Source organism: Mus musculus, chromosome 2 (genome assembly GCF_000001635.26).
Source record: "Mus musculus strain C57BL/6J chromosome 2, GRCm38.p6 C57BL/6J".
Taxonomy (NCBI): Eukaryota; Metazoa; Chordata; class Mammalia; order Rodentia; family Muridae; genus Mus; species Mus musculus.
This window is the reverse complement of record NC_000068.7, coordinates 146,854,744-146,998,922: the sequence shown is the minus strand read 5'-3', so window position 1 is coordinate 146,998,922 and position 144,179 is coordinate 146,854,744. Positions and strand designations below refer to the sequence as shown.

General features: G+C 41.4%; 1 protein-coding gene and 2 pseudogenes across 8 annotated transcripts; all 3 read right to left on the bottom strand.

The window, feature by feature from the left end:
- Positions 1-28,824: 28,824 nt before the first annotated feature.
- Kiz (kizuna centrosomal protein) lies at positions 28,825-143,098 on the bottom strand. Of its 8 annotated transcripts, XM_030250542.1 has the most exons (15): positions 142,880-143,040; positions 137,741-137,803; positions 135,054-135,216; positions 128,077-128,157; positions 113,543-114,944; positions 109,257-109,902; positions 107,639-107,942; positions 63,039-63,120; positions 56,748-56,913; positions 55,944-56,006; positions 48,335-48,400; positions 45,859-45,945; positions 42,627-42,723; positions 29,336-29,379; positions 28,825-28,966 (listed from the first exon to the last, which is right to left on the bottom strand). In XM_030250542.1, exons 6-15 carry the CDS (start codon positions 109,864-109,866, stop codon positions 28,863-28,865), a joined length of 1,623 nt encoding a protein of 540 aa, XP_030106402.1. In that variant the 5' UTR covers positions 109,867-109,902; positions 113,543-114,944; positions 128,077-128,157; positions 135,054-135,216; positions 137,741-137,803; positions 142,880-143,040; the 3' UTR covers positions 28,825-28,862. The 8 variants fall into 8 exon arrangements, 6 of the variants coding, with proteins under 6 accessions (XP_030106402.1, XP_006499361.1, NP_001028470.1 ...); NM_001033298.4 differs by lacking the exon at positions 113,543-114,944 and having other exon boundaries at positions 28,826-28,966; positions 142,880-143,043; XM_006499298.3 differs by lacking the exons at positions 113,543-114,944; positions 128,077-128,157 and having other exon boundaries at positions 142,880-143,043.
- On the bottom strand, positions 113,778-114,361 carry Gm19105 (predicted gene, 19105; annotated as a pseudogene).
- Gm19167 (predicted gene, 19167) lies at positions 116,284-116,885 on the bottom strand (annotated as a pseudogene).
- Positions 143,099-144,179: the final 1,081 nt, after the last annotated feature.

Sequence of the window (144,179 nt, the reverse complement as noted above, 5' to 3'; positions counted from 1 at the left end):
AAAGCCTTACAGAATGCACAATTACAACGTATTGAGGATTCGCAGCCTTTCAGTTTGTGTGTCTTTAAGACAGCACAATTGCCAACCGCAGTTTTGTGGCAGAATGGGCCATTGTTGTGGATCCATCCAAACGTATCCCCAGCTAAAATAATAGATTGGTATCCTGATGCAATTGCACAGCTTGCCCTTAGAGGCCTAAAAGCAGCAATCACCCACTTTGGGCGAAGTCCATATCTTTTAATTGTACCTTATACCGCTGCACAGGTTCAAACCTTGGCAGCCACATCTAATGATTGGGCAGTTTTAGTTACCTCCTTTTCAGGACGAATAGATAACCATTATCCAAAACATCCAATCTTACAGTTTGCCCAAAATCAATCTGTTGTGTTTCCACAAATAACAGTAAGAAACCCACTTAAAAATGGGATTGTGGTATATACTGATGGATCAAAAACTGGCATAGGTGCCTATGTGGCTAATGGTAAAGTGGTATCCAAACAATATAATGAAAATTCACCTCAAGTGGTAGAATGTTTAGTGGTTTTAGAAGTTTTAAAAACCTTTTTAGAACCCCTTAATATTGTGTCAGATTCCTGTTATGTGGTTAATGCAGTAAATCTTTTAGAAGTGGCTGGAGTGATTAAGCCTTCCAGTAGAGTTGCCAATATTTTTCAGCAGATACAATTAGTTTTGTTATCTAGAAGATTTCCTGTTTATATTACTCATGTTAGAGCCCATTCAGGCCTACCTGGCCCCATGGCTCTGGGAAATGATTTGGCAGATAAGGCCACTAAAGTGGTGGCTGCTGCCCTATCATCCCCGGTAGAGGCTGCAAGAAATTTTCATAACAATTTTCATGTGACGGCTGAAACATTACGCAGTCGTTTCTCCTTGACAAGAAAAGAAGCCCGTGACATTGTTACTCAATGTCAAAGCTGCTGTGAGTTCTTGCCAGTTCCTCATGTGGGAATTAACCCACGCGGTATTCGACCTCTACAGGTCTGGCAAATGGATGTTACACATGTTTCTTCCTTTGGAAAACTTCAATATCTCCATGTGTCCATTGACACATGTTCTGGCATCATGTTTGCTTCTCCGTTAACCGGAGAAAAAGCCTCACATGTGATTCAACATTGTCTTGAGGCATGGAGTGCTTGGGGGAAACCCAGACTCCTTAAGACTGATAATGGACCAGCTTATACGTCTCAAAAATTTCAGCAGTTCTGCCGTCAGATGGACGTAACCCACCTGACTGGACTTCCATACAACCCTCAAGGACAGGGTATTGTTGAGCGTGCGCATCGCACCCTCAAAGCCTATCTTATAAAACAGAAGAGGGGAACTTTTGAGGAGACTGTACCCCGAGCACCAAGAGTGTCTGTGTCTATGGCACTCTTTACACTCAATTTTTTAAATATTGATGCTCATGGCCATACTGCGGCTGAACGTCATTGTACAGAGCCAGATAGGCCCAATGAGATGGTTAAATGGAAAAATGTCCTTGATAATAAATGGTATGGCCCGGATCCTATTTTGATAAGATCCAGGGGAGCTATCTGTGTTTTCCCACAGAATGAAGACAACCTATTTTGGATACCAGAAAGACTCACCCGAAAAATCCAGACTGACCAAGGGAATACTGATGTCCCTCGTCTTGGTGATGTCCAGGGCGTCAATAATAAAGAGAGAGCAGCGTTGGGAGATAATGTCGACATTTCCACTCCCAATGACGGTGATGTATAATGCTCAAGTATTCTCCTGCTTTTTTACCACTAACTAGGAACTGGGTTTAGCCTTGATTCAGACAGCCTTGGCTCTGTCTGGACAGGTCCAGATGACTGACACCATTAACACTTTGTCAGCCTCAGTGACTACAGTCATAGATAAACAGGCCTCAGCTAATGTCAAGATACAGGGAGGTCTCATGCTGGTTAATCAACTCATAGATCTTGTCCAGATACAACTAGATGTATTATGACAAATAACTCAGCTGGGATGTGAACAAAAGTTTCCGAGATTGTGTGTTACTTCCATTCAGTATGAGAAATTTACTAGGACAGCTAATTTGTCAAAAAGTCTTTTTCAGTATATGTTACAGAATTGGATGGCTGGATTTGAACAGATCCTTCGGGAATTGAGACTTCAGGTCAACTCCACGCGCTTGGACCTGTCCCTGACCAAAGGATTACCCAATTGGATCTCCTCAGCATTTTCCTTCTTTAAAGAATGGGTGGGATTGATATTATTTGGAGATACACTTTGCTGTGGATTAGTGTTGCTTCTTTGATTGGTCTGTAAGCTTAAGGCCTAAACTAGGAGAGACAAGGTGGTTATTGCCCAGGCGCTTGCAGGACTAGAACATGGTGCTCCCCCTGATATATGGTTATCTATGCTTAGGCAATAGGTCGCTGGCCACTCAGCTCTTACATCTCACGAGGCTAGTCTCATTGCACGGGATAGAGTGAGTGTGCTTCAGCAGCCCGAGAGAGTTGCACGGCTAAGCACTGCAGTAGAAAGGCTCTGCGGCATATATGAGCCTATTCTAGGGAGACATGTCATCTTTCAAGAAGGTTGAGTGTCCAAGTGTCCTTCTCTCCAGGCAAAACGACACGGGAGCAGGTCAGGGTTGCTCTAGGTAAAAGCCTGTGAGCCTAAGAGCTAATCCTGTACACGGCTCCTTTACCTACACACTGGGGATTTGACCTCTATCTCCACTCTCATTAATATGGGTGGCCTATTTGCTCTTATTAAAAGGAAAGGGGGAAATGTTGGGAGCCGCCCCCACATTCGCCGTCACAAGATGGCGCTGACAACCTGTGTTCTAAGTGGTAAACAAATAATCTGCGCATGTGCCAAGGGTATTTTACGACTACTTGTACTCTGCTTTTCCCGTGAACGTCAGCTCGGCCATGGGCTGCAGCCAATCAGGGAGTGATGCGTCCTAGGCAAAATATAACTCTCCTAAAAAGGGGCTGGGGGTTTCCGCCATTCTCTCTCGCTGGCATCTCTCTGGCTCTGCGCGCCCTGCGCTCTCTCGCTGCCTAAAGATGTAAACAATAGAGCGCGCTCTGCGCTTTGGCGGCGCCGGAGCTCTGGCTCCTAAAGATGTAAGATAGAAGGGGCTTTCGCTTTTGGGGCTGGGAGTTTGCGCTCCTAGCTCCTGAAGATGTAAGCAATAAAGTTTTGCCGCAGAAGATTCTGGTCTGTTGTGTTCTTCCTGGCCGGGCGTGAGAACGCGTGTAAGACAGGACCAAGGGCCTCTCCTCCCATTGATGACTGACAAGGCCACCCTCTGCTACATATTCGGCTGGAGCCATGGGTCCTTCCATGTGTACTCTTTGGTTGGTGGTTTAGTCCCTGGGAGCTCTGGAGATACTGGTTAGTTCATATTGTTGTTCCTTCTATGGGGCTGTAAACCCCTTCAGCTCCCTGGGTCCTTTCTCTAGCTCCTCCTTGGGGACCCTGTGCTCAGTCCAAAGGTTAGCTGAGAGCAGAGATAGATGTTTTTAAGAGCCAGGCTTAATGGTAGTTTATGATACATACACTTAGCATCCACTAGGCCCAAACCTGTTGGCCCCAGCCCAGGTGCAGATGAAGCCTGGACAAGGTTCTAAAGTAGTATCTTTAGTACTTAGGAATGGGAAATGGGATTGGCTGAACCCAGCATTATCTCTCTTATGTTTAATTGCAAGTAAAGTTACTAAGCATCTAAGATCCATAATCTTAAGGCTGCAGAGATGGCTCAGCATTAAGGGAGCTGTGATGGTTTATATATGCTTGGCTCAGGGTGTGGCACTATTTAGAGGTGTAGCCTTGTAGGAGTAAGGGTATCACTCTGGGCATGGGCTTAAGACCCTCACCCTAGCTTCCTGGAAGTTAGTCTTCCACTAGCAGCCTTTGGATGAAAACGTAGAACTCTCAGCTCTGCCTTCGCAATACCTGCCTAGATACTGCCATGCTCCCACCTTGATGATAATGGACTGGACCTCTGAACCTGTAAGCCAGCTCCAATTAAATGTTTTTTATAAGACTTGCCTTGGTCATGGTGTCTGTTCACAGCAGTAAAACCTTAAGACAGGAGCTCACTGCTCTTTTGGAAGAGCTGGGCTGGGTTCCCAGTACTCACATGGTAGCTAACGAGCATTTGTAACTCCAATTCCAAGGGATCTTGATGCCCTATTTTGGCCTTCATGAGCCCTAGATGTGACATACAGACATACATGCAGATGAAACACTCATACATGAAAAAGATCCACAGTCGTTCCTATATATCCTTGGATCTATAAAAAGGGAAAAATTAAAGTACCACAATTAAACTATCTTTAATAACTTAAAAGTTAATTTAAAAAGAATGAAATATTGACATCAGTACCAAACACAAGATATAGCCACAAAATATGAAGTATTGTGTAGCAGGACCCAATGAACACTACTCATATCGATCCCAATGGCAGCAGCGTGCCTTCCTCACTACCTGGCCCAATGTTCTGGGTTCCCAAGTGAAATAAACACACACAGCCTTTATACTTTGATATGCCTTAAACAGATCAATGGCTAGGCCACTTTCTAACCTCCATGTGGCTGATCCATCTCCACTCCCCTCATTTCCCAAATTGGTTACTTTCTGATTCTATATTCCATCTTTGCTGCTCTAAACCCAAATGTGCAGCCCTCTTAGGCTGTAATTCCCAATTCTTTCATGACCGCTAGGCTCTCTGTCTTCTGTACCTCTCAGGCCTGGTCTCTCTTCCTACCCCTGCATGGCAGTTCTCCCTCTTCCTGCTCCTTCCTTGGTCCCTTGCCCAGGAAATCTAAAGTCCCAGCCCAGCCATTGACTGTCAGCATCTTTATTTACCAATCAGAACTAACTGGGGTTGGGACACAGCAAACAGGTTTTGAGGGAACCTAATTAGCATGAGAACACAGGCATCTATATAACATTGTAATTACATAACAGTTTACAGCACAGCATTTAATTGGATTTCAAATGAATTTTCCAGGTCATAAAACCTGCACATATTTAGAAAAAGTAGAGCTCTTGACATCTAATAAAAGCATCAAAGCACAAGGAGATAGAAAGAGTCTTGGACTGTTATTAAGCTTTGGGTGAAAACAGGGAATGTGAACAAGAGAACACCGATTCCGGGCCTGGAGAGACGGTTGGTTAAGAACCCTGGCTGCTCTTCCAAAGGACTCAGCACCCACATGATGGCTCACAATTGTCTGTAACTCCAATTTCAGGGGAATCTAACACTTTCTTCTGGTCTCCTAGAACATCAAGCATATGTGTGGTATATAGACAAACATGCAGGCAAACCACACATACATATAAAATACATTTTTATTTATATTTATATAAATAAGTTATTTGTTTTTATTTATTTTTTGAACGACATTCTCACTATATAATCCTAGCTAACCCAGAACTTGGTACATAGACTAGCATGTGCTTAGATTCACAGAGATCTGCCTGCTTCTGCCTCCTGAGTGCTAGGATTAAAGGCATGAAGCACTATGCCTGGCCAAAAACAAAACAAAAAAACAAAAACAACAAAAAAAAACCTTTTTAAAATAAGATAGTTTTTTTGGAGAGGAGAATAGTTTTCAGGTTTGATTTATCATGATTCTAAAATAGATCTTATCATGATGCTAAAATAGATCTAAACAAAAGTGTTTCTAAAATGTAATACTTTTACTTAAGAGTATAAAGGGGCCCTACAGCCAAAGACATTGAGAAGTTATATTTTAGACTATGAAGCTAGAAAAGAGAACTCTGAGTTGCTGTTCCTGGAACCCATCTAAAGCTCATCTTTCAGATTTCTAGGGTTTTGACATATTAAGTCTCCATTTTAGATGCTCTTCACTAGCTAAAATAATCTGTAATCATTGCTGTGTGAGTGACTTTGCCTAGAGCTGAGGTTCCTCCTTAGTTGTGCTAATCTCTTTAGGAATCACAGACCTTCGCACCCCCTCCGTGTCTGTCCCTTTAATCTTGCACTCTCCTTTCCTCAGCACACTGCACATTTTCTCACTGTTCTCAGTGTAAACTTAGCTAGCACAGAGAGTGGTAACCATGCCACAGCCTGAATGCTACACTGTCTTGGGATCTCCTCCGCCCAATAACTTAATTTATCACTTGAATCCAGGTTTGCTCAAGTTTTTAGGGCATGGACAAAATGAAGTCAAGTTCTTCCCTAAAACTTAACAGAAATGGCCTCTAATTCAGCTCCAGTATTTAATCCTTACTCTACTCTGAAACGTCATAAGCAATTTTCACTGTTGGCCTTTTTGTCCACAGTCTAGTCCTCCACAGATCCACCAGAATGGTCCATTAAGCTCTGCTTACAGTATTCTGAGGTTTATCTACCCCACAGATCCAAACTCTTTCTTATCCTTCAAATGAACTGGTTCCTTGAGCCTAGGAACCACATGACCATTTCTCAGTACAATTGACTATACTCAGTCTCTTTTTCATTGCTGTGACAAAATCCTGGTAACAACGTAAAGGGGAAGGGTTTGTTTTATTTATAGTTGGAGATATTATATTCCAGAACAGCATGGGAAGCCTTGTGTCTGGGCAGGGCTAGAAGCAGACAGAGATGAATGCTTGTATTCATTGGGTTTTCAACTTTCCTCAGCTTGATTCAGGTTAGGCCCTCTGCCCTTGAGATGGTGCTCCCCACATGTATGGTGATCCTCCTCAGCTAATCCTCTCAGGAATCAGCCTCACAGACAACCCAGGAGGTATATTGTCTAGATCAGTAGTTTTCAACCTGTGGGTGGCATCCCCCACAGCGATCAGATATCAGATACCTACATTATGATTTGTAACAGTAGCAAAATTACAGTTATGAAGTAGCAATGAAATAACTTGGTGGTTGGGGGTTACCACACATGAGGAACCAACTGTATTTAAATGTCACGGCATGAGAAAGGTTGACATCTACTGGTCTAGAGGATTTCAAATCTAGTCAAGGTGACAATGAAGATTAGCCATCATAATTGCCAAGTGTACTTCAAAGACAAAAGTAAAAATGACCTTGATGAGTAAGTATTCAGAACATGTTTGTTCCTATACAATTCTATTCTCATTGACCTTTACAATGTAGCTCAGAAAAACAAGGGCAGAAGTGTAACACAGAAATGTATATTATTGAAAGATGCATCTTTTTTTTTTTTTTAAGATTCATTTATTTATTATATGTAAGTACACTGTAGCTATCTTCAGACAATCCAGAAGAGGGAGTCAGATCTTGTTAAGGATGGTTGTGAGCCACCATGTGGTTGCTGGGATTTGAACTCCGAACCTTCAGAAGAGCAGTCGGGTGCTCTTACCCACTGAGCCATCTCACCAGCCCCCTGAAAGATGCATCTTAAAGCTCCAATAAGTACACATTGATACATACGGTCAGAAAGATTATTTAATTCTAAGGTTCCACTGTTTATGCTTGCATCTTAAGTCAACTAAAACCATATAACATCCTCAGCCACAAAAACCTAACAATGAGTAATGTAGTAGTGGTTTGAATATGCTTGGCCAAGGGAGTGTCAGTATTAGGAGGTGTGGCCTTGTTGGAGTAGGTGTAGCCTTGTTGTAGGAAGTATGTCACTGTGGGTGTGGGCTTTGAGGTCCTCCTCCTAGCTGCCTGGAAGTCAGTCTCCTGATGTCTGCCATTGGAACAAGATGTAGAACTCTCAGCTCCTCCAGCACCATGTCTGCTTGGATGCTGCTGTGCTCCTACCATGATGATAATGGACTGAACCTCAGAACCTATAAACTCCAGTTAAATGTTTTCCTTTATACGAGTTGCTATGGTCATGGTGTCTATTCACAGAAATGGAAACCCTAAGACAGTAGTATGAAGTTTGTGAGAAATATTCTTTTGTGAAGTAGTCTGGCACTTACAACTAAGCAGACTACATTTCTAGGGTCACCCTAATGCCTTTTTACTAACTGTTCTCTAAATTTCTCTGACAATGAGAGTACTCTTTTTACAAAACATTTGCATTCTTTAGCTGCTTTGAGAAATGATGCTGTATATATAGATATAGGTACCTGCTACTACTGATGCATTTAGCAAGTTGGGCTACATGTACTGGGTTTTAGAGAGAAAGATATGATAAAACCCAGAAGTCTAAATCGATACTTGGTATTACCTAGATTTAGATGACAAATCCTATGCTTGAGTCTAAACTATAACCTAAGTGATCAGAGCCTGCTACAACATGATTTGCTTGTTTGTAAAGCAGGTACAAGATGTCCTACATCCAGTACAATGAAAGGAGCCTACTCTATTTCTTTCTGTAATATGACATTTGAAGAAATTCTGGCAGATTTCCATTTGAGGCCACAGGTTGTATTGTCTCTTAAAGGGAGATGGGAAGTTGACAGAAGTCACATATTCCTAAGAGTGAGCAGTGTAATTCCCTCTGTGGTACAAATGGAAGAGTCTCGATGGAAAAGACCTCGGTTAAAGGATAATCAGGTGTAAAGCACTCCGAGAAATGTCGAAGGTAAGACCTCAACCCTACAAGCTGATAAGCCAGCCCTGACTTTTCTTTAGTGACATGAGTGACATTTATCTGCCTTTCACTGGAACATCTAATCCACTTGTCAAGGTGTGTCTTTAAATGGAGACCTGATTTCTGGTCAGAGTTGGCAGGCTTCGAATACAAATGTGACTGCCCTGGCTGAAATTCCTTATTGGAAAAAAAAAAAGAGAGAGAGAGAACACGGAGACACGAAATCCTCACACAAATCCTTACAACAGCAACACCACTTTGCCTCTAAAAGACATCCCCTGAAGAGATTCTTGCTGCTACTGTGCCTGCTTTATGTTCTGCCAATTAAACAGAATGAGTGATAAAGTGTTTACAAATCACAGTACTCCCTCCTTGGTCCCCTGTATAATCATAGAATTATAGATTCTTCTCCTTACTTCTAAATTATCTACCCAGACCAGTTTTGGAAACTGAAAATCTGGATGACTGAAGAACATCTAGATCTGCCTAGCTCTACATGAGAATCTACGGGAGATCCAGGGTCCAATGTCAGTCTAAGGAGCTTATGTTCCAAGTGCATAGGTAAACATAAATACATTTGAAGTTAAGTAACACTAAGCAATTAGTGAAGGAGGAGACTGTAAATATTTACAGATAAACAGAATTTAGTATGTGAGTTCAAAAGAGAGGAAAAAAGGCCAGGCGTGAGTGCTGAAGAATTGAAACAAGAATCAGTATAGGAAGTAGGACATGAAACAGGTCTTCATGGAGAAATGGAATAAATAAGACCCCCATTAAAATGATGTCTCGATGGGTGCGGTGGCTTACGCCTTTAATCCCAGCACTCAGGTGGTAGACAGTCTGATCTCTGTAAGGTAGAGGCCAGCCTGGTCTAGGCCAGTGAGGGCTTATTACACAGAGAAACCTTGTCTCAAAATAAATAAATAAACAAACAAATAAATATAAATAAATAAAATGATGTCTCATTAACTATAAGAAATAATGTTCTTTCTCCCCCATCTTCCTCTGCCCACACTCCCCTTTTCTCTTTCTCTCCTCTGTTTCTTCTCCCATATGTTTTGTTGACCACTTAATTCATTCTGTCCATGCCATGAGTTTGTCTCGCCTCATCCTAAATCATGACACCTCACAAAAGTTTCCTCTGTTTGTTTCGTTTTGAAACAGGATCTCACTCAATATTCCAGGCTGTCTTAAATCACAGTCATCTTTCTACTTCAGCCTTCCAAGTGCTAGGATTACAGACCTGAGCAATCAGGTCTGGCTGGGAAGTCTCCTCTGTTTCTTTTGTTGTTTGTTTAAATGTGTCATTTTAATTGTGTGTGTCTGAGTGGAGGTATGTACACAAATGCTGGTGCCCATGGAGGCCAGAGACACTGGATCCTAACTGAAGCTGGAGTCACAACTGCCTGACATGAGTTCTGGGATCTAAACGTGGGTCCTCTGGAAGTCCAGGACATGTGTTAAGTTCTGAACTATCTCTCCATCTTGTTTTCTTTTGTTCTTACGATAGAGACTCACTGCATATCTCTAGCAGGCCTGGAACTTACTATGTACATCAGGCTGGCCTTAAATTCACAGAGCTCTGCCTGCCTCTGCCTCTGCCTCTGCCTCTGCCTCTGCCTCTGCCTCTGCCTCTCTGCCTCTGCCTCTGCCTCTGCCTCTGCCTCTGCCTCTGCCTCTGCCTCTGCCTCTGCCTCTCTGCCTCTGCCTCTGCCTCCTCTGCCTCTGCCTCTGCCTCTGCCTCTGCCTCTGCCTCTGCCTCTGCCTCTGCCTCTGCCTCCTCTGCCTCTGCCTCCTCTGCCTCTGCCTCCTCTGCCTCTGCCTCCTCTGCCTCTGCCTCCTCTGCCTCTGCCTCTGCCTCTGCCTCTGCCTCTGCCTCCTCTGCCTCTGCCTCCTCTGCCTCTGCCTCCTCTGCCTCTGCCTCCTCTGCCTCTGCCTCTGCCTCTGCCTCTGCCTCTGCCTCTGCCTCCTCTGCCTCTGCCTCCTCTGCCTCTGCCTCCTCTGCCTCTGCCTCTGCCTCTGCCTCTGCCTCTGCCTCTGCCTCTGCCTCTGCCTCTGCCTCTGCCTGCTACAATTAAAGCTGTGTGCCACCATACCTGAGCCCTGTTTCTTCTTCAGGGAATACGATACCCTCTTTTGGCCTGTACATGTATGTACATAGTGCATAGACAAACACTCAGGCAAAACACACATACACAAAAATTAAAAAGAAATACATCTTTTTTAAAAAGGAGGTACAGGCATTACTTAGGTATAGTTACATACATTAAAATGTGCTTTAATGTAGGGCTCAGTAAGTTTGAGACAGGACATGAATATACTTGGAAGTCATCACTAGTCAAGATGTAAAATAATCCCATCTCCCCACAAATGCGCCTTGAGCTCTCTGATCACTCCTGGAATGGAGCAATCACTGAGCTGAGTTTTGGGGTATAGATTAGATTTTTTCCTAGATTTTAATCTAAAAGAAATCACCCACTTATGGTCTTTATCTGGCTTATTATAACTGTGTGATGTTTTTGAAATCCATCTATAATTACATAAATCAGTTTTATATTTTAATTGTTGTGTAGCATGCTAGAAGTTGTTTTCACATAGCCTGATAGGGAGTTTCATTTCTGTTTCTGTGATTTAAACAAACAAACAAACAAACAAACAAGCAAACAAATAATCCATAACAACAACAATAAATAATAGGAACAACAATAAACTAAACCATAACAAAAATAACTTAGTAGAGAAGGGGCATGACTTCATCTTACAATTCCTGATTACAGTCCATCATTGTGAGGAACTCAAGGCAGGAACTTCAAAAAGCAGGTCACATCACATCCATAGTCAAGAGCACGGAGAATTGAATGTACACTTGCTCACTTGCCTGCTTGTGCACAGTTTTCTCCCCTCACAGTTCAAGAATCCCTTCCTAGGGAGTGGTGCTCCCCACAGTAGGGTGGATCTTCACTGGTCAGCTAATTAAAACAATCCCTTAAAGACATATCCACAGACTAACCCAATATAGATAATTGTTTTAGTTGGGGTTTTATTACCTTGAACAGACACCATGACCAAGGCAACACTTATAAGGGCAACATTTAATTGGGATTGGCTTACAGGTTTAGAGGTATAGTACACTGTCATCAAGACAGGAACATGGCAGTGTCCAGGCAGATGTGGAACTGGAGGAGTCAAGAGTTCTACATCTTCATCTGAAGGCTGCTAGGAGAAGACTGGCTTCCAGGCAGCTAGGATGAGGGTCTTAAAGCCCATACCCACAGGAACACTCCAACAGGGCCACACCTTGTAATAGTGCCACTCTCTGAGCATATGCAAACCATCACAATAATCCTTTAGTGAAACTCTCTTCCCAGATTTTAGGTTGAGTCAGGTTGACAAATCTAACCATAAAATGGAGGCTTAGGGTATTTCTAGTTTTGTGGATTAAAACTGTTACTGGGGAAAGTGAGGTTTCCTATTGGGCTTTTAGTCTCATTAATAATAATAATAATAATAATAATAATAATAATAATAATAAGTTCATAACTAGCTTAGAAGAAATCTCAGTGACAAATTTATTAGCCTTCCAGAGGAAAACAACAGATTATGCACACTCTAAATCTTGGTAGCTGTCTAGAGGATGAGGATGGAGGGAAGAAAATGAGAAAGCCAAACCTTTCCAGTGGAGCAACTGCACAGCATAAAAGGAGGGGAGAGGGCTTCAGATAAAGTGTGAGAAAGATAAGAGTGCCTGAGAAAGCATGCTTGAGCTTTTGGCTGGTATCCCAAAGAAAAAGAGATAAAAGAAAAAGAAAACTTTAAACAGGCAAACTCTGCAGTGCCACATGGATGGAAGCTCTGCCAACAACTGCCTGGAGGGAGAGGCTTCTGGAAAGGACCAGCTCATTATCCAGGAGAGGGATAATTAGTCCTGCCTCCTTTAGCCTGTTTTTAGGTGCTGAGGAGTAGATGTGGTCTGGCGATTTTCAAAGTCACCACTATTAACTCTTAAAACCAGGAGACAATGGGATATAATGTTTTGAGTAGCTTAGAATGTCAGGTCTCTACCCAGGGCTGGAGGTAGAATAAGATTCTACTGACCAGGAGGAAGTAGCTTTGCCTTAGTAAACCTCTATGAAGCCTAGACAGGTCCATACTTCTATGGTGATTTAAATTCTAAGAAGGAGCAAAGTCGGTATTTACCTTTCTGGAGTTACCAGGTGGGGAAATGGAAGGTAGAGTCCAAAGCTGATGATGAGGAAGAGGGGTACAGCCAGAACTATTTTCCTGTTAAAGCCCTAAAGTCATACAAGAACCAGATCATGGGCCAAAGCCCCCACATACTTTCGGCATTCCTGGTCTCCAGTCAGAACAGGACTGAGGACATGTCTGTCTTCAGACCAAAGGCATGAATCAAGCAAGGCCCACATTCCTAAACTGCCTGCCTCATTTTTATCTTCTCTTCTCATTGTTCCCCCTTTGAACAGATAACCCTGACTGCCATGTGGGAATTAGATGGTGACAGGTCTGGATTTCTCTTGCTAGGCAGAGTTGTTGGGTGTGCTGGTTGGAATGCCTGTCCACTGAGCCCATCTAAGCATCCTTGGAAGGGCATAGGCAGTTTAATTTGAATAAAACTCAGCTGAGTTGAGAAAAGGAAGTCCTTAACTGGTGCTTAGACAGAGATATGGGGAAGAAGAGTCAAAGCAAGGAGAGTGGGGACTACATTTACATTGAGTATGTTGTGGTGCAGAAAATTTAGGGTTCCCTAGACTTTCAAGCCTTGGGGGGAAATCAAGAGGACCCAGATGGTTGGAGTTAGGTTGTTACAGGACCATCTGAGTGGGAAACTGGCTGTAATATGAGGAAATAAAGCTAAACAGTGTTAAGTGCACATGGTCAAAAGATTAATAGAATCATTATTTAAACTATAACAGGCATAACCCATTTCCACACAAGAGTCCAGGGTGCTGGTTCCAAGGCGTTTGGTGTGGCTTTGGCCTAGTTTTGTTGGAAATATTAGCAGAATTACCAGAAAAGTTACAAGCATCATTTTGTTTACAGTTAGGAAGGGCACGAGAGTCATTAGTCTGAGTCCGTCTGGGGAGGCTGGTAACTACCTGGCATGTCAGCAGCCCATGCTTGGGGTCTACTGGAGAACCCTTTAAGACCTAGATTGTCTTTTTAAAAGTCTAGTTTAGAGCTTGTTTGTTTTATATTCTTACCAATAATTTTAATCTTTGCTTATTTCTGTTTTTAAAACCACGTACGTAGCCAAAACTAAACTTGTTTTGTTTTGTTTTATTAAGGGCATTTAGGGCCTGATCCTCAGGGTCACTTGGATGTGGTAAGCACCTCTGGCTCCTTTAATCTTTCATTTGTCAGTTGTGCCATCTGCTGGGATGAGTCAAGCCCTTCTTGTAGGGAACATTCCTCTCAGGGTTGTCTCTCTTCTTTGCAGAACAAACACTGGGTATAAAAGTGGTTTTCAACCTCCCTAATGCTGCAACCCTTTAATTCAGCTCTTCATGTTGTGACTCCAGCCACAAAATTATTTTTATTACTACTTCATAACTGTAATTTTGCTACTGTTATGAATGACAACGTAAATATAGGTGTTTTTCGATGGTCTTAAGGGTCATCATTTGACCCCCAAATGGGTCATAACCCACAGACTGAGAACAGCTGGGTTACAGTCTCCTATCTGCATCTCAACACCAGTCTCCCTGATCAAGAGGACAGAACCTAGTTAGAGCTGCATTACAGGATCTTGCAAGACATGCACTGTGGTTCCCTGGGACCTCCTTGACCTTGGAGAGCAAGGACCAAAAACATTGGCTGTCCTTTCTGTCCTTCTGTTCATATTAGTTTAGGCCTTTAAGTATGGCTACAAAAACAGCCAGATTGTTAGTCTCACAGCAGCATTGAAGAATAAATTACACCTTAAAAATTAGTTGTTATATAATGCTTAAAGCTTGCTGAAAACACTGTTAAGTAAACCTGACTTAGGATTCAGTGCTTACTAAGAAACCTGACACACTTGGTACGAACTATAAACAACTATGCTGATAAAGCATAAAATCTTAAAAAGGGTATTATTTAAAGAAAGCTGAAAGCACAGAACTAAGTCTTTGGTTTCAATCTTTAGATTCCAAGAATGACAGAGTGTAAAAGTTTACCCCACAGGTGAGGACAATTGTCCATGAAAGCTAAAGTTATACTCTGAAGAAGAAGACATTTTTGTCCTGAGAGCCAGTCTGTTTTTCCAAGCAACAGAAATATCTGTTGGCTACTTGTGAATGGAAGTGTCTGAGTCTCTGTGAACTGTGTTAGCATGTCTTTGTCTCAGACACCTAGGAATAATGGTTGCATGGAAGAAATACATTGAACCTTATAAGAACTACTAGACTGGTTTCAGAAGGACTTGAGGCATTTTTTTCTTTTTTTTTCTTTTTCCATTTTTTATTAGGTATTTAGCTCATTTACATTTCCAATGCTATACCAAAAGTCCCCCATACTCACCCACCCCCACCCCCCTACCCACCCACTCCCCCTTTTTGGCCCTGGCGTTCCCCTGTACTGGGGCATATACAGTTTGCGTGTCCAATGGGCCTCTCTTTCCAGTGATGGCCGATTAGGCCATCTTTTGATACATATGCAGCTAGAGTCAAGAGCTCTGGGGTACTGGTTAGTTCATAATGTTGTTCCACCTATAGGGTTGCAGATCCCTTTAGCTCCTTGGGTACTTTCTCTAGCTCCCCCATTGGGAGCCCTGTGATCCATCCATTAGCTGACTGTGAACATCCACTTCTGTGTTTGCTAGGCCCTGGCATAGTCTCACAAGAGACAGCTACATCTGGGTCCTTTTGATAAAATCTTGCTGGTGTATGCAATGGTGTCAGCGTTTGGAAGCTGATTATGGGGTGGATCCCTGGATATGGCAGACTCCACATGGTCCATCCTTTCGTCTCAGCTCCAAACTTTGTCTCTGTAACTCCTGAGGCATTTTTTTCTACATGTGATGCTTCATATTTCTAAGGACATCATTACCACTATTTTCAGGAAACATGAAAGTTGGTTTCTCTAGGGTTGAATTTGTAGTGCTTTGCTCAGCTTTGGCTGTCCCCCATCTACTTCCCTTTTCAGATTCTATCCTCCATTTGAGCTTACTCCCTTAACTCATACATTGTTGACTACTTGCTGGCCCGTGGCTGAGCCATACCTCAATGACAGTGCTTCCATTAGCTATATTGCTGCCCATGTGGTCATGACACACAATTACCAGCCACAGGGATCAGTAGAGTTCAATAGGGCCAGTGCTGGACACATTGATGGAGGTGTAACTCACCATGTTCTCTGTTTTGGGAAACATTAAAAAAAAAATGAACCAGCCAACTCTCCTCTGGGTCAGCTTCCATGCTCCTGCTGGCCTGCCAACTCTCTGGCTATGCCCCGATCACAGGGCTCCCACTGGGCCATCCTTCCCTTGCAGGGGGGCAAGTTCCTATCACTACCACGCAATGCCCTATGCACCCCATGGTCAGCCATCTCATAACAATACCCAGTACCCTGGTAGAATCATGATTCTTAATGCTTAATTAACCAATCAGATTCATGTATTTAGTCTTTAGAGATTCAGTTGGTAAATATTCAATTAGTATCTACTATATATAAAGCTTTGAGGAGTGGGAGCAGGGTTTTCAAATATGCAGCATCTCTGCCTGATGAGACTCACTGCAATACTTAAATGGGAGATCCTAGCAGATTACTGGATTACTGTCAGAGAGCCTTAGGTGACTGTGGTGGTTTGAATTTGCTTGGCCCATGGGAGGTGGCACTATTAGGAAGTGTGACTTTGCTGGAGTAGATGTGGCCCTGTTGGAGGAAGTGCATTTCTGTGGGGGTGAGCTTTGAAGCTCTGCCCAGTCGGGAAAAAGTCTGTTTCTCCTGGCTGCAGTCAGGTCAAGCTGTAGAACTCTCAACTCCTTCTCAAGCATCATGTCTTCCCAGATGCTGCCACGCTTCCTGTCATGATGATAATGGACTGAACCTCTGAAACTGTAAGCCAGCTCCAGTTAAGTATTTGCCTTTACAAGAGTTGCTTGGGTGTCTCTTCACAACAATGAAAACCCAACCTAAGACAGTGACTAAGTACACTGATGCAATTTTAGCTGAAATACAAACTAGAAAATTGGATTGTATGACCGACCCATGATTATTATGGAGAGGAGACAGCCAACTGTAGCCTATCCTGTCATGTTATTCATCTAGCAAGTAATTATAAATCATCTTTTTGGTAATGCCAAATAGGCATGAAGTCTAGACCTATTACCAAGTCATCACAGGTGAGATTTGGATTCATAAAATCTGGGCTCAATTTGTTATGTCTTTAAGGTAATACTGAAAACAAGGTAAGTGGAAAACAAGGATGGGTGAGAAAAAGATGTCTATTTTAAAAACTACCAATAGCCATTTTTGCTTAGTAATATGATGATATCAATTTGAAGCCTAAAACTCTAATAATTTAATGCCATTTGTCATTTTTGCTGTCTCTCTAAACTGATATACACTGTCCCATGAATCTCTATACTTTCCTGAAATGAATCTTCCACATGAAACAGTGTGCTTCCTTGTCCCAATGTGGGTCTCTTAAATAGAGTCATTCAAGAAACTTGAATAAGAACTAAAACACTGGCCTGAACACTTGTATTATGCAAAAGCAAGTCATTATCTGGCTTGTGCTGCACAATGCAGGAGCGCCTCACACTCCAGAGTTTAGAGGAGCACAAAAGGAGAATGCCTGAAATTAATTAGTACTCTCAGCTTGCGACAAAGATAAGGATCCAGAAGCTTTGCCTGCAGTGAGTGGCAGGAACATGTTTCTGTGTTCCTATCATGGGATCAGTTGTTGAGTGAGAGCTGGCTTAGAAATCTTTACCTTTACAGAGAGCACATTGGTAGAAGGGGTTGAGGGTGGGGCGTGATGACACTGAACAGCCAAGAACACATTTTACATGGCTGATCCTACCACCAAATCAAATCCAATCATCCAAAACTAATAATAATAATAATAATGTATACATAAATTAACCAAGTCCTTTCCATTTGGTACAAGGAGTGAGCTTTACACTGACCATGCCATTCAGTCTCATTAAATTTCTAACCAGCAGCAGGGGCATACTATAATACAACTTCCTGACGCTGCATGGGATGTGAGGCAGAGCCCTGTCTCAGGACCCAGATAGCATGGTCTGATTTTAAAACCTACTTCTGTGAGCCCTGTAACAAGCTCCTTTGCATCTGTTAGATTCCCACAGCCCTCAAAAATGGAAGAGGTAAACCAATTTGTCTCCAAAGACCCTTCTAGATCTGGAGGCCCAAGGGAGACCCTCTTTCATTTGTGTCATTTGAATGTGACACCTGTAACCTGCATTTAGTTCTGTTAGGAAGGAGGATAGTTACAGGAAGTATAGAACAACAGGTTCCCCCAAATAGGACATAAGGAACACTGGGTAGACCAGCTCAATAGCCTGAAAGAGGATGTATATCTAATGGTGGTGATCAATTCCAGCCGGGCCAGCTTAGGGCTTCAAAAACAAGATGTAAGGGACAGTGGGTGATAGTAGCCCATGCTACCTAGGTTAGCTTAAAGCATCTTCAAGACAAAGTCTACAGGGAAGCACATGGCAAAGTGTTGTTACCCCTTTCCCGAGTAGTTTTCAACTTTAGGGATACTTAACCTCTCTCTCTATTATTGTATCATATTATTGTGTGTTTTAAAACAAACTGAATTCTGGGGAAAGTGGGCTTCTGGGAAAAGCATGTTCTTCTCCCCAAAGCGCTGATGCTGAATGAAATGGGGGTGGGGGTGGGGGAAATAACAGGAAAAGGTATAATCCCAAAGACTGCCAGGCCTCAGCAGATGCTACTCTGTCCAGCCCGCTCCTTTTCAGAAGTGTTTCCTTAGTGTGTGTGGTTTGGGGGGGGGGAGTTCCTGTGCCCCACCCCTACTGAGGAGCTAACAGCAATTGGCTGTCATTAAAAAAGAAGAGGACCTGAACTTGGAAGAGAGTTTTCTTGAGGAGAGTAGAAGGGGAGAAGTAGAGGTGGTGTGGGTGTGACCAAGATGCAGTGTAAAACTGTACAAAAAATTTCAAAGAAAATAGAGTATATGCCTGCGTCCTTAGTTAAACCCTCGACTATTTGATATACTGCTATGTTCTGTCTGAATACATTTAGGAGCCCAAGAACCAAGACCATTGGGGTTGAGAGTAAGGAAACTAGAGATTTTCTATTGGGCAATTTTCCTGCAGATCAATATAAAGATGAACTTTCATAAAATAATATTGTTTAGATGAACTAATGATTTTATAGAATTCCTCATTTGATTTAAATAGTTTTAGGAAGTTAGGGTAGTTGATAGAAAGTTATGATAAGTTGTTTTTTTGGAAAGATATAACAAAGTTAGAATTAAGAGCAGAATATGTCCCCTCCCATGTAGAACACTGAGGGCTGCATAGGTTACACAAAGCACAGAGTGAGCTCTCATGGGTTACAAGCACTTAATTATAGTTGCAAGAGAAAAATAGGCTTGGGACAAGTTAACAGACAAAGAAAACATTCATTCTAGGTTGGGTCTGAGTTCCTGGATCTTGTGACTAAAGGGTTACAGCATTAACAAGGTTGAGAACCACTGGGCTATACAGATGTGGGGACAAAGAAACAGGTTGTAGATAAAGATGGCAAATATCTGGCTTCTTCCTCATCCTCTTTACATGAGACAAAGACCTTGTTTGTGTGCTTTTTCTCCTGTCGTTTAATTTACCAACCCCAAATTAGGAGAGGGGAACCCATTCCAGGCCACGAAAAACACTTAAAACACCCAGCCTTCCAGGGGGAGAAATGGGTTTTGATCTCCAAGATCCTCTGCTCTCTGCAGGGAGTCAGAGAATTGGTCTGACACTCAGGTAATAATCAGTATGTGTTGATCATACATTCTTCAAGGGTGATCTGTGCACAGTCTGGATTTTAGATTTTGGCAAATCAAATATTTTCTGTCAAACATTATTGCTATGTTAGGAGCCCTACCATCTGTTGTTTCTCTTGATCTAGGGATGTGGCCATAGGTTTCAGGGTGCACCATGAAAAGACAGGGTTATGAGTAAAGAGTAAATAATTCTATTATGAATATAAGAATAAGGAGTGACAGAGACAAAGTTTGGAGCTGAGTCGAAAGAATGGACCATCCAGAGACTGCCCCACCCGGGGATCCATCCCATGATTGACTCTACCTCAAAGTGTTTCTCATTCATGTTACCTCCCTCTCCATCTCTCTCCCTCGGTCCCTTCCTTGCCCTCTGTCCTCTCTATTATTCCCTCCTTCCCATCTCTCCTTCCCTCTTTCCATCCTTCCCTTTGTTCCTTAGAATCCATTGACTGTGCTGTAAAGGAAGTCAGGAAGCCACAAGGAGAAGCCAGGTGCAGATAGATGCTCTTGCTGACAGCTTGCTATACTTTGGTTCTGAAATCCCGCAGAGATCCATGTGTTAAATGTTTAACAGCCAGTCCATAGCACTATCGGAAGGTGCTATAACTCTTATGAGGTGGGGCCTACATGGAAGAAATTAGGTCTCTGGAGAATGTGCCTTTGAAAAGGATGTTGAAATGCTGTCCCTTCCTGTCTCTCTCTCTGTCCACCACAACCTTCTCCATTACATGTTCCTACCATGACATACAGCCATAGGCCCAAAGCAATAGGACCAAGTACCATGCTGTTGGTAACTCTGAAACCATGAGGCAAAATAAAACCCTCTTCTTTGTAAGCTGATTGTTTCAGGTATTTTGCTACAGTGGTGAGAAGCTGACTAATGCACAGTAGCCAATAGCCAAAATCCTGAGAGAGAGTCATCACAAAGTCCCAGGGCCCTTAAGATTTTCAGCTGAGGCCCCAGGCATCGTAGACTTCAGTCTCCACTGTATCCTGTCAGAGTTCATCTTCCACAAGACTCCTAAGATATAGTTGTTTTTTAATAAATCAGTTTGAGGGCAATTTACTTTTCAGAAATAGGAAACAGAAACAGAACATTTTCAGCATTCTAGAAAGTTCTTCTGGGCCCCTTTCAGTTAGGTCCTCTGGCAGCTCTTCCTTTTTCTTCTACTAGCACAGTTTAATTCTAAAGATTTCAGAGAAGAGAGATTAGCTGAACCAAATACATTTTATTAGTCAGCTTTGAAGAGTATGGAGGCAGTTGGTCCATGCAAAGTACCCTGAGACAAAAGCAGAGACAACATCTAAATATCCATGAGATGGAGGAGAGGCAACATCCGAAGCACAGGCTACAGATGGGAAAGTGACTGGTGAGCACAAAATAAACACCAACATCAACCTCTGGCCTCCAGGAGTATGCACACACACCCCTACACATGTGAAAATGCACACGCCACACAGACGTGCATATGCAAAGGAATAGGGGGGAAAGAACAACTGAAGAAAACTCAACCTGAAACACTGGGAATGGATCATGTGATAAATTAAACAAAAGCTCAATAGAAAGCCTTACCAACAGGACTGAGGAGAGGGAAGACTGCCCAAGAATGGCACAGTGGAGGAATTGATATAGTCCATTAAAGGCGCTGATAAACATTTCAAACACATGAACAGAACATGTGAGATCTTTGGGCTATCGCAAAAAGGCCAAATTCACAATTATAGTCACAGAAGGAGAAGACCACACTAAAAGCATTAAAAAAACAAAAACAAAAAAAAACCCCAAACACTCAATCTTCATGGCCATTGATTGAAAGCCACAAGGACAGTATTGTTCATGCTGAGTAACTGGATCCTTGAAGAACCTCTCAGCCTGGTAGGTTCATGCTGAGTTCATGTTCATGCTGAGTAACTGGATCCTCTCAGCCTGGTAGGTCTATGCAACCCAGACCTGGAATGAACTGGAATAATGTGGTCTACATTTTGAGGTGATGTTCTGTGTGATCTTGGGGTCCATTCTGGCTGTCTTCCTAGCTCCTGGCTTGGGCTGTCACCCCCACTTCAGTTTGCTGGCACTTCCATCCTCAGGTATTGCTTTCACAAAGAGACAGGCCCCTCCCTTATGGCGTGAGAACATTCTCACCACTTACTGGAAAGATGATGTGCTAAGGTGGCTCATCCACACCCAAGGTGACTCAGCTCGAAGCTGTCCTCTTGTGGAGCTGGGGCCTTTTGTGATTCAGCCCAAAGGCTATGTCCTTATCTAAGCTTGAAATTTTCTATTCACAGGTAATCTGTTAATGTCTTCAGATGGGAGACAATGTGCCCAAGTGTTAGGATTCCGGTATACACTTTTCTGGTCCTGAACCTGAACATTTAATCACTATGTGGCTCAGCCACTCTGGGGATGCTCCTCTTTCAATACTGAGCACATGGTGTAGCAGACAGTCAGTTGCCCAGCAAAATTCCTTCCTCTTCTCAGCAGCATGTGTCCAGATGAGGATGGTTTTCAGACAGATTTTAAGTAAGCTATAGCTACTTGACAGAATGCAAGAAGGAACTCTCCTTCCTCTGACACCTACTCTTACTGCCTTATAGCCCAGCTTGGCAACTGTCCTAGAGTTTCCATTGCTGTGAACAGATCCCATGACCAAGGCAGCTCTTAGAAAGGACAACATTTAATTAGGGCTAGCATACAGGTTCAAAGGTTCAGTCCATTATCATCAAGGCAGGAAGCATGCTAGCATCCAGGCAGATATGGTGCTGGAGAAGGAGCTGAGAGTTCTACATCTTGATCCAACTGCATCCAGGAGATGCACTGGGCATAGCTTCAAAGCCCATCCCCCCAGTGATGCACGTCCTCTAACAAGGCCACACCCACTCCAACAAGGCTACACCTCCTAATAGCACCACTTCCTGGGCCAAACATATTCAAACTATCACAGTATCATAGACCAGTATGGTATCCTGGTGGTGCTAGAAGAACAAAATGGAAAGAACTCTGACTTCTGAGTTCTAAAGTCTTCCTAAACCAAGTGTACAGAGCCAGCCACCTGCTAACCCTAGGACTAATCTGTGGTTAGAGAATAAACTTCAGTATTCCCTGAGTCACACTGTATTTGGTTGCCCATTTGTCCCAACAGCTGAAACACCATTTTAAAAAATTCACATTCAGTTGATCTATTCTTCTTTTCGCCATGAACAGACAAGTCCATGGAAGCAGAGAGCAAATCCATCTTTCTATGTCTGGCCTGTAGTAGAATCTGGCAAACCACAAGTCCTCCTAGATGGATGCTCCAATGGAGTGAGTAGTTAACTAAATGATTACTACACTGTTGCAGAAATGCCAACGAGAAGTGTTTTGCATTGAAACTGGATGCAGGCAGATCTGAAACAGCAGAGAGTCTGGTCCCCAGCCAGAGTCCAGACCACATGTGAAACTGGCAGCATCCTTGTGAAACTGGAGGGAGGAATGCAGTCAGATTTGGGTTGACTTTATATGGTGGTAATGTATACACTTGCCAGTGCTAGGAAGGCCTGCCAGCAGGACCCCAGGAGTGCCGTTTTGTGACCACTGTGGTGATTAAATGTAGCATACTGCACAGGGGCTCCCTAGTTCTTGTTCCAACATGTTCTCCTAGCTGAGTAGCTTTATTTGGGAAAGCAGGAGATGGCAGAGGTACTGTCCATCAGTATCATCTGTCACCATCTTTGAGCTGCCAGCATGACAGCTGGGGAGGAGTAGGATCAAGTTGACTGGCAGAATGCTTTACATCTAATGAGTCTGTGCACAATGATAGTATAATAAATAAGGCTCTAGAGGAACGTGGTTATCGCTTGCATTCCAAAAGTGAGTTATGGACTTACCAGAGCCATCTGTCATCAAATATTAGTCTTTGTGTCCATGGCTGGCCTGGCCTGAGGAAATGGAAAACATCAGCAGAGGGAGGTACATGATGGCACCATGTCTTTCAAAAAGATTTAAAGGGAGCTACCTCAAGGAGCCAGAGATTTCCAGATGCGTTAGAAGCAAATATCTACAACTACTACCTAAAGCAGTTGGACTTGAAATCTTAGCTGCTGAATGCCAATGAGCCTTTCCACTGGACAAGGTCTGCCTGTCACTGGGGTTAAGTTATTGAGTAATATCGTTCTTATCTGCCTGGATTTGGGACTGGAATTATTGCAATCATTTTTAATGTGTTTTGCCAGCTTTATCCAACTGATCCAATGAAATCTGACTGTCACCAGAATACTTTGCTAAGGACACTACTATTGGTGACAGGGATATTGAAAGTGAGCAGAAGCTTGAGAATTAAACGAAAGCAGTTAGGATTTGCAGTTGCTTAGTCTTGTTTTCCTTGTTGTTGTTTGAGGAAAAGATGAAGACAGAGAATGGGAGCCTAAATGAATCTTGTCAATCAATAACACAACTAAATGCTGAGCATAGCAAACCCCACAGTACTGGAGAAAATCAGAGGGCAGGGTGGCATGCTGATCACTTTAGAGGAATTTGAATGTAGAACAATTCACTAAAATGAAACATTTGTTAACTAAGATCTAGTGGATGCAGATACAGGCAACTGTGTGAGGCTTAAAATCTCCAGGTAAGATGAATCTTCATAGGGTTTGTGACTTGTTAACGTGTGGACAGTTACAGGATGGGTTCCTAGGGATAGGATCAGTGACCTTAATTTTAGTGGTTTATATAACTCACTTGGAATTGGGTTTCTCTGTTGAGAACAAGTATTGTATGGCACTATGCCCGGACAGATGTTAACATCTGTTCATTGCAGATAGGGAATGGATTACAGATGAAAGTCAGGATACCAACAAAGTCCAATTTGGTGAACCGATGTTTTACTATGGAAAATTTCTTATGAGAGTTACTTATAGGAATAGCTTAACTCAAAGACAGTTGCATCACCAAGAGACTACCCATCATGGATGACAGCTCACAAAAGCTGGAAATCTGGAGGTTACAGTACCACCTACAGATAGTTTGGCAGCTCCAAATGATTGAGACTCTCAGAGATCTATTTACTTATATAACCCTCACGGTAGAGACTAGTGAATATGCTCAGTTTTAGGGACTTTCTGAGGTTTTTGAGTTGTTTATTTCCTGACTCTCAAGGAGCTGTGAAGTGAAAATTTCTAGTTTCTTTGGAGACTCAGTTGTGTCATATAATGTTTCTCTGGAAACTGTCTTATGAGAAGATATTTTTTGCTAAAGCAGACACATGTGAGGATGTTTCACTAAGAATAAACACATAATATTTTTCTGGAGGCAGCCTGGAAAAAGGACTGATGTTTTGCTAGAGCAGATGCTTGAGAGAACTCATGACGTTTAAAAAGAATATAAATATAGCCCAATGAACAATAGATGATGCTGGATAGCATTAGTATGCCTTGCCGCTCTTTGCTAGTCATGTTTGAGCTTTGCTGACGCTGGTCTCTGCTGATGACATTGGAGGATATTGGTATGCCTTACCATTCTTTGTTGGTCATTGTTTGTCATGACTTCATAAAGAAAAAAAAATGCACCAAATAACTTCTGGTGATGTTCTGGCAGCTTACAGAAGTAACAGTTGAACCCTGGTGTCAGCTTTACAAGATGAATGTTCTTAACACCGACTCTATACATAATAAGATTCTAAGTTTTACCAAAAACATTTTTTTTTGTCTTTTTGAAGCAGTGTCTCACATAGCCCAGGTTAGCCTCAAGCTTACCTTGTAGCCCAGGATCCCTTCCAGCTCCTGATACTGCTGCCTCCACCTCCCAAGTGCTGGGATTGAACCAGGGCTTCATGCACACTAGGCAAGCACTTGGTCAAACAAGCTACAACCCCAGCCTTTATTTACTATAACTTAAAAAAAGAAAGAAAGAAGTGATTTAACTGTTGTGCTTGTATAGAAAAGAAAACCCAGGACAACTAAATCAGCTAAGGATTCCCCAAATTCCTTGACATGTAGAAGCTGCCTCCTCTCAGCCATTTCTGATTCTGAGTGGCTGATGTCAGTGTTCCAGCGTCACCCACAGTGCATGAAATCAGGTGTCCTTCCATTGTGTCATATATGTTACTAATTGTATAAACTATTCAGCAATGTGTTTCTTTTTTAACTAATTAATTTCATATGTGTACAGGCCTATGCACAGACGCAGAAGCTACTGATGTCAGATGTCTTCCTCCATCACTCTCTACTGTATTCTTTTGAGATGGGGTATTTCAACTTGAACCTGGAACAAGCCGTAGCAATCCTCCTGTCTCCATCTCCCCATAGCCCTGTGCATGTCACCACACTTGGCCTTTATGTGGGCACTGGGATCCAAGCTCAGACCCTCGTGCCTGTGCTGGAAATACTCTGACCAACTGATCCAGCTCCCCAGCCTCCAGAAACGAGGCTTAGTAATTCCTCTGGCAATGAGCAATTCTTATCATTTTCTTATTCCCCAGTTTCTGCTATTTCAATCAACACTAGCTAAATTGTTGACTGTTTCTTTTGAGAGCTCTCTATAGTGAGTGGCTTTGGCCAGTAGAATAATAATAAAACTGTAAGACAGTATAATAATAATAAAACTGTAAGATCAAGTCACATGTCATTTAATACCTTCCAAGAACTGCCTTAGAATATGTAACAAGAAAACGGGAGAACAACAAAGTAGTAAGCTTAAAATGATGTGTGTGTGTGTGCTTTGTGTGGTGGGGAATTACTGCACATGTGCACATGTGTAGAGGTCAAGGGTCAACTTTTAAGAAATGGTTTAGTTCACCACATAGATCAAACTCAGGTCATCTGTCTTAGTATCAAGAGCCTTTACCCACTGAGCTATCTCACTGCCCCTTAATTTTTTTTTTTTTTTTTTGGTTTTTCAAGACAGGGTTTCTCTGTGTAGCCCTGGCTGTCCTGGAACTCACTCTGTAGACCAGGCTGGCCTCAAACTCAGAAATCCGCCTGTCTCTGCCTCCCAAGTGTAGCCACCACTGCCTGGCTTTATAGTACTTTTGAGCCAGGGTTTCTTTGTGTAGTCCTGATTGTCCTAGAACTTTCTCTGTAGACAAAGCTGGCCTCAGACTCAGAAATCTACCTGCCTTTTCCCTTTAAGTGCTGAGATTAAAGGCATGCACCACCCCAACCCAGCATTTGCTGGCCCTTAAAATGTGATGTTTTAATCCAATATAGCCAACACAATCATTTTAATATAGATCCAATGTAAAATTAGCTTTCTTAATTATTTCTTATATAAATATGAATTTAAATGAATGTTATGCATTTCTCAGTGTTGACTCATGGCTGGTGACACTGTATGGGACAGGAGCACTAGAGAAATGGTTCTCAACCAGTCTAATACTGTGACCCTGTAACACAGCTCATCAGGGGGTGACCTCAACCACAAAATCATGTCCTTGCTACTTCATAACTGTAGTTTTGTTACTATTATGAATCCTAACATAAATGCCTGATAAGCAGGGTATGGGTTGTTTGTCTTACTTTTCCACATCCCAGTCCATCATCAAAGGAAGTCATGCCAGGAACTGAAGCAGAGACCATGAAGTGATGCTGCGTACTGGCTTGCTCCCCGAGGCAATCCCTGTACCAGTCTTTTTTATTTTTTTATTTTTTAAATCAAATACTTTAAAAGTTGTCTCTTTAAAGCATCTAAATCTCTTTTGACATCCAGTCTCTCTAAAACATCCAAAGTCTCTTTAAAATTACAAATTCTCTCTACAAATCCAAAGTCTCTTTGAAAGTACTGTCTCAATTATGGGCTCCTGTAAAATCAAAAATAAGTAAGAAACTTTCTTATCCCAGGAGGGAATAACCAGAGCAGTTAACCAAACTAAAGCAAAACAAGTCCACCAGTGTAAAACTCAGCCCAGGTATCATCTGCCCTCCATGGCTTTGGACAGTTCTAGTCTCCAGCTCTGCCCTCTGTAGCGCTCACAGCTTATCTCATTTGTTTAAGCCAGCTCTACTCCACAGCTGCTGCTGTGCTTGGTCATTATCTCATCATGCTGGCATCTCCAAAACGCTGGGGTCTCCTGCTCCAACTGGGCTGCACTTCACCGTTACCACCAGCTTCTGGGCTCTCTTCAGAGATCTGGACCGTGCCACATGGTAGTAAGCCTCAACTTCTCATCCTGGAGATTCTACTGCAACTTCCCCAGTAGCCTCTCCCATATTCCCCCGGTGTCAAACTTCAGCTGCTCTCTATGTCTTCAAAACCAGTATCACCCAGGGAAGTCTCTTAGACATGACCAAGTTTGTCTGTCAGCACAAGGTACAGCCTTGGCCCTCTCTGGACTCCATTTTAGTTGCTATGAGTAACACTTTCATGGTCATTTAAAAACACATTTTGGCATAGATATAATTTCTCCTGGAGTGGAATGGTTAAATGGCAGGGCAAGTCTGTGTTTAACCCTTTGAAGGCTGTTTTCCAAACTGCTGTACCATATCCTATCCAACCCTACCAGCAGCCTGTGTGATTTCTTCACATCTGCACAAACACTTGTATATCTCTTTAGACAACTGTGTTATCTGTGATTTTTGACTTGCATTTCCCCACAGACTAATAGCTCTTCAGTGTCCTTACTGGCCCAATATATCTTTGGAATGATGTCTAGTCAAATCCTGTGTGACAGGGTCTGCCTTGGTTACTTAGTTACTTTTCTACTGCTGTGACAAAACATGATCGAAGCAACTTGTAAAAGAAAGCATTTAATTTGGTGCTCGTGGTTCCAAAGGGTAATAGAGTTTATGACCATCATGCCTGGCAGCATGGAAGCCAACTGGCAGACACGGTGCTGGAGCAGTAGCTGAAAGCTTACCTGTTGAGATAACAACCATGAAACAGAGAAAGAGACCAAGCTAACTGGGAAAGGCATGGGCTTGTGAAAACTCAAATGGCACCCGGAGTGACACACCTCCTCCAACAAGACCACACCTCTCAGCCTTTCCCAGACAGCTCCACCAACTCGTGACTGAGCATTCAAATATGTATGCCTATGGGAGCCATTCTCACTCAACTTACCAGAGGGTCTTCCGTAGTTGACACTGGCCTGGAACTTCTGCTCCTCCTGCTCTACCTCCCAAGTGTTGGGCTGACAGACTCTGGCTAAATAGCTCAGGATGGCCTGGAACTCACCATCCTACTGCTGCCATGTGCATCACACTGGCTCCTCACAGGGCTCCCTGGTGCTAGGGATCAACACCCCGACCCCCTCATGCTAGGCAAGTGTTGTAGTCTGTTTTCCCCTTTGACAACTAGCAAACTTAGAAGGATATGTTTATGTTGGGAATTACACCTAATTACAGTGACGCTTTGTTTTAAAGACTTTATTTCTAAGCATGCAACAGCTCATGTGTCATAAAAATCATCAAAATCATCGGGCATGTCATGGTCTCTAGGACGTAGGGCAGCTTCGATTTCAGAGTTACTGTCATCAGACTCCCCCCAGAAGGCTGGAAGAGAAAAGAACATGGCTTGTTAACTTTTACATTCATATGTAGGATTTTCAAAACAGCAAAGCAAATATTTGGTCAGAGTACTGAACAGTCTAGCAGCACTGTGTCACCTGCACAAATTTACATACTTCATGCTATATTCTTCACAGTGTTCAGTAGGCAGAGTGCACCGATTCTGACAGTCAATGCCAAGCAACCTGCACCTTCATGGTCCTTTCCCTGAAGGTCCTGTTCACGGGCAGCTATGCAGGCTGTCCCTAGGCTGACAGGACATGGCAGAGTCCTCACACAAAGACACAGAAGACAAATAGCCAACACAACTCTTTTGGTCAAGATGAGAAATGAAAATTTGTGTCTATTTCTTACCATTTGACTTTATGGTGGTCACTGGGTCCCTTTTGCTTTCGTGCCTATAAGATAAGAAAGTGAAAATTGACAGCTGGTCTGAGAGTTTTTACAGGGAGCTGTTGGGGAAGAAGCGGTGGCGTTTATGGTAAGGAGAGAAGTTTCATATGTCCTTCCTAGGCTTTTAGAGCATAAAAGTGTCTAGGCTCCAGGTGGCTAGAGGCATCTGCTGAAGAAGCCCTGGCCTTCCATGGCCTCACCAGCCTCCAGTGCACTCCTCTCGGCAGCCCCTGCCCTGAGGGGAGCCTGGCGTACTGTGGGCTCCGTTGGAGGGCCATCATGACAGCAGTAGGCAGGGGGTGGTGTCTGTCCAACAGTCCTCTGGAAAACACTGTATACGAAGTGTCGGTGCTTTCGCGCAAACTCAAAGTGGAAAACCTGAAGAGAATTCTAGGCGTTGAGGAGGAAGTTAAAGTACCTCAGCCAAATCAGCAACAATGCTAACAGTTTAACAAAGGCAGGCGCCCCAGACACATTATGGGAAATAGCCAAGTGCTGCAGGCACCCAACGTATCCATTGCTTTCTTCATATCCATTGACACAGATGCTAGAGTCTATAACTTTTGGTACCTAGCCTCCTCTGCTGAATGTAAGAGGACAAGACTGGCTCTTCCGAGTGGAATTTCTCAGTGTGCCTTTTCAGGGCTTTGTGCAATTTAGAGGGTTTAAAAGAGCCCTTCTGGAAGAATCACTTACACTTTGCATTATACCTAAATTCTCCAAGTCTCATGCTGAGAGATAAGTGGTCAATGAAGACATTACTTTTCTAAACAAGTCGCTGCCCTCTCATGGCCAGGACCCTGCTCATTGTGAGAGGGAAACCTTGCAAATTCATGCCCCCCTCCCCCTTCGTCCAAGTATGGTCAACCTCCAGCTTATGCATATACCCTCTAATACACTCATCACAGGAAACCAGGTTCTCCTGGGGGTCCATTTTCCATGCTCTACTGTGCCCTGCCATATTCTCTTGGCACTTAGTACCTGCTGCTGACCAGGGTCCAGCAGTAGTGCCCATGGTCATTCTCTACAAACAGCACAACACCCCTGTGACCATCTGAAAGGGGCCAACAGATAGGCAATAGTCAAGCTACCACTGGGGCGGGCATCAACAAAGTGAGCCTCAAAGAATCCTTTTTATGTAAAGTCTGTAAACACATAATGAACCCACGTGGGCTGGGAGACTATTTACCTACTTCCACTACCCTTGTGCTAGGTAGCTGGACTGGGTGCCGGAAGGCAGAGACAGATTATTAAAATGCTGGGAGACAGGTAGTCTTCAGACAGCTGTGGTCTGCATAAGGAGACGCACAGGAAGAAGGTCAAACCTGTTGTCAGCTGGGACTGAGAGGACAAAGAGCCTGGGGACAAGAGAGGGCTGAGAGCTGCAGGGTCCCCAGAAGGCAAGGTGCTTCTAGTTGAGAAAGAAGACACTGTAGGCCTGGACTGTGGAACGGGATGTAACAGCTGAATGTCTTGATGCAGGAGCAAAAAGACAGGGACAAGCAGGCCCAGGCCAGGTCCCTACAGATTCGGTGAGTTTCAGAGTTCCTACTTTGAGTTCCATAAACAAATCCAGTGAACATCTGGTAGACCCCCTTGCCTTCTTCCAAAACAAATTGTAGTCAAACTCACCATCCTTCTCATGTGGTCTCTACCCCACCAGGGCTTTCCTTTCTCTCATATCTCAGCATGTGGTATCCCCAACTTTCTGGTCCCCCCAATATCCCTTGCCAAACATAGTCAACTTGGCCTCCTTAGCAATTCCTTACATATGTTTATCACATTGGCAGGCACACTAAGAAACTCCAACATGGATGCTTGCAATGGCTTCACTGATGACACCACATCTAGTCTGTCCCTCTGTTATCCACCTTCCACTGGCAGCAAGAGTGAGATACTGGATACAGAAACCTTACATTTTCTCAGGTCTGTGATCACAGATGCATGCAAATGAATTGATGTGGTTGTACCTCAATGAAACTACATTTAGGGACAATGGCACTTGAATTTCATGTACTTTCACATGTCATGGAACAGAACTTTTCTTTGGGCTAGTTTTACAACCATTTAGAAGTATAAAAGCTGCCAGGCAGGGTGGTTAATCCCAGCACTGGAGGAAGGCAGAATCAGGCAGATCTCTTGAGTTCAAGACCAGCCTGGTCTACATAGTTAGTTCTAGGACAGCCAGGGCTATATGGAGAAATCCTGTCTCAAAGAAGGATAGACAACAAGCAAAAGGTAGAAGTATAAAAACCACTCAGCTCATAGTACAGAATCCCTCCTGAGTGTCATTTACAGAGCCTTTTACAGATCTGGGACATAGCAGCATAGAGCTTCCAATACCCAACTCTGTTTACCATGTACCTTGGGCCAGTTCCATTGGTCTCTGAGCACCAGTCTGGTTGCCTATAAAATAGATCAGCAATGCCTTCCTTCTAGTGTTCTGGTAAGTTTACAGATGATCCCACATGACAGTCTGTATGAGGTGGACTTTAGCAAGTAGTGCCATGACATTTTGGACACATCTGGATGAACAAAAGTCCCTGGTCATTGTGGCATGCAGGTATGAATTCCAAGTAGAAATGACAAATCAGGCACAGAGCAAAGGAAAACTAAGGTTTGGGCTGGACTGAGAGGAGACAGGATTAATACACATTTTCTTTCTAAGTAGCCCAATAGGTAGGTGCACTGAAGGTGACATGTCAGACTCCGAGAGGTGGAAAACTGCTCTGGCTGCCTTCCTCCAGTGGTGAGCACGGCATCTAGTTTGAGTTCGTTTGCTCATTCAATCATTCTCTACAAAAGAACATAAAATAGAATGGTGTGGAAGACATGAGTCACATTTTGAGCTGGGACAGCAGGATACAAAATTCCAGGCACCTTCCAAGAAGAGAAGAGGATTCCCTGGGAACTAGCTCACAAAGGAATAACAAAGACCACAGTTTTGTTGTTATTTTGTTGTTTGTTGCACTGTTGAGGATTCAGAGAGAGCAGCCCTGGCATTACTGTAATGGAGAAGCAGATGGTTTCATTGAGTAAGGTGTAAACTGCAATGCTAAGGCAGGAGAGAAGGCAGAAGCAACGTGGCCTTCTGAGGATCCACACAGGCAAAATCTCACCCAGCACTTCCTATTACCACCTGAATTTTATAAACCCTCGACACTGTAAGATGTCAAAAATGCAGGAGGCTGGAAACTCCTGCAGCTAGGAAGCATGCAATCTATAGAAGACATGTCAAAACCAGAAGCAATGAAAGTGTTAAGCATACGGTGACTGAGAGACCAGGTGATAGAGTAACTCATGGTAGTGAGGCGCCTACAGGATTCCCACTAGATTACAGATGACCTCGATCAGCCACTATTGGTCAATCCAGAAAGGAAGGTTTGCAGAGATAGCCTGTCTCCCAAAAACAATCTGTCCTTCTAGAGGCAGACAGTTTCTGGAAAGAGTCTATGAACACCTACTGAATACCTACAGCCCTATGGCTACAACACTCCCCTCCTTTCCAAGCCCCTCACTTGTATAAAGGGCTGCAGCCTCCCTGCTCCCAGGCCCCGCAGGTTCCCTTGCTGTGTGTGCCAATAAACATAGTTCTGTTGAAAGTGAGACTGGTCTCTTTCTGCCTTCTGCCTCTTTCTGCTGCCTCAGAAGTCTAACACCAGGAGCTGCAGAGACTGGGGAGTGGGTGTGAAAACAGGTGGTGAGTTCAAGAGCCTGTAGACAAGTCTGTGGTGCATCTTCATTAAGGACTGACTGCTGTGGGAAGGCCCAGCCCCCTGTGGGTGGTGCCACCCTTGGACAGGTGCTCCTAAAAGAAAGAAAACTAAATTCAAGACTTCAAAGCCCTAGCCAAAAAGTTAATTCAAGGTCCATGATTCATGCGGCTTGTTGTTAGGAGGGCTTTTTGGGCTTAGAGCAAAGAACAAAGGCTGTAAAGTCATCCCAGGAACCAACTAGCCATGAAGATAGAGAAGACATACAAGAATGTCTGGACTGACCAGGTGCCTCCCTATCTCCCGCCCTTCTGACCTATGTAAAATGTTAACCAGATGCTCTGCTATTACCTCAATCTGCATGTACAGTATGCTGATGTTTAAATGAACCAATCATGTGAAACTGCGCCAATTCCTCCCCCAACCCCAGACCCTTTTCTATAAAAACCCCTAGCTTTCAAGCCTCGTGGTCAAATCTACTGTCTCCTGTGTGAGATACGTTTCGACCTGGAGCTCTGCCATTAAACTACCTCGTGTATTTACATCAAGACGGTCTGTTCGTGATTCTTTGGGTGCACCCTGAATCGGGAATTGAGTGGGGGTTTCCCCACTAGGTTCTTTCACTCCTAGTACAGATTGGATGAGAAAGCAGGGCAAGTCAAGGGAGGTCTCTAAGCTGCATTCCTCCATGGTCTCTGCTTTAGTCCTGTCTCTGGGTTCCTGCTGTGAGCTTCTGCCCTGATTTCCTTAAGTAACAGACTGTGGCCTGGGATGTGTAATCAAATACATTCTTTCCTCCCTAAGTTGCTTTTGGTCATGGTATTTATCCAAGCAAACTACAACACTCACTAAGTTGGAAAGCCTAAAAGAAACAGATGCATGTCTACATACACGTGGCCTACCAAAACTAATAGTGTTGGCAGAGGTTTCAAGACAGCCTAGTATTGACTATGGCATGCGGTTGTGGTTACTAGGGGTCACTCTTATGCAGATCTCCAATGAAAAGGAGCAAGTGGGGCCAGGAGAAATACAAATGTACAGTGTGAGGAGAAAAGGAGCACCAGGGAAGAGGGTGCAGAGCCAAGACCTCAACTCCAGGAGATGAGCCGGCTAAAGAAAAGCTTGCCTGCCACTAAATGGAATGAAGGAGTGGTGCCCTCAGGGCAAGATATGGCTTACTGAGCTCCCAACTTGTAAAAAGGAATCAAAGGAACACTAAAGTCTTGAAGGGACCCATCCACAACAGAAAGCTGGTGCACTGTTATTGAGAGAGGGGGCCAAGTTCCAGCCCCAACAAGCAGAACTTGGCAGCTTTGGCCATGTAGTTCTGGCTTAGTCAAGGATACAAAAAAGGGTTGTGGAATCTCCCTCCTTAGCTAAAGAAAGCTGCGTGTGTCGGGGGGAGGGGGAGTCCCTGCATGGGGGCTGATCGAGGCCACTGCATGAAGCTGTGAAGGTGAAGCCTAGGTTGTGTTGGAGATGCCAGATTTGTGGGATACCTGCCAATGAGAGCTGCAGATTGGTGTGGGACCAGTCTAAGAGAAAGAAATGTGTTGCAATCAACAAAGCTGAAAGGAGTTGGAGAGCTGACGAATGCTTTGACATCATACTCAGAGATGAGATGCAGGACTTGGAGTTTGTCCTGCTGGCTTTTGTTCTTGCTTTGGTCCAGGATTTCCTCACCATGCTCTCTTTCCAGTCTTTTGAAATGGTAAAGTATTTTCTGTGCCAGCGTATATGATCTGCTTTATTTTTAATTTTAATTTTATTTTATAGGAATTACAGTTAAGAGATTGCCATGAGTCTCAATAGAGACATTTAAGCAGTTCTAGGACTGTGATAGACTACAGGAATTTTTGAAATTGAACTGAATACATTTTTGCATTATTATATAGCTACAAGCCTATATAATAATGGGGTCAGGAAGTGGAAAGTGGTGGTTTAAATAAGAATTGCCCCCACAGACTCATATATTGGAATGCTTAGTCACCAGGAAGTTGAATGGTTTGAAAGGATTAGAAGGATTAGGAGGTGTGGCCTTGTTGGAAGGAGTGTGTCACTGGGAGTGGGCTTTAAGATATCAAAAGCCCATGCCAGGTCCGGTCTCTCTTGCTCTGCTTTCAGATCAGGGTATGGCTCTCAGCTACTTTTCCAGCACAAAGCCTGCCTGACACCGTGCTTTCTGCCATGATCATAATTGATTAAGCACTCAAGTAAATGCTTTCTTTCATAGGAGTTGCCTTGGTCACTGTGTCTCATCATAGCAATAGAATAGTGACTAAGCCAGTGGCTCAGTAACTGTGAGACTGATTTAAAAAAACAAAACAAAACAAAAAAAATCCTGGAGGAATGGGAGAGACGTCCATCAGTTATGAGAACACATGTTGCTCTCACAGAGGACTAGGGTATGGCTCTTAGCACCTGCATGGCACTCACAAACATGGATAATTCTACTTCCAGGGGACCCAGCACCCTCTTCTGACCTCTGAAGACAACAGGCACTCATGTGGCACACATATATATGCAAGCAAACATCATACACAAATACAATAAATGCATTAAAAAAAGGTCTGATTTACTAGTCCAGGCCTGGATGGATTCACTGGTGAATTTTACCCGACTTTCAAAGGAGAACTAATACCAATGCTTCTTAAACTATTCCATAAAACAGGAAAGGAGCATTTCCAAAGTCCTTCTGTAATGCCAGGATTTTCCTGTGTCAATAAAGGTACAAAAACAAGACAAATGACAAACCAATCTCCCCGGTCATAGGCGAAAAAGTTCACTACACAACGCTTGCAAACCAAATTCAGTAAGACATCAAAACAAAAACAAAAACACTCACAACCTACAGCCAACACTGTTTCAGTACACAGGGAAACGTTAAAGCAGTTCCAGTGAGATCAAAAGAAAGACAAGGCAGTCTTCTTTCTCCACGTCTACTAAATGTACTGAAGGTCTAAGCTAGAGCAGAAACACCAGAGAACCAAATAGGAAAAGAAAAAGTCAAATTATCTGTGCTTGCAGATTCTATAAAAAAGAGACCCTACTAACTCCACCAGAAAACTCTTAGAACTGATAAGCACTTTCAGCAAAGTGGCAGGATACAAAGTTAATTTATAAAAATCAGCAGCTCCTCCTATATATCACTAACAAGCATATTGAGAAATGGGGGAAGCAATCCCATTCACAATTGCCCTCCAACCATATATAACCTTGGGATAAACCTAGGCAAGGAAGTTAAAGACCTTTCTAAGGAAAACTTTAAAATACTTTAGAGAAATTGAAGAAGATATCAGAAGATGGAAAAAGTTTCAATGCTCATGGATCAGTGGGGTCAATATTATGAAACTTGCTATTTTGCCAAAATCCACAGATTCAGTGCAATCCTTATCAAAATTCTCGTGCTGTTTTCTATGGAAATAGAAAAACCAATCTTAAAACTTATTTGAAAGCACAAGAGACTTCTGATAGCCAAAACAATCCTGGGGGTGGGGGGAGGTTTAGAGGCATTGGTTTAGAGGCATTATCATACCTAATTTCAAGGTATCTTACAGATCAACAAGAACAACATGGTAATGAACAGACACATAGATTAACAGCTACAGCTATAAGATTTCGGGGCCTAAAAATAAACTCAAGACAGAAACCTGGAGGCAGGAACTGCAGCAGAGGCCATGGAGAGAAACACTTCTTACTACTTACATTTCTTACAGGCCTTGCTCTCCGAGGCTTACTCAGCCTGCTTTCTTTTACATCCTGGGACCAGGCTCAGGATTGCCTACAATGTGTTGGGTTGGGCCCTCCCATATTAATCATCAATCAAGAAAATGCCTCACAGGCCAATCTGATGTGGGTGTTTTCCAATTGAGATTCCTTCTTCCAAGTGACTCTAGTTTGTATCAAGTTGACAAAAACTAACCAGCAAACTAAGTGTAAATGAAAATACCACAGGAAACTTGGCACTTTGTAAGAAAAAAAAAAAGTAGAACACACTCCAGTTCTGCCTTCAAAAGTACTCACTGAAGACAAGGGCACCCGAAGGAGGGCACAGCTGGGAATGCTGTTTCAGGTCCCTGACATATGCCAAGAGCCTCCACATCCTCATGAAGGTCAAGACCAAGACAAGTCTCCTCAGCATACAGGACAGAGCCAGGAAAGACCCCATGAAGGCTTCCTGTAAGCACGCCCACCTCCTTCCTGTTCCTTGAAACTGTGACTGCAGATGGCTTTGGAACAGTTTGGGAAGGCAATCTAATTTGAAGTGAGCTAAGATTTCCATTTGAAAATGCATACGCCTCTCCTACACATACCACTTGTAGATAACTGGATAGAATACACATTGTCCCACAGGCCAGGAAGGTGAACCAGACAGAGGTGAGGCACTTTGCAAGTGGCTTTGCATCACGAAGAAGGCTTGAGTGAACTGCTGAGCACTCTCAGAAAGTCCAGCAGTTACCCAGCTCTGCTGATAAACCTGCCAGACCAATGAGAAGCTCACATGGGGAGGGGAAACAAGCTCCTATACCTAGCTAGGTGGTGACAGAAATGGGACCATGGGGCCACTAGAATGGTATATGGCACAGCCACCCTCTGCCCAGGAAGCATTTGAGTAGGTGTATCCCAGCCAAACAACAGAAAGGCCAAAGGCATGGAATAGCATGTTGCATTAGGGCATGGCATCTGACCTGGTACCATGAAGGACACCCTTTAAGTCTACATAGCAGGCCAGCAAGAGCACTAGAATGTGGCTGTTCTATCTGGAGGGGGTGCATGCAATAAGCCTTCTCAAGACAGCAACAGCAGAAGAGTTGGGATGGGGCTTGGTACTCACTTCTGGTCCTGAAAGGTGGACAAATTTAGAGACTAGAAGACTTGGGGACTATGGTAATGTTAGCAACATACTGACTGCCATTCCCTCCCTTATACCGGGGGGGGGGGGAATCCACATCCCACTAACAAACACACCTGAATTACTGGATTTGGGGTCCACTCGAATTTGGCAATTAACTCTGAGGATCCTGCCAAGAATACAACTTGTGACGTTGAGGACAATTAAGAAATGGCCCTCAGTGGGACGCATCATCCTGTTCTAGGGCCTAATTGTAAGACTGGAGGGCCACTGATATGGCTCTGTCAGTACATGCCTACTGTGAAACATGAAGACCCGAGTTTGGATCCCCAGTGCCCATGTCAAAACTGGATGTGTGTCTGTAACTCTAGTGCTGGGGTCAGGGTGGGATGGAATCAGGCAGCTTCTTGGAACTCAGTGGCTGCATCTAGGCAAATGGATGAGCTTCAAGTACACTGAGAGAACTTGTATTGAAAAATACGGTATAGAGCTATCAAGAAGAACATCCAGCATTAACCTCTGGCCTACACACACACACACAGACACACTCACACACACACAGACACACACACACACACACACACAGACACACACACACACAGACACACACACACACACACAGACACACACACACAGAGACACACACACACACACAGACACACACACACACACACAGACACACACACACACAGACACACACACACAGACACACACACACACAGACACACACACACACACACACTCACACACAGACACACACACACACACACACAGACGCACACACACACAGACACACACACAGACACACACACAGACACACACACACACACACAGACACACACACACACAGACACACACACACACAGACACACACACACACACAGACACACACACACACCGACACACACACACACCGACACACACACACACACACACATGAAAAGAGAGGCAAGTCCACCTATGAGAAGATGTATTATCTTGGCTGTGAACCACAAAAATTTCTGTGGATTTGTAATCAGTATTAAAATTTTTCAAATAGCATCTTTGGCTGGATTTTCTTTCCTTCAAAAATAGACATTTTTTTCTGGGAAAAATGTAGGAGAAAAAGTAATCCAGAAAGAAACGAAAGTATAAATAATAACCATACCAACAAATCTCCACAAATACCAATCTTAAATTTTAAAGGTCGCCAAAGTCCGAGGCTGTTTAAATTGACAAAGTCTGAGCGCCCCCTGATGGCCAGTTGGAGCTCCTACAGCACGTGCTGTAATTTTTGCTGTCCTTGGGCCAGCTAGTTTACTTCTTCCCGTCAAATAAAGTGACTTTTCTTAACTGTAAGGTCAATGCAGATTTCCTAAGCTGGAGATGGAGATGTGCACTTTATAAAGGTACATGAAGGACTGCCAGAAAATTTTCGTTTTTACTTCAATGGACAATTAGTATCTAAGTATCTTTATACCGCTCCAGGGAAAATAAATGACCAGACAAGAAAGAAAAGCTGCGGCCACCAACTGATTATCAGCTGCACGCTGGCGCCCTCCGCTGGCCGATCCCATGGCTGCAGGGCTGGCAAGAAATGCCACCCACGGTGGCCCTGTTAAGGGGTGCGGGTGGTCCGGTGACTTTTAGTACCTTTCCCCTAGGCAATTATGCTGCAAGCACACACTCTTTTCTTTCAGCAAAAATCTTATCTTGATTCAACCAGAAGGCCGGAGTTACAAGGGAACCCGTAAGCTGAACTTACAAGGGAGCTGTGAGGATACACTCTCCATTGAATAAATGGATCCTGGAGAGTGAAGCCGCTTCCTGGGGAAGGTAAAGAGAGACAATGTTTGCAGAGGAGAGGAAGCTCTGGCATGCACCCCGGAACAAAAGGGAACAAGTGGTCTTTACTCGGAGAACAGCTTCCTATTAGGACTCACTCCTTCGTACATCATGCCTTTCATCCCCACTCAACCACAAAATGATTTTACTGAAGCAAATACAATGGTAGAAAAAGATTTACACTGAAAGAATCTTTAATAATAAACTGTTGCCGATCGGCCTACTTGCCCGTGATTTATAATACAATAAACATCGGATTCTATTACGGCTCACACACTGAAGCCTCTGCTCTGCAAAACGGAATCTAAAAGCGCGGGGACGCCGCCACCGTCACAATGAAATGAGCATGTATAAATGTGCTAAGAGTATCTCTTTGCATCTTTTATAGCTTGTGTGTATTAATCTGTAACGCTTATTAAGAAAGTCATTGCTATGCAAAGCAGCACCCAATCCCTTTCTCTGGCTTTTCAACAGAGTGCACTGTTTAGCCAATAGGAGGGACCCTCTGGCCCTCATTCTGCATTCATCACAGGCAACATTTACACAATGTATCTCTCAAAGGCGGCTGAAAAGAAGGCCTTAATACTCATGTAAACAACTGCAAACCAATTACTTAATGAATCAGGCCCACACATAATGAGGTGCAGACAAAGAGCTATAAATGCATTTTTGCGCCCAAGCCCCTGCTTTAAAGTAAAATCCCTCAGCTGTAGTTTGGGCTTAACTAGCACATCATAATTATTGTCTCTAGGACATCAGAGGAAGCCATTTTTTTTAAAGGTCCAACAGGGTCTTTTTTTTTTTTTTTTTTTTTTTTGAGATTGCTCATCAGCTCACTGACAAAACAGAGCAAAGAAGAATTTTTAAAAGTGCTACAGCAGCGTAGCACTGTTATGTTTATTCTCAAGTACTGGGTTTCGAGACCACTTGTAAAAGCAATAAAGCACAAGGAGTGACTGCAGTAAGTGGGATCCTTAAATGTAAGCCTCTAAGAAATTTCAGCAAAGCCAGGCACAAACAGCAAAACCTGAGCTCTCCAAAGCCCAGGGTGGGGTATTAACAATAAGAGACCCAGCACAAGAACCAAACTGTGCAGAACAGCACACCAAGCCACACTCACCGTTCAAAGCCTTTCATGCTAGATTACTATCAAGTGTCCAGAACTGAGGGTTCCTGGAAGACCTTTTAGTGGGTTTCTTTTTCTTAAAGGGGCCTGATGAGATTACTTATGATTTATTTGAAAATTAATTTCATACAGAAATATAATAACAAGAGGCTCCATACTTTAATTTGTAGAAAAACAATTTCTATTTTTCCTCTGTCGAACTGGGGCCAGGTATAAATGACCAGGCTGAGAAAGTGTCCTATCTGATCCTATTATTTTCTAAGTGTGTTTAAGAACTTCTCAAAGGACCTACATAAAGAACTTGTCTTAATGCTAGGCACTAGTGGTGCTTGCCTTTAATACGGATCTCTGTGAATTTGAGGCCAGCCTGGTCTACAGACTGAGTTCCAGGACAGTCAGGGCTATACAGAGAAACCCTGTCTCAGTGTGTGGGATGGGGACTTGTTTTAATGTTTTTAAAACATAATGGGGACAAATACTTCTGACAGTCTTAAAAACTAAAGGGATACATTTTTTAAGCCAAATGGTAACATTAAAACTGGAAACTATCTGTAGAATTTACTGACCTTTAAAAATCCTCTTAAAAGACACACAACTTGAATTTATTGTATAACCCACCGATATAGTATTCAACACTCTCCCAAACCCAGTAAGTTCCTACTTTCTCAAAAATACAAACAAAAACCTGGTATTAAAGGTAATTTCTTATAAACAAGAACGCATTTTGGATACTCATCAAGTTTTGAGAAACTTAACCCATCCAAGTAGCCCAGGTCCTAAAATACTGCCATGCTTCTGTAAAATACAAATGAACAGATTTTTTTCCCCCATTTTCATTTCCTTTTAATATGACATTTCTGGATTAGATCATTTTGTTATTTGGACATTACACAAGGCAGAAGCGATGTAAAGGTCATGTTTTAACATTTTAGCAGGGTCAAGTAGTAAATTCAAAGGTATGCAGTCATCTAAAGGACACTTTTTTTAACGAGCAATGCTACTGCAAAGGAGACCTGCCAGGCTGTTTGAAATAGTATTTAGTCCAAAGTAAAAGAGTAGGCGCTGCATCAGGCAATTGTTTAGCTTCACATTATGAATGTTTCCTAAGTGACTTGAAGTCACCGCATGATCACTATCGATGCTGATGGCAAATTCAGCACAGAACTTATTATAGCTCACAAAACTTGCAAAAAGTGTTACATTTTAGCAAGTGTGAAAAGATACATTCTGTCCTTTAAGGGGAGTAAGCAAGGACACATAAGAAAGGAGTGAGTAATGTGGCTGGAAGACTTGCTTAAAAAAAAAATCCATACATAAAAAATAATACAGAGCAATTGCCAGTCGGTCGTCTATCAATTGTCTCAGAAAGAAGAAACATGCCACTTTATTTCTCTTAAGGCCTGATGTCTTCTCCCTGCCCTTTTCCTGACAGCCTCCTTTGTGTGGTCTCTAAGCAGTCCTACTGCGAGCAGCTGTAGACGCTAATTTGTGGTTCACTGAGGTGTCAATTGAGTCTTAAACCGAGGAAACAACAGCTGCAAAACAATACTTGGCTCTGGGGCAAATATTTTCAAAGGTAGACTAAAGTTTCGGCTGTTATTTTATATAAACAAAAAACCCAAACCATAACCCTCCATCAAGTCACACACAAAATAACACACAGCCAGGGCTGAACTCATTGCGTAGTGACATTTCTCATCTTGTTACTGCTATTCAGAAAGGGTTTCACGACTTTACCTTGACAAAGGACTTCCTTCACTAGATGAAAAACTAGCTTCCGAGGCGATTTTGTGGGCTGTCTTTGTTGTGAACATGCTGCCACCAATATCCAGACCTGTGACAACCACAGCCAAGGGGAGTGAGAGTTAGCCACCACAGTCTGAGACACATGCACACACAGTCTCCCAGAAATTCTGGAAACTCAAGAGGAAGATCCTGTTCATGCCACAGAAGGTGTTGGGGCTTCTAGGCCCAGAGACAAACTACTCATAGAACACTGAAAAGAAACGGGGAATTTTCTTTTTCTTTTTTTCTTTTTTTTGCTGCAAACTGCAAGAGGATTTTTATTCAAGAGTGCTCTCGGGCCCACGGTCATACACCACGCAGGGGTAGAGGACTGTGGCGCGGGAATTTTCTTTATAACACTAAAAATAAATGAAATGAAATGGAAAACAAAGCTATAACCACCCACAGCGCTCAGCTTTATTTCTCACTTTAACCACTCTGTCCCTTGCTGTAGTCTGGGACTGAACCTGAGACCTCCTCAAATGTGCTAGGCAAGCACATGACCCACAGCTAAGTCCTCAGCAAGCTTTGCTTTAAACGGCCAGGATGTGCAAATAAGAGCAAGGTTGATCAATTCACTTTGTTAGGACACAGGCAGGGATGGATGGCTCACCAAGACAACAGGTACAGGGAACCAGGTCTCAGACATAAACTGACACTCTGGGATGACAGGCTTCTACACTATCTACTCTTAAGCCCTTTGCTAGATCCTGTTTTTTATCCCACCAAGAATAAATTTGCACTAAAAGCTACCAAGGCCACTCTCGGCCTGTGTTGAGGATGTGGATACACAACACACTCTTTTCCCTGGGGACGAAGGCTGGACAGTGCCCACTGTCCTCAGCCTTAGATATTTCTGAGACGCTTGTCTTTAATGAGCAGTCACCCCAGATCCCAGAGACTACACAGGCAGCTTTGCCACAGGCTTGCTGAGTTGCTCACCTGTGAATGGTTTGCCTGCATATAATCTCTGTCAGCGCCATGCCCACGCTCAACTCAAACAGAGTCTCCACACTTGTATACGACAGGACTTTGGGTTATGAAAAGTGGGGCTCAGAACTTAAGTGGGTTTTCTCAGTAACAGCTCTGGAGACAGAGGCCTAAAACATATAACTCAGAAAGTAACCGAGATAGGAGTGCTCCTTTCCGAGTGAGAGGTGAGGCTGAGATCCCCACCCTCTGGTTTTTAGAGGGAGGTGGGGTGGCAAGTTTCCCTTCACCCTGTCAGATAGTCATCTGCTCTCTGCAGCTCAGGGGACTACAGGGCAGTGGAAGGCAGGGGAGAGTGAATGCAGGGCACTGTCAACGCTAAGAGCAGCCAACAGCACCAGAAGCTCCTGTCAATACTACACCAGACTTCTGGGACCCTTTAAGGTATCATCATGAGATAGACCGAGGAAACTGAACCTGCCTGTGCTCAGCCAGACCACCTGTCAAGTGCCATTTCATGTATGAAAAGTTTAACAGAATAGGATCAAAATACATTGTATTAGTATATGAACTGCTCAAAGGATAAATATTATTTGAAATAAGCTATTAATATATTTAATAGTAGCATAATTTTTATAGATAACCAAGAGATGACAATTTATGCCAAATACTTGTCTTTTGTACCTGCCAATTAGGTATCAAAATACACTTGCCATCTTGCACACAACTTTAATCTTAGCACTTGGGAGGCAGAGGCAGGTGGATCTCTGAATTCAAGGCCAGCCTGGTCTACTAAGAGAGTTCTACCAGCCAGAGCTACAGGGAGAAACACCATCTTGAAAAAAACAACAACAACAAAAAACAAAAAAAACAAAGAATCAAAATACACTTGCCCAAACTACCTGCAGCGCCACCTTCTCAGCTCTACATGCCTGCTGAGCAGTTCTGCTCTGAGCAAGGCATTGCTCTCCTGAGACCTCATTTATAAAATGAGGGGGTTGGACAAACGCCTCAATTCAGACTGTATGTCCCAAATGTGACCTGCACTAAGATCTTTCTGAAGCAATAGAAATAGGATCTCCTTCAGGACAGAGGCCTTGCTTTATACCTTAAGAGACTATGATTTTTGGAGCTAAATCATAGTCACCAAAACGGCTGGCTCTCCCTGGGAGCTTTTCACTTCCAGGCCTGGGCTGGGTCTTTAGCCTTAAGTGGCACACTGAATCATTAAAGCAACCAAAATAAATGACAGTGCCACAGCTCTTACTAACATGTATTCTCTAAATACAGACAGATAGCACATGCCTTGAAAAAGTATCTGTCAGAGGAAGACATGTTTGAGATAACTGGAAACCTGAATATGGTTCATGAATTATATGAATCATAAGAACTCACTGTGCAACTCTGATATGAGAAATAGAGTATGGTGATCATAGAAAATTAAAGCCACTCTGAGCTGGAAAGATGGCTCAGTTGGTGGTTGAGTACTGGTTCTTCCAGAGGACCTAGGGTTCAATTCCCAGTACCCCCATGGTGGTTCATAATCAACTGCAACTATGGTTCTAGAGACTCCAACATTCTCTTCTGACATCCATCAGTACCACACATGCACATGGTACATATTCACATTGGCAAGAACAAGAACACACATAAAATAAAACATGTAAGTCTAAAATTTAAAAAAATGCATATATACTTTCTTCTATATTATGTTCCTTCTATAATGGGTGTTAAATTGAATATATAAAAAGAACATATAATAAAATGAAAACCACATGTACAGTGGGAGAATGTAAGAAAATTTAAATTGAAATGAAACCCTAGACTAAAGAAACTATGTTTAAGCCTAAACGTTAGCTTTCTTGGCGTCTACAGTCCTTTCATTATAACAGCGGAGAATCTCCCAGCACTCCCACAAGAGTGGACATGCAGCACAGAGCTGTCCTTACGAAATAAGGTGATATAGTAAGGAGCAGTTTTGAGTATCTTCTGCAGGAGTTGGTGAAAAGAAACCTTCATGAAACACCAAATAGAATCATAGGGTCTATGAGAGCTATTGCCATGCTTGGCTGCATGTAGCCAGAGGGCCCCTCCAAATGCTTGTCTGTTAAGGATGAAAAGTTCTTGCTCACTCAAGACTCAGTAATACTCATTGTAAAGAAAACTCTAAAACCATGATTCTCTAAGCATCATCCTGGCCGCTGCCCTCAGCCCCTAGCCACAGGATTCAAGTGCTGAATCTATCCCAACTTACCTGAAAACTGACTTTCAAATCTCTCTTCAGCTTGATTTGAATTGTCCTGAAGGGTAGACTTCTTCAGTAACTGGTAGGCTTTTGTTTCTATAGATGAAGAAAAGCAAACTGTTCATTAGTATTTCTTAAATTCCTTTATGAGGCTAACATTTCTCAGATGCATGGTCCCCCTAATTAGGATCTCTATAAAAGGTAAACATTTCTGAAATGCACGGTTTCCCTGTGGAATCCAACTTATCTTCAAATTTGTAATTTCCTACCTCTTCCTCACAAGTGTATGTTTCAAATAAAAATTGAGTTGCACCTAAATTTTAAGACTCAGGGACAAACTTTAAGAGTTCATTTGAGGCTACAAATTTGTCATTTCAGTGAATCTGTGTATAGATTCACTATCAAAATCAAACAAAATTCACTATTCTGAGCTTGCAGAAGCAGCATCCTGGCAGGAAGGTCTCTGGGCTCCAGGTCCTGATTCTCAGGCTCTGAGAGAGGGGAGAGAGAATGCAAAAATCTCAGGAGGGTTAGAGGCAGACCTACTGGTCGGATTCAGTGAAAAATCTAATCTCAAGGGCTAAGGAGAGGGTGGCTGCCTACAGAAAGCAAAGCTAGGTGCACAGAGGGATCAGCAAAGCTGCAGCCACAGGTACAAATTAGATACTAGGGAAAGGGCTCATTGAAAGGGTGAGGACCTGAACACTGTCTGTGAGCCGTAAGATGTTAAGTGATGGTGGGCCAGCCTCAGACTCTGCAGGCAAGAGTGTATTGTTTGCTAGAGGTTCTTAAACAGTTCCCTCCTAGAACAGTCTAGAAGGCTTAGTCAGGAAGCCAACTTCACAGTGCAAAAGGGCCAAACAATGCATATGACTTTTTTGAGTAACTTTGGCCCAGGCTCTTCTGGAAGGAAAAAAGGAGAGCAAGGAAGTTAAAGCTGCCGTGTGCTGCTGCCTTGCCAATCCAGTTACAACACGTGAATAAAGGAGAAAAAGTCACATGCAGAAATAAATGATTAGATGAATCCAACATTTTAAAAGAAGCCAATTCTTTTCATATACAGAAGCATGTATATATGCATACACACACACACACACCCTCAAGTTTTTGATTCTGAATCCTGTAGTCAAGCACTATTATATATTCAACTTTATGTCAAATTTTAGCTTAAGAAATAGAAAATATCGCAGTTTAAAACATACAAGGCAAGGGGTCTACATCCCATGTAGTATCCAGCCCAAAGATTAAGACCTATTCTTTTTATTAATTGCATGCTGATGACACAATGAGGTAAATATATTTCCTTTACTTTGCTACCTAAGCTGCCAGAGCCCACTCATCTATCTTCCTGCGAAGCTGAGGGATCACTAAGAGGGTTTTTTTTTTTCCTTTTTGATATGCATTTTGGGTCTAGAAAATAGAAGCAGCTAGAGAAAAAAAAAGGTGAAAACGTGCTGAATAAAGGGGGTAGGACAGAGAGGATGCTGAGGAGAGGAGAAAGAGAAAGCCTCAACTTCTTATCTTTTATTCTCTTTTATATGCAAATGTACACCTGCTAAAATACTCCTAAATCTACAAATAAAAAGAAAATATCTGATGAACAAGTGCTTTTAACAGCCCATTACAAGATACACATGTGTTTCCCCAGCCTCTAAGGAGTGTATGGAGGCAAGGAATCTGCCCATTGCTTTTGCAGAAATCCTTAATAAAAAAAAAAAAAAAAAAAAAAAAAAAAAGAGTTGGGTCTGGAAAGGAATAACAAAGGGAGACACAGACAATACTATCACCGCAGCAAGGGAACCAGACCTTGAACCCACAAAGAACCAGGGCGTTCAACTGAGGATGTTTAAGTACTGTTCCCATATGAAGTGGGCAGAAATTCTAAAATTAAAATTGAAAAATGCTTTCAGTAGAAAGAATGCTATGGTTCTATTTATTACCTTTCATGTATTTCTACACATGTTAAAATGTTTTTTCATATTATATTAGATGCACTGACGAAACAAACTCAGTTACTTTTGCAAAAATAACACTAAAAGCAAAATGGTATTTCTAAAATTAATTCAAAAGACACGTTATCACTTTAAGCCCATAAATCAGTTATCTAATAAAATGAAAAAATTGAATATGGGTGCTTTTACAACTTAGGAAATATAATAGAAGATGCTTGCATATTTAAATTTCAGAGAAAGAAGGCCACATGTCTCTGATTGCGGGCAGATTCAGCACAGGTCTACACAGGGGACTCTTCACATCTGGACTTCCAGTGCTAAACTTGTCCACCAGGAAGGAGCCTTGGGTCAGCAAATCCACTGTGAGGCTTCTCTATCTGCCTTCCCATGAGTGCTGCTAAGACACAAGAAACACTCCTAATTCACAGGGGCTGCCGGGGCAGTGTCAGAAAAGACATTTACATTCTAGTTTTAATCTCTGTGAATCAACTCAACAATTAAACCTGAAAATCAATTTGAGGCTTGTAACTGACCTTTCATGGCTGCTCCCAAGCTGAACTGAAACAGTTCTGAGGGTACTAGATCCGCCTCTCTGTGTCCTTCAGTTCCACATCCACCAATCCAAGACCAAACATGAATTAAAAATATTTGGGGAAAAATGTTAGTATTGGATATATACAAATGTTTTCCCTCATCATTATATCATAAATGACACACACATACAGCATTTACATCATATAATGTATTAAAAGTAATCTATAAAGTATGTGGAAGATGTATGTACAATATGGAAATACAAAGCCGTTAGATCTCACAACTGCTTGCTGCTTACCACTGTTTAATCATAAGAGGTTAATTTTCAGTTCTCAGACTCAGGAAACATTTAACTTTTGAAAAACGTGAGTGACCTCTGTTAAAAGCTGGGTTTAGTGGTCTAGTCCAGTGCTTTTCATTATTTCCCATGGGCTCATGCAAGCTAAGCAGGAGCTCTACTACTGAGTCACACTCTCATTCTAAATGTTTTGTAAAAAACATTTCTAGCAATTGATACTCAATAATTTATATGATGGGAGGAATCAGAAATATTAACATTATCTTTCTTACTTATAGAATAGCCAGGAATAATGAATATGAGGTGACCCAAATGCTAGCAATGTAAAATGTCAAGAAAATCCTTCTCAAACCCTATAGTGGGCTGAATACTGCCTTTCTCACCTCCAAAATCAAATCCACTCAAACCTCAAATAAGAATATGATCTTATTTGGTAATAAATTATTGTAGATGCATTAGTTCCGGAAGGCTAGAGAGATCACCCTGCACTTTCACTGGTCCCTACGCCCAAAGACTAATGTCTTTTCCATAGGAGCAGCAGACACAAAGACACAGAAAGAAGGCAGTGAAAGCAAAGGCAAACAGAAACACTCCAGAGATGCATGCTCTCATGAACCAGAACCACTGGGAAGAAATCTTCCCTGGAGTGAGGGCTGATGGTACCTTGGTTTTTTGTATCCTGAACGGTGACATAATAACTTTTGTTTTCATTTTTGAAATTTTGCTGCTCAGGGGAGCTTCACATTAATGTCAATGCTGTTTCTGCTGCAGCCTGTTGAGGATCTGGGACTACAAGTTCAGGGCGTTGCAGCCAGCAAGCTTATGGTACCATCCATCGGGGCAGCTGGAGGAAAAACAATGCTCTCCCTGACTCCCGATTTTACCAAGCTGTCTAAACCCTTACCTCGTCTCTCAATTTGAATTGCCTGCTAAAGGTCCTTTTACAAACTGACCCACAGAGCTTCTCCCAGCTTTAGACTCCTTCTCCACAATTCTCAACCTAGAAACTGACTTGGATATGTAATAAGATGCCTATGCCTGGGACTTACACTGGTCAGTTCTGATGCAGCACAGCACAAAAAGCCCACATGGAATTTTACTGTGTATTCACTGGGAGAATCTCTCCTTAGTTAGGAGTTCATGTCCTCAAATGCAGGACACCAACCAACAGCCCTCCTCAGAAAGGTCTTTGTATTCTTTCACATCTGTCCTAAAATCCTCTGTCCCGCACCTGGAAGCAGCAGGCAAATAGGTCCAATGGCCGAGAGGCAGAGGTACTGGCAGGCTGACTCCTGCCTAGAGGCAGAGGTGCTGACTACCGTGGATAACAATACAACAGAGGATATCCTAGTTTCACATTGTTGCAAGTTCCCTGGCCTGCAGAGAAGATAACATGTCTGCTAATTCTTCCGGGTAAAGCACTGCTGGGACAAGGCAAGACAGAAGCATTTTTCGTGAACTTGCCGTCCTGGAGGTTATATGCCATTACACTTGGGTGGCCCAAACTTGTCACTGCATTCTTTCCTCCTGGGGTAAATCCAGTCACCAGTGACAACCTGGTCATTGTATCTTTTCAGCTCCCTTTCAGCTTGGTATAAAACAGAAGCTGTAATGTTTGGGGAAGTAGTGCCAGAACCCGGAACCCAAGCAGCACCCTGCAAGTAGATGCTGACCTGCACAGCCTCTCCACTGATGCTTCCGTGTGACGACTTAGAGTATTTCAGCTGGCCAAAGAATATGGAGGAGGAAGGGCACTGCGGAGCAACACTTTAACACAGCTTGACCATCAGAATCGGTGTGAAAAGAATGAGAGGCTGAATGGACATTCTTAGAGGCGTAATCCTCTTGAGATAAAAGCGACAGCCCTTTTCACATGCAGCTTAAGGAGATGAGTTTTGCCAGGATGGGCACGTGGGGTGGGAAAAGTGGTGGTGGAGTGAGTGACTGAAAGAGATACTGTTCTGGTCTGAATCAACAAGCATTTAAGGAAACTCCTTAATTCCCCACTTTAATTCATTTGTTTGACAAATTGAGGGTTCACTCTGTGGCACATACTATGTATGGTGCTGGGCTTTTATGGTTTAATATAAGTTCTATCACTTGCTTAAATGAAAGCTTGGTACTGAAAGGGACATTGGTGTGAATGCAAGTAAAATGTCACCACTGTGGATGTGCGTACTTCGGAGGAAGATGTTCTCCCATAATCTTACTAAGCATTACTTTCTTCCTTGCTTGCATGTTCCCAGGGAAACTGACCAGACCATCCTGCATCCTTCACATGGTTTCAGAGGGCCAGCTGTGCTCAGGCCTGTCCTACTTTATAAAAAGCAAGCCTCTTTTTTTGCAAGTTGTTCACTTCTCTAGGTGTAGCGAAAGAGAAAAGAAATGCATGGCTGCTTATCACTGCTCCCCAGAACATCCTTGTTAAACTCAGCTTTTGCCATGATATACACTGAGGTCTACTTGACCCAGATGCCCTGATACTACTGCCTTTCTGCTACTAACACAAGAGTCAGGGTGGAGGAATGGAAACACTGAATCCTCAAGTTTGAGTTGGATTCTACATCCACCGAGCTGGTCCCAACCATTCTAAGTTTCTATTTGACCAGCAGGATGAGTTACTCAAATTGAGTCCTAATGGATTATTATGAAAGTTAGAGCCAGGCAGTGGTGGTGCACACCTTTAACCCCAGCACTTGGGAGGCAGAGGCAGGTGGATTTCTGAGTTTGAGGTCAGCCTGGTCTACAGAGTGAGTTCCAGGACAGCCAGGGATACACAGAGAAATTCTGTCTAAAAAAAAAAAAAAAAAAAGGAAGAAGAAAAGAAAGTTAGAAATGGTTGAGGCTTATTGAGGGCAGGGACTGTCTTTTCTGTCCTTGGTATCCCAAGATTCAGTCCAAGTAATGGGCTAAATATATTAAATATATAAATGGTGTATTACTTATCATATACAGACAGAGACACATTTATAGATTTAACATTAATCTTTGTTTTATCTCAATTCTTTAGTAAGAACACGAGACAAATAAAAAGGGGAAGACTGTTAATAGAAGGCGAGTGCGGGAATACTCGATTTTGTCGACTGGGAAATATGTGCTGTACAAGGGACAGTCCATATAGGAGAAAACACTTTTTCTATGATGACTTAGGAAGCAGATGCCTTTGAAGGGCTAATGAATCTTTAAGGGTGAACGTCTCTGCTAAGGTGGCTTAAGTTTGGGAGGACATAAACAAATAAGAAGGAGAAGTGAGGACATTAGAATGTTGGTTCACTGATTCTTTTAGTGTAGAGAGAGAGCCGCAGCTTCAGCATGAACGAGTGACATATTCTATAAACAAACACTCCTTCTCTAGGCCTTGCTGTGGTTCAGGTTCTCTGCCCAGAATCTCATACCTAGAAGACTCTTAGCTTTGTTTTATTAAATAAAGAGCTAGAGAGTGCCCTTGCTACAGAGCTACACCCCACCATTACGCACAGTGAATGGTGTGCATTTGCAGTTTCTCCTCAAGTATACAGAGAGAGCTAATTTCCCTCCTCCTGTTAATAAGAGTCTTGAGGACGCAGCCTGGAACCTGCCCTGGATTTTACCTTGCCCTCTTGCTTTCCTATGTCCTTCTAAAATGAATGCAAAACAAACAGGTACATAGAGAAAGAGCCACATTGAAGAGCATTTCTGGTCACCATAGTTATTCTGGTCAACCCAAGGGAGAGTTTTATCAGTAGCTTTCAATCTTAACACTCCAATGTGATTTGATCAGAGTTGCCCCAGTCTAATTAGAAAGCAGTTTCATCTACTAGGGAGGTTCCCCCCACCCCCAAATGAGATGTAGAGAAACAACAAGGATAACTTTAATGTATTGAGAAAGCTGATATAGGGGCTGGAGAGATAGCTCAGAGGTTAAGAGAAAGCTGATATCCCAATTGGACCTGCTATTTTCTTTTAAAAGGTCCCATACATATATGAGCCTATATTTTTCCATAGCATGTTTCACACACACACACACACACACACACACACACACACACACACACACACACACGTTGTTGGTCATTAAGAAGAACTTCATCCAGCCTGGTCTATACATCGAGTTCTAGGACATCCAGGGATACAGAGAAAATCCCTGCCTCAACAAACAAACAAAGAAGGGCTATTTTCAGCTACATGATACATTGTGAAATAGCAGCACACAATTTTCAGTTTCCTTCACATTCTTTTGAGAGCCTCCATCATGATCCTACATATTATGCACACTGCAGAAAATAAGAGACCATCCAGGGGTTGGCCTCAAAATGTTATTTCTCCAAGTATTTTCTAAACAGGGTACATTTTGGATAATGCTGCACTCTCCATCAACATTTATGAGACAGCACATCAGGAAAAGCCTGCTGCACAGCCATCATGTAGCCTCCAGAGAATCTAGGTGCCTTCAGTGTATTATCCTGTCACTTTGTCCCCGAGTCATAAGGTAAACGAGGACAGTGCTGCTGTGATTCCTTGGTGTTGGCACCTCCAGCAGTAGTGCTCAGCTAGCTCTTTCAAGAAATTGTCACTTGAGAACACAGCTAATGATTTGACTCCAGAAAGATATTTTTAACTCATCAGAAGAAAGTTGTGGGACTGTGAAAGGCAGCCTGTTTTGGTTGAATGAGGCTTGCTCTGGAGACCCAGTAGAGACCTAGTAGAAAACTCTACAAGGGACAGAACAGTGAGCCACATTCCCAGAGACAGGTGCCTGATACCACAGAGCCCCCAACTTCCTAATTCTGTGACTATAAGTCACACAGACAATGTCCCAAGCTTCTAGCATTCTGGTGAGACTCTACTCCCACAGTTACCTGACTATGGCCAGGTATGCTCCTCCCCACAGTTACCTGGCAACAGCAAGGTAGCCTAGCCCACTATAAAAGGGGCTGCTTGGCCCCTCCTCACTCTCTTTAAGCTCTCACCTTTCTTACTCTCATCTCTAGCTCTCCCTCCCTTCCCCCTTCTCTCCACGTGGTCATGGCCGGCCTCTCTCTTTCTTTTTCTTTCTCTTTCTCTTTCTCTCTGCCTTTCTACAATAAAGCTCTAAAACCATAGACTGTCTCTGCTCATTAAGGCTCACAGTGCTTGAACAATGAGATAGGCTTTCCCCTAAAGAGCGGCATCTAACCTCCTACCAGAAGGCCTTCCTGCACTCTAGATCAGGCCAAGGACTCTCATCCAGTGGGAACCACCCAGCACCCCCTCTCCCCTGGCCCTCTCCTCCCTTTGGCCCTGGGGATGACTGAGCTGTCCCCATGGCCCCCATTTTGTTCTCATCTCTTCCATGGTATCCAGCTGCGTCTGGGATGCCCAAGACTAGAACCTGGTATCTCTGGCCTCAGTGAGGTTCAGAGACCTCGGACTGCCCCTTGTCCACCCACTGGTGGGCTGGGTTCCGTGGCTTCCCCCAGCCAGAAACCCATCTGGGGCTGTGTGGAAAGCATGTGGCAGTCCTCCTGCGTCTGCCCGCCCAGAGCACTGGAACTCTGGCGGGACACAGGTTTTCTCACACTCCCTTTATCCCTCGACACCCACTGCCCAGCAGAAAGTCTTGAAGGATTCTGAATATGTTTGGATATTCCAGGAAGTTCATAAGGTGGGTTTAGTGATGAACTGCAGGCTAGCTCCTGGGACCTTACTGATCAGGCTGTAGGTCTCCAGTTCTTGTACCAAGATCCCTTCAGCGACTATGCCTCAGATGACAGTTCTGCAAGGTGTTTAAGGCACTCAGACATGAAGCTCATGGGAGGCCCCAGGGTGCTTAGAAGGACAAGGTGAGGACAGAACAGCAATGCTGTAGCAAGAATATCTTAAAGTTTCCAAGACTCCCAAGCTATGTTTGTTTGTTTGTTTAGAGACAGGGTTTTTCTATGTCACTCTGGCTGTCCTAGAACTCGCTCTGTAGACCAGACTGGCCTCCAACTCTGAGATCTCCTTGCCTCTGTCTTCTGAGTGCTGTGATTCAAGGTGTGCACTACCACCAGGCCTGACTCTCCTGCGGTATTTTATAATGGCCAATGCTTTAGAATGCTTAAGGCATATTATTCTCTGCTAACTATTGATAGTTGGAGGTTGGGCTGTTAGAATTACCACCTATTTTAAATAAGTTTACAGATGACCCTTTGTGATCACAGGCTTACAGTCCTAATTGAACGTCAGAGGACATTAAATACTTCTGCACTCAAAAGTAAATATAATAAAAAGATAGCCAAATGACTTTAAGGATATCTGCAACTTAGGGATCATATATATATTTCTTCCTTTAACAACAAAACAAACAAACAAACAAACAAACAAACAAAATTGAGAGGGAACCCTATCAGCATTTCCTCAAAATGACAATCAAAACACAATGAACATTATTGGGAAAAATACTTAAAAGTAAAGAATATATTTGTATACTGGAGTGAAATATTATACATACATAACAACTGCTCTGCTGTAAACTCTATTTTCAGAATAAGTTCATTACAGAAACTTAAGTTTAAAAATTAATCATCACGTCATGAATTATATTACCATAAAGCAAGCCATTCCCTTTTGCTTGTAAACAAGAACAAAACAACCTCATATGAAGATTCATGCCTCAGTACCTCAGCAATAGTGTCTATGTGTATAAATATTTAAAGTCAGACCTTTGAATTTATAATGAAGCAACATACCACTTTACAAAAGAAGGATCTAGTAAATTTAGATGTACAACAAACAAGGTTCTGTTCAGAATACTAATTGCTGCTTGCTGATATTCCAAGCCAAAAAAATTGTAATGACACAATTCAGATTCCACCTATAAACACATCTAATACATGTGCACAAGTCTTAATAGGTCTTGATGGATGAAACATGATTAGTAAGAATTTTAAATTGCCAGACAGGCTTCTGTACCAGAGGCACAAGCAAACTCCCTATCTAGTGCATTTTTTATAATATCATTTTTAAGTTCAATTTCTACAGGAAAGAAAAAAGTAAAATTAGAAGCACCTACAGTTTGTCATCTAGTCTCTTACCCTGGCCAACTGACATCCTCTCATGGTTACAAGTGCTGAAAGGCTGTCTGTTGGGGGATGCTTACAGACTGAATACTTAACATCGAGATGAGCAGCTCAGTGGGCACAGTCATTTACCAGCTTGGGTTACGCTAGCACAGCTTGCATGCAGAAGTCGACTGCATTCTCTCTCCCCATCGAGAAGTCACTAGACCCAGCAATGACCACCCTAAGTCTTCTGAACACGCAGCGAGACTGCGTTCTGTGACTGAAACTGTTAGGTACTGGTAGCTTTACCTGTGCCTGGGGCCGCAGCTATGCTTTCTTCCTTGCTCTCATCTCCACAGCCACTTGAAACTTCTAAAAAATTAAAAGCATAATAAATATGTTTCAAAACTATGAAATATTTGTTCTTTAGCACTGGGGCGTGGAACTCAGGGCCTCACACATGTTAGGTAAGCTCTCAACCACTGAGCTACACTCCTAGACCAATATGTTTTGTTTTAAGATTTATTTTATGTGCAAGAATGTTTTGCCTGTATGTATGTATGTATGTGCACCATGTGTATGCTGTGTCTGGTGCCTGCTGGAGGCCAGAAGAGAGCAAGAGTAAACAGACAGCTGTGAAGGGCCATGTGAGTACTGGGAGCCCAACCTGAGTCCTCCCCAGGAGTGGCCAGTGCTCTTAGCCATACTAAGCCATCTCTCCTGCCCCCTGCATGTAGAGTTTTAATATAATTCTTTTATTTTTTCACTATCTCTTCACTTACAGTTTTTGTTAATTTATTTCTTGTCTAAAGGGTACTGTTAGCGTTAAGTGACTAGGTTAAGATTTCTTAACTTTATTTTACTAGAAGTTCAAGAGAACTAAATTTAGTACATTTCTTACTGTACTAAGAACAAATGTGTATGTTCTTAGTACAGTAATGTGTACTAAGAACATACACATTAACTGGAAGGTACCATAAAACAAGCAACATACTATGCACATAAAACCTGAGATAGGCTTTGGTTAACAGTATTTTATATGTACGCCTTGAGAAAGGATGTTGCATTGACTCTGAATGCCTTTTTGCTGTGGACACTGCAAACAATAGTTACCTTGTTCCCTTGTAAGAACACTGTTGAGCCGCAGAGCGGGTTTTGCTTCCTTTATTCCATTATTGTCATTCAGAATAGATGGCATGCTGCAAGATGATTCATTACTGTGAATAGCTGACCTATGGTCACATTCTTCTGTAAGGACTTTTTTCAATAATGTTGTTGCCTACAGTGTTTCAAAGAAAGCACACACACAAACAAAATGAAAACAAACTGGAACCCTGTTCCTCTTGCTCTCAAAGACTCAGATTCAAAATTCAATTTTAGGTTAAGCTTTACTTAGAATTTAATTTCTTTCCTGACATTAAAATGTTCTCAAGATCAAAACAGCAGAGGAGGGCAGAGGGAGAGAGAACCAACATGAAGTTGGGTGGGTAAGGAGGTAGGGGGGTCTGGAAAGAGTTCATGATCAAAATATATGAAAAACATTTTAATTAAAAATAACAACTGGTTATTTTCTAGCACAATTTAATTCAATACAACAATTTTCATTTACAATAATGTTTTTGAAGACTTACCCTTATATACTACACAAGGGTCTGTGAGACGAGGTCACCCCTGCTTATCTGGGCTAGCCTAGTCTCCCTTTGGTATACATAAAAGCAGACCTCAGACCTCCTCTCTGAATGAAAGATTGAGTCTCTCATTGCACAAATTTTGATTTCTAGACTTGTAACAGAGTCAGTTTAGGGACTGGCGATAGGGCTCAGCAGTTAAAAGCACTTGCTGTTCTTGCTGAGGACTTGGGTTTAGTTCCCTCACCTACATCAGGCAGCCTATAATTTCAGTTCCTGGGGATCTGATGCCCTCTTCAGACCACTGCAGATGCTACTTGCATGTACTGTACATATAGACATACATATAGGCACATATGCCTAAATAAAAATGAATTAAAGAAATATACTAAGCAAATGATAACTGATCTGTTCGTGAGTCTTAATCTTTAGCCAAGGATGAAAGTCTATGCTTGCCTTTGAGTCCCCTGAGGAGCTGGAGAAACTCACTTCCTACTGAAAATCTTTTTTCAAAGTACATTAACTATCTAACTGTACAGGGAAGTCAAATTTAATCACAGCCTAGCTGAGAAGCAATGTGAGGAAAAATGGCAATGAACACGATCTGATGTTAATTTCTTAAGAACAAGAGGTGACTATCTAGCAGACAACCTCTACCACAGTGTCTGACTGCCAGAGTACACACTCTCTATTAGAGAGTAGTGACTGACTACTCCTAGTGATAGTGGTGGCGACCTTTTGGTTGATGAGTATAGAAAATATGGGTAGTGTCCACCCAATCTGCAAGAAATGGGCCCAAGACATCACAAGCCAATATGACTGGTAGAACAGAACAAAGCACCTCAGGTTCTATGCAGTTGACTGTGTAACAAGCAATTGTTCAGTAATCTAGGAGGGAATGACCAATTCTTTGTGATTAGCACAGCAGAAGGAAAAGATGCTCTGATCTGAGGGTCACAGAAGCAGAGGATGGAAGGTGCAGCCCTGAGCATTTAGCTCAGAAGATCCTTTAAGGCCACTGTCCTTGCCTCTAACATCACTTAGGTAGATCTCATGGACGTAGGGCTTATGACAGGAGCTAGAGAAACTGGTCTGGGGTGGTGTGTGAGAGAGCTGTAGTTCTTGCCCAAAGGCCCTGGAGTTGTTAGTTCTGTAGCTAGGACCTGGACTGCAGTGCTGATGACCGGGCTCTTTGCCTTTACTTGTATCAGCTGTCCCTGGATTTTACCTCTGCTCCGACAAGTCCATGTGGGTGAACTGCTCAGGACTTCTGTTTTGGCAGACTGGCTACAGACATGGTTCCTTGCCCCTGAAGCTAGGCCCAAGCTGGCTCCTATCAGCTATTATTCTGTGTATGCTCCTCAGGTCTGCGCAGAAGCAAGCAAACATCCTTGGATTGTATCCTCATACTGCCCAAGGTGCTTTTTAGACCCAACCTGAACATATTTGCCAATGCCCCAAAATCATATATATTAATAAAGCATCTTAAAATATGAATTAAAACAAAACCTCACCTTTAGAAAATTTGCAGTTAAATCTATAGCTTTTTACTTTCTTCAGTTTAAAACAATCTATACATTTGATACAACTTTGAGTGTGTACTTCTAAATTATAATTTGTGATGTAATTGGTAATAATTTTTCTTTTTATTCTTTTTATTGTTGTTCTTTTTAAGATGTTTCTTTTTATATACTTGGCTACCCTGGAACTTACTTTGTCGACCAGGCTGGCCTTGACTTTACAGAGATCCACCTTCATTGCCTCCTGAGTGCTGGGATTAAAGATGTGCCACCGCCCATCCCAGAGGTAATAATTTCTTAGCCTCTTAATAACACTGTCATAGTATACATTTAAAAAACAAGATTGCTAACTGTGCAGCCCCATTCTCAGATTATTTCTAAAACATGGGTTCTGGAGATGAAAACTAGGTTGTCTTTACTGACTGAGCCATCTCCCAGCGTGGTAATTATTCTTTTTTTTTTGCCATTTATTCTTTTTTTTTTCCATTTTTATTAGGTATTTAGCTCATTTACATTTCCAATGCTATACCAAAAGTCCCCCATACCCACCCACCCCCAATCCCCTACCCACCCACTCCCCCTTTTTGGCCCTGGCGTTCCCCTGTACTGGGGCATATAAAGTTAAGGCATGTCTTTTGCAGATGTTCCAGAAATGTGCATTTTCTGAGGAACTCCCAATTCAAAGGAGCTTATCCATTACAGAGCATACCCGCATACCTCCCTCATACCCGCAAAGGAACATAGGCCCAGAGAGGTGGCGTTAGAATAACCAGCTGTTTTGCACCCCTTACAGAACTGAATGGGCTCTGCAGACTGCAGACTTAACCCCTTTGTTTCCCATGGCTCATACTTATAAACAGCCCATGCACACAAGGGCTTTAGCTCCTCTGCTACTAAGACAGGCTCGCTTTTAACTAGGTACCTTTGGAGTCTGGGAAGGAAACTGGGGGTACCCCACTGCTCTCAGCAGCCTGAAGCCTTAGTCTCTACCACAAGCAGGTGCCTTGTCTGCCTGGAGCCAGGAGCCAGGGTTTGAGAATGAAATGCCTGGGCACACAGCTTCTGTAAAACGACTGGTGCTGACACTTCCGTCTTTCAGAGTTAATGATGTCTAAACTTTTCCGAGTTTCACTAAGTAGTATTCCTAAACTTACTAGCTCAATTCTTCTGGAATTTCATCAGTTCAGTTTAAATATGGACCCTGCTATGTTTGGAACTGCAAGAGTCATGTGGGATGACCTTTAATGTATATCCCAAAGTTTGTCAATTACTATATTCAAGTACCTAAAAATGTATAAGTAGATAAATGAAACTACTAGTAAAAAAGATATCATATCCACAACACCCTCTGATGAAACACAAAAATCAAGTTGTCAAAAAAAAATACTGCAACAAAATGTGTAAATCTAGATTTAAAAGTTCTTATAAGTCAATAGTAGAGCAATGAACAATGAACAAGTAGGAAAGGGGCTGAGCTCATCGAGCACAACGGTCACATGAACACAAAGAAATGCACTGCCATTTTCACCTCTCAAAACGGATCCAAAAGGAGTCGATTATTTAATTTTAGAAAGAACTCGAATAAACGCTTTATTCACCCATTATTTTTAACTCTGTGACTAGAGTAAGATCCAGTAATGCAAAGTAATTCTACACCTGATAATTTTATATTTTATACCTATGAGTTCATTGTAAGGAAATATGAATACTTAAAAATCTGAATTGTATATATATTCTATGAGCCTCTCTTAGTGGGGGGAAATAACAAATTTAAATGTTCAACAGGCAAAAGAAAAGTAGTTAGAGGACTGTGCAAAGTAGACAGGGACTACATACAGTCATTCCAAACGAAACAGGAGGCTGTGGGATCCTATTAAAGGAAATTCACTTTGTGGCAAACAGGAAAGGGAGGTTCCTAGCAAGGCAGTGCAGAACCCAGGCCCACCCTTGTGTGTGCCAAGCAAGCGCTCTGCCGCTGAGCTCTGCTCCTACCCAATCTGTAAACACCTGAACATTAAAGGCATCCCTCATTTCGGTAAGACTGCATATGGACAGTAGCATGTTTCTGTTTGACATTTCAAAGTTTTGTTTTTATTTTTCTGCTTGTTTCTTCAAAGAAGTTACATCTAATTCTAAAGAAATCTGATTTGTATAAGGGCAACACAACTCCAAAGAGAAACTAAGTGTGAGCTCACTAAGCAGAACTAATTCTCATCTTTATGTGGACAGTACCACTCACACACCACTGCCGCACAATGGCAACGGATGACAGTTCCCAGATTTAAGTACCATCTCCTCGAAATCCTTCCTCTTAGTTACAGAGAAATATATTCCAGTGTTTAAGGAAAAACACATGTACTAGTATTGATTATATTTAAGTTAAAGGAAGGGATTTTATTTATGTAGCAACTAAAAGATGGAAAAATAATCACAAGAGCCAGAATATGAATATATATGAGATATCAGAAAATAATCTATCATTTAGGAACTATGTCTTCTGGTAAATAAAATCTGTGTGGGGGTAAGACCAGATCCATTCTGAGTGATATCAGAAAGTTGTTTTTCTGTGTCAAAGTTCTCCCATGTGGAAACACACCTCATGAGAATAAAGGAGTGCTAAGCCACTTTGTATTTCAATGACAATCTCAACTCATTTTGTTCCCACACAAAGTAATTACAAATTTTTATGAATTAAAAGCACGTAGCTCAGTTATGTAATTGCCTAACAGGTTATGCGGTGCTGACAGATCTTATCTGGTCTCCAGGGGGCAATGCATTTCTATGGCTTTGGTCATGTGTTTACTCAAGAGAAGGGATTGACTAGAGATGACAGCGCAGAGGCCCGCAGGTAAACATAATTTACATGCGGCTGTTTAATTAGCCATTTACCCAAGAGATCAAAGCAAATACTTCTAGGCTTCGTTAGACTTTGATTTTTCTAACGGAGCTTTCTTAAATTTTCAAAATCACTTACTTTTAAGGTTTTCTCTAAAGAGAGAGCTATTTAACCTATGGTTTCTACTAAATATCTATCCTTTTTCAATACACAGAAACACTCAAGATATCCCAGTTAGGTAATCATGGAAGGATGATAGGACTGGGAATATACAAAGAGTAATGGCAAAAATGTGCTTAACATGAACAAGACTCTGATCAATTCCCAGCCGCCCTCCTTCCTCGCCCTTCTCATGAAGGTATTTATTTACACGGGTGCACTACATAAACCAAAACAGCTTCAGAAATTACAAAAGCATTTTGTCCTGAACTTTACAGGGCATTTCATCATTTTGGTGATAACATTGTTCTTTGGAATTGTACATTTCTTCAGCCACACCTCCATGTTTCAGAAACTGCCTATTCACTCCCATTTTTAAGGAGAAACTATTCTATCTATGCTCAAAAGTCTGCAGCAACGTCCTAAACTCTAGGCAATATATACCCTTCTTTTGGCTTCCACAGGCACCTACATTCACTTGCTCATACCTACAAATAGACATGCAGATACCCACACATATAATTAAAAATAAAATAAACAAGGAAAAAATGGTTCTACTGCCTCGTGTGTCAGGTTTCCTAGTCTGTTCTTTGGTTCCTACAGTCCTTCCCTGTCACCCCAAACATCTTCTCCAGTCTCACTTTGTCAAAAGCCTATTTCTAAAGGGTCCCCTTGCATGTCCAGATACTCCTTCCCTCCTAAGCTCTCCCCAGTGCTTCTGCACGTAGCTGGGCTCCCTTTCTGAGAGCACACATTCTTTGCCATTTTGTTATGTGCATCCTGGTAACCAGCCCTCAGAAGGAGAGAGACACATTTCATGTATTTCTTTCCTTCTAATGTATCTGGGTTAGTACCTGTGTTTAATGTACAATAATGGCCAAAAATGTATTTGTTGGCTTAACATCAATGACTTTATAAATAAAGAATGGCAGACAGACAGAAAACCACAATGTTATAGATGCTTCTAAACTCTGAAGATTTTTGTGGTAAATATATTTAAGCTACCTCTGGGAACCAAATTAATATTAAGTCAGAAGTTAGATCCTTCCATAAAACCTATAAAAGATCTAAGACCATAAAGTTAAAAATATCATCAGCCAGCTATGATACCTCACTTACCACTGTTAACACTTTTTCAAATGTTTATCATTCAGAATATATTATTTCCCCAAACAAACAGTTTTTATAATCTTAGAACTTAAATAAAAGTTACTACTAACCCCAGCCCTTGTTTTTAAAAGAAAATAACCTCAGCATATACCTCCTCTTTAAGAGAATTATCATGTTCCTTCATACATTGCCCTCGTGTCTTCAATAAGTGACAATCTGGTACTTTTTCAGGTCTGTAAAACAGAAATAGTAGAGACACTATAAATCTGTAAATATATGTTTAAATGCATGGATTAGAAGATTCTTACATTTTTAAAAGTCTTATAGCCAAGTTGCTAGAACAACATTTATCAAAATAAAAAAATCTGGAACTTAACATTTAAAATTACAAAACTGTGTTCGAATCCCTTCCAGAGGTTGAGTATGTGTATGTCCGTGTATATGTATCCATGCGTGTGTGCATATGTGTGTGCATGGATGTCTGGTTGCATTTGCTTGTATATGCACATGTGGCGGTCAGAGGCCATTGGGTCTTCTGTTACTCTCTACCTTAAGTTTTGAGAGGGTATTTCAATGAATCTGGAATTTGCTGTTCTAGCTAGACTGGCTCTCTGATGTGTTCCCAGGATCCACATACCTCTTGACCTGACCCATTAAGCTGTTTTTCCCAAGCTCCTCTTTTTGTTTTTAAACTTATTTTGTTGTGATATTATTGCTAACAAGCATTCTCAACTTTGACTGCACATAGAAATAGCCAACAAGTTTTCTAAAGTCTAGATACCTAATGCCACTCACACTGAGTCTTAAAAAACAGTCTATACTGTGACCCAGACACAGTATATTTTAGGACTCACAGTATCATCCTAAAGCGCAGACATGTACTCTGAAAGCATGGTATGGTCGGTCTCCTACATGTCAGTAAGCGACATCAATCATATCACCATCACAACTACACCTTTTGTGACATTTTTATTATGATTTACATTGAAAACAAGTAAGGCGTTATTACGGAAGAGTGAAGAAGGAAGTGCGAGCCACACATTAATACTAAAAGGCAGCACTTTAACTAACGAGAGGCTCCCTTCCAGCTTAGTTGCGGGAAACTCATCAGATGTACCCAAACATCATTCAATACTAGAAACTAAGGATGATCCCAACAATAAAGACTCAGCCTGTGTTGAAGGGGCTCCCACAGGCTGGCAAGAGAATTTGAATAGCAAATATTCACACATACACACACACACACACACACACACACACACACACACACGGGAATATGGGGAGTATTATTTAATGATTTAATGTAGTTCCATATTATCTAGGATGCAGACGTGGATCCAGACATGAAAAAAAGCATGTACATCAACTCATGTCTGAGTCTGGCTTATTTTGTTTAATAACATGATTACCACCTGCATTTATTTCCCATCTAAGAACATAATATTTTCATTCTTTATGGTGGAATGTTACACAGTATTATACTTGGTTTATCCATTATCTGTTGTTGTCAGACAGCTGATTTCATAACAGCTACTTTGAAGTGCTACAGTGAACGCCTATGCACAAGTTTCTCCATGGCATGCTGACTTGAACAGTCCTCTGGATACATACTAGGGAAGGTAAAACAGGACTCTATCATAGTTCTATCTTTAGTTTTTTAAAGGAACTTCCATACTGGTTTCTACAGTGGCTAGACTAACTTTTATTTCCACCACCAGAATAAAAGAGTTCCTCCCTCCAACCTTCCCACGCCCTCCATCCTTGCATTTGTCTGCTTAGTGACAGCCTATCTCATTGGGTAAGATGCACTTAGTGTAGTTTTAATTACATTTCCCTCGTGGCTAAGGATACTCAACAGTTTTTCATATGTGTACTGGCCCTTTATACTTCATCTTTTGAGAACCCTGTATTTCATTTGTTTATTGACTGTTTGGGTCTTGCTTAGTTCGGGATTTCATTGCTACGAAGAGACACCGTGACCAAGCCAACTCTTACAAAGGATAACATTTAATTGGGGCTGGCTTACAGGTTCAGAGGTTCCATCCATTTTCATCAAGGCAGGAGCATGGCAGCATGCAGGAGTTCTACGTCTTCATCAGAAGGAAGCCAGAAACAGACTGACTTCTCAAAGTCTCAAAGCCCACCTCCACAGCAACACACCTCCTTCAACAAGGCCACACCTCCTAATAGTGCCACTCCCAGGGCCAAGCCCCACCACAGGTGTTTTGTTTTGTTTTAGTAGCCATATATTATATGTTCCATAGTTATATATTTTAAATGCAACTGTCAGGGGATAGCTAGCTCAGTTTTCCCCATTATGCAGGCTGCTGCTTGACTTGAGCATTTCCCTTTAGTAGGAAGCTTTTTTGGTTCATGCAATAACATTACCAAGTCACTGGAGCCCTTTTCAGAAAATCCTTGCTTTTGCCTGTGTCTTGAGGTCCCCCACCATATAGTTTCCTATATCAATTTCTGACTTTCAAACATCACACTAAAACATTTACATTGCCCCCCCCCACCCAAGGGTGAGAGACAGGGCTCAAGTGTCACTCTTCTATGTGTAGACATCCAGTTTTCTAGCACTATTTGTTGAGACAGCTGTCTTTTCTCCAATGTGCATTTTTGGACACTCTGTTAAAATCATGTGACTGTGGTGGCATGGGTTTAATGTGGGTTTTCTATTCTACTCCAGGGATCCATGTGTCTGTTTTTGTCCTAGCTGTTTTGTTCCATGGCTTTGCAGTACACTTGAGATTTTGACACACTAGCATTCTTCTCTTTGCTCAGGATTGTTTTGAGTATTCAAGGTCTTCTATACTTTCATATGAATTTTAGATGTGCTCCTATTTGTTTGAAAAATTTCTCTGGGACTTTGAAGGGACTTGCACTGGATCTGTAGATGGCTTTTAGTAACACACATTTTCAGTATATTAATTCTGCTGCTCTGTAGCCATGGAAGGTCTTTCCATCTTCTGACGACTTCTTCACTTGTCTTTCTTTTTTTTTCCATTAAAATTTTTATTATAAAACTCCTTTGCTTCTTTGGTTATGTTTATTCCTAGGTATTTTTTTTAATAATATTGTTAATAGAATATTTCCTTCTTCTTTCTACCATGTTTGTTATTGGTATATATGAAAACTTCTGGCATTTGTATGTTGATTTTTCATTCTGTTACTTTGTTCTAAGTGTTTCTCAGTTCTGTTTCCTGGTGAAGTCTCTAGAGTGTGCTAGTTACAGGATCATATCATCCACAAAAATGTACAGTCTGATTGGTACTGGGTGTATTAGAAAGCAGGAAGAGCAAGCCAGTAAGTAGACCCTCTGTGGCCCATACTTCATTTATTTATTTTTTAATTTATTTTGGTTTTTCGAGACAGGGTTTCTCTGTGTAGCCCTGGCTGTCCTGGAACTCACTTTGTAGACTAGGCTGGCCTTGAACTCAGAAATCCACCTGCCTCTGCCTCCCAAGTTCTGGGATTAAAGGCGTGCGCCACCACGCCCGGCACCTCCATACTTCATTTGTGTCTTCAGGATTCTGCCTTGAGTTCCTGCCCTGACTTTCCTGGATGATGGACTATAAGCTGTAAGATGAAATAAACCCTTTCATCCCCAACTTGGTTTTGGTCATGGTGTTTTACCACAGTAACAGAAACCCTAAGACTTAAGCTGTTTATATCCCCTTGATTTAATTCTTGTGTATCATATGTGTCCTCTTCTAGATCATAGGTGTCCATTTTTTAGTTCATTTGAATACAGATTTTCAAAGTATGCTTTAAATAGCCCCTGACTTATCACGAGTATTTGTTTTAATGTCTAACTTTTCATCTCACATTTTACTAATTTTATTTGGCCTCCCCACTAACACCCCTGGCTTATAACTATATAACCCTGGCTGCCCTCAGACTTACTGCAATCCTCCTGCTTCGTCCTCTTGCACACTGGGATTATAGACAACATGACTGTTAACTGTCTGTCTCTTACTCTTAGTTTGGTTAAGGGCTTAGCAATCTTATCTTTTAAAGAACTAATTTCTTGTTTCATTAATTCTTGGTATTGCTATTTTGATTTTCATTTCATTATTTTCTCTTTGATCTTGATGATTTCTTTTAATCTACTGGTTTGAGGTTTGTTTTGTTCTTGTTTTTCTAAGACCTTAAGGTGCATCATTAAATTATTTGAGTTTTTTTTTTTTTTTAATGTAGGCATTATAGCTCTAGCCTTCTTTGTTAGAACTCCTTTCATTAAAATCCATCGGTTCTGGAACATCCTATTTCCATTCTCATTTGATTCTAGACATTCTTAATTCCTCCCTGATTTCATCAACGGCTCATTCCTCATGCATCGGTATGCTGTTCAGTCTCCATAAACTTGTGTGTTTCCGTAGCTGCTCTTGCTGCGGATTTCTAATTCATTCTACTGGGGTCAAACAGACTACTTGAAACTAGTTAGGAATTGCTTTGTGTTCACCAATGTCTTCAGTTCCATGAGCTGCTGTATTCTATAGGGTTTGAATGGGAGACTATAAAGAGTTTCATTAAATCATGTGACCTATGTCATTTAGCTATGCTATTTGCTAAACTTTAAGATTTAAAAATATTTTAATTGTGTGTGTGTGTGTATGTGTGTGTATGATGTGTGTGTATATACATCTGTATATGTGAGTACATGCAGGTTCCTGTGGAGGCCAGGGGTATCAGATTCCCCTGTAACTGGAGTTACAGATTGTATGAGCCACCATGTGTGTACTGAGAACCTAAATTAGTCTGGAATACAGCAAAGACACTTAATCACTGAATCATGTCTTTGTTAATTTTTCTGGTCTTTCTGACCTGTCTATTGGTAAGAGTGGGAAACTGAAGTGCCTGTAATTATTGTGTTGAGGACACTATACGACTACATCCAGTACTATTGTTTTATGAAACTGGGTATACCAATATTCAGCACATATATGTTTAGAATAATAGCCGCATAAGGACTATTTCTTTTTCATTTTTTTTTAAAAAAGGCTTTTTTAAGGCTTTTTAAAAATCTATTTTATGTATATGAGTGCTCTATTTGCATGTACACCTTTGTACCAGAAGGGGGAACTGGATCCCATAACAGATGGGTGTGAGCCACCATGTGGTTGCTGGGAATTGAACTCAGGACCTCTGGAAGAGTAGCCAGTGTTCTTAACTGCTAAGTCATCTCTTCAGCCGAAAGATTATTTCTTTAATCAATATGAAATCACCCTATCTCTTCTGACCAATTTTGGTTTGAAGTCTATTTTATCAGATACTCAAACATAGATAATTGAACATGTTTGTTTTCTAGTTCCCTGTAATGGCTATTCCTGGTTGTCAACTTGACTATATCTGAAATGAACTAGAATCTAGAATTGGAGGGCACACCTGTGATCCAGATCTTGAGTCTGGAAGACCCAAGTTTCCTGACCTGGATCTTGGCATTGAGATCTTGAGGCATAGTGGCCATGAAAAGCTTAGGCCCAGGGCAGGTAGTACATGTCTTTAACCCCAGGAGACTGAGGCAAGAGGATCCAGGTATGGTGGTAGCATACCTTTAATCTGGGCCACACCTTCTGCTGAAGGCCTACATAGACACTGGAAGAAGGAAGACTCACTCTTTTTCAACTCCTTGCACTTACTTGCCAGCATATCTGTTGGAACCTACTTCTACAGAAGACCAGCTGAAACAACTAGCCTTGTGGAACTGAGCAACTACTAGATTCTTAGACTTCCCATCCACAACTGCCCATTGCTGGGTTAGTTGGACTAACTGTAGGTCATCACAATAAATTCCCTGGACACATAGAGACATTCCGTAAGTTCTATGACTCTAGAGCCCCTGACTAACACAGTCCCTAAAAGGAGTAAAGCAGTGCAGTCATGTAACCTAAGTGCTAAGAAGCAGGGAGCCCTCAGCTCCAGGGCAGCACGTGCCCTTTGCAGAAGCCTATCTTTAAAGATTTGTAGACAGAGAAATATTAAGGTGGAACTAACATCTCATATTGGATATTAAGTGGTATCTGTCTCTATGTGGTCACTCACTTGAGTGCAGACATGGACTATCTATAGCTACCTTGCTTTTCTTTCTCTGGCTATTTGGGTCAGAACCTCTGTGGTACTTACATTCCTGGCTGTTTGTGTTGTTGGCCTTGAAATCATAGGGTATATGGGCAGGGCAGAGGATACCATAACTAGAGGTGCCTTTCCATCTAGAGGTGTTGAAAAGGTTGTCAGCAAGCCTTCTGCTGGCCTTCCTTAGATCCTCAGGTTTAAGCCTGAGTCTTAAACCGAGGACTGCTTGTCCCTTTTCTAGAGACCTAATGAGTTTCACTGTAGTTTGACTGATTCAGACCAGATTTCTAGTATGTGGAGCATGGTGCAGTTCTCACTCAGAGCCCCTGAGCTTGTGACTTCAGAAAGTCAAGCTAATATCAAGCTTTCTTGCAGATTTGTTTCAGGACACCTGGGTCAAGGAGTCTACAACTGTCCTTTAATGGAATCTTTCCCATGTCTCTACATAAATACACTAAATGTAAAAACTTACAAAGTAGTACAAAGAATTGAAAGGAATTTTATTTACTTTACAATGTAAAGAATTAAGTTAGATATCACATAATTTAGATACTTTTCTAACTATAATCCAGACAAGTGTTCAGCTTTAACTACAACTGACTTATGACACATTGATAATCTGACCAATGTTTTAAAGGTCACGAGATTTATTCTGAACGTAGGTAGAATAAAACAAAGAAAATGTTGTATTCTTTGCAAATAATGTAAAGCTTACTCCATGAGCTTAAGAGAATAATTATATTTGAAAGTAGATCTAAAAGAATTAGCTGCACCTGGACAAACTACAACAAATGATGAGCATCGTACTACATTTCTCATATGATAAAACTATTTAAATGTTTTTGTTGAGAAAAAAAGTGAATTTAAATAATTCAATATCCAAATGATGTGAATCATATTAATTCATAATTGTCTAAAAGAACTTGGCCATCTACCTAGTAATAGTAAGCTTTGTATATGAAGCTCTTGGCATAACACAAAATTAATCCTTGGCTTAGCGTAAACCAATAATGATGAAAGCAGTAGTTTTATATTTTTTCTTATTATTAATTTGCTTCTTTATGTGAGTAGGAATTCAAAATCTTCACATTCTCTTCTGGAATATGTTCTAGGGTAGGTGTCCTACTTTATGGGTAAGACATTTATGAGTGCCATGTTTTGCCAGGAGCCAGGCAGGGCCACGGTCATACCAACATTCATATATTCAAAGACTTTAAGGATTTATAACCTGCTAAGCCTTTTTGCCTTTCCTGCCTTATATCTGTGACATTTGAGTCATTACCTATTAGACAACAGAGTAAACCATTCTCCCCAAGTCTGCATCTCTGGAATTGCTCATCAAGATGGCTTGCTGACTTTTTGGGCCCTGGGAAGATCACAGGAGGATTTTGTTTAGAGACGGTCTCTGCTACAACTCCTGGGAACTAGGGGGTGCAGCAAGGTTGTTGCAAAGAAGGCAGAGGAAAGCCTGGTGATTCAAATTCCCCAGAGAGAGTTTGTGTCCCAAAATCTGACTACTTGTCTTCCATAGGACACAAACAATATTTTCCCAAGGCTAGAGTGTTTTATAAACAGCACCTTTGGTGACAACATACACTGTAACAGAGCATAATGTTGACATCAGACATTTCTGACTTCCATCTGTCTTTAAAAAATTATCACAGTAAAGAAAAGTCTTAAAGACTATTAATTTTAGAATTTGTATTGATCATAAAGAATCACATCTTATGGAAGGCTGATGTATACGTAAGTGTAGCTTGAAATCATTTATAATGGAAATCAGTGCCTTATTATGGATGAGCAATCCTAGTTTAGTCAATGTAGACCTATCATCACCATATTCTCAGGTTTAAGAGTCACGAGGTGCATCATTTATTATAAATTCAAATGCACTTTCCATATTACAACTGTGGGTTATGCCAAATTGTATATAGAGATATAAAAGGCAGCAGTAAAAAGCCATAAGAGTGGTTAGAGAGCCTTGTAACCTGTAATCACCAAGCAACCCACAAAGCTCAGAAAGACCCCTCCCAAGTTAGCTTCTTTCATCACCTTGTGAAGCAGGATTTTAAGACAGCAGGTTTTATTCTGCATGATAAAAAAAGTGATAGGAAATGAAAAGTTACTGACCAGGAAGGTCACTTCTACCCTGCTCCAGTTCAGAGATCATAAATGGAAATACAGAAGTATTGTAAATTGGGGCCACCTAATCCACTGAAGTTTTCTGTGTCAAGATCTCTCCAGAGCAAATTATCCTGACTTGTACCCAGCCCATGATAGAACTATGTATCTAGATTTAAGGTAACCTCTACTCTTAAAAAAAAGAAATGTACTTCTCTTCCCTATTTACATCACTTCGGCCTAAGCAGCCCCTGAAAGACAGAGAAGACAATGTTAGATGGAAGGCAAACCAATACAAAACTGCTCTGTTTCTTAGCTCATAGCATCCAACTGTGGTGGTTTGAATGAGAATGATCCCAGATAATGGAACTATTTGGGAAGGATTAGGAGGTGTGGCCTTATTGGATGAGGTGTGTCACTTGGGGCTGGCTTTGAGGTGTTAAAAGATTATCATTTCTAGTGCCTGTTTCTGCTTTGTGGATCTAGATGTAGGTGCTGCTCCAGTGCCATGCCTGCCTCTCTGCCTGCTGCCATGCTCTCTGCCATGATGGCTCCTATCCCTTTGTAAATAAACCCTTCCTTATTTAAGTTGCCCTTGTATTTGGTATTTCATAACATTTCTATTATTGCTATAGAAAAATAACTAGGAATAGATTTCTGTCACAGCAAGGAGGTATATGAATCTTGGTTCAAGTTGTACTCACTCTCGAAACCAGTAGCCCTCTCACTTTCTCTCATCCCAGCTGTACATTCGTTTAAAGTTCTTAAACTGAAGGGCTTTAAATAATAAGAGCTCAATTAGGCCCCACCCTCAAGTTCCTAAGTCACTGCATCTAAGGTAGGACTGGACAATGCGCTTTTTAAAAAGAAACCACATTTCAAAGACCAGCTTTGGACTAACGGGTCTAAATCTAGAGTGACATGGAAATCTGGGAACCCACTTGCTGAGGACCTCCTTGTTGGTAGCTATGGTGGATAAATCCAGGGTTGCTTCTTACACGCGTTCGCGACTGGCCAGGAAAGACACAACAAACCGGAATCTTCTGCGGCAAAGCTTTATTGCTTACATCTTCAGGAGCAAGAGTGCAAGAGCCAGAGCAAGAGAGCAAGAGCTCTATTGCTTACATCTTCAGGAGCCAGAGAGCAAGAGAGCAAGAGAGCAAGAGCAAGAAAGCAAGAGAGCAAGAGCTCTATTGCTTACATCTTTAGGAGCCAGAGCGCAAGAGAGCAAGAGAGAGAATGGCGAAACCCCATCCCTTTTTAAGGAGAATTATCCTCCGCCTAGGACGTGTCACTCCCTGATTGGCTGCAGCCCATCGGCTGAGTTGTCGTCACAGGGAAGGCAGAGCACATGGAGTGGAGAACTACCCTTGGCACATGCGCAGATTATTTGTTTACCACTTAGAACACAGGATGTCAGCGCCATCTTGCAACGGCGAATGTGAGGGCGGCTCCCCACAGTTGCTCACCTGATTGTACTTAAGGCTACACCTCCTTTCCCCTGCCCACTAAAGCAAATGTTCTTATACTTATGGACAAATCTCAGAAACACTGCTACAAGGAGGTGCTGAGTATGTAAGTTCACTAATAAGAAACAAATGCATTTATAGACAAATAGATGAGGCTGTCCATCAAAAGGCTAAACAGATGGCTACAAGCGCTGGCAGTGTAGACTAGTTTCACCACTTGTCAATGTTCTGATCTTGAAGCACCAGGGCAGGAGGGATGTCTCGCTACAGCAGCCATTTCATGCCAAGTGCTGTGTTCTTCTTCACTGCTGTTGCCCCAGCTTTGAGTCTGGGAAGTTGTGAAGGACAGCTGTTCTGAAGGCTTCAAGGCCTTCCTTTAGAAGGTCACTGTGATTACAGAGCCTATAAAATAAAACAGGTGCTGCCCGAGATGTTTATTTAAGCACAGACTGCCTGTTTCTAGAGGCTCCGGTGGTTCTTTGTGGTTTATTGAAATATATCTGCAATATAATCTAGACATAAAAAATGCAGCAACTATACGTCTCTCCACAAAGATGTAAAATGAGGCAATTTGAAAAACTTGCTTGTGTGTTTGTGACAGTTTTACATGCACTGGAGGAAGCAACTTTTAACTCTTTGATGACTTTAATGAGGTTCAAATCCACAGCTGGGCAATCTCATTCCATATTCTATATAAATGATGGGAATGCTGATAAGCTTAACAGCAGAAAAGGCTAATTTTATATTGTCAATCATTATGAAGTTAGATTTCCACAGCCTATGAAATTTACTTAAATTGTTACCACTAAGAAATGGAAATTTCTGGCTGAAGTGTGGCTTACATCTTGCACTCCTGAGTGCAGAAATGACTATTATTTTCCATTCAGATTCCTCTGCTGTAAGTTTCTTTAATTTTAGTAAGAACTAGAAGGTATGGAAGGATAAAGATGCCTATTTTACTCACTGGGAAAATCAACATGGCCACTACTTTAGATTACTCTGTCACTGTACCAAGAAGCCTATCAGAAGGCTGGGTAATTATTGCCTCAAACAACGTCCATTGGTAGGAAGCATGATTCTGAACTACTATAGGAGAAAATATTAAAGCCAAAACAGTGTTTCTATTTTGAAGTAGCTAACCACATTGTAAGTTTGGAATATCCAGCACACATATACAGAAAAGAAAATGATGGTTATTTATAAAACTACTTATTAAAGCAATATGCTAACCTGCGTTGGTAATATTTAGGCATATTGTTGAACTAATGTGTGTCTGATATCACAAAGATAAAGAATGCAGGCTGGCTACGACAGGGTGAGGACCATGCAGACTTGTTCTCTCCAATTCTGAAGCAGGTCTTTAGAGAAAAAAAAACATAAGTGAGCTACTGGAGTCAAGCCCGTTCTTGACTGTCATCTGTGATCTTGGTGCCCCAACCGCAGCCAAGTTCCAAGCCTATACCTGGGTTTTTCGGTCTCTGGCCTAAGTCCTGTATTGGGTCCTTCAGCACTGAGGTCTACTGCCTTAAACCTTCCAGACCCCAGGCCAATCTGAATCCTGGATCTTCTTGGAAGGGCTTCATCGAGTAGCTACTTCATTCCAGAGGAATACCTGTCCCGAAGAAGAGGATTAGGGTCCCCCAGAAGTAAGCCAGTTTTAGAGCGGTAAGGAGATTCCAGAGTCAATGGTGAGTGTCACCAGGCAGGTGAACAGACTATCTGGAGCTGTGAGGTAAAATAAAGAACCCTGGAGACAACTGGAAAGAAAGCAATGCCAAGTCAGGCTATTTGAAACACATGAAAAAAGAATAATTTTTTAATCACAGAAAAAAGATTGTGTGTGGCTTTTTTTTTTTTTAAATTTCAGTACTGCAAACTGAGGATTACTTGGTAGAGAATATATTAAATTTCTGTGTGAAGGGCTACAGAAGTAAAGCTCCTCATCTTTGAACTGATGACATCCTGCTTCTGTGCATGCTATCTTTTGGAAGACTTCAGTTTTGTCTTTCAGTTGCTGTGAAGTATGCTTGACCTGGTGACTTTATTTTCCACGGGTAAAAGCAGTTTCAAATGCTCATATTGTTGAGCTCAGTCACATAATGTTACTGTTTAAAGCTTTAAATAATATTTTAAATAAGACAAAATAATCATAAAACATTGCATTTGTTCATACCTAGAGTAAACTTTTAAGGAAGTGTCTTTGTCACTGTTCCACTGTGAAGAAACACCAGAAGCAACACAACTCTCATGAAGGAAGCTTTTAATTGAGGGCTTGGTTACAGTTTCAGAGTCTTAGTCTATTATCATCATCATAGCAGGGAGCCTGGCAGCAGGCAGAAGTGGTACTTAAAAACTAGTTGAGAGCAACATCCTATCCCAAAGAAAGAAAGAAAGAAAGAAAGAAAGAAAGAAAGAAAGAAAGAAAGAAGGGAGGGAGGGAGGGAAGGAAGGAAGGAAGGAAGGAAGGAAGGAAGGAAGAAAGAAAGAAAGAAAGAAAGAAAGAAAGAAAGAAAGAAAGAAAGAAAGAAAGAAAGAAAGAAAGAAAGAAAGAAAGAAAGAAAGAAAGAAAGAAAGAAAGAAAGAAAGAAAGAAAGAAAGAAAGAAAGAAAGAAAGATCGATCCTGGGTCTCATGTGTCATCCTCAGTGACTCAATTCCTCCACAAGGCCACACCTGCTCCAACAAGGCCATACCCCCTAATCCTTCTCAAAGAGTGCTGTTCCCTGGAAACCAAGCATTCAAATCTATGAGCCTATGGGGGCCACTCTTAATCAGACCACCACAGGAAGGAAACTCAATTTCTAAATGAACAACAACAGAAGACATCACCTTTTAAAGAGAATGTCCTGAATGATGAGTGATTAACTCAGGAACAACCCACACCCAGAGGTAAGAAAAGAACAAGAGCACCTTCCAATTCCAGTGTCTGGTGAGAATTTCCACCACTCATGAGTTTAGCCCCATCTTTCTTCCTAGTTCAGGTTCTAGGAGACCCGGCCTCCCCTCCTCCAATCCCTGTTTTTCTCTACCTGCCACAGCTACCACAGCCATTAACAGGAAAAGCTCTGCTTTGGTTGGAGCTGGGGTCAAATGGTTCCTGTTGCAGTTTGAATGTGAAATGTCCCCAAGGTGGTGCTGCTTTTGGACCTAGCTAGGGGACTTAGGCCATTAAAGGCAGTGGTGGAGGTGGGGCAGAATGGGGTGGGGGGTAGTTAAGAGTTAGAAGCTGATCTTATTTCTGCTTTCCTGTTCACCATATAAGGAGCTCAGCCACATTTTCCTGCAGCTACAGACTCTGCCATGATAAACTAAAAATTATGAGCCCAAGTCAGCATTTCCTCTCTTGAGCTGTCTCTGTGAGAGGAACAGTAAGCACCAAGAGTTCCCAGCAGGAATAGGGAAAGGTCAGGTCGGAGTAGAAAATCAGGATAATTCCTGTAAGAGCTCTGGGTAGCTTGTTTGCTTTCTGCACTAACCTTCATTCAGCCTCACAGGCACAAAAAGACCAAAGGTTGAAAAACTGCGGTCTGTGTGTCCATACTTTCTGTCTTTGATTTTTAATAAATAAATAAATAAATAAATAAATAAATAAATAAATAAATAAATAAATAAATAAAAAATTTAAAACACTTTCTGGACAAACTCATAATAGAAGTTCCTTTTAAAGTACAAATTAAAGATGGATTCTTTTGTGGATGTTCTGTTCTTATTTGGCCTATATGCACAGATTTACAAAAGTAAAAAGAACAGGTATTATTCCTTTATAATTATTTCACTCCTAAAACATCATCTCTTGCCTTTGTGAGGCTGAATAAACAGATCCAGTCATTGTCTCATAAACTCTGAATGTTAAAAAAAAATGAAAAGTAATCTAATTATAGTTGTTTCCTTGGAGTCTCCAAAGGCTCTTTGCCTGGCTCAGCTCTCCTGGAATGTCCAAAGTCGATTCTCCAAGGCTCAGTGCACCAAGACACTGCTGTCTCTTCCAAATACCCTAAGCTCTCCAATATCCTTTCACTTCATGCATTCAACTCCAGAGCATCCTGGGACTAGTACTGCCCCTGCCTCATCTCACCTAGTGTTGGGGTGATGGGCAAGCGCCACCATGTCTCACAGTTCTCTTAGCACTTGGTAAATAACTCTGCCTTTCTTCCTTCTGTCTGGCGTGCGTTGCATGGAGAACCTGGAGACTGCAGGGCCCTTTACACTGTATTTCCGATCCTGGATACTGTAATAATCAACAATCCATGCAATTCTTTTTGCCTCAATGATTTCAGTGGCTAGAACATGGTCTCCTAGAGGCACAATTACATGTTTTGTGAATAAATGACCAATTGTTTTATGATGGAGAAATTGTGGCATTGGTGATGAAGTAGCCATTAAAATATCCCAAGTTTTCTATTTCCATTCCCACCAAGTATCTTTTACTAAATCCAGCTGAATCATAACTGTTTTTTCTCCTTTATACACATGACCTAGCTTCCTTTGTAGCCCTTCTGTATTCAGATTCACTGCAGGTCAGTGCTGGGTTGCCAAGACTCACAGAGCCACTCAGTGCTTTGTGTTGGTAAGAAGACAATTTCATCTGCTGCCTACAGGGCAAGCTAAGCAAGGGATACCTTTAAATTGAAACTATATGGTATGGACAGAAAGGATTACTTTTTAAAACTACCATTCCCTCAAGTTCTTTTTTTTTCTTACGTTTCAGTTCCAAAGAAATCTGACTACAATTCACAACATTTAAGATCCTCTAAAGACCATGAAGTTTCTTAGGTTTAAATATTTATAGAAGAATGTATTTATACACAAGGGGCCCACCTGCTATAACATACAACTAACTAAGCCAAAGCAAGTCTGAAACACTAATCCTATCTGTGTGGCATACTGTCACCCAAAGCTGTTTAGCACCTTCATGAGTCAGAGAGAGGTCTCCTGACCTCCCACCCACAGGTACACAAATACAACAGGGCCAAGAGGTCTGTAACGTTAGGATGCAAATTAAGATTTAAGCAGTGGAACAATTGGTTAGAGCTAATCCTTTTACAGAGGTGTAAATGGCCATTGAGAATTGAATTCCAGACTACTGGCTTTTGTTGAGTAGTATCACAGACAAATTTTACTGGAGAGAGCCACCAGCTCTGAGAACTCCTGATAAAATAGTTAAATGAAGCCAACGCAACTTGCTTGTTTTGATATCAAATTTCCTGGCCATAAATCCAAGAATGTAAATAAAACCACAGCAAAAATCAGTGCCCTGGGAAAATAAACTGGTTGTGACTATCTCAAGCCTGACACCCGACGGTGGAACTGCTGTATGTGAAGCCACTGTGAAGTTTGTATACCCGGTTTTGTTTGCTACACAAAAAAAACGATTGTAGAAAGGACAAACACATACATAGTTAAACAGTATTTTTCTTTTGACAGGCTCTCTTACAAAACCTATGTTTTGGTAGCTACCTCATCCTTATTGTACAGCCCCCTGGGTGGTCCCTTCCAGGGGGCCACTTGAAGGGAGCACAATGCCCAGAAGGAGAGAAGGAGGGGACAGCAACACAAAGGCCAACAGAGCAGGGCGGTCTGCTGCAGGCTGAAGAGCAGGGGTCAGCAAACATGGCTGCTTCTCTTTACCCAGGAAACAAGGGCTCCTTCTCTTTACCTGGAAGCACTGTGATTAAGCTGACAGCTCGAATTATGGGCTACCTTTTGTAGGGTGCCATCCGGCTGTGCTAAGGTCCCCTTCATTGTCACCAAAACTGCACAAGTAACACCCTGGCCTTCCCCGCCTTCAGCCTCCCAATAGGCCTCATCATTCTGTTCCACTCCCATCCTCAGATCCAGGCCCCTCCTGTACTACATCCCCCCCACCCCCAAAGTTTCTTAATGAGGAGCTGGAAGGCCTGGGAGAATTTATAATGAATGTTTCCCTCCACCCTTGAGCAGAGATAAGCAGCCTGAACCTGTCACTGTTTCTAGTAGCCAAGAATCATTAGTGACAGCTGTAGATGTCTTTTAAGGAACAGATAAGTGTTTTCAGGCCATTCTCTTTGATAACTATGGATTCCACACTTAATATGCAGGTTGACAAAACCCTAGCTGCAGATGGTTGCAAGTGAAGATGGGAAAAGAGTATTCTTACTTCTGTGGGTCTCTTTTAAAACAGCACTGACTGGCAGTGGGGTTTAATTAAAGGGTGTTAGTTGAGTTTTTCACCAGGGAAGAAGAAACAGATCTCTGGGACATGCAGAGGCTCATCTTACCTTGCTTTAGTAAAAACAGTGTCTAGGGTAAATGTCTTATAATCATCGAACTTCATACCTCTTCAAAATCCAACATAATCAAATCCTGTATTTTGGAAAAGTCTTAAAAGTACTAGAGTCATATTACTTTTAAGTATATATTAGATACTATTTTAAGTAGTTCTGTAAGCTCATCTAGAGGCAGTGGTTCTCATCCTTTATAATGCTGTGACCCTTTAATACAGTTCTTCATGCTATGGTGATTCCTAACTGTAACATTATTTTTGGTGTGGCTACATAACTGTAATTTTACTACTGTGTGAATCATTCTATAAACAACTGTGTTTTCCAGTGGTTTTAGGGGGCTCCTGTAAAAAGGTCATTCAACCTCCAAAGGGGTCATGACCCACAGTTTAAAAACCACTGTTCTATAAGGTCCTTGTGGGAAAAAAACCACCTCATATGGTCAAGGTAGAATCATCTTTGCTGGGGCCTAATGACTCATACAGCAGCAGAAAGTAAAGCAACCATCCCCGCTGTGCTGTTACACTCTGCATACACACCCGTGTGCACACAGGAAGGAAGACAGGGTACTCAGAGCACATGTGAAGGTTATGCTCTCTAAGTAGGAAAGGGGAATTGCAGTTAGGCTTGCTGGAGCCTCAGGCACCATTCACAACTCTTAAAGAAGATGGACATAGTGGTGCACGCCCATAATCCCACCATTTCAGAGGTGGAGGTAGGAGGATAGTTGCTACGCTCTCTGGTCGAGTCAACTGGACAAGCCGTAAGGCTTAAAAGTCACTCATGAGGCAAAAGAGTTTCAAGGAAGCTCTCCTCCTGGAGGCTAGTGTTCTCTACCCATACATTAATTTTTCATTCCCGAGTTCCAGTACTACGCTAGTCTAGAGTATGGATCCACGTGCTCTCTTTCAGTATTTTCCTATAAGTGCTCTGACATGGCTAAAGCCTTCCGCCAGTGTTCCAACAGTCCAAGGGCATCCTTGACCAAGATCAAGGGTTTAGAATTCAGCAAGATTGTAAAAGCTAAGTCACTCCCTTACACAGGAATTTACCATCGCTTAGGAAGAAGGAAGTTTCAGACCAAAGGAGAAACCAGAATAGATACTATAGCAGAGTTACACCCATACACATATTTACAATGGCCTAAGGGGAAGGTGGACTATACAAGAGACTAAAATAGGAACTATGGCAAGGTCGCGAAGCCCTTGACCCTGGCTTCTAAGATTAGTGAATTTTAGGTGGAGCCTTCGTTGATCCCAGCTGATATCAATGTATTCTATCCTGGGTGGTTCCCGTTAGACCTTTTGTGTTTGCATTCCTCTGTTTTATGTAAGATTCTGGTTACCTCAATTGTACCTTGCGAATATGTCACCCAACTTCCTTATTGTCCTCTGCATAAAAAGTCTGATGCTCGAGTTGTAAAATTACATTCAGATTCCACACAAACTCTCCTGCGTGTGTGTCTGTCTGTCATCATCCACGCTTTGCCCACCCGCGTCGAGAGAACCCGTTCCACGCAGACATAGGGACCCAAAAGGTCTGCGGCAGATAGTAAGTTTAAGACCAGTCTGGGTTATAAGTGACACTATCTCAAACAAGACAAAATGAAGATACAAAATTAAAATGCACACATCCTTGAAATACATCATTTTCCCAGGATAAATGAGTCTCTAAGTAGGCCAAATAACTCTAAGGACTGGGAATGAGTTCACCATAGAGCCTCATCTTCTGCTAGCTCGGGGGTGGGGGGTGGGGAGGTGATAAGAGGAGTGGAGCAAGTCCTTCCCAGTGTTCTGACTCTGCGCTAGGCCCACCTTTAGGGTACCAAGGAAGTGAAAGCAGCCAGGGCAGGTACCCTCCAAAGGACCCAATGCCAGTAACATTAGCCTCCTCTGCTGAGTACAGTTGATGCAAGAGAGGACTGCTGACAGACTGTGCTGGGCTATAGCTGAACCCTTCAGAGTCAGTCAGCACTGTGCTTAAAGGAAAGTGCTGGATCAATTTATGATTCAAATACTCATTCACTTAAGAAGCTGCTGAAAGGAGCCACCAACAAAAAGATGAGATAAGGAACAAGTGGAAAAACCCACATTGTCGTGAATAAACAGATGGACGAATTGTAAAAGGCAGCAGGCCAATGCAGTAAGAAAACAACAGAAGCTACTGGCTCTCTGAGAGCCAGATGAACACAGTGCTCCAAACTCAGTTATTAGAGTTCAGGGAATGTGCGCACAGTCCAAATGTTTCCATTTTTCTTTTTTATTGTTTAATTAATTAAGTAATTAACTTTACATTCTGACCACTGGTTCCCCTCCCTCCTCTCCTCCCACCTCCTCCCCCATCTATTCCTCCTCCCTTTCTCTTCAGAAAACAGGAGTCCCCCCATGGATATCAGTCTGCTTTGACATATCCAGTTGCAGTAGGACTAGGCACAACTTTTCCTATTGAGGCTAGACGAGGCAGCCCAGTTAGGGGAAAGGGTCCCAAAGGCAGGCGACAGAGTCAGAGATATCCCTTACTCCCAATATTCCACATGAAGACCAAGCCACATAACTGTATCATATGTGCAGAGGGCCTAGGCCAGTCCTATGCAGGCTCTGTGGTTGGTAGCTCAGTCTCTGTGAACCCTTATGGGCCAGGTTAGTTGATCAAATGTTTTCATTTTTCAAAATGGCAGATACCAATTTCACATGCAGCCCCAACTAAAGACGGGATGATGTTACTGAAGCAGCGGTGACCAGCACATAACCAGCTTTCCAGTAAAGAATATCAAGGCCCCGGACCCAACCATTGTCTGGAAAGCAGTGGTTTTCAATCACTGAGATGCAGAAGACTCAAATTCACAATTTTTTTCTTTTTTTTTCCCTTTTTTCTTTTTTATTAGGTATTTTCCTCATTTACATTTCCCCAGACCCTGCCCCCCACTCCCCTACCCACCCACTCCCCCTTTTTGGCCCTGGCGTTCCCCTGTACTGAGGCATATAAAGTTTGCAAGTCCAATGGGCCTCTCTTTCCAGTGATGGCCGACTAGGCCATCTTTTGATACATATGCAGCTAGAGTCAAGAGCTCCCGGGTACTGGTTAGTTCATAATGTTGTTCCACCTATAGGGTTGCAGTTCCCTTTAGCTCCTTGGGTATTTTCTCTAGCTCCTCCATTGGGGGCCCTGTGATCCATCCATTAGCTGACTGTGAGCATGCACTTCTGTGTTTGCTAGGCCCTGGCATAGTCTCACAAGAGACAGCTATATCTGGGTCCTATCAGCAAAATCTTGCTAGTGTATGCAATGGTGTCAGCGTTTGGAGGCTGATTATGGGATGAATCTCTGGATATGGCAGTCACTAGATGGTCCATCCTTTTGTCTCAGCTCCCAATTTTTTTTTTCAAAATATCACTGAATACATAAATTGGTAAAACATTTACTAGTAGGTAGTGTGTGTGTGTGTGTGTGTGTGTGTGTGTTATAAGAATCAAACCACTGGCACATATGGCCATGATTTCTAAAAAAAAATTAAAAATTAAAAAAAAATCCATGCTAACAAAATCATCTATTTCCAAAATGCTATTCTTTTTCATTTTCTTTTTCATTTATTTTGTTATCTTCTAGTAAGCAAACTCTAGCAGGGACCGATATTTTAGTAAAGGGATTTTTTTTTTCAGGTGAGTGAAGTGCGGGGCCTTTCCCAGGCTAGGCAAGCACTCTTCTACCACAGTTGTGGGTCACTATCCTCATGATCCTCAGGGCATCACAATGCTGTTCCCATCTTGCAATTGGAGTGGCAATGTTCAGTCATGCAAAATGTGGTCTATTAACACTCCCCTGGAGAAGATCAGGGAAGTCATTAGACACTCATCTATCTGGATCACAGCCACTCCCTCCCAGATGCACGAAGCCTCTGGGAAGTGCTGGAGTGCACAGTAGATAGGCTTACTGTAGAGGGCCTCTGCACTTCACTTATGGGGCTGTGAAATGGACACTTTCACCCATGTTTCTTTCCAGTGGTGCAGCTGTTTGGGGGGGGGGGTCACTCATATTCCTGTAACGAAGCCACATAACCTCACTGGTTCACCAAGCTGGACATGGATGGAATAATTCCTTTGGTCTATATTGGTACCTATCTGGGGTTTATAGATATTTGTTCACAACTCCTCAGAATGCCATGCCAAGAGCAACTGACCAATTGTTCCAACTCTAGTAGGATGATTTTGACAAAATTTCCTAAATTACAAAGATTCATTTCCTTTATAATTTAGGACTTTATTTAAAATTCACCATGAAAAAGAGGAAACAAGTTCAAATCTAAAATCACTCTTACCATATTCAATCATACAGCTTATTTTTAAAAAGATAGCCAAATTTACAAATTTACATTGGGAAAAGAAAAAGAAAAAAATTAGACAATCTTTTAAAGTCAAGAAAGACAGGGCTTCAGAACTGCTCATCATATATCCTATGTGGGCAATTCTCTGTCCTTTCCAAGAATCAAAGTAGTAACGTTCAGTATAAAAGTGCAGAAACGCAATAGGCCTCACTCTGTCCATTTGGCCTATCTGCCTTTTACACTTGCCTCGCACTGAAGGGTAGATCTCCCATTCCAGCTATCAAGTTTCAATATTACTTTCAAATCCCTTAAAAAAAAATTGTGACATCTGCTACAAAAGAGGAGAGAGGCTAGGTCCAGCTCCTGCATGCTCTTTGGTTGGTGGTTCAGTCTCTGTGAGCCCCCATGGGCTCAGATTAGTTGATTCTGTAGGTTTTCTTGTGGTGTCCTTGACCCCTCTGGCTTGCTCATTCTATCCCCCACTCTTCCATAAGACTTCTTGAGTTCGGCCTCATGCTACCATGGGGGCAAACTCAGCAGACGGTCCCAAGGACCCCAGAGGACTCTCTAGACCGCAGGCACCCTAGCACACCCAGGATCTTAGGATCATTGAGGAGAGTTGGCCTCCAGAGCATCATCTTGTATCCCAGGTCTCTCAGAGACCAGTCCTCACAGGACAGCATGCGGGCCACAGAAGCAACAGAGCTTCTTGGAGAGGGTCCCTTTGGGGCCTTCACCCTCTGCCAAGAGATGGAGCTAAGACACAGACCTCTGGGCACCTTCCCCACCAGAGGAAAGTTGGCCTCCAAGGAGGGCTCTGACCCAGGGACTCAGGTGAGATCGCTATTTTGTACCCAGGGTCCCTCAGAGACCAGTCCGCACAGGAGAGGGTGTGGGCTGAAGAAGCAACAGAGATTTTTGAAGAGGGCTCCTTTGGGCCTTCATCTTCAACCAGGAGGTGGATCTGAGATCCAAACCTAAGGATAATATGTATAGATGAGAATGAAGACTTTCAACTTAAAGGGCCAGTAAATATCTTCAACAGAATTATAGAAGAAAACTTCCCTAACATAAAGAAAGAGATGCCCATGAACATACAAGAAGCCTACAGAACTCCAAATAGACTGGACCAGAAAAGAAATTCCTCCTGACACATAGTAATCAGAACAGCAAACGCACTAAACAAAGATAGAATATTAAAAGCAGTAAGGGAAAAAGGTCAAGTAACATGTAAAGGTAGACCTATTAGAATTATGCCCTAGAAAAAGCAAGAAAGTAATCCTTCAATAAACCTAAAAGAAGATAGCCACAAGAACAAAATCCCAACTATAACAACAAAAATAACAGGAAGTAACAATTACTTTTCCTTAATATTTCTTAATATCAATGGACTCAATTCCCCATTAAAAAGACATAGACTAACAGACTGGCTACATAAACAAGACCCAACATTTTGCTGCATACAGGAAATCCACCTCAGGGACAAAGACAGACACTACCTCAGAGTAAAAGGCTGGAAAACAATTTTTCCAAGCAAATGGTCCAAAGAAACAAGCTGGAGTAGCCATTCTAATATCAAATAAAATCAAGTGCCAACCCAAAGTTATCAAAAAAGACAAGGAGGGGCACTTCATACTCATCAAAGTTAAAATCTTCCAAGATGAACTCTCAACTCTGAATACCTATGCTCCAAATGCAAGGGCAGCCACATTCATTAAAGAAACTTTAGTAAAGCTTAAAGCACACACTGCACCGTACACAATAATAGTGGGAGACTTTAACACCCCACTCTCACCAATGGACAGATCCTGGAAACAGAAACTAAACAGAGACACAGTGAAACTAACAGAAGTTATGAAACAAATAGATTTAACAGATAGCTACAGAACATTTTATCCTAAAACAAAAGGATATACCTTCTTCTCAGCACCTCATGGTACCTTCTCCAAAACTGACCATATAATTGGTCACAAAACAGGCCTTAACAGATATAAAAATATTGAAATTATCCCATGCATCCTATCAGATCACCAAGGACCATGGCTGATCTTCAATAACAATATAAATAGAAGAAAGCCAACAATCATATGGAAGCTGAACAACACTCTACTCAATGATAACTTGGTCAAGGAAGAAAGAAAGAAAGAAATTAAAGACGTTTTAGAGTTCAATGAAAATGAAGCCACAACATACTCAAACTTATGGGACACAGTAAAAGCATTCCTAAGAGGAAAACTCATAGTTCTGAGTGCCTCCAAAAAGAAACTAGAGAGAGCACACACTAGCAGCTTGACAGCACACCTAAAAGCACTAGAACAAAAGGAAGCAAATTCACCCAAGAGGAGTAGACAGCAGGAAATAAACTTAGGGCTGAAATCAACCAAATGGAAACAAAAAGAACTATGCAAAGAATCAACCAAACCAGGAGCTGGTTCTTTGAGAAAATCAACAAAATAGATAAACCCTTAGCCAGACTAGCTAGAGGGCACAGGAACAGTATTCTAATTAACAAAGTCAGAAATGAAAAAGGAGAAATAACAACAGAACCCGAGGAAATCCAAAACATCATCAGATTCTACTACAAAAGGCTATACTCAACAAAACTGGAAAAACCTGGATGAAATGGACAACTTCCTAGACAGATACCAGGTACCAAAGTTAAATCAGGATCAGATTAACGATTTTAACAGTCCCATCTCCCCTAAAGAAACAGAAGCAGTCATCAATAGTCTCCCGACCAAAAAAAGCCCAGGACCAGATGGGTTTAGGGCAGAGTTCTATCAGACCTTTAAAGAAGACCTAATTCCAATTCTCCTCAAACTATTACACAAAATAGGAACAGAAGGTACTCTACCCAATTCAATCTATGAAGCCACAATTACTCTGATACCTAAACCACATAAAGACCCAACAAAGAAAGAGAACTTCAGACCAATTTCCCTTATGAATATCGATGCAAAAATACTCAATAAAATTCTCGAAAACTGAATCCAAGAACACATCAAAACGATCATCCATCATGATCAAGTAGGCTTCATCCCAGGGATGCAGGGATGGTTTAATATACGGAAATCCATTAACATAATCCACTATATAAACAAACTCAAAGATAAAAAACACATGATCATCTCGTTAGATGCTGAGAAAGCATTTGACAAAATCCAACATCCATTCATGATAAAAGTCTTGGAAAGATCAAGAATTCAAGGCCCATACCTAAACATAAGTGGTGCATGCCTTTAATCTCAGCACTTGGGAGGCAGAGGCAGGTGGATTTCTGAGTTCAAGGCCAGCCTGGTCTACAGAGTGAGTTCCAGGACAGACAGGGCTATACAGAGAAATGCTGTCTCAACCCCCACCCCCACCACCAAAAAAAAAGAAATAATAAAAATAAAATAAAATAAAAAATAAAAGCAATATACAGCAAACCAGTAGCCAACATCAAACTAAATGGAGAGAAACTTGAAGCAATCCCACTAAAATCAGGGACTAGATAAGGCTGCCCACATTCACACTACCTATCCAATATAGTACTTGAAGTCCTAGCCAGAGCAATGAGACAACAAAAAGAGATCAAGGGGATACAAACTGGAAAGGAAGAAGTCAAAATATCACTATTTGCAGTGTAGTAGCTGGATATAAAATTAACTCAAATCAGTGGCCTTTCTCTACTCAAAGGATAAACAGGCTGAGAAAGAAATTAAGGAGACAACACCCTTCACAATAGTCACAAAAATATAAAATATCTTGGTGTGACCCTAACTAAGGAAGTGAAATATCTGTATGATAAGAACTTCAAGTCTCTGAAGAAAGAAATCAAAGAAGATCTCAGAAGATGGAAAAATCTCCCATGCTCATGGATTGGCAGGATTAATATAGTCAAAATGGTTATCCTGCCGAAAGCAATCTACAGATTCAATGCAATCCCCATCAAAATTCCAACTCAATTCTTCACTGAGTTAGAAAGGGCAATTTGCAAATTCATCTGGAATAACAAAAAACCTCGGATAGCAAAAACTATTCTCAACAATAAAAGAATCTCTGTTGGAATTACCATGCCTGACCTCAAACTGTACTACAGAGAGCAGTTGTGATAAAAACTGCATGGTACTAGTATAGCAACAGACAGGTAAATCAATGGAATAGAATTGAAGACCCAGAAATGAGCCCATACACCTATAGTCACTTGATCTTTGATAAGGGAGCTGAAACCATCCAGTGGAAAAAAGACAGCATTTTCAACAAATGGTGCTAGCACAACTGGTGGTTATCATGTAGAAAGAATGCAAATTGATACATTCTTATCTCCTTGTACAAAGCTCAAGTCTAAGTGTGTCAGAGACCATCCCGTGAGAAAATGAGCCCTTCACAATCTCCTTAACAAATCAAAGGGCCTTGTACTAAGAGCTGGTTGCCACCCCCCTTTCCTCCTTGTTCTCTTCCTAACACCTAAGGCTGCTAGATTTGAATAACAGTCCCCTCTCCCCTATCTCTTCCTGAGTTCCCATGACATCCAAGGACGTGAGCTAAGCCTGAGCCCAGCTTGACTCCCAAGGCTTTTGAGGAGGATCAAGGTTCCGGAGATAAGATGCAAAGTGCCTGCTGCCTGGCGCCTGACTTCGGGCCCCCATGTCAGCAGATGCCCACTTCTTTGTTCTTTGTATAATTCTCCCTCGACCCCTCCCATATTCCCCCGCGATGTATGCTTTAAAAAGAAGGCACCTCAGCCTAATAAACGAGACCTTGATAGGTTCAATCTACTTGGTCCTCCGACTCTTCTTTCTTTTACTCCCATTTCCTTCCAGGTTTGCGGTCCCCCTCGCACCCACGAATAACTGAATCCCGCGGGACGGGATAAGTGGATCAAGAACTCCACGTAAAACCAGAGACACTGAAATTTATAGAGGAGAAAGTGGGGAAAAGCCTTGAAGATATGGGCACAGGGGAAAAATTCCTGAACAGAACAGCAATGGCTTATGTTGAAAGATTGAGAATCGACAAATGGGACCTCATACAATTGCAAAGCTTCTGTAAGGCAAAAGACACCGCCAATAAGACAAAAAGGCCACCAACAGAGTGGGAAAGGATCTTTACCAATCCTAAATCTGATAGGGGACTAATATCTAATATATACAAACAGCTCAAGAAGCTGGAATCCAGAAATTCAAATAACTCCATTAAAAAATGGGGTACAGAACTAAACAAAGAATTCTCAACTGAGGAATACCGAAGGACTGAGAAGCACCTGAAAAAATGTTCAACATCCTTAATCATCAGAAAAATGGGAATCAAAACAACCCTGAGATTCCACCTCACACCAGTCAGAATGGCTAAGATCAAAAATTCAGGTGACAGCAGATGCTGGCGTGGATGTGGAGAAAGAGGAACACTCCTCCACTGCTGGTGGGATTGCAGGCTTGTACAACCACTCTGGAAATCAGTCTGATGGTTCCTCAGAAAATGGGACATAGTACTACCAGAAGATCTAGCAATACCTCTCCTGGGCATATACCCAGATGTTCCAACTTGTAATAAGGACACATGTTCCACTATGTTCATAGCAGCCTTATTTATAAAAGCCAGAAGCTAGAAAGAACCCAGATGTCCCTCAAAAGAGGAATGGATACAGAAAATGTGGTACATTTACACAATGGAGTACTACTCAGCTATTAAAAAGAATGAATTTATGAAATTCTTAGACAAATGGATGGACCTGGAGGGTATCATCCTGAGTGGGGTAACCCAATCACAAAAGAACTCACATGATATGCACTCAATGATAAATGGATATTAGCCTAGAAACTCAGACTATCCAAGATACAATTTGCAAAACACATGAAACTCAAGAAGAAGGAAGACTAAAATGTGGATACTTCATTCCTCCTTAGAATGGGGAACAAAATACTCATGGAAGGATTTACAGAGACAAAGTTTGGAGCTGAGACAGAAGGAAGAACCATCCAGAGACTGCCCCACCCAGGGAGCATTCCCACTATATGATGATTTTCATGGCCACAGATAAAAGCTGTGATGCGTGTTACCAACAGAGCCAAAGATGCTTTTGCCTCCATGAGCAAACACCTAATAGCTATGGTCTATGTATTTAAGTTTTAGGTTCAAGAGACAGTTTTTTGTTTTGTTTAATGTTAAAAAAAATATTTGTTTGTGGGGCTGGAGAGATGGCTTAGCAGTTAAGAGTTCTTCTAGAGGTCCTGAGTTCAATTCCCAACAACCACATGGTGGCTCACAACCCTATGTAATGGAATCTGATTCTTTCTTCTGGTATTCATGAAAACAAAGCATATATATATATATATATATATATATATATATATATATATATATATCAAATTAATAAGTAGATAAATCTTTAAAACATATTAGTTTTATGTGTATCAATGTTTTTTGCCTGCATATATCTATGTAAGCATATCATGTGTGTGCCTCATGCCTATGAAGGTCAGAAGGAGACACTGGATCTCTTGGAGTTACAGATGTTACAGATGGTTGTGAGCTGTATATATGGGTTCTTAGAACTGAACCTCTTGCAGAGATCAAGAGCAACAAGCGCTCTTAACTGCTGAGCCACCTCTCTAGTGCCAGGAGACACTATTTTTATTAAACAGTTTTATTAAGATATAATTCACATACTATAAAATTAACAAATCTAAAGTAACTATGTCAGTAATTTTTATCAATAACTTCCTAGGTTGTACAGCTACCATACAATTTCAGTCTAGAACATCTACAAAACATGATTTTGAAGGCTAATTCTACTTCACTTTTTCCCTTTGATTATAAAAGTGGTATTCTTTTATTATAACATTGTTAAATGTGGCATTCTTACTATAAAGCCACCACAGTCACATGTCAAGAATTTTTTTAGAACTAAGCCTGGTGGCACAGAGCTGTAATCAGGGTCCCTGTAAACCAGGCTAAGACAACAGGGCCATAGTTCCAGGGCTGTCTGGGCTAGGTGAGTTTAAGGCTGGCCTAAATGACTTAGTGTAAGAGCAGGCTCAAGGTTCAATCTCCAGTACCAAAAACAAAATAAAACTCCCTGAGTAGAGTTCTGTCTTTATATCACATCATTATTGCAAGTTCTCTGTCTGGCTCTTTCTTGCAGCCACAATCTCTTTTTTCTTCCCCAGGACCTCATGTATGCTAATACACACCCTGCCACTCAACTACATCCTTGCCCTACAAGCTCCTCTTTTGAGTAACTTCAGTGACAGTGCAAATGACAACTCAATGTCCCTTCCCCATCTTCCTTTTCATGGAACCTCATCTTTGGTTAGTAATCAACATCTTCTCATATAATACTCAGAGGGAAAGAGCTCCATGCTGAGTCAGGTATAGATCCTAAAAAGTCTAAGCCAAGGGTCAGGAAACTATTAGTGTAGAAGATATTTAGTCTTCTACCAAAAAAAAAAAAAAAAAAAAAAAAAAAAAAAAAAAAGGTCTTTTCTACTTTAAGTCAATTGTAATACACTGCCAAGGATATTTTCATAATGGACCTGTGACCAAATATGATATGAAGAGATGTCAGTTCAGCTGAAGGATTTCCCTGTTCTTCACAAACGAAAAAAGGAGGGGGGTCTTCTTATCTTTGAAAGCTGAAGAGTCTAGATGAAATCGTTGGCTCATCTAGTAAATTAGACTTCTCAGAGAAATACAATAAAGTGCTGTAGACAAAGAGCTTCAGTGACCCAAATCAACACCTCTCACTTCCAGAGGCTGGGAAGCCTAAAATCAAGGGGCAGCCTGGAGAGGAACCACTTCTAGATTTATTTGCAAATGGATACCTTCTTCCTATGGTCTCCCAGAATGGAGGAAAGAGCTTTCCTATGTCCTTGTCTCTTAAGAGCACTTAATTCTATCGTGAGGACCCTACTCTTGTGACCTCAGCTAATCCCAATTACTTCTCAAAGGCCTCACCTCCACATACCATCACACAAGAGATTAAAGATTCCATCCACAATAAAACTGCTATTGCCATTTTGCTCGTGGCCTCATGATGAGGCCAACAGAAAACGACTAGACAGAAAAATGAAAGTACCTGTGTGTCTGTGGACAGAAGTGAATAAAGAACCAAGGGACACTATACATCTGGCAGAACAAATGTGTCTGCTTTTTAAGACATTCTGACACGGTACTCCTGTTATGTGACTCCAATAATGTTCTGACACATCAGTGTAGCTAAGAGCTGAATGTACAAGCTTAGAAAGCTAACTGGAAAAAGACCCTTTATGGAGGCTTGTCAACAATTCAGATTATTTTTGTTTAAAACATATTTAAGAAGTATGCAAAATGACAAATCTATGACCTGCCTCTGCCCTGTCAAGTCTTCTTTTGATGTTTTTTTCCCCCCCAAATGTGAGCCAGGGCTGAAGAGATAAATAGCTTAGTGGTTAAGATCTGATTGTTTTTCCAGAGGACTCAGGTTCTATTCCCAGTACCCACATGGTGGCTCATAACTATGTTTGACTCTAGTCTCAGGGGGATATGATGCTGTCTTCTGACCTCCTTGGACACTATCCACATGTGGTATACAGGCATACATGCAGGCAAACTGTCCATACATATAAAATTTAAAAATTAAACAAAAATTGTGTTTTAATGTTAACGAACTAACAGCAGCATCCTTGCCCTTGGCATGTCCTGGCCATCATGAGTTAGGACTGTGTGAGTGCTCATATGATGGGGCTGGAAGGACAGGGAAGAGCTGTGCTGCTCCTGAAGACATCCTTTTAGTGCTGCTGGGCACTGGTGAGCTGAAGTAGCTAGCATTTTCTCAGACAAGAGCCTTACTGGCTATCTCCATGCCTTTGTTGCCATAGCAGCCCTTCCCTGCAATTCAGAATGGCCAACCTCTTTCAGTAACCAAACTAACCTATCATGGTCTATGATGCCATAAAACAACTGAAACTTAGTGGTGGAAACAACCAACTACTTTTTATGATGCTCATGGTTTCTGTGGATCAGGAATTTGGAAATGAGTAGGGCACAATATAGGTTGGACCTATCCCTTGCTCTACAATGTATGATGCACAGATTTGACATCTCAAAGTGACATTTAATGGAAGAATAAGAAGTATTTGGGCAAATCAAAACAACCCTGAGATTCCACCTCACACCAGTCAGAATGGCTAAGATCAAAAATTCAGGTGACAGCAGATGCTGGCGTGGATGTGGAGAAAGAGGAACACTCCTCCATTGTTGGTGGGATTGCAGGCTTGTACAACCACTCTGGAAATCAGTCTGGCGGTTCCTCAGAAAATTGGACATAGTACTACCGGAGGATCCAGCAATACCTCTCCTGGGCATATATCCAGAAGATGCCCCAACTGGTAAGAAGGACACATGCTCCACTATGTTCATAGCAGCCTTATTTATAATAGCCAGAAGCTGGAAAGAACCTAGATGCCCCTCAACAAAGGAATGGATACAGAAAATGTGGTACATCTATACAATGGAGTACTACTCAGCTATTAAAAAGAATGAATTTATGAAATTCCTAGCCAAATGGATGGACCTGGAGGGCATCATCCTGAGTGAGGTAACACAATATGTACTCACTGATAAGTGGATATTAGCCCAAAACCTAAGATACCCAAGATATAAGATACAATTTCCTAAACACATGAAACTCAAGAAAAATGAAGACTGAAGTGTGGACACTATGCCCCTCCTTAGAAGTGGGAACAAAACACCCATGGAAGGAGTTACAGAGACAAAGTTTGGAGCTGAGATGAAAGGATGGACCATGTAGAGACTGCCATATCCAGGGATCCACCCCATAATCAGCATCCAAATGCTGACACCATTGCATACACTAGCAAGATTTTATCGAAAGGACCCAGATGTAGCTGTCTCTTGTGAGACTATGCCGGGGCCTAGCAAACACAGAAGTGGATGCTCACAATCAGCTAATGGATGGATCACAGGGCTCCCAATGGAGGAGCTAGAGAAAGTACCCAAGGAGCTAAAGGGATCTGCAACCCTATAGGTGGAACAACATTATGAACTAACCAGTACCCTGGAGATCTTGACTCTAGCTGCATATGTATCAAAAGATGGCCTAGTCGGCCATCACTGGAAAGAGAGGCCCATTGGACACGCAAATTTATTTGCCCCAGTACAGGGGAAAGCCAGGGCCAAAAAGGGGAAGTGGGTGGGTAGGGGAGTGGGGGTGGGTGGGTATGGGGGACTTTTGGTATAGCATTGGAAATGTAAATGAGCTAAATACCTAATAAAAAATGGAAAAAAAAAAGAAGTATTTGGACCCTCCTATACTTTTATCTGTGGTCTAAGCAGGGACGACTTTAAGCTCTATTGAGATATGACTAGACTTATCCAGTCTTTCTCTGAAGACTACTTGTTAAATTTCTTGGAAACCTGCCCATGTTCTGTTCTCTCCTACCTTATTTGGGTCTGACTCACAGGGTCTTCTCTCTAATTGTTCCACTCAGAATAAACTACTCTGAAACTCAAATTTGTTTTGGAAAAAGCCTACTTTTGCTGTAGCTCTAAGAGGATCTGGCCTGATGGTTAGCTCACAGCTAGACAGAAATCAGCCTTGTTTGCTCACTAAGCTCTGTTCCTTAGTCACCTTAAGCCTCCTCTCTTCCTTTTCTCTCCACTCCCTTCTAGCATGCTAGCATGGAGTACTTCAGTAGCACCACAGTAATGTCTTTTTTATAAAATCTCTCTGAGAGGCTAGAGAGATAGTTTAGCAGTTAACATTTGCTAATCTTGTAGAGGACCTAGTTCAGTTTCCAGCATTCACATTATCCATAGCTCCAGTTTCAAGGGATCTGACAACCTTTTCTGCCCCTCATAGGCACCCTACACACACAGTACATTTACATACTTAGAGGCACACACATAATACATACACATACACACCCACATACATACATACAAACTTACAAATTACTAGGTAAATTAAGAAAAGGGGATGTTTAATATAACATGTCAATTACCTTGATAGTATCATAACTTACATATATTCAAATATCACACTGTACCCATTAAAACATTTACAATTATTCACACACCAAAAATAAAAGAATTGAAAATCAGGTGTAGTGGTGTACGCCTGTAAACTGGTACTCAGGAGGCTGAGGAGGGAAGATGAGGAAGTTTAACTCTAGCCTGTGATATACAGTGAGATCCTCTCTACAATCATGAACAGAAGTGCTAGATTATTACTAACACTTTAGATGTTAACTTTATTAAAATATTTTAAATAAAACACATTGAAAAAAAGTCTCAAGAAAAATTAGTAATAAAGGAGGGAGTGTGACAACCTACCAAGATCAAATCATGAACGACAAAAAGTCTAGCTGGATATATCCATCACTCACAGCTACCCACTAAAGTGTGAGCTCAGGACCTGATGCCTCCCTCACTGGTAGTTTCTGCAAAATATTTTAACATCAATCCTTCTCAAACTCTTATAAAATGGAAAGTTTGAAATTCATTTCATTAAGCCAGCATTACCCTGATGCCAAAGCCAGACAAAGATACAACAAAAAAGAAAAGTACAAACTGATATTCCTAATGCAAAACTGTTGATAGTCGGGTGTGGAGTTGCATGCCTTTAATCCTAGCACTCAGGGGACAGAGGGAGAAGCAAGTGAATCTTATGATTTCAAGGTAAGCCTGGTCTACTAGTGAATTCCAAGCTAGTGCAGACTCTACTGAGAAACCTTGTCTCAAAACACCAAAAACAAAACACAACACAACACAACACCCCAAAACTAAAACAAAACAAAGCCTCCTCCCAACTGTCAAGCACACTGTCAACATCAAAAAGATTACACACCAGTATTAGGTGGAACTTATGCAAGGATTAAACATACATCAACATACAACAATCGAGCAATGGGGCGAAGAAGCTGGGGGCAACAGCTCAATGAGTAAACTGTCTGACAAGCCTAAGGACTTGGGTCCTATCCCCAGCACTGGTAATAAAAAGCACTTGCCATCACAGTGCTGGGACAGCATTCTACCACTGCCACCCTAGTCCAAGATATCAGTCTCTCTTCCTGGATCACAGGGCTCGCTGCTTGTACCCTTTTCTTCAGTTTCTAACACAGTAGTAAGTTGCGGATTTGGTTTAATGCTACACATATTAAGTTAATTTGGTTCCCCAAATGCATGAGAATCCACACATAAGAAACTGAGGGCTGGTGAGATGGCTCAGTGGGTAAGAGCACTGAATGCTCTTCTGCAGGTCCTAAGTTCAAATTCCAGCAACCACAACCATCTGTAATGAGATCTGACGCCCTCTTCTGGTGTGTCTAAAGACAGCTACAGTGTACTTACATATAATAAATAAATCACCGGGCAGTGGTGGTGCATGCCTCTAATCCCAGCACTTGGGAGGCAAAGGCAGGAGGATTTCTGAGTTCAAGGCCAGCCTGGTGTACAGAGTGAGTTCAAGGACAGCTGGAGCTACACAGAGAAACCCTGTCTCAAAAACAAAAATAAACAAACAAACAAAAAAAAAACAAAAAGAAAAAAAGAAAAAATAAAGAAAGAAAGAGAGAGAGAGAGAGAGAGAGAGAGAGAGAGAGAGAGAGAGAGAGAGAGAGAGAGAGAAACTGAGGGACCCTATCCCCACCAGTTGGTTTTGATTGGTAAATAAAGTTGCCAGTGGCCAATGGCTGGGCAAGGAGACAGAGGCAGGACTTAGGATCCCCAGGCAGTGGACTGAGGAAGGAGCAGGGGGAGAGAGTGAGCCTCCATGCCGGGAAAGGAGTAGAGATATGGAGGACAGAAAACACAGTTGTGAGTGTTGGGGAATTCAGCCCAGGAGGGCTGCAGGTCTGGGTCTGGGTCTGGGTCTGGGCAGTTAAGATGGAATACAGGTTTTAGTAAGTAATAACTCAGGAATATCAGAGGGGAGAGTGTTAGACACATTGAGGTTTGGAAGTAGTCCAGCCGTGTGTGTGTGTGTGTGTGTGTGTGTGTGTGTGTGTGTGTGTGTAGGGTGGTGAGGACAGTGCCACCACCACCAGAACAGTTTGAGTAGAGTTATTTGGGTTCTTCAACAGTGGCCCTTCATTTTCACTGAAGTATAATCCAAAATTCTGCGCATGCACAATAAGACCCTTCATGATGGCGCTGGCTCCTGCTTGGCTTCTTGTGAGCTCACCTTTTCTGGACCAGCTATACTGGCTTCTACTCTTCTTGGAAACCCCAAATACACTCTTCACAGCCTCTATTCGGTGTGGTTCCCTTTACTTGGTATGTTCTTCCTTCCCTTTCTCAGAGATAGCAGAAAAAGGGATTATAAATAAAGGAAAAATTATAACAGGGCAAAAATAAAAGATAAAGCACAGAGCAGATTAAGTGGATAGAGAATATATGAACACAAGTAACATGGCTTCCCAATATACTTCAGGTCTCTCCTCAAATTCCACCTTAACAGAAGGACTTTTTCTTCCTACCTTCTATTAAAGGTACCCATGTCTTTTCTAGCTACTCAACATTCTTATTCTTTTTCATAATACTTTTTAATCATAATGTTCATCAGTTTATATTTTTTTCTTCCCACTTCTACACATGCTTGATCAATACCATCACAAGGGTAAAAACAATCAATCCTGGTATATATCAGAGGTTCAGGCTTACTGTTCAATTAACATACTGCCTTGTCAGTTATTTATAGGTCCATAACCAGCTACACCCAAAACTCAGTAGGTTAAAACTACAACTTAGTGTATCTCACAATTTCGTAAGTTAGGAACCAGGCAGAGCTTGGTGAATGAACTTCTGTATTACATTATCATGAGAGATCATTTGATGATATTGTAGAATGACTTGTTAACCAAGTCCCAGAAGGCTTCTCCTATGTATCTGGCACCTTGGTGGGAACAGCTGAAATGGGAAGGCTCAGCTGGGAAAACAGAGCATCTACACATCATTCCTTTAGCACAGCAGCCTCAGAAGTCAGATTTCTAATAGGATGGATCACAGCTCAAAACTGAGTGTACTGGCAAACATGGTAGAAAGGTGTATAGCCCATTATAATTTAGCTGCCTGTTATAACATGGCTGTTATAAGCCATATATCAGCTATCCCATCATGCTTTACTTGTCTAAAGAAGACATAAGCACACCTAGAATCAAAAGAACACTGAAGAATCTGAAGCCAGCTTGAACAGTCACAAAACCCCATATCTCACAGTACAGAGCATTGAGCTTAAGCAAATGATCAAGAAATTTTGGTTAAAGTGAAAACTTAAGAAAATAAATTCTTAATTATGACAGTGTAACTAGAAAAGAGAATAATTTAACTTTAATATGCTGCTGGGATTGCAAGCTGGTACAACCACTCTGGAAATCAGTCTGGCGGCTCCTCAGAAAATTGGACATAGTACTACTGGAAGATCCAGCAATACCTCTCCTGGGCATATACCCAGAAAATGTTCCAACTTGTAATAAGGACACATGTTCCACTATGTTCATAACAGCCTTATTTATAATAGCCAGAAGCTAGAAAGAACCCAGATGCCCCTCAACAGAGGAATGGATGCTGAAAATGTGGTACATTTACACAATGGAGTACTACTCAGCTATTAAAAACAATTACTTTATGAAATTCTTAGGCAAATGGATGGATCTGGAGGATATCATCCTGAGTGAGGTAACCCAATCACAAAAGAACACACATGATATGTACTCCCTGATAAGTGGATATTAGCCCAGAAACTTAGACTACCCAAGATACAATTTGCAAAACACATGAAACTCAAGAAGAAGGAAGACCAAAGTGTGGATACTTCGTTCCTCCTTAGAATGGGGAACAAAATTCTCATGGGAGGAGTTACAGAGACAAAGTTTGGAGCTGAGATGGAAGAAAGGACCATCCAGATACTGCCCCACCCGGGAATCCATCCCATATACAACCACCAAACCCAGACACTATTACATATGCCAGCAAGATTTTGCTGAAAGGACCATGATATAGCTGTCTCTTGTGAGGTCATGTCAGTGCCTGGCAAATACAGAAGTGGATGCTCACAGTCATCTATTGGATGGATCACAGGACCCCCAATGGAGAAGCTAGAGAAAGCACCCAAGGAGCTGAAGGGGTCTGCAACCCTATAGGTGGAACAACAATATGAAGTAACCAGTACCCCCAGAGCTCGTGTCTCAAGCTGCATATGTAGCAGAAGATGGTCTAGTCAGCCATCATTGGGAGGAGAGGCCCCTTGGTCTTGAAAACTTTATATGCCCCAGTACAGGGGAATGCCAGGGCCAAGACGTGGGAGTGGGTGGGTAGGAGAGCAGGGCAGGGGGAGGGTATAGGGGACTTTCAATATAGCATTTGTAATGTAAATGAAGAAAATATCTAATAATAAAATAAAATAAATCTTTGTGAAAAACCCCAACTCTGCCTTAAAAAAAAGTCTGTGCTGAGCTTACTAGTAGAAAGGAAAAAACAAATTGGAGGAGAGGAGCAGCAAGCTGCTCTAGCAGGCAAAGGTGCATATGCACTGTACAAAGCTGATTGCCTGAGTTCAATCCTCGCATCTGACAATGGGGGAGAAAGCTGACACCCAAACGTTGTCCTCTGAGCTTCACAGGTATGCACTAGCACTAGCACACACCTGCACACACACATGGGGTGGTGGTGGGAGAATAGAAATTTTAACATGTTTTTTTAAAAAGAGAAAAACATCCAAGAGGCTAAGGATGTAGCTCAGTGGCAGTTTGCTTAGAATGCACACAGCCTAGGTTTCATTCCTAGCATTGCAAAAATAGTTAGAAAGCAAGCAAGGAATCAGTGGCCAAGTGAGATATCAAGACAAAGGTCACTGCTTCTTTCTTCCTTGAGCACCGGAGTTTGGAGTCAACATGGGCAAGATGGAGAAGATGGGGAGGAAAAGCATGAGATTCAGCAAACTTGAAGATAAAGTTAAAATAATCCAGAACTGACATGTAAAGAGAAAGAAGGAACAAGGAACTATGAACTACCACAAATGATATGCATGCCCACTGTGGAGAAAGCAGGAGGAAAGCAAACAAGTAGAGAAACAGAGAAAATACTTAAAGCAACAATGACTAAGAAGTCCAAAATAACTAGTACACCTCAAACCAGAATCTGGAAAAGTCATAGAATATCAAGATAAATGCCAAAAAAATTCTATATACAGAAGTATGTCCATGCTCAATGAAATCAGAATGCATAGATTAAAACTGGCAGAATCTTAAAGAGATAAAACCACAATTACAGTTTAAGACTTGAACCCACCTCTATCAGTACTCACTGACCCAGTGTACAGTCAGTCAGTCATGAAGTGGGCAAACTAAACAGCAGCATCAGCGACATATAACTGAAATGTGTGGACCACTACATCCAATGCCACCAAGATCTAATTTCAAACTCAGAGAGCATATACTGAGAATATCACATGTCTTGACAAATTTAAAATAATAAAATAAATATTATGATTAAGAAGTATGATTGTAGGCCATATGTGAGAGATACTATAGACTTGGTGGGTATAACTCAATTGTATTTTTCATAGTTTTGGGGGGGTGAGAAGTCCAAGATCAGGGTGACCAATTCAGTTCCTGAGAAGGCCTGCAGGTGGCCACCTTCTATGTATCCTTATGTGCAGAGGAGAGTCTGGTGTTCTTTAAAGGCACCAGCCCTCTGAGATTAAGGTGCCACCTTTATGACCTCAGGTAACCTTTGGGACCTTCTCACAGGCCTTATTTCATATATTGGTAGTTAAGAGTTTCAACAAAAGAATTGGTGTGTGTATGGGAGTGGTGTGAAGATAAATATTTATTTATAGCTGGCTAGCAGAGGATAGGGAACAAATATCAGAAGTCACAAAATTCATAAATGACAGGTCTCCATTACTGATGTTACAAATATCAAATGGAGAATAAAAGAACAGAATATGAACAAATATCTGTCAAATATGATAATTAGAGGAAATGGACAGATGACTTAAAGGACAGAATCTATCACAATATAGAAAGAAATACGTCACTTAAATAGGCCTACAGCAATAAAATAAGCTTAATCAATGTTTAACCTTCCAACTGCTTCATTGGTAAATGCTAGCAAACAGAGAATGAATTTTACCAAGTCTCTGCAATCTCTTCCTGGAAAATAAAAATAAAAAACAAACAAACAAACAACAACAAATAAAAAAGGCTAGAGCCCAAGAGAAGACACACTCCCATTTCATAAAGAACTAGAACTTAAAATTAAAGCTAGTACTCAAAATAGAGAAATTTTAATTAAAATTCAACAATAAGAAAAATAAGCAGTCAGGATTAAAAATGGAAAAGAGAAGGCTGAAGAGATGGCAGTAGTTAAGGGTAGTTGCTGCTCTTTAAGAGGACTCAGGTTCAATTCTCTGTGGTTACACGGTAGCTCAAAATCTTCTGTAAGTCCAGTTACAGATCCAATGCACTCTTCTAGTTTCTGTGTGGATGCACGTAATATAGAGACACACATGTAGGCAGAATGCCCATACATATGTTTTTTAAAATAAAAAAATTAAATGGATAAGAGATCTATATAGATTCATTAAAGATATATAGGTACAAAGTAAGTATATGAAAAGAATCCCATTATCTTTTCACATTAATAAACTGCAAATTAATGAGATACTACACATCTACTTAATAACTAAAATTAAAAACAGAACCAACAAAACAAAATACAAGAAAACAAAATGCAAATGCTGATACAAACAGGAGTGATCTGAATTCTCAATCACTGATGGTGATAATGTAAACTGGAACAGTAATTAGGAAGTTTCTTTTAAAGCTAAACTGAGACTTAGCTGGGCTCAATGGCCCAGTGGCCGCTCTCTTGATTATCCAATTAAGTTGAAAGTGTGTGTGTGTGTCCCCCATAACACAAAAAACAAAAAAACAAAAAACAAAAAACCTGTACATGGACTTTTACAATAGTTTTCTTTATAACTGATAAAACCTGTAAGCTACCCAGTAATAAGCAAGTGAATATATAAATTGTGACATATCCCTATACTATAATTCATTGTTAGAAAAAAAAATAACCCAGCAAGCCACAGAATGACAAGAGGAAACCTAAGATGAATACTGTTCAAAAAGCCATTCTGAAAGGCTGCATGCCACGTGCTTTCACCTCTGGTACACTCAATATCCAAAGCTATAGAGATGGTAAGAACAGTGCCTGAAAACCACACCAGTCAGAAAGCACAGTTGTGCAGCCTGGTGTGATGGTTATATCTACAACACAGAAACTGCACCTACGGCTCAGGGGTTGTTGTTGAAGGGGGGTAGGAAGACTCTAAGGGCTTCAAGAATGGGAGTTTTCTATGAGATGGTGTCTCTTAGGAATGTTAGACGCTATACCTACAATGTCTCATCAACATGGCTGTCAGAATATGACCTGAACAAGAACAATAATAGATATGCCAAAGTAGACAGGGAAAAGTCCACAAAGCCTCATCACTAGACCAAGAACTACAGGCAACTAAGAAATGCTTAAAGAGAGAGACAGTCTTCCCCAGGGAAGCCCAGATCAATTGCTTATTCAACACCAAATGGTCATCCCAGGAAACATACATAGAACTAACATTATACAGACTAAGTTGTATTTATGTGTTTAGGAATATAACACACACACACACACACACCATGAATTTGAAAGAGAGAGAGAGCAAGGGGAGGGGTACATGGGAGGTGCAGGAAAGGAAGAAGGAAATAGTGTAATTATATTATAATCTCAAAACTTTTTTTCAAAAAATTTAATATTTAAGAATGGATAGTGCTTACCAACAGTTCAAGGAGGAGGAGAGAGCTGTGTAGATGGAGCACGGAGATTCTAGACAATGAAACCCATTCTATCCCATTCTGCATACTACTGTGATGTGGATATATGTGTTTGTAAGAACAACAAAAGACAAAGAAGCTCGATACATGCTACACCTCCTGGAGGCAAACCAGAAAAGCACTACAGGAGAAAACCTGCTGTTGGCACAGATCTACACAACTACTTTTCTTGTCTCTACCCACCATGGTCTGACCACGGGGGTGAGAGGTGAGGGAAAGCTTGGCTTATCTTGGCTACTGGGCTCCCCTCAACTATATTCATTGTCTCTATGTGCTCTCACACTGAAGCCTACACGTACGACTCAACCTTCTCACTGCCATTATGGACAGGTGCTTCTGCTCATACAATCCTTGCAGAGATGCAAATCTCGCTTCCAATTCTTATATTTACCGTATACTGCTGTGTAGCAAATCACAACTCTGGCACCTAAGGCAAATTTATTAGCTCACAGTTTCTACAGATCAGGATCTTGATATGGGTGACTGAGGCCCTTTGCTCAAGACTCACCAGCCTGAAATTAAGTTGTCTGCTGGGGCTGCAATCTCACCCAAGGTCCACATCCATGAATTCCTTTTCTTACCTCTGGAGAACTGAAATGCTCCGTGCCTGGAAAGCATGAAAACTATTCCCTACTACAAGATGGCATTTTGCTTCTCTGAGTCTATCTCACCTGCTCAAAATCCAATCTCTTTTAGAAAGCCTCATCTGATTAGGTCAGGCCCACCTGACTAATCATGACTAACCCAAAGTCAATTGATTCAGGACCTTCAGGAAATCTGCAGAACCCTTTATGTGTCATATAATATAGAATAGTCAAGAATGAAATCTACCAAACTCTCTGACATTTGAGGCTGGGGGATTATGCAGATGTGCAGTAAGAGGCGAGAAACTTGGAGCCATCTCAGAATTCTGCCTACCATGTAGAGTTAATCCTGAGGAAGTCAGTGCTGTCTAACCCTTATAAAGCAAGCCACTCCTCACACCGTCCTCTTAAAACAATCTTCAACTGTCCCACATGACATGGAAATTGAACTTCAAACTCATTATTCAAGGTCCATCTGCACTTGCCCTAGTAGATGCTAGAACCCTTCACTTCCAGAATTCCTCCTTAGTGAGTTCTCACAGGGGATAAGAAGGTATGGACCAAGCCCATACCTTCAGTGTCCTTCGTGTCTGTATACCTGCCCTTCCCCTCCTAACTTAAAGCCTGTTCAGACTCCAAGAAGTTTCACTGAGCCTCCTACAAAAGCTTTCCTGACTCTCTGAATCCTCGTTGAGCTTTTCTTGAACAATCTAAAACTTGTTCTGAAGTTTTAGAACACACTGAAAAAGAAAACCATATACTTCCCAACCCATGTACACATGACTGCAATGCAACTTTGAGAGCCTAAGAGATGGACTGGGTCATGTGACTCTTTATCCAATGTAATGTCAGCAAACATGATGCAAGAAGACCCCTGCACACCACCCATGCAGGGCTGAGTCAGCTCTGTAGCAGAACACTTGCTTAACATGAGGAGCCCAGATTCTAGCTAAAAGCACAGAACAAAGCCAAAGCCAAGCACTGGGGAAATTGGGCTTTCCTTCATGCTGTCGTGGGGCTATACCACCACTAATGACAGGCCATACTGACCTTCCAAATGATGAGAGACAGGCCAAGTCACTCCTATGGCCCCCAAGTGACCATGGACCTGTCACATGGAATATAACAAAGGTAATGCTTCAAACCATGGGGCTACATACCAACTTGTACTTCAATTTATTTATTCTTTAAAATAAGGAGATTCAAAGTCACCTTTTTTAGTAACAATTGCTTTACTGTTTCATTTTAGTATATATTTTGTTTTTTAAAATGTATTTACTGTTTGTGTGTGTGTGTGTGTGTGTGTGTGTGTGTGTTTATGCATACTTGCACACATGTGTGGTGTGAAAGGTGGCATGTCACAAAGTGCATGTACACGTCAGAGGAAAACTTTGGAGTTGATTCTTTCCTTCCAACTTTAAGTGGGTTTCAAGGATTGAACTTTGATAGTCAGTCTTGTAGAGCAAGCACCTTTAAATGCTGAGCTATGTGTGTCCAGCCCTTGGCATGTTTTCTTTGAAGAAGAATTTCTTCATTACACTTTTGCTGGAGAAACTGTATGAACTGGTTTTCAATATCTGAAAGCATCTATGGGACTGGGTCTGGAAACTTACCCAGACACTTGGCTTAAAAAAGAGAGATTTTATTTGCTTGCATATTATTTATTGTGAGACAGGGTTTCACTATGTAGTTCCTACTGAACTCACTACATAGAACAGGACAGCCTCTAACTCAAAGAGATCTATCTGTCTCTGTCTCGAAAGTATTGAATTTAAAGGTATGTAAGTAAGGCAACACCATACTCAGCAAAATTTTATTTTTCTACTTATATGTATATGTGGGCCTGTTGTGTAGGTTTCTTCTGGCCTACAAAGGCCAGAAGAGGGTATTGGATCCCCTGGAACTGGAGTTACAGGAGGTTGTGAGCTACCTAAAACAGGGGCTAGAAACTCAATTCAGGTTCTCTACAAGAGGGTTGTATGCTCCTAACTCCTGAGCCATCTCTCCAGACTCTTAAATACACAAATTATTTGTGGTATGTCCATATATGGAAATATTATTCAACCAGAAAAAGAAATGAGATTTTGATACATGACATAACAGGGATGAACCTCAAAACCATATGCTAACTGGAATTAGGTACACATAACAGGGGCAAGAATGAGTTTATTTACAAGACTTATTTAGAGTACCAATTTTAATTATACACCATGAATGTAATTAGTGTCACTGAATTGTGTATTTTACAATTGCAAATTTCATGTTATATATTTATTATAGGACTTAAAATTAATGGCATAATATACTCAAATCCATTGAACTGTGTACTCTAAACAGAGACTTGAATCGCATATGAATTATATCTTAATAAAACTATTTTTTTAATTAAAAGCATAAACATCAGCACATCAGGCCTGAGGGTAAAGGTGCTTGCAGCCAAACCTAATGGCCTGAGTTCACCTCCAGTACCCACATGATAGAAGGAAAGAACTGACTCCTACAAGTTGTCCTTTGACCTATATTTATGCCATAGCATGTCCAAGCCACTGCCATATACATACTAAATAAAAAAAATGTAATAAAAAGAAAACCCCCTTCAACCTAATACCTCATTTCTAGAGAGTGAATTAGCCACCCAAATTTAACAGCACTGACAGCAATGAACGACTGTTGACTCATCTCTTTATTTTGAGGAGGGGAGTTATCAATATGAATATTGAAAAATTCACCAAGTGCCCATATTTTCCAGTGACTGTTTGAAAACTATATTGAAAAACTCAGGCACTTAGATTTAGGATTATAGGAAAAAGTCACTCATGCAGGAGATTGGGACAAAGAATATTCTTAATTTCAGCATCTTCCAACTTTTTTACCTCAGAAAATCATCAAGTCCTATATAGTGGGACTTTCTGCAAGCCACTGGTGGTATAAATAGTGACGCAGAGGCTATTAGTAAAATTTAAAACTTAGGTCTTCAGCTGAGATGTCTCCAGCTAGTGTTTAACTTAAACTATTCTAGTCTACAACCTGTCTTGTGGCTAGGTCTATATCTTTCTCTGCTCTGCTGCAGTTGCTGCCTGTTCCTCTCTGTGTCTGCTTTTGAATCTCCAACTATGTATTCTTCCCCTGTGTCCCTCTCTCTGTCTGGGAAGTTCTGTTCACCTCCTTCCTGTCCAGCTATTGACCGTCAGCTCTTTATTACAACCAATCAGTATCGAGACAATCTAATGCAGGTCTAGATTGCCTTAGGCAGGTGAGGAAGAACAAATATATACAAAATATATGGAAAATCTGGCATAGAATTGGGGCATAGAAATAACAGCACCAAAATCCTGCCGACATTTAGCATTTAGAATTTACAACTGAAAACACAGAGGCACACCTTCACACAATGTGAAAAAGGTTACCCCAACAGTCCTAAGTTAGCCTAGGTACAACCCTGCTCAGCACATCACCAGAGGAACAAGCCTGCAAACACAAAGTAGAAGAACACATTCGATCCCTAGTCATAAAGTCTCCGATGTGCTTCTGTACAAGTTCTTTAATGTAAGAAACACATCCAATTTCTCAATGAGAGCGACCAGCCAGTTCTGTGCACAGGGTTTATACTCTGCATCTGCGCTGAAAAGAACATCCACTTTGACATTCACTGCCCCACACTGCTAGGATGGACGCAATCAGCATGTTGGTGCAACTGAAAGCTGGGGGTTAGGAGTTAGGGAGGCAAGCGCTCCCGCTCGCTCTTTCGCTCTCTCTCTCTCCTCTCTCTCTCTCTCTGGGGGGCATCAGGAGTTAGGGAGGCAAGCTCGCTTCCCCCCCACCCCCATGATCTGCCCCCAGGTTTTTGTGACACTGCTACATTCCTGGTCTCAGTCTCAGTTTACTCACTTATAAAAGGGAAGGCCTTTTTTTTTTTTTTTTGGTTTTTTGAAACAGGGTTTCTCTGTATAGTCTTGGCTGTTCTGGAACTCACTTTGTAGAGCAGGCTGGCCTTGAACTTAGAAATCCGCCTGCCTCTGCCTCCCGAGTGCTGGGATTAAAGGCGTGCGCCACCACGCCCGGCCAGGAAGGCCTTCTTAAACTATTTATTTAGGCTCTTTCTCCTCCTAAAAGAGATTTGATTGGTTTGTTTTAATCACAGAATTTGTCTTCAATACCTAGTAAGAAGTATTCAATACCTAGTACTCAGAGAATACAGAAAAACTTTCATTTGGTCCAAAATTTCCAATTAATTGTAAAAACACATACCTCACCTTTTATGAGTTGGACATTGTTAAATGCCCAAAATGTACCACACTGAAGCTCTAATTGAACACCAGGGATTCTCATATTTACACCCAGAAAAGGAAGTCTGACTTAGAGAAGCAAGGATAAGTATTACCTAATTTTTTTGATAATTTGTTTTTATTTTATGTGCACTGGTATTTTGCCTAATATATGTGTGAGGGCGGAGTCACAGACAGTTGTGAGCTGCCATGTGGGTGCTGAGAATTGAACCTGGGTCTCCTCTGGAAAAGTAGTCAGTGCTCTTAACCACTGAGCTGTATCTTCAGCCAAGTATTACCTCATTTAATGGCATGGGGAAAAAAGATAGCATGGAAAGCAATACAAAGATTAAGTGTATATTTAGATAAAAAGTTTTGAGTTCCTAAAGTTGAATTTCCTAGTAAGTTCAGTTACATTTTTCTTTTATTGGGGACAAAATATCAACATCATTTTAAAAAAAAAAAAAAAGAAGAATGGTAGGGGGGTTGAAAAAAATCAGGGTAAGAGTTAGGTCAAGCGACTTGTACATTTACTAGGATTGCCTGGGTATAATTATAAATGGTCAATCACCACTGTTCAGTGACACTTAAACTTTTAAAAGCTACCTTAAAATTTGCAAAAAGGAAAGGAAGAAAGAAGGAAAGAAATGAGAGTTTATCCAAAAGCCTACTTATAAGATTAGGCAACCTAAACAATCTTTGCTGAGTATTCAAGAATATTTTCCAAGTGGGATGAACTCTAAAAGACATGTACAACTGAAAATAGAATGATTATGAAAAAAAGAATGGCTTACTGTCTTGGTGAATCTGGGGAGGGTTCCCTTTTTGAATCAGGAAAGCTTTGGGTCTGTAAAACATATTCCGTGAAGAGCGAATCTTGTCTTGGTTCAGTGTGGGCCGCTCGCAAGGCCTGCATTCCATCTTTGCCCGCCATCTTGGCTCCTGGATTCGACAGTGCGGCCAGACTCTCTAGAATCAGATCATCTTCACTGACAGAAACTGTGAGGTCGCTGCTGCTGCATGAGCTTCCCTCCTCCTGCTCTTCCTCATGTTTCAGGACGGCCTTCTGTGACTTTGAGTCCCCGTGGTCAAGATCATCTGTGAGAGGAGAAATGTGGGCATTGCTGGTCACAAAATTCTGAGAGTCCAAGGAACACAGAACAGAATTTCATCCCTTTAAAAATATATAGAATGCTGTGGTGTTGTGATGCACACCTTTGATCTCAGCAGAGGTAGGAGGAGCTCTTGAGTTCAAGGTCAACATGGTCTACATAGAGAGCTCAAGGCCTCCCAGGGCTACACAATGAGACTGGAGAAGAAAAAGACAAAAACAGAAACAAAAAACCAAACCAAACCTAAACAAACCGCAAAGCAACAAACCACACAGAAGCACAGAACTGGGAGATAGCTCAGTCAACAAAGCGTCTGCCTCAGAAGCATGAAGCCATGAGTTCAATGCCCTGCATGCACATAAAGATGCAGGCTCCATGGTATGCTTATAATTCCAGGGCTGCTGAGGCTGAGACAGGGAGACTCTGCTTCACTGGCCATTCAGCATAGACTAATTGGTGAACTCCAGGTCAGTGAGAAGCCCTGTCTCAAAGTGAAAGACCCCCGAAGGGAGACCCTCACTCAGACCACTCAAGTCCCGGGACAGCCGCGTACCCAAGAAGACACTGAGACCATACATAAAATGTAGAAGGCAAGATTTAATAAAGTAGCAACATGAAAGCACACAGACCAGAGCTCTGGGGTCGAAATAAAGCAGCAACATGAAAGCACACAGAGCTCTGGGGTCGAAACTCATACACCTTTGCACAGGGTAGAGGAGTCTCGACCGTCAGCCAAAAATTTTCACAGGCTTATATAGTAAAACTCAAAGGGGGAGAACTGGGCAGGGAAAGTACAAGTTTACATCACTAGGGAGTTCTGCCAAAGGACAAGGGGTTCTGCCAAAGGATTCTACGTAACTAAGGAGTCATGTCCTATCAAGGAATCTACGTAACTAAGGAATCATGTCCTATCATTTGGCAATGTACCCGGTTCATTTTGAGGTTGTTCCAGGAGGCCTTTATCTCAAAAATGTAGGGTGAGGAGTTTTGGGGTGAAGAAGAGTTCAGTAAAAATTTTTATTCTTCAAAAGGAACTAGGTAGCCTTCCTTTCAAAAGTTGACACCCCATCTATTTTGAGGACTGAACACTATCAACCCTCAAAAATATTTTAAATGCTTTTAAAACATGATTTTAAAAATTAGTGAATTCATCTTTTGAAACATTTCTATAAACACATATAAGAAGTCATTAGGATGAAACTCATTAAGTCACTTCTTTGTTCAATGAGAAATTTATAGATCACAGTGAGAAAAGGAGGCACTATGAAAATCAATAAACAAACTCGGTCTGTCATCTCACCTGAGGAAGCTTCCCAAGCAGAATGCTTCTCTCCAGCCCACTTCTTTGCAGATGTACAGTGTTCTGAAGCTGCCATCATGGGGACCAGCGGGCCGGCTCTTTCTTCCCTGACTTCAATATGTTCTTGTGTCAGTATTTCTCTGTCTGATCCCTCTGATCTGCTGGAACTGTCACACTTTAAATCAGTGATGCTGTTCTCTGGACTTAATCTTTCCTGTAACGAGGAATGGAGTTCAGCAGACTTTCTGCCTTCAGATAAATTACTCTTGCTGTGCTGTGTGCTGCTTCCTATCTCCAAGCAATGAGTTTGTTCTTCTGCAGACAATACATAGCTTGTGACTGGCGCCTTCTCACCAGTCTGAAGAGATGTCTTTCCATGTATTTTGTCAGACTTATTTAAGCACTGTGTGTCACCATTAGTCTGCACTACACAGCTGTCTGTCACACAGCTGCTCTGGGCTGTCTGTTGGTGTGAATGTGGGTCAGAGATTGAAAAGTTCTTTGTGGGTTGGTTAGATTTCAGCTCTGTACTGAAATCTTCAATGCTTGAGATGGCTGACATTTGGCGGCCCATAAAGATTGTTGCTGGTTGATACAATCCTCTTGACATAGCTGTCCCCGAGTTAATTCCTGCCTGCACTGCATCCTGCAGAAGAGGTGTGAGTTAGACATGTTGCATATGAGTAATAAAGTTGAGAGGGAAGGAGGGAAAGGAAGCATAAACATGGATGTCAACTCCTACCACTGATAAACATGCACTCCCACTTAATGAATTAGCCAGCTCCGCTACAGTCCAGATTATTACTGTAATACAATGTTGCTGCACACAGCAACTATTGCCAATGAACTATGGAATTCATTTCTGAAGAACAAAAGCATGTGTTTAGCCCAGCTGAAGTACATGGCTGAAAGGAAATGGCATTAGTAAATTTTTGGCTATGCATATAGTACCCCAGTGCCAATCCCTAAAAAGTGGTGAGTTTTGAATGCACTCTACACAGAGCTCATTCAACACTGCTATAAAGAAATGTGACAGGAAAAAAAAAAAAAAGCAAACCAGGGGAATACATAGGACAGAGAGTAGTAGGGTTCAAACTCTATTTCTAGTGCTATGTAGAAAATAAAAACCACCAGTGGTGACCTTCATAATGACATTAAGGCATATAACAACATATATAGAATATTAATATCAAAATCAAAATTTCCTGAACATCTTTAAGAAATTTTTAAGTAATTTAAATTTACTAGTATGTTTATGGGAAACTCTGAGCCTGGTCTTTGAAGGGTAGGAAAAAGGAGAGAAGACAGAGGCAAGCTGAGCCGAAAACATGGCTGGGACAGAGAACATGGTGACAAGCTGAACTACAAGTCTTTAGAAGTTAAGTGCTTTTCTTTCAGAAGGAGCAGAGCACTCCTACAGGCGGAGTACTCCTTCCCACAGGCCCACACTGCAGGTGGGGAGATGCAAAATGGACCAGGCACCTTTCCTCCACAGATGGAAATACGAACAACCAAACTGCAAGACAAGAAGTGTCAAGAGAGAACAACAACAGAATCCAGGCCATATGTCTCTTCAAACATTGTCTCTTCTAATCTTGGTATAACAAAACTAAAATCACTCCTCCACTTCCCCCCACCCCACCCACACACACACAGATCAAGGATGCCAGAGCAAGGTAACGAAATCAAGAGTGCTAAACAGTCTCTGCTTTGTAGCAGAGCTGAGGAACCCTGAAAAGCTCTTTGGAACTCTGGAACTTGACCAGCTTTCTAGAAATCTGGGGAGCATTTATTTAAGAGAACCAGTTAGACCTTGAAAACACAGTAAGCTTCTGGGTTCTCAGGTGCTGGCCAACTTGACCACTGTGCTCACAGAGAAAACCCAGCCAAGCAGCCATTGGAAAAAAAAAAAAAATGGAGGCAGAATTCTTTCGAGGCCCCATTTCCTGACAACAGTCATCATTTGGCTATCTGGTAGTTCCTTGGGGAACTCCATGCAAAAGACTGTTTTGACTTGAACCAGCTTTGAACTAACCCAGTGCAAATAGCTTTGATCCCAAGCCAAGTTTGTTGAAAATAATCAGAACCAGTTTTTTAATGTGAAAGCTGCCCAAGGCAGTACCATACAAAGTACGGCCTACTGGGTTGAAGAACTCCAGAAGGTTCTAGTATACTCGTGAGACTCTATCTAGATGACCACCCACATGCCCCAGCTATAGGAAATGGTCAAGAAAAAAAGTTTCCATGAAGTAACTGCCTGAGCTCTCACCTCTAGCTCACTCTGAGGCTCTAAGCAAGAAGTAAAGGCCAAGGTGGAGCTATGAACTGCTCAGCGGAGTGTGGGTATGTGCAATGTATATCTAGAAACTCTTAGCAAAGGTGACGACAATTCTAGTCTCAGGCACCAAAGAAAGCTAATGGTTATTAAGTAAATTTAACAGAAACCTCATTGACCACATATGGAAAACAACACATGCCAGGCAGTGGTGGTGCACACCTTTAATCCCAGAACTTGGGGGCAGAGACAGGCAGATTTCTGAGTTCAACACCAGCCTGGTCTACAAAGTGAGTTCCAGGACAGCCAGGGCTATACAGAGAAACCCTGTCTCAAAAAACCCAAAAACAAACAAACAAACTAAAAACAAAACAAAAAACACCAAACAAAGCAAAACAAAATAAAACACACACACACATTCCACATATCTAGGTCACAAAACAAATGGCAATTAACAACAGATACTGAGAGGGTAGAACTTTCACAATTGCCACATTTAATTACTTGAAAACAAAATGGAAAAAAAAAACCACACTGTCTATTGCAGTAGGCATTTCTGATCAGTAGAAACTATCTCTGAGAAAGTCCAAGTGTTAAACTTACTAGATAAAGATATTAAATTATCTATAACTAGCTAAATAAGCCTAAACAGTTAAAGGAAACCATGTCCATAGAATTAAAAGTATCCTAGCATCCAGAGGCTGACTCTAGAGGCACACAGATGAATGAATGACCTTGAAGCCAATAGATATGCTTACTGAGACCAACCTCAAAAGGGGGATGAACAAGGGAGAGGGGGAGACAGAGACAGAGACAGAGACAGAGACAGAAAGGGATTTTAAATATGAGAATGCAATGTTCTCAAATAGAAAACATTATAAAGATGTATGAATTATAGGCTGAAGCCAGGTATACTTGCAATCCCAGAAGTGAGGAGGTAGAGGAAGGAGGATAAGGAGTTCAAGGCCAGCCTAGCCACACAGAGATACATGAGATACGAAGTCAGACTGAGGTACATGAGATACGATCTCAAAAGAATTTGAAAATATTTTAGGGCTAGCATGTGGATGGTAGGACATGCCTTTATCCTGGCACTCTGGCAGAGACAGGCAGATCCCTGGTTTCAAGGACAGCCTCATGGAATTCAAGGAGAATTCCAGGCCAGCCCAACCTACATAGTGAGACACTGTCTACACAGTGAGGTACTGTCTCAAAACAAATTATAGGGCTAGAGATGTAGCTCACTTGCTAAGTGAGCAAAAGTGAGTAAAACTGAGGTTTAAAACACAGCGCAAGAGACATAGATCATTTAAACCATCATTGAAATGAAGACTCGGGGCTCGGCAGCAGACCTAACAGAATTAGCAATGCTGAAACAGGTAGACTGAAATTGTGTCATTTGAGACAAAAAAGAATGAAGAAAGCTTTCAGCCTCAGAACACCATTTACAATATCAAATACATTAAAGCCTAGATGAAAAGAAAGGCTATGGGGGAAGAAGGCAGCAATAATCTTTACAACTTTGGAATAAGCACATTTCAAGGGTACCAGAAACTTAAATACAAATGAAAAGGTATTATTCTCTAAAAACCCTAAGCATGACTCATATATGAATCTTATAAAAATATCTATTTTTCAGTCATGGTTTGAATCTGAAACACAATTCCATACTAATGATACTAACATAAGATGATAGTTACCAAATCAGGTTAGTTCACCAAAAACCAATGTAACGTTTTTATTGAAAGAAGATTTTCTGAATCAGAATTAGTATTTGACTACAAATACAAACTGTACTAACACCTGGACTGTCTTCTCACTCCCATATAACTTACGGCTTCAGCCACCAGATGCTGAAATCTCAATAGGTTTTGGGTTAAATAGTCACAACCAGTACAGAGATAGTCAAAGGGGACTGGGAATCGTTCTTTGCTGGTCATGAAAGGTTACAGTTATTGGTGATCCTTTTATAGTTTAAGGGGAACCATAACATCTGAAAACTAGAAGATACCAGATGAGGACAGAACAAGTGACTGCACTGGAACACGGCCCTAGACTTCAGGAGGGGTGCAGCAGCCAAACCACTCTCTACTCTCCTTCCTCACAAGAACAAACAGTTGTTTTCCTCAAAAGTCTGGTCAGTGCTTGTCTTTTACTGTAGAAAACAGTCAGCCCCCATAATGGGAGCATCACAGTTTTTCAGAATACATGCTATATGCACGCACTCAGCATCGCTGACGGGTTTGCCTCTTTGTCTTTCTGTCTCTGAGTGGAGAGGTGTGGAGGCTTTTGGATATTTTCTTTTACAATGGACACAATCTGTTTAAAAACAATCCCATTATCTTTATCATCATTTGTTTCAGCCACTTCTGATTTGTCTTTCTAAAAATGGCATACAAACTGGCTAGGCCCTGGCTGGTATGGGGCTTCACAGAAGGGTCAGGAGCGCCCCGTGAAGCCCTTTTCTCTTTTTCCTTCTAGAAGCCTGAAACCTCCTCTTTCATATAAGGTAAAGCGGATGGGGAACGCTATAATGAATTCTTTCTTCAGCTAATCTCTTCCGGAGTAACTTTTGTTTCCTTTTAAATCACTCTTCTATTTTTGGCCCACATTTCCAATTCTGATTATCCCGTTTCACTGCTGGATATGATGGCGAAGGAAATGGCACATTCTACTCTTTTAAAAGCTCTACATGTACTTTTTCTGTTGGCATAAAACAACACAGCTGAAGTCTTTCACCAAAACGGTAGTTGTTCATTGTTTCCACAACCATCTTGGCAACATCGTCAGACTCCCACCCCACAAAGGAAGAGCTACAGCTATTTCCAAATCCTTTTACTTTTGGTCAGTCTGAGTCTTGTAGTAGTGCCAAACTGGGAGAAATATGCACGGATCTAGCTTTAAAAAAGTGCTGGAGGGAGGTGCTCCAGCTTGCTTAGGAAATGGGGGAGTCACGTGCATATGTGTCCATGTTTGTGCATATGTATGTATGCACAAGGAGGCCGGAGATTGATGTCAGATGTCTTCCTCAATTTTTTTCTTTTTCTTTTTTTGAGACAAAGTCTGTCTGAACCTGGGGCTGTCTGACCAGTAAATTCCAGGGATCTCCATTGTCTCTGTTCACTAGGCTGGGATCGCACATGTATAGCACAGTGCGGGCTTTTTTACATTAGATGCTAGGGATCTGAACAGCCAAGTATTCTGACTGAGCCATCTCTGCAGCCCCTGTAATGTTTTTCTTGAGATTTCTGCTTTGTTGAATGTTGGCAAATCTGTTTCATCTCCCTCTGAAACTGAGTCAGTCTTCTGTGCAGACTCAGGAAAAGACTTGGCTTAGCTTGGCCAGGAAACCCCATCATTCTGAAGGTGGTTAAGCAGCACGGTTTCACACAAGGCTTTCCAACAATAGAGTTCTGAAGAAATAAGAAGAAAACTTCCCAAATTAGATGAAAGACATGACCCTACATAACAGAGTTCAACACAGTAAAGAATAAACCAAAACATATCTATACTCATTAGCTTCCAAAGGAAAACTAAATCCAAAGCAAGGCTAAAGATAACAGCAAACTTGCCATTCAGAGAACAGAGCCACTCACAGTGAAGCAGCCAGCCAAACTGCAATTCTTTGAAAAGATCAACCAGTTAAAAACCTTTTGAATGCTCTCGTCAAGAGAAAAGAGCAATGACTCAATTCACTACAATCAGAAATGTAAGTGGATAGGTAATTTGCTACTAATCTTTCATTAAAAAATCTAGGAGAAATCCAGGAGTAAGTTTATACTAATAAACAGAAACACTGCCTCAAATTCAATAAATTCTTAGAAAGGTATTACCAAAAAGAAGCACAGAATCTGAACAGACTTATAGGTCAAGTGATTCACTCAGTGATCGTAATTTCTCACCAAGACAAGTCTGGGAACAGTGGATTTTACCACGTGTTTAAAGGAGGATTTATGCCAGTCATTTCCAAGATTTTGTAAAAACAGGCAAGGAAGAAATATTCACTCTCTGAAACTGATTCTTCACACTAAAACGAGGCAAGGACTCACAAGAAACTAAAGATCACTACCATGCTTGTAGGTGAGAAATTCCCAGTGGAACAGAGCAAACGGAACACATTAAAAAAAAAAAAAAAAAAGAGTAGAGAGCTCAGAATATCAGATATCTTTCCCACAGTCATAGAGGCTGCAAAGAGCAAGATCAAAAGTAGTGGCAGATTTAGGGTCCAATAAGGCTTCTCTTTTTCTTTTCCTTTTTTTCTCTTTCTCTTTCTCTTCCTCTTTCTCTTTCTCTCTCTCTCTCCCTCTCTCTCTCTCTTTCTCTTCTCTTTCTTTCTCCTCTTTCTTTCTTTTCTTTTCTTTTCCTTTCTTTGTGGTTCTATTTTCACCCTTTATTTGGAAAACAGGGCAACATTAAGTTTTAGATTTTTTTAATGAATTAACATGGTAATAAAAGTATGACCTGAATTTGGAGAGTAAGTGGTTTTCCAGTTTGGGGATAGGAGATGCAAGATCATCTCCAAAGGAGAAGAGAACACATACTCAGTGGGCCACCAAGGGTTTGGCTTCCCCTCACTGAGGGCAAGCAGTGCAGTCCAGGCTAACCATCCATGATCTTTGTCACAGCAAATCAGACTCTCTAATTGTTCAAAGTAATGGTAGGTACAAGAGAGAAAGCAACGCCAGACTGACATATTAATTAATCTGGATGACTATGAAGTGTCCCCTATTTCTGAGGTGGCAGAAATCTTCAGAGTGACTGCTGGAGCAGGGAACCTTTCATGTGCTCCCAGTTGTTTTACAATGCACAGGGACTGGTGAGTGTCAGTCCTGCCAGGTGGCTGCGTGCTATTCCTCGGAGACCACCTGGCCATTTATACAACATTCCTGTCATGGTTCCAGCTGCTACTATGTTGAGGTCATCTTCTGCACCCCGTGTTTTCTCAATGATAGCACCCAAAACACTACAGAGCAAAGCCAGGGAACCCAGAGTATTAGCCCACAGTGTCCCCTGCCTAGACACCATATTCAAGATCTGTACATTTCTTGGTTTGGACCAGGCCATGCTCTGGGTTTCCTTCAATTTGAATCAAAGACCGTTCACTGCCCCAATGCAGTCCCTGTCATGCAATATCCTCCAATGTTAAAGAAAGCTAATCCAAATCTGCTTCGGGTTTTATTAGCTCCAGTTGGCAAAATTCATCAGTATCCTGAACGAGAAAGCATGGATCCACATTTAAATATGGAGACAGGGGGTTTATACCAGTCAGTGTATTAGTAACCCACTCCTCATGCTCCAAAGAAGCCAACTAACCCACTGGAGGATTTGTTGCCACTTCCTCCACCACCCTCCATGACATCGCAGCAAATACGGTGGTGGGCTTCCTACCACCACCTCAGGCCGGGGTTGTGTGCTCAAATGCAGCCCTGACAGCAACAGTGGGAAGATTTGTGTTACTACTGCTTCCTTCACAGGCTCATGGCTTCTTTTTCATGAACTGTGCCTTTTCACTGTGTCCTCATGTGGTGCAAGGCTCAAAAACTCTTGAGAGGTCTTTTCAAGAGAGCACTAGAACCAAGTATGAAGGCTCTGCACTCCTAACTTAACCACACCTCCAATACCTCGGTCTCCGGGTAAGGTTCTCAGCATATGCACTGGTATTAGGACACAAAGAATCAGACCACACTAACTGCTACAGTTAGAATTAAAGCAATAACAAGTGTAGCTAAGGATGTAAGGACAGCAGAGTTATCACTGCAAAGAATATAAAAAGTTACAGCCACCTTAGGTAAAACGTTAGGGAGGAGTGAACAAACATGATCTTACCGAGAACTGATTCATATGTCTAATTTAAGATTAGAAAAAGAGGCAACTGGAGAGATGTCTCAGAGGTTAAGAGCAATGGCTGCTCTTCCAGAGGTCCAGAGTTCAATTCCCAGTAACTAGATGGTGGCTCAACCATAAATAATGAGATATGGTGTCCTCTTCTGGCCTGCAGGTCTATATGCAGGCAGAACACTGTATACATAATATATAAATTAAAGGGGGGGCAGCTGGAGAGATGGCTCAGCAGTTAAGGGTACTGTCTGCCCCTTCCAGAGGTCTTGAGTTCAACCCCTAGCAACCACATGGTTGCTCACAACTATCTGTAATGGGATCTGATGCCCTCTTCTGGCACGCAACTGTACATGCAGAAAGAGCATTCATACATAACTCTTAAAAAAAAAATAGGAAAAGTATGCTTGTGCCAAATGATGATGTGGAAGAATATGAAAATGTGGGACAGACAAGACCTACTTGAATTTCAGTTCTTCAGTTTTCATCCTAAGTAAAAATTATCTGTTACTATTACTCTAGCTCAAATTCTTTCCATATTATAAACAAACAAACAAACAAACAAGCAAGCAAACAAACAAACTGTTCATATAGATGGTTCCAAGGAATAGGCTACTACTATGGAATGCTCTAACCAACTGTGCCAAGGCCTTGATTGGAAGCATAGCAGTAGCTATTAATAGTGATCTGAGGTAAATCAAAGATGACAAATCTAAGTCTCAGAGTCCTTTGGTTTTTCGCTTTTAAGACCAATTTTGGGAGTTACCAGATTGTCTACTAACCCCAGGGCACAGAGGATTCAGCAGTTCTAATGGTCTCTCACTTTTTTTGTTCTAAGACAGATCAAGACACTAACAAAAGGCCAATTATACCTCAGGTGTAAAAAGCCACAAAGCAAAGACCAATTGAAGTATCACTGAGTAATTCCCCACAACCAGTAATTCTCAAACCTCTCTGACCCACTAAGAGAAACAAAAGACTTCAGGTCCATTCCCACTGGACAAAACCCAGAGAACCAATCCAAATTCAGACAAGATGTCCATTGTACAATGAGGGAAAGTAGCACATGAAGGTTCCGACCCAAGGCAAGGGAAAGCAATGATTGCTCTGATTGCTCTGTTAACACAAGTTTGCTCCCAGCAAAGGGAAACCACAGCTCACCGAAGCAGTAGTTCAGTGCTCTCTGATTCACCCAAAATGACCAGAATTCCCAGAATACTGGATTCTAATTCCTCACAAACTCTAGCAATATACTAATGAATGAGGTTATCAGAGTTTAGAGGCCTGTGGTAAGTTAGGAGTTACAGTAAGATGGCCCTAACTGCACATAAAAAACGAAGGCCCACAGTGGGACATCATTCAACCAGGAAACTCTTGAGGATCTATGACAACTCAAGAGGGAGTTCCTAAGTTTTTAATTTGGTCTGTTGAATGTCTAGCTGTCATTGTCTATTTGAAGTAATGTGTGTGAGCACATCTATGTCTGGGAATTTGAGATTTGATACAATTTTAAACTCACAGAAGAGTTACAACAGTCATAGAAAAAAATAGCCTAACACTCTTTAACAAGACTGACCAATTGTTTGCATTTTCCCTATTGGCCATTCTTCCATGCTCTATACATATGCGTGTGTATACTTACATGTGTACACTAGTTCTGCATTTCCTTGAGCCCAAGGGCACTCTGTCCCAGTGAGTGAGCTTCATTACTACAATTGGAAAATTTAATGCAGATATAATTTTGTTCCTATTTCGCAGTTCATAGTTTTTGTCAATTGCCCAAGTAATGTCCTTTATAACTAGTTACCTTTGTTCTAGGTTGAAGATTCAGTTTAGGCTCGTGTCTCCTGAGTCTCAATTAATCTGCAGTAGATGGCTAGCCTTTCTTTCTCATTCTTGACCTTGACATTGCTTAAGAATATAGGTTATCTGACTGCATATTGTCTCTCAGTGTATTTGACTGATGTTTCCTTAAGGTTACATTCATATTATTCATTTTCTGTAGTATAATCACAAAGAAGTGTTTCTACTTTGTAAGAAAGAAGGATGAAAGAAAGAGAGACAGAAAGATTGATTCCTAGTGTTCTTCCTAGTAAACAAAATAATTAGGAATACTCTCCTAAAGTGTGGTTTCTTTAAAACAAGACTGAAAACAATGTAAAACCATTTTATATGTGTTAAATTAAAATTTCAAAAATCATATTGAAAAAAAGTATCTGCCACCAAACTTGATGGCCTGAGTTCAATTCCTGAGACTCACTGTGTAGGAGAGAACCAACTCCCATAAGCTGTCCTCTAATTCCTACACGTGCACCATGGTGTATGCATGCCTTTACACATAAACACATACATATACAAAATAAATAAATAATGTAGTAGAAATAAGATTATAACATTAAGTACTAGACTGGGCCCAGCGATATTAACAGAAAACCTAGTAAAAATCTAACTGAAGTCAGAAGTTTACTTGCTAGCAAACCATGTTCTTGTGTTTCTTTCTTGGATAATCAACTTCTGACACTGTAACATGAGATGCTGACGGTGGTGAGAACAGAGTGAGGGGAACAGAGGCTCTCCTCATACTAGTTCTGTAACTTTTCTGCAAATCTTAAAACTTTTAAGATGACCACAATCATGCATGTTTTGTAATTCAAGCACTTGGAAGGTAGAGGCAGAAAGACTGTAAATTTGAGGACTGCCCACATGCATTTATATTTGAAAAAAAATCTAGCATTGCGAGTCTTTTTGATTCAGTAAGTTGGTGTGGAAATTCTTAAGAAAATAAATCTAACAGAAAAATCAAACAAACAAAAAACCCCAACCAAACAAAACAACAACAACAAAACCACTGTAGAGACCTACTAATTCACGTCTAGATCATTTGTAATCAAGAGAACTTAGACGCAACCTATAAATACATGATCAGGAAGCATTATGACATCATCAAAATGAGAGCCGTGAAAGTTAATGAAATAATGAGGGGAATGCTCAGACGTGGTGAATGAAAACCAACAAAGAAACAAAGCTGTACCTAAGTAAAGATCATGTTAAAGAGTAATAAAATGTGCTCATGTAAGACTATGTCAGGAATGTAAATATAGTTATTGTCTTGTTCTTTCAGTTTAATAAATTCAACTTGATTTGAACTTTTAAAACTAGCTTTATCAAAATATAACTTACACATCATAAAATCTACCTTTTCAAAGCACACAACTGGGTAGTCTATAATATTTAGTGTCTTCACAGAATTATATAACTAGTGTTAGAATTTTAGAACCTTTTGGATCACTCCAAGAAGAAACCCCACATGTTTTAGCAATCTTCCTCAATGATCTTCAGCCAGATCCCCGCCTTGGAAACAGCTAACTTTTCTAACTTTATAGATTTGCCTATACTGAGCAATTTGTACACATGAAATTACACAGTATGTAATCTTTTTGTTTGTCCTTTCATCAAATGATACACATTTGAATCATTCCTATTGTGGCTATTGAAAAAGCTCCTGCTGTGCACTTCGGTTCAAGATTTAAGGAAGATATGTTTTCCAGTAAATAGGTATGGAGTTTGTGGCTAGGAGTTGTTCAACTGTTTCCTAAAGTGGCTGCACTGTTTACACCCCAGCCAGCAAGTGTTTAACAAATTCTTTCACAATTGTTAATTGTTAACAGTTTGTTATCAAAAGTTGTATGAGACACTTGTAAGTAACTTCCACTTGCTATGGGGTTATTTCATACTTGAACTGACTTAACATTTGAAAAATAAAACACTCTGGTGAAGGACAAAATGGGCTTCTACTGATTGGCAGCTTTCCCATTTGCTATAATCAGGTTCTAAGACTTTTCTTTTCTTTTAAAATTAATCTTCACAACAGGATAAGCCTTTTAAGTTCTGAGTCTTCTCAGAGCAGTTTCTGACCCTGGGAGAATTCCCAACTCTTCATTCTTGTTGACACTGCACCAGCATAAGGAACTCAAAGGCTTCTCAGAGACACAGCCAAAAGAAGGCACTTGATCAGTAAGTGTTTAAGGACCTGGCATAATGTCTAGTTTGACTATGCCTTTCTATTATGCTGTAGTTATATTATAACCTGGCAGCAAATTCACCATCTGAGATTTCTACTTTGTTCTTCCTTTTCCTGCCCCAGTGATCCATCTTCCCACCTCCTAAAATTTTGTGGAACTGGGAAGAGTAAGAGCAAAGCAAATGAACATAGCTGAAAATACTTACTGATGACCAGAAGGCTCTCTAATAGCTACTTTTACTAGGGGAGAGAAAGGGGACAGGCACACAGATATCAACAAGTTTAGAACTGGTGTACTTAGAAACTACAATTTCAAAGTAGGTAAGTCTTTGTCCTTATTCTACTAGGAAGTGATGTATTTGTTTACATCAGTGTTTTGAAAATTGCTAGGAACATTTTAATTTTTTTTTACCTTTTTGTTCCCCTACATCCAGGGGAATGAGAAGCAGTAAGTTGAATGCAGAACAGAAAAGGAGCTGTCACAGCAAGCTTTCATCTGCACACAGAATGGCTTTCCTAATGATATAGTATTTTACTGACTATAAGTACACTGAGATTTGTAGCAGACCCTATAAGAACAACAAAATCAATGTATGTTTTCCTCTAGAGCTTCCCTTATACTATGTCAGAAGAGGAACAGACGGTTTCCCACAGCACACAGCTGTCTTAGCTAGGCTGGTTCCTGCATCCCATTGCCCTCCCACACTCTTTTCACCTCCTCCTTGCTCCATAGGACACGCCCTATATATAAGTGTAAGTGTCCCACTTGCATGAACCTTTGCAACTTCACGTGCTTTCACACACTCTCACCACAGAATTGAGCAAAGGAAGATAACTATCTAGCAGAAAGTTCCCACAAAGGGTGTCTATACTATGAGAAAGAAGTTCCTTTAAGTCTCTTGTGAGACTATGCCGGGGCCTGGCAAACACAGAAGTGGATGCTCACAGTCAGCTATTGGATGGATCACGGGGTCCCCAATGGAGGAGCTAGAGAAAGTACCCAAGGAGCTGAAGGGATCTGTAATCCTACAGGTGGAACAACAATATGAACTACCCAGTACCCCCCGGAGCTCATGTCTCTAGCTGCATATGAATCAGAAGATGGCCTAGTCGGCCATCACTGGAAAGAGAGGCCCATTGGTCGTGCAAACTTTATATGCCTCAGTACAAGGGAATGCCAGGGCCAAGAAGTGGGAGTGGGTGGGTGGGAGAGTGGGTGGGGGGACGTGTGGCGGATTTTGGGATAGCATTGGAAATGTAAATGAAATAAATACCCAATTTAAAAAAAAAAAGAAGGAAAAAAAAAAAAAAAGAATGGCCCTTCCCCGGGGCTGGAGAGATGGCTCAGTGGTTAGGAGCACTGACTGCTCTTCCAAAGTTTAAATCCCAGCAACCACATGGTGGCTCACAACCATCTGCAGTGAGATCTGACGCCCTCTTCTGGTGTGTCTGAAGACAGCTATAGTGTACTTACATATAATAAATAAATAAAACTTAAAAAAAAAAAGAATGGCCCTTTCCCATCATTTTCTCAAGCTAATTATTTTATACAGTAACTAAAAAGTATGTAGATGGACATATTCAGATTCTTGACCAAAATAAACTTTACAAAAATAAGAGGTCCCCTCTCTCTCCCTCCCCCCCCTCTTTCTTACCTTTTCTTCTTCTTTTTTTTAAGACTACAAATCAGTCTGTTCTATTGTGATCTGGATTCATTCAGGCTCTAGCACCTGGGACCTAGGACCTGGGACCTGGGGACAAGATACTTAACTTCTTTGAGCACTCATTTCCTAATCTGTAAAGTAAATAGTGGGTTTATAAGGCTGTTTATAGGGTTGTATGTACACACACACACACACACACACACACACACACACACACTGATACATACCCACACACAAATCCCTACAATGAGAGTAGAAATACAGCAAGACCAATGCAAATGTTAGCTCTAACTAGAACCACACTTCCCAGTAGACACACCCAAAAGGAAGCAGGGTACCAATAGTGCAGGCTCCATCTGGCCTGTTGCTCAGATGAAATAGGACACATATTTCACATGGAGAGAATGGCCCTCAGAGCTTTCTCCTTTGCTCCAAGCAGACTATTAGCACCCTCTCTGTCGGTGTGCTGAGAGAAAAGCATTTCCTACACAACCCTGAAAAAAATGGGTCTGTGTACTTAGTTTGTAGAAGGCTTTGGATTTGTTTAAATAACTCAATCCTCTTGAGAAACTACTATGATTCAGCTTAGTCTCTCATTATTTTTCTGAACTACTAGCATATAAATTAAAAGGCTATGTAAAGGGCTGGGGTGTGCCTCAGTGGTATTGTGCTCACAAAGCATTTCTAAGGGCTGTGTTCAGCCCTAGCACTGAAAAAATATTAATAGAAAAGACACCAAGCTGAACACAGAATGACTGTCTTTATTCATCATGGCTCAGAGTCAAACACCATCCTAACTTTGAGAAGGCCAGAGGGAAGGTCACCAGCCCCCAAAGGCCAACTGCTCAGACTTACTCTAGAAAGAGTCTGTATGTTTCCTTTTGAGCAGTGACTACTCAGGAAGCCATGATGAGGGTAGCACTGTGAACTGGTAAGGTAAGAAGCTGGCCTTTCTAGATATCTCTTGATAGTAACCTTCTCCGCTTATTTCTCAGCAGCTAGAAGAGGGCCAGTCCCAAAGTCCTGGGCTCTCATTATCCTAGGTACGTGCCTACTATTATCCTATGCTATACCTATGCTTCTTGGCCAGTGAGCTTCTGTTGATAGATATGTAGCAACCAGAAGTGGAGTCAGACACATAGCTCAGTGGCTAAGCTGGAGGAGAAATGCCTTCTCTTCCTTCCCCTAAGGCAGGAAACTTCTGGAACATGTTTTGTATAGTCTTTCCAGGGTCCCCAGTGGGGCTCAGTGCCAGGTGCTCACAGTGATAGCCTAGTCGATCATACACCCACTGGCTGCTTTCCCTTCTCGGTCACTACCCTCCCTCCATTGGGAGCACCTCTTAAATAACCACTTGCAATAAATCCTTGTCTTGGGCTTTGCTTTCAGAGGATTCCCAAGTTATTTGCTCTTTCGATAGGGGCATGTCAGCTTTAGGATTCCTTTCCCTCTTCCAAGGGTATTTATACCAGTTTTCCTTCCACACGCTCCCTTACCTCTCGGTGAGGAACCTGGCACTGCAGAGCCTGTCCTGATTTTATGAACACTGCTCAGATGCTCACAACAGTAGCCTCTCTCCTCGAGCAAGGAAGAATCATCCTCACCATCTAACACTAGGGTGCTGCCTCTCCTACAGTTGGGCTGGCTCTAATAGTGGGTAGGTCGCCTTTGCTAAGGAGCTCAAGGCAGTGGCTAAAGCTGCTGCAATGCTCTACCATGATGACCAGCAGGCTCACCTTGACGCTGGTGTCAGTGCAAGGTTTCTCCATTCAAATTCTTTCTTCTGTGAACCAAGCCAACTAGAACAGATGATCCTATTATTGAAACATGAACAGTTTGGAGGTGGGCCCACTACAGTTCATCTTATTCAGCTGAACTTAGAGCACCAAGTCAGACCAATTCATTCCTAAGGTAAAAATACAGCACCAAAAGCTTCCTTCATCTCGCTGCGAATCTGCCCTAACTTGATGAGCATTTCCCTAAACTTTGTTGGAAGGAATTATAGCAAAATGGCCTGGGTCTGAATTTTGGATCCAACTCTATAGCCCTGAGTATGTTAACTAACCTTTCTTACCCTTGCTATAAAATGGAACAGCAATCACATCTAAGATCAGGGCTGTCAAAAGGATTAAATGAACTGATGCTGAGAAAGTGCCACTGTAGCACCCAGCATGGAGGAAGAGCAAACACTGCTATTAGAACTGGGGTAGCAACCTGCAGAGCTGTCCTCCCACAGCCCTACGGGAGCAGAGCTGACAGCCCACGTAACCTTCAGTCCTGTGATGAGCTTCTTTGGTTCTCTGCAGTTCTCCAGCCCTGGAGAACACCATCTGTACCATCCTGAACTTTGGATGTTTCTACCTCTACCTCCCAAGTACAGGGATTACTGATGTGTACCACACCTGATTTATGGAGTACTGGTAGACTGAAAGCAAGGGCTTTTGCTGCTGGGAAGCACAATTGAGCTGCATCCCTAAAACCATTGTTTTATGATAGAGTCTTATAGCTTTGATCTAACCTCTCTCCTCCATCAGAGACTTCCTCTGCAATGGCTACCCTAATACCTCTCAGATCATTCTTCTCATTTGACCCTGACTTCCCCAGGTTCGTTCTGCCTATGCTTCTTTATCTGTCCCAACACATACAGGTACACACAGACACACAGTATCGTTCTAGGAAGAAAGCTCAGTTCTTAAACATAAAGCCTTAGTAATGGGTGCCTGAATTTCATGGTACCCCTGTCCAAGCTCATTTGCTAGTGTGTCCCACAGCCTCTTTAGATTTCAGCCTGATTAGCCAATGACCTCTGGGCTTCCCTGTTTCTACTCTTTTACTGGTAGTGCTATCACTACCAATAGTGGCCACACATACCAAAGACCAACATTCTGTGACTCCTCCAGGGCCTGCAAAGCACCACGCCCTCTAGTAAGGCTTGTGTTACTCACTGCAGAGGAAGCAGCCTCAGCTTCCTCCTACAGCTCAAGTTCATCCCCATAACTAAGTGGCATTTCCTTCACACTACTCCGTGCCTCAGAGAGAACAATGCTTTGTGAGAAACATCTTGAAAGCAAGAATTAAGACATCCTTGAAGATGCCTACCGTGGCTTCTCAAGAGAACAGTTGCACAACTATGCTATGCATTAGAAAGTACCAGTGACTGGGCACAGAGACAAATTCCTCTGACTGCGTAAAGGGGAGGAGCTTGGATTCCAATAAAAAGTACAACCTAATTCATAAGATAAGGGCTCATTCAGGAATTAGCATTTAATGAGGATTAACCAAGCCATGTTTTGCTGCAGTGCATTTACCTTTTTTAATTGATTAGATATCAAGGGAAAATTAGAAAAGGCAAGATACAAGTTCCTCGAAATGTTATCTAATTGATTCTTATTGCAGCCAATAGTCAATGTTTTTGAGGACACGACAGCTTTCAGTACAAAGAAAATATCCTGTTCTAATTATCAAGTGGAGACCCCATAACTATAGGCAAGGCAAGGAGTCAGTAGTGCAAATGGGTGTGTGTGTGTGTGTGTGTGTGTGTGTGAGGAGGCTCTCTCCCATTTTACTTAAGTGTCATTGATACTGCCACACTAAGAATGTGTCTATCAGGAACAGCGGAGAAAGAATAAACAGGAATATGTCTATCAAGAACAGCAGAGAAAGAACAAACTGGTTTGTAGATTAAAAGTATGTCAATTATTTCCTGACCAAACGTCAAACAGTTTCCATCGGTCTGGTTTGGAAGTCTATCACATCACACCACATTTGCCCTACATCTAATGGTGTATGAATCACTTATCATTAAAGGCCTTTTTATATAGGTCAAGGTTGTGGGGCTTGGTGTTTTGTATCTTACTGTTTAAAGAATGCTCTAAATTCTAGCTTTTTAACTTTTTAATCTATGGGAAAAGAAAACGAAAACTTCCTGTAAACTCAGATTAATGCCTGCTAATGCAAGGAAGAAAGGAAAACTAAACCTTCCTTCTACCATAAAACAAAATAGTGTGGCCTCTGTTTCTTTTCTGATAAGAGTCTTAAATACCAAACAGTTAACTGCATAATAACATTTACTGGCAGCCAGGCAGCCTGCTTAGCAGATATATAAAGCAGGTAAAAGGAGAAAAAGTTAATTTCTTGGCTGAATGATTCCATCGGTAGCTATAGGGCAAACCTGAAAGTCTTTTAGTAAAGTAGCAGTTGATTCTTCTATCAATCTGTAGCACACATACTCTTCCAAGGAAAGCATTAAATATGAAAATCATATCCCGTTATCATCTGTTTCCAGCTTTCAGCCCAGTAAGCTTTTCTTAATGAATGCTGCAGCCTAAGGAACAAGCACGCTGTTGGCTTCTCTGAATAATGGAGTGATGCTACCATTTCTGCTTATTACAATATCGACTGGCTGAGGGGGTTTCACACATAGTCACAAGTGACTACTCTTGCCAGCATGCTCCAAGTTATTACAAGATGTTTTTAGACATTTCATCTAAAAGAGCTTTACTGCTTTTAGTGAAGAAAACATCTATGGTCTTGAGCAGAATCATTTATATGGAGATAGGCAGAAGGATTAGAAGCCTGTATTACAGCAGATATATGGCAGAATTTATTTAAGTATTCCTTGCTGGTCTTTTTGTCTATTGCTTAGATATGCAATCTTTTCTTTCCACTTTGTCTGTGAAAAGGTTCAAATGTACAAAATTATGCATACAAAAGAAACCACACTTAGTTTATTTTCATTTAAAACATTTCTCAATCCAATAAAAAGCAGCTATGAAACAATCATGAAAATACAATTTTACCTTCTGCAACCCTGAGGTTTTCTTTGAAATCATAAGTCCAAGTAACTGTCTTTTGGCAAATTTAATTAAATTAGACATTAAGACAATATCTTGTAAGTAAAATTCTTTAGATAATCTTAGTTCTATCAAAAAATCTCTATAATAAGATGATTTTATTTAAAATTTCAACATATAAGCATTCTAAGAATTTTCTGGAAACATAAAATCCCCCGCTTCCCTGAGCTACCTTTGCTCCGTCTTCGTCACTCATTCCCAGGCTATCCTTTGACAGGAGGCGCATCCTCTTCACTTCAGCCTCATATTCAGTCTAAATATAAAAAAGTCGAGTTTTGTGATAGATGCTATTGCAAGTAAAATCACCTATATCTTGCCTTCCTTGCCACATAAAAGGTTCAAGGGAGAAAAAAAAAAACAAAAACTGACATTGCCAAGAAATTCACCTTACCTTGGAAAACAGGCAATCAGGCAATTTCACAAGCATATATACCAAGAGCTGAACTCTATAAAATGTTACATACATTTTAAAATAAAACAAGGCTTCATGGATTTTTACTTAGTCTTCTGTCTGTTTATGGAGTAAAACCTCAATCCTCAATATACACATACAAACAGCTTGATATTTTCTTTAAGCTATCATGAAAATCCAGTTACATGATTATAAAAATTAGATATTAGGTATCTATTTTCAAAGCCTAAAAAAGAAACAAGTCCTACCATTTGTTATTACATATTACATCTTACATTATCATGATCGCCAAACTCACAGTAAATCAGTTTTATTTTCTAGGAATAAGATTATAGTGTAAGTAGTCACTACTATCATCTGAATCAAGTTTGCTCTGGCACTAGTAACTTCAAGAGGTCTGCATCATTACCTCACTATAACTGATGAAAATGACTCAAAAAATAAAATGTCTTTCTCTAAAACGCACAGCATGAAAAGTACTTTGATTCAACAGATTAGTACTCAAAGCTTTAAAAAGCCACTGATTGCAGCCCATCACAGCTAAGTATCAGGATGCTTCTGAGTTAAGCAGTTAGACAAACAATCTGAAACATACCTATCAGATAATAAATTAAAGGCTGGTTCCTTAGCTTTCAGACTGAACAGAAAATAGGTCTGAAATGTGTTTTAACGGGAAAAAAAATGCATAAGCAACAATAACCCAAACTGAACCTTAACATTTTAAAAGGTATTATTCATTTCTGCATTTTTAATAGCATGTAGGGACGTCTTCTTCTAACAGGTGCCATTAACATACCAGAGGTCAGTAGTGATCACATAGATATGTAGCTACAGTTTAAAGGATCCGGGCAATGACACAGTAGGATGATGAAGTAAACAGAGATGGTGGAATAAGACGGTTCTGATCAGTGAGAATTAGACCAGTCTGGTCATCAGGGAGTCATTTCAGAGCCACCTCCCAAACACAGACAACTTTCTCACAGCAAAGTTTATCTCACAAGGGTTATTTGATTTATTATGTTATAGCAAAACGTAAATGATAACTGCATAAGAGTTCAAAAGAACAGTAAGAAACGAATCAAGAGCCTGATCTAGATTGTTCTCAACACATTTGAAAATTGAACTGAACTCTTTCTAAATTATGGATCAAAAAATGTTTAGTAAATTTTGAAACCAGAGTGATGCTACCATAAATTGATAGTAAATATATCTCTGTACCCTTTAGAAAAATCACCACCTAGAATATTCTGTTCTTTTCCTTTGCCCTTTATAGGACATTTAGTAATTACCAGATCTTCTGAATGCTAAAAAGTTTCCAACTGCAGGCTATACTATGCTCCCTAGCTCCACCTTCTCTCCCACTGCAATTAAGCGAAGGGTTCTACTCTTTTTAAAAGTCCATTTAAGGATGGACACACCCCAGCGCATCCTCGCACTCAGGGGAAGGCAGAGGCAGGAGACGGAGGATTCAAGTGTGTCTAGGCTTCACAGGACAGGTCTTAACAAGTTTTGTTTTTTATTTATTATTAAGGTTGGTCCTAAAATATTATACAGATTAATTTTCCCAAAACTGTTCTTGCTAAAAATATATAATGTGACAAAGTGTCTAATAGCATCAGAGGACATGCCCTTGTTTGTATCTTCTCCTTCAACTGCCACTCTCTTGTTTCATTCCTAACTTCTTCTCTCATCAGGCCTTATGCATTTTTTCTGTTTCCTTAAAACATCAGAGCTTAGAATGTATCTTTCCTAATGGAGACCCCTTCAGCTTTTATTTTCTTTCTGACACATGGACATTTTATGGTTAGACTTATTGATTTGACAGGCAGGGAAACTCATGGCTAGTAGAATCGTCTAGTCCAGAATCCCTAGGATGACCCCCTTATCATTTCTCCCCAGTCTGGGAAACCCGTTTTAATAAACGAACAGCACTGAGTTAAGCCATGTGCATTCCATCAGGGACTGTACTGCTTCATGGCACCGGGGATGCTGCTCATAATTTAAGAGGACCTCTCCGTTCGCTTCCGCATATGCACAAGCAATTGATTTCAGCTGAATCACTAGGAGCTGTTAACGACAGGATGGGCCTTGGGGAAAGAGACAGGCATTTTTACCGGTATTTCAGGTTTCTGGGATATCCCTCCATGCTCACTGCCCTTTTCCCTTATTTCTCTCTCTGATTTCTGAAATTGCACAGCTGATTCTCAAGTTACAGACTGGAGGTGAGAGGGGACAGTTGAACTACACTTAAGATATTTAAGATCAGTGCCCCCACTTCCAAATTATAACTCAAGATGGGCACAGTGGCAAATTGTTCAGTTTGATTCTCAGATGAATCTTTGGCTTTCTCTCCCCCTATTTCTTCCAGTATACATGCTTTTTCCTGGATAGTGGAATCTCACTAGAAGATACGAGAGAACATGCTTTTTTATTCAACTAATACACTAGCAAGAAAGACATTCTGGTTGCTGAAAATGAGATTTGCTACATATTTTTCCTTTTAGGACCCTTAAGATCATAGCTTGTTTGTGTCTCTAGCTGCATATGTAGCATAGGATGGCCTAGTCGGCCATCAGTGGAAAGAGAGACCCTTGGTCTTGCGAAGATTCTAGGCCCCAGTATAGGGGAATGCCAGGGCCAGGAAGTGGGACTGGGTGGGTTGGGGAGTAGGGAGAGGGGGCATGGTATAGGGGATTTTTGGAGAGGAAACTAGGAAAGGGGATAGCATTTGAAATGTAAATGAAGAAAACATCTAATAAAAAATAAATCTAAAAAAAAAAAAAAGCGGGGGTAGATCATAGCTTGCCCACAGTATTTGTTACATGCTTAGTCAGGAACTAAATCTCTTAAAAGGTTTGTCCTCAAATGTTATCCCTCTTGAGCATATAACCTCCTGACAACTGTCTAGGAAAATCACATCTCTAAACAATGAGACTGTATCTTCAGAGTGACTCACTATTAAACATAAATGCCTCATGTGCACTAACTGTCCTTTATTCAGGGACAAACTCTATAGCATTAGAGGTGTGGGCAATGCACTCTGAATAGCTTTCTCTTTAAGCAACTTACCTAAGGTCCTCAGCAAAGGAGGTAAAGATCTGACATCAAAGTAGAAAAGCATTAAGAGGGTGCAGATGGCTCTGCTGTACCTACGGCTAATGCTGGGGACTGGCCTAAAAGATCAGCATCTCCCATGTCAAACCTCGATTTCTGACATTAGTGTTGGGGTCCACGGACACATGGCAGGCACGCAGCTTTGGATTCCCAGTGACTGCTAGATCCTAGTGCTGCAAGGGTACCAAGTCCTTCCATCTATAGCTAAATGGTCTATTTTTTTTTTAATCTCACCAACAGAATTGTTTCAAAAAAGAACTGCTTACCCAAAATTCAAAGCAACATAATCTAAGTGATTTTTGAAGCATTGTGTAAACAAAACTTTCCATATTTTTATACAGTTTATTGTTATCTTCTGAAAAATGGTCCCCTGGGCTGATACTCTTTCCTAGCTCATTATACAAGTTTCTAAGACATATCTGTCATATATAACTAATGCTCTCAATTTAAAAATATTTACAAAAGATTATTCCAAATCTTTCCTCCTACATTTGATTATAAGAAGAAATCAATAATCGGATAAGACCATGATATAAAAATAAGAGGTAATTTTCTTTTACTTCCTTTATTCCTGTTTTGCCCACTGCTTTATTTTCTACATGAAATCTCTGAGTAGTTTACAATATGGATAATGGCAACTGCTTCTTAACCTTAAGCATTTGCCTGGAGTACTAAGAGGCAAAACTTGTTCAAGCTTAAACACAGCTAATCCCAGAAGTTGGTTTCTAAACTCTTGTTCCCCACTTAAAGACACTACAACTCATTGGGAAAAGGCTGTTTGTCTTTAGTAGAGAAGACACGAGGCACACTTAACAGCATCTTGCTATGCCCCAAAGAAAAGAAGGCTCAGAATCCAAATGGTCACACAGGAAGGGAGCCACCTAAGCACATTTAAGGCACTGGCTTCAATCCCCAGGGTCCAAAAACAGAGTTCCACTGGCTATGTATAGAACAATAGGAACAAAAGTAACTACTGATAACATGCTGATTAAATAAAAACTCACATGTTCATCATGCTATTGAAAAGGAGGGAGGGGCAAGGAGGTAATTTCTTTTTGTTATAGAAGAAAGTCAGTTAATGGAAGATATAACTGAAAACCGCCACTCTGGCTTCCTCCATTACAGTAACTCTCTCAGGAAGGCTCAGTCACAGATCCCCAAACCAGTGGGTAAAAATCTAGTGAAAACATGATCTTCCAGTGATGCCAAGCCATCACTCCACAGAGTAGTTACTATGTTCTAAGGTACCTTAAAACAGATCTCCAGAGATTACCATCTTAACTAACAACTCAGAAGACTGCCTCACGCCTACAGAACCATGACGCCAGGCACTCTTTTAATGGACACTACAGGAAGCATGAGCTACCTGTGACTATTAACACAAATCAATTAAAACTGCAGCGGAGTGCAAGCTACACCATCAGGATTTGACAGATTTGTATGGCTGGCTAAGTTGGTGCTTTGTCAGAGAACATTGCATAGACACAGAAGGTTCTGCCAGGCAGTGCTAGTCCAAAGCACATTTTCAGTTCACAGGGGATAGGGTCAGAGGTGAGGGCAAATTCTGGACCAGGAAACGATAACTCAAATTCTAAGTGACAAGCAATTGGCTGACTTCCTCAAAATAACTAATGTCATTGAAAAAAAGAAAACAAAACATCTGAGATTAGTGAAACAAAATATATTCCAGGGACTTCAACCTAAATTGTGGTAAATGTATGATATGATAAAACAAAACCCAAGCAAGGAGAATTCTATAGTTGTGTTTTGTAAACTACAAAATTGCTAGAATATGTTTTCTTTCACTAGGCAGTCTCCCCCGCCCTTATTTCTTACATTATGGCTAACTTCTGGAGCAGCTGGCTTATACTCAATTCTCTTTTCTCAGGGTCTGCCATCAGGATTCCTGTACATCAGCATATGAACAATGCCCCTGTATATTTTTCTCCACTTTATGAGAAAAGCCTGACTCCTCAAATGCATTGTCAGAGCCCTACCATGTGCACAGGCATTCTGCACACACAGAAACACAGATCCTCTTAATAAAGGAAGGGACAGCCTTCTGCACACACAGAAACACTGAGATCCTCTTAATAAAGGAAGGGACAGCCTTCTGTACACGGGCGTCTGTGAAGAGCCCAGTTCCTTGAGATTCTTGCTTTCTGAACACTCTCTGTTCAAGGTCACCCACAATGATTCCTAAGGGATCTCTTCCCAGTGCTTAGACTGACTATCACAGTCACCTAGAAGATCAGTCACAAGGCTAGAGAGATGGCTCAGTGGTTAGCAGTGGGTACTGTCCCTGCAGAGGACACAGATTCCCACAACCTACTTTGAGAGAATCACAAGTAGCTGTGACTCCAGCCCTGGAGATCCAATGTCTCTTGTCTCCTCCACCTCCATGCACAAACCCACACACAGACCAAGTCCCACATATACCTAATTAAAAATCAGTATTAAGAAAGTAAAAAGAGCTCAAAGCAGTCACAAGCCACAGTTATTTTTTTCTACTTTTTTTGATCTAATTCCATTATGAATTGGTTTGTCTATTGGTAGTTGCCATACCTGTGTGTGATGGTCATTAATACAATTGTTCATGCTAGTAAAATGTGCACGTATGTTTCTTACTTCACTGTGTAGAAGTGATTTACTGATGTCCTATCATGATTTTTATGCTTGTCTATTATGTTCTTTTCTAAATCCACAAATAAACATCTTATAGTTTTTCAAAAATTTGAAATTAGACTAAAATAGACTTTAAAGGATCATGATGATAACAATATATATCTCAAATAATATATAAACTCTAGTGGGTTGGCTTTTTAGGGGAACTGGAAAAATCTGAGTATGAGCTAAATATTAAATGACACTGTAGATTAGTTAATTTTAAGGATGATAACATGAGTCTAATTATAAAAGACACTACCCTTGTGCTTAAGAGCTTAGGAGAGAAGTGTCATGATAGGAACAGGAAACTACTTAGAAAGAAAACCCCACATGTGTACACAAAGCAAATACTGACACATACTTATAACTGCTGTATCGAGTGGAGACAGTGTCCATTAGAATAAGTCCTTTCATTTTTCTATAAATTTGAATATTTTGCAATACAGTTAGGCTAGGGAAAAACTGATAAAGCACAAAGAAAATCCCACTCAAACCACCTTTTTTGAGTGCTCTGTTGGGTTAACCTGAACTATGACCCTTATCATTACAGACAGCAAGCAAGAAGTCCCAGCATCTGGCCCTCCAGATGGAGTAAGCTGCAAAGGTCACACAAGCATGCGTGGAAAGGACTAAGGACCAGAATGAAAGGGAGTCTCCAACAGCAGTCATTGCACCCCAGAGCCCAGAAGCAGGAAGGTGATATCCCAGGGACATGTCTTCCCTCAGTGCTCCCCACCCCTAATGGACTCCTGCCCTGAAGAGAGCAGCCCAGACCAAAGAGAACAAACAAACCCAAGGACTCACTATAAAGAGGGAATTGGTTTCAAAAAGGAACTTAATGATGCTTAAATTCACACATTCTACCAACAAATAACCCTATTCAGACAACTGGAAGTGGTGCCTGCCACTCATCTGGAAAAGCTTTTCAAAACACAGAGCAGAAAACAAAATGTTACCTTCAGTTTTTGAAGCTTCTCTGTATTTGTGGTCAAGTGTTCAACATACGTCTGGACACATTCAAACTTCTTTAAATATCCTTGGTTTCGAACCTGAGCCCTCCTCTCAGACTCACATACTTCCTTCAGGTATTTCTTTAGTTTTGCACATTTCAGCTTAGCTCTTTAAAAAAAAAAAAAAAAAGTAGAGCCTTAATAACAGAATTCAAACAAACTTAAGAACAGTTTTCTTTAACAAAAGTGTTAATGAGACGATTAAAAATCTAAGAAATTTACTCAAAGTCCAATAAATAGAATGCATATGTAGTTTAGAGAAAGAAAATTCAAATAGTTCTCACTATTGTATAGCATTGGTCACAGATTCCCATACCTCCCCTGAGAAATGCATACAATACCATTTGGTAACACAGTAGAGATTCATGTACTGTTGAGACAAGTCTCACTGTACAGCCTGGGATGGGCTGGAACTTGCAACCCTCCTTCCTTGGCTTCCCCAGTGTACAGATTACAGGTGTGCAGTACCCTGCCCCACTGCAGCATTCCCAGACACATGGGTTGGATTCCTTTCTTTCTTATTTTGTCTGCTTTACTTTGTTCTTTTACACAAGACTTCTCTGTGAAGCCCCCTAGCTGTCCCAGAACTCTCTCTATAGACCAGCCTGGCCATCTGTCTCTGCCTCCTGGGAATGCTGGGATTGAAGGTGTGAAGCACCATGCCCAGTTCTAAATGTATTTCTTAAACTGAAATATGGACTAAAGAGTAGTGTCTCTTTGGCCATATTCAGAGGCATACATAGCCTATGGGCAGTTTTTATATGACAACCAATTTTTAAATTAATTGTTTATATAAAATGAAACTATAAACTGGTAGTCCAAAAAATTAAGAAAATTGAAAATCTAAAATACAAAAAACTATCATTTAAATAATGTAAAAATGTAGTAGACACTGCAACAAACATACTACTGAAATATTTTGTAATAATATATCAACTCTGAGAAAATCTTTGGAGATTCTTATCCAGTTGTAATACTAAAAGGCATACTAGAGAGCTCAAAGTACACAACCTTCTCTTCTTAGACCAATATGCTAATTTTCGTCCTTCTTCATAACTACCTGAACCCTAAAGGACACCTATTATGGAGCATTTATAGTATTGGTACAGTAAGATATTTTATATTCTCTCACTCACATATATATTTACCTTCCCAGCAAATTTTTGGAGATGAGAGAAATTTCTAAAATTAATCAACAATAGACCTTAAATATCTAACTCTAGGCTAACAAGTTTTAAGAAATCCCCCCCTATCTCTGGGGAGGGAGTTATGTGTGAGTGTGTTTTCCAGTGTAAGTCAGAGGGCAGCCTCAGGTGCCAGTTCCTCACCTTCCATCTTGTTTGAGACAGGGACTCTAGCTGTCCACCACTGCATATACCAGACTAGTTGGCTCACAAATTCCTGAAATGGTCTGCTTTCTGCCTACCGTCTCCATGTGGGATTCCAGACATGCACCACCATGTCTGGATTTATGTGCACTCTAAGGATCTGGACTTAATACCTTAGGCTTGCATGGCCAGGACTTACTCACTAAGACATCTCCCCAGCCCAGAAGGTTTTTATCATGCTAATGACACTGTGCTTTAGCTGTGGTTGGCTGACTTCAGTTTTCCTTCTGGATAATACAATCTACCACTGTTTCCCCTGATGCCCATATCTTCATTTTTGACCCAAATGACAGTAATGGAGGAAGACCCTGACATACTCTTATCTAGGTGCTTAGTAACCATGTCTTCTCACCCAAACATACTACTGTATGTTTCAATAGCATGCCCTCATTCTTGCTATTCTTGCTAAAGCTGGCATCCATCCGTCTAAGCAATCATTGATAAATTCTGCCGTGCAAGTATGAAAACTGTCTACCTACAGTTAACAGGAAAACAGGCGATTGCAGCATATTTCCCTCGGTGAATGCTCCGAGGGAAAGTGAAAGGAGCCTTTCAAAACAACTTGCCTTCCCTAGCTGAAGAAGCAAGGAGGCCCTCCCAGGGGCAGCAAGGGGCCTCCTTTTTTTCAGGAAAGGGCCAAAGGATGATAAAAGCTAACAGATCAGCTATAAAAATCACATGCCTTACTCTCTGCAGAAGCTAAACATGTTGAAATAAGAATAAAAGAGACAGCCTTGGTGGTGGTGTGTGTGCCTTTAATTCTGCACCTAGAGGCGAATCAGGTGGATCTCTGAATTCAAGGTCAGCCTGGTCTATAGATCAAGGTCTAGGGCTCCACAAAGAAACACTGTCTCAAAAACCCCAAAAAGAAAGGAAAAAAGACTACACTGCCTTATTTTAAAATATTTAAGCAAAACCACATTCCTGAACTAATACAAAAACAAAATAAAAATAAAATGTTTATTAATAAATTATATAAAACTATAGGATTTACTTCAAATTATTATGCATTAAAAATAAAAGAATGATAAAAATATTCCATCTATAAAAACTATGACATAATAGTAGGGTTGTTTGGTTTTCTTTTTAAATAGAGTCTCTCTATGTAGTCATAGATGGCCTGGGACTCCCTATGTAGTCCAGGCTGCCCTCGAACTCACAGAGATCTGCCTGCCTCTGTGGTACAGATTATATTTTGGCTGACAGCTGCAAAAAAGCTAGACAACCATCACTGTCATCTCTTACCTGCACTTATCAGATTTATTGTATTCATAAAGCTTGTCTTCCAGGTCCAATCTCTTCTTTTCACTGTAATACAGAAAATGTATGTCACTGTATTGTATTAATTAACTAGTGGATTTAGACCATGGTGTCCTCTGAAACCACATCCATCTATTTAAAAAAGGAGAAAATGTCGTGGGTGGCTGAAAGACCTATCAACAAGCAAGTAGAAGAAACAAAGGTAACAACAGTATGAAGCAAAAACTCAAGACCCTCAGCATCAGTGAAGCACTGTAGTACATGCATGTAGACCCACACTTCAGAGGCTATGGGAAGAGGATCAGTACTCTGAGGCCAGCCTGGGCTACATAGGGAAAACCTACCTGGAAAACAAAAATTGACTGGGATTCTCAAATTAAGGAAAAATGTTTGAGGCCAGAGATACATGAGACCTTGTTTCAAAAAGGAAGTAAACAAACTGAACTCAGAATACAAATGACAAGGACATCATATATGTATTTCCACATTAGAAATCTTTACTGACATCTTGATTATTAAACCTTCAAGGGTTTTATAACCAATTGTGTGTCTGACTTGTGAAAAACAAATGGTTAGATGGTATAGGGAATTTGTGCTTAAATTACAAGGACAGGAAGATCTTTAAATACATCTAGGGCTCTATACCGCCATGGTATTACTGCTGAATGACTGAAGTCTGATCAAGAAGAATCATCTAAAGGATCTAACCTGGGGTCACCTTCTAGAAGACATGTTATACTTAAGAAATTGCCAGGAACATGACAGATGGGGTCAGACTAAACAATCATCCCAAGAGGTCAGAAGCAACATGGCACACCAAATGTAAGCCATGTTTCTCAATTAAACCCTAGACCAGAAAGGACCAGAAAGAAAGGCTTAATAGTGATGTGTATGTGTGTCAAGTTGACAAGGGGTCAATTGTATTGGCTGGTTTTGTATGTCAACTTGACACAGCTGGAGTTATCACAGAGAAAGGAGCTTCAGTTGGAGAAGTGCCTCCATGAGATCCAGCTGTGGGGTATTTTTCTCAATTAGGGATCAAGGGGTGAGGGCCCCTTGTGGGTGCCATCCCTGGACTGGTAGTCTTGGTTCTCTAAGAGAGCAGGCTGAGCAAGCCAGGGGAAGCAAGCCAGTAAGTAACATTCCTCCATGGCCTCTGCATCAGCTCCTGCTTCCTGACCTGCTTGCCAGTCCTGACTTCCTTTAGTGATAAACAGCAATGTGGAAGTGTAAGCTGAATAAACCCTTTCCTCCCCAACTTACTTCTTGGTCATCATGTTTGTACAGGAATAGATACCCTTACTAAGACAAATTGGTTTCTAAGACAACTTATGTCTGGCATTGAGTGTGTGGAGGGACACACAGCAAGGCTGAAGGGTAACTGTGAGAGCTGTACCATGGTTATATAGAAGAGCATCTTTCTTTCTTTTGTTTTTTTTAATAGTACATTGAAGGTTTTAATGACGTGGACCATCACATACTCACATCACAGTTTGAAGTATTTAACAGAAGAGCACTGATTTTAGGTAAGTGTATGGGAAAAGAAAATAAAAATATAATATTGTTGGGACTTCAGGAGAATCTTGATGAGGGAAATGCTGGGTCTTTGTCCCATGTTTGCAACTTTTCAATAAATTTGAGTCTATTTTAAAATATTTTTTAAATGATTCTGCAATCTAGGGAAAAAGGGCCATGTTGGGTTTTGTTTGTTTGTTTTTTGTTTTGTTTTGTTTTTAAATTCCATCACCTCCGAAACTGCAAATTCTTTTTAATAATGTTGGAAAGATCTCTGTTCTCAGTTCCTTCTCTTGTGGATGCAGATACCTGCTGGTCACACTGCTGGTCTCTCTCTGAACACTTCATATCTTAGCAACCACAGACACATTGTGGCTCTCTATTCCACGAAAAAATGGTGCTGATTTTGTCAACTCCTCATCTAACTCCCTCCTCCATGCTGCTGCATCTCCAAATGGTAATCCTTCATATGAGTTTTAACATAAGGTCTAAACACTGGATATTTACCTCAGTAAAAAGTCAGAGGGAAGGCTTATTGGTGGGACCACCATAATAATCCTTACATATCAAATAATGCCTACATATCAAATCTCTATTTCAGAATCTCTGAAATGCCCAAACCTGAGATACTTACAGAGTCTTTGTTTCAGTCACTTGTACCCTCATCTGGGTTTTCACAGCTGGCCTGTTCTTACAAAGCTGAATTTTCTACATTTTAAGGAACTTAGTCAATTTGTGTCTCAATACCACGGTTTTCCATCACCCTCAACTGTACTCAGCTAATATCTCAGCGTCAATTCTGAACCATTATGATATGTTGCCCTGAATCGGTATCACCATTGAAAATAACTGGGGCTGGTTAATGGACCTTTCAAAGGATGTTTTTATATACAGTAGTTGTTAAGTATCAGCTGCACTTATATGTTTCTACCACACTTGTGGGCACTATACACACTGCAACATGTCACTCCATTAGACTCTTTCAGATTCAATTACGGACTTTCACAACAATGGAGAGAAAGCACTACACACACATAGAAAAACATTCAAGCTATAAAATTACACCTATGTGGGAATACACAGGAAAATGACTGGAGTTTAAAATACAACAGTTTCGATGAACAAGCTCAGTTATCAGATCAGCTAACATTTCAATGACTGCCTCTAAAAGGGCCAAGAAGGCTGAACTGTACTTGTTGTTGCTGTTAATCTCCTGATTCCCCAAAGTTTCCAAAGTGATAAAAGCATTTCCAACTGCTGTGAAATTCACAATATTGAAGATGAACATGGACTTTCAGGAAATAGTGGTCCCTATGATGAGACTGGCTTTAATTTTTAAAATGTTATTACATTTAGTGTGTGTGTGTGTGTGTGTGTGTGTGTGTGTGTGTGTGTGACCCTTGGTGAAGTCTCATGACTTGTCATGGGCAGAACTCATGTTCCTACTCATTTACTATAGCTCCCTCTCTAGAGTTATTTGCTTCTATCTTGTGTGTAGCATGCATTAATTAGAGTCACTTACAGATTCTTAAAATGAAAAATGATCACACAGAGCAATAGATTTACACTGACTTAAAAATAAAACAAATCTTCAAATGCAGGACCATGAACAGGCCATAAAATCTGACTCCAGTTTCTTATGTAACTTCAACAACCTTACCTTGCTTCCTAATTAAAGCAAAAAGTGCTAAACATAAAGTGGATAATCATTACAGTTATTGTGCCATAAGGACCATAAAGAACCAGGTGCTTCCAGCATAGGAGGCAAAAATAACTTACCACTAACCTAGTTCAAAAAGAATGTCATTTAAATCAGTCACATTTTAAGAGCAGATCTTTGCCTACAAAACACAAATAAGTAAAGGCCAAAGGTAACTATACCACTCTTGAACTACAACAGACAATGAGATAAAGGCACTAAAACTAAAGTTCTTGCTTTTAAATTAGCTGATGCATATATATATGTGTACACATATATATATGCAGAGATCTAATACCACCACCTTGGGTAACTGGAAAAAAGATCATTATTCAGTGACAATGAGGTGATGGCATTCCACATAAGGCATTTGTAACACCTAGACGCTGGCTAATTGACTTTTGGATTTAACCCATAAATTCAAACATTTTACAAAAACACCTCCTCCACCATTGTACTACACAGTGAGCAAAAGGTGTTGCTTCTCACCTAAAATTCTCAATGTAGGCACACTTGAGCTCGCATGTGCACACGTGCTTGTGCATGCACACACACACATTCTCTCTCTCTCTATTGTATTCTCTCTGAGATCTCACTAAGCACACTGAAGGTGCAAACATTAGAAAGTATTGAGAAAAGAAAAGCTCTGTAGGAAAAATAAAGGTGTGTGTGTGTGTGTGTGTGTGTGTGTGTGTGTGTGTGTGTGTGTTGGAGATAGGTTCTCACTATGCTGCCCTGGCTGGCTTGTATCCCAGGCTGGCCTTGAACCTGTGGTCCTCCTATTTCTGTCTCTTCAGCATAGACCACCACCAACATACGCCTAAATGGTTAATTTTTTTTTTCTTAAGTGGGAGATTAAGAGATCCCTAGAGTAGGTGAGCAGGACTGTGTCAGAAGGAAAAAAAAAAAAAAAAAACGGATGTAGAAAGAAGATAAAACACGGAAAGAAGAGTTAGGGCCCGTGGGAGTTACTTAACAAGTAATTGGCAAAAATTAAGTCTAGTGTAAGATGCAATTCCTTTGAAAAATCACTTACTTTACCTCACCTGCAATTACTGTTATGATCTTAGAATTGTTACAGCCCTCCTGTTCCTTCTGAATGATTCTGTAACTTTAACACCCACTAAATGTTTTGTTTATCAAAAGATCCAAAAATCTATTTCCTTTCTTGTCAACTAATGAGATTTCTAAGTCCAATTAATTTGGCAGCTAAATAAGTGTTCCAACAACTTATCTTTCCATGTGGTTATTTATAGTCAATTGCTTTGTACTTTTTTCTATTTATGCATTCTTAGATCTAGCTTTTTCCAATGGTTCTCATCTTTCATGTCTTAATCAAAGGCAATCCCAACCCTCGAAGCTGAACCCGTTGAAAATTTCATCCTTTTACTAGAAATTTAGTCAGCCCCAGACACTTCTAAAAGACTACAGCGCGCGCGCAAACACACACACACACACACACACACACACACACACACACACACACACACACACACACACACCATTCCAGCCTGCGTTCCTGGACCTGTCATCTTTGATGCAGTGCGGCTGTCAAAGTAGGATGACAACTTGAAGAGAGAGTGAGGAGGGGGCATGTAGGACTAGAGAGGACTAAAGAAATTCACAAGGTTTGATCAAGACTGGCAGGCAAAAAAACTCCCACTCTCACTTCCGGCCGCATCCGCAGGCTGAGGGACCTGGCTTTGGTTGTCATGAGAGATTACAGTCTCTCTGCGCTTTCAAACAAGGGGCATCCGTGGTAAAGTTGTGCTCCTAACCCCTTCTGGGGCTAGTTGGGGGTCGCAGGCGAGTTCCAACACTAGTGAACCACTGGCGGGAAGTGGGCCGGACACCGTACCCCGATGCTCTCAGTGGCGCCGCTGACTCCCTGCCCCGTCCCGCGGCCGTACCTGTCCCGCAGAGCCTGCTGGAGCTGGCCCACCCTTTCGTAGTAGCTGGGGCTCGCCAAGGGCGCAGAGGTGGCGGAGGCCTGGCGCAGGCCACCACCACCGCCACCGCGCCCTCGCGGCATTGCCACAGGGCAGCTGGCGGGCCAGCGTTGCCCAAGGAGACCGCCCCAACATGCACCGCGGGTAAACAAGGCGCCTAGCGGCCTGAAGAGGGCGGGGCGAAGGGCGGGGCGCCGAGGAGGCGGGGTTAGCCGCGGTGTGGGTCCGGGAGGGGCGAAGACAGAGAGACTGGCAAGGGTGGAGCAGCCCTGGTGGTACAGGGAGAAGACAAGGGAGCTGTGTCACGTTCTCTCTGCTACCGCTGTGTTTCTCTTCCCCTACAGAATCCGTCCTACACGCATTCATTTTATCAGATGCAGTTTCTTATTTACCTTCCTAGAATTTGCAGTGAGAGACCCTGTGACAAGATTGTTTTGATACCAGCACTTAGAAAGCAAAACAAAAAGCTAGAAGAAAACAAAATTTAAGAACCGCAAATATGCCCTTGATCTCAGCACTACGGGCAGAGGCAGTAGGAATTCTGAGTTCGAGGCCAGTCTAATTTACAGAGTGAGTTCCAGGACAACAAAGACAACACAGAGAAACCTAGTCTCAAAACACCAAACCCCACCCCCAAACAAAATAAAACAAACAAACAAAGAAACCAAATATGCCATCCCACGCTGGAATGTTTTTCAATGCTCAGGTTGCCATCAGCCCTTTCAGGGGAGAAAGATTTGGTTTCTAACTAGGTCCTTGTGAATCAAACCGTTTACTTCTGCAGTCAATTCTCCAACAAGGCCCCCAGCCAGACTACATTGGCATAAACCCTATGTCCCACAACTCAGCTGTGACCATACAAAAAGCCTAGGTGCCCCAGAGTGAATTGGGCAGACTATTACAGCAAGACTAACTTAACCTTAGATCAGTTCAGAGGAACTACTGGTTATAAAGGCCCAGAACAGAATCAGTCTTTATTCTTGCCTCCATCAACATGGCAAAAGGCTTCCTGAAGAAAGACAACTGGATTCTAAAACCCACTTGGAATAGGAAATTAAAAAAAAAAAAATGTACACACGTACTTGTAGTCAATGTGGTTCCTTATCCTAGACTTTTAATTTTATGTCTCTTTTCTCAAGTCGGTAGTTTTATTTTCATGCAAAGCATCCCTGACACCAACATTTCTTTAATAGTGTGTCAGGACTCCATGGGGATTGCACCATATCTGAATGGGTTAGGGATAGGGAGCTGTGTGTCAAAA

What these genes read in the sequence shown, in the direction of transcription:
- Kiz (NM_001033298.4), bottom strand. Translation starts at nt 143,001, where the DNA reads ATGCCGCGAGGGCGCGGTGGCGGTGGTGGTGGCCTGCGCCAGGCCTCC. An exon ending in GTGACGAAGACGGAGCAAAG is followed by an intron (nt 109,903 to 128,076) that starts GTAGCTCAGGGA and finishes CCTCTTCTGCAG; the next exon opens with GATGCAGTGCAGGCAGGAAT. An exon ending in TCCCCAGATTCACCAAGACA is followed by an intron (nt 63,121 to 107,638) that starts GTAAGCCATTCT and finishes TCTGTTTTACAG; the next exon opens with ACCTGAAAAAGTACCAGATT.